We start from the raw sequence: 144,179 nt of genomic DNA on the forward strand, positions 1-144,179 counted from the left end.
TTTTCAAATAAGACGACTTTGTGGGGTTTTTTCCCTCAAAAAACAAACAAACACAAAAACTAGAGTTTCTTTCAAAGATATATTACCCAATCTAGCTATGTACACGTACCACCCAGTATCAACTTGTATACTTGTTTCTGTGGTTCTGTGGGGTTTGCCCTGTTACTCTGTAATACTGTGTTTTCTAGTTAAAGTCCTTCCTCAGCCTCAGGCCCTCTTCCCTGCCTTTTCTGAGAGGGAGGGCCCCCCAGCCCCTAGGAGATCTACCTTGCCAACCACCCTCTTCAGGGTTCAGAGGCTGTGCTTTCTTTTTTAAAAACAGCCTCTCCCACACAGACCCCGTGACTTCAGAGGTGGGAAATCACCCACGCATGGGCAGACTCTCTGAGTCCAGCCTTGCACAGCTGCACAATGTAGTGGGAAGGGCACCGGCCTGGACGCCAGGTGATCCAGCTTCTAATTCCAGCCCCAGAGGGGACCTCCGGTGTCTGGGGAGGTGTCCCCGAGTGAAACACATGGGTCAGGTTCTCGCTGTCCCTATTCCTCAGATGACAACGCTAACACATGGAGATGGGAAAAGTATAACGATGGATTCCTCTGAGGCTGTCAGAGGAGAACAGAGTGGATATTGAGGATAATTCATTGATTTCTTTTGGCGAAGAAAATTGTACGTGGTGAATAAAAGTCCACCTACTCGTGTACAGATTCACACTAAGGCAGTCTAGGGAAGAGAACTAGCAGCTTGGTACGAATGAGATTTTTCTTTCCATAAAACCAAATAGTGGAAATTTCAGGCATTTCTCAGAAATGCTAGTAATTAGATTTCTTGAGAGTCATTTTCAAAGCGGTTATATCTCTTAGGCCTGGGATTAGTGGGTAATTTCTATTTCCTCTTTTATCTTTTTATGTGTTCTCTGAATCTTTTACTAATATGTATTAATTCTGTAATCAGAATAGGTATTTTTTTTAAAAAAGAAAAAGAAGTAAATGGCTTAACTGTGCTAATGGACGAAAAGAAGAGGGAAGAACCTTAAAAACTAATAATGATGAAACTGACATTTACTGTCATTTATTATCTACTGGGTAGTAACTGGCTCATTTACTTCCTCTCAACTCTGAAGAAGCTATTATTATCCCCATTTTACATACAAGAAAAACAAAGCAGAGGGGGTCAAATAACTCTTCTAAAGTCACAGAGCTGGTAAATGCAGTCACTGGGACTCACTTCACCTAGATGGTCCAACATCAGGGCCTCTTGCCATTTTATCACCCTGCTGTACTGCCTCCTAAATATTCTAAAATAAACTTTAAATAATAAATACATAAATAAATAAATTTTGCTGTGGATAACCAGTTCTGTGCTAGGGTTAGTTGTACAGACAAGCACTGGTCTATGCAGTGTTCAACTAAACAGGGAGGCTGTTACACTGAGGGGGTCCTAATGCCTTAGAGGCGTAAACGGACCCAAACCCGAGCCTATAAATACCTCACGGTGAAGAAAGCCGAAACTCAGGACTGCCAATCACAAACAGCCAAGCAGGTTTTCCCATATAAGGCAAGCACTTAAGCTATAGCCAATCAAATAATTTCCTTGCTTTGCATCCACCTTCTCTCGTAAGTCTTTCCCCTAGCTCCTATTGGTGGAGCGCTCCTAACGACTTCCAGTTTGGCATTGCCTGATTCCAACTGATTTCTGCTCAAATAAACTCTTAAAATGTTTTATATGCCTCCGTTTGTCTTTTAACAGCTGACATCCGGGTCATTTTGTGTAGGCACCTCAAAGAGAGTTGAAAGAAGGTGATTCAAATGGCTTGGGAATGTTTGGGAACACAGGAGCTGCCTCTCAGCTTTTTAAAATACTTTTTTTCTTTTCTTTTTCTTTTCTTTTTTTGGCTGTGCCAGACGGAGTTCCCCAACCATGGATTGCACCCAGGCCTCAGCTGTGAAAGCCCGGAATCCTAACCACTAGGCCACTAGGGAACTCCCAAAAACTAAATTTTAAAAAAGGCACAATCTATCCATGGGACAAGATTCCATCAGCACAGCAGACAGTCAAGGAGAAACAGTCAGCAAAGCTGTCAAGGAGAAACCACACAGCAGAGGGAGGCCTCATCACCACAATCTCATTTCCTGTAAACAACGCGGTCCCTGTGTCCTGCTCACAGCCAGGAATGGCAGCTCCTTTAGGGCTGGCGAATGTTGGTCTTCTTTCTCCTCTCATCCTCCACCTCCTGACGTTTCAGCCTGCTGTCCTCCTGTGGCTGGATCCATTCCACTGCATATCACCTTTCAGGGAACTGGATCACAGAAGCGGTTTCAGGCCTCAGAACTGAGGAAAGGCCTCAAGTTCAATAAACATTAGCTGGATGAATAAATAATGCCTATAGGTGTGGTCCTTCTGAATCAGTAATTTCACCTAATATCCCAGGGTGGGGAAGGACACAGGACAGCAAGATACAAGAAAGACTACCTACACTAACCAATCATGTTCTGATTGTGGTGGGGTGGGGTGGAGCTTAGGGGGGCAGCAGCATGGATCACTGGCAACTGCAAATAGGCAAACCTGGATTCAAACCCTGACTTTGCTCCTTGCTTAGCGTAGGACTTCAATTTCTTTTCTTGAGTCTCATTCGATAAGCCTATTTAAAATGCCTGACTTTCAGGGATGCTACAGTTTGGGCATGAGAAGGGAGTCTACTCAGGCTCTTTCTTGGTCCTTGCTTTCATTCCCCCTCCAAAGAGGAGACCGCAATCTGATGGGTTAGGGATTGCGCCACAGGAGAGAGGGGCTCTCTCCCTTTCTTCTTTATCTTGTCTGAAGGTCAGCATGGAAGGAGACCCACCACCCCACCCCTGACACACACACACACACACACACACACACACACACACACACACTGTTTTTCTCTTAGCCCTCTCTTCTCTTCCTTTTTTTAAAAAAATTTTGTAAAAAATATTTATTTATTTGGCTGTGTTATGTCTTAGTTGAGGCACACAGGATCTTCCGTTGTGGCGTGCTGGCTTCTCTCTAGTTGTGGCATGTGTGGGCTCAGTAGTTGCAGCACGTGAGCTTAGTTGCTTGACCAGGGAGCAAACCCATGTCCCTTGCATTGGAAGGTGGATTCTTAACCACTGGACCACCAGGGAAGTCTCCTCTCTTCTCTTTCTTGTGTGCATGCTGTAAGTGGTAAGTGGTCAGATCTCTCTCTGCTTCTTCCTTCCAGGTGGCCTAAGTGGGAGAAAATGGTTCCCATTTCCTTCTGGAGAAAAGACCTGTCCAACCTGTTCTCTTTTCCTTCTGGCATCTCTTCGCTTCAACTTCCTGTCTCCCATGTAACGACCAACTGGTCGTTACATCTGGGTTAAGGCTTAAGGAGAAGGCAGGGTCTAATGGGGTCACTATTGCCAGAGTTCCCTGCCCCAGGATTTCACTTATGAGCCCAGCAACAATAAAAGGTTAACACAGCCAGATCGAAATTTGATCACACATATCTCAGACGTGCAAAGAAAATGTTGGAGATGGAGCTTAAAATCACCAATGAAAGTGTCTCACTCTTCTAATGAAAGATAGTATTATCCCAGGTAACAACTCTCTATCAGAGCTGTTTCTCTCCCTTTTTTCCGTTCCTCCTGGAGACGGTGTCTAGAGGGAAGATGTTACAAAGTTCAGGCACCCCATGATGGCTCTTCCCCTCTGGATTGTCACCAACCTGTGTTGCAAGGATGCTAGTCTGGTCTTGCCCTCGAGCTGCCAATCCTAAGGTCTGCTCTCCTGGCTCTGCTCCTTCCCCCACTCCCCTGGCTGGCAGGAACTTTTCTTGCATCATATCTGCCTCCCCACCAAGAAGAAATCTATAAACACCTACTTCCCAGAACTGTACTAGCAGAATGGCTCCTGGGGAAACATAATTTATGGGATAGAAGAAAACACATACATACACCCCACATACGTAATCTTTGTCACATTGCTTTCCTTTATCATTGTCTGTTGTCTGAATATGACCTTTGGGAATGTTGTAGGGAAAGAAACCTGGAATTTGGGATTATTCCCCAAACTTCATGAAATCAAGCTCTTACAAATAATTTCTAGTATTATTTCTACATATGGCTCGATTTCCCATTATACTCTTTTTTATGTTCTCCCTATATACCCCCAGTAGAACATTCAGGGATTTTCTGTTTTGCTTGCTACTGTAACTGCAGCATCTAAAATAGCACATGGGGCTTCCCTGGTGTCGCAGTGGTTGAGAGTCCACCTGCCGATGCAGGGGACACGGGTTCGTGCCCCGGTCCGGGAACATCCCACATGCCGCGGAGCGGCTGGGCCCGTGAGCCATGGCCGCTGAGCCTGCGCATCCGGAACCTGTGCTCCGCAATGGGAGAGGCCACAGCAGTGAGAAGCCCGCATACCGCAAACATTTTTTAAATTAAAAAAATAATAATAATAAAATAAAATAAAATAGCACATGGCACAGGATAGGTGCTCAATAAATATTTGCTGAATGACTGAATGGTCCATCACATCTTCTGTGTGTGGATTTATTCAGTCCAACTCTCAGGGCAATCTTACTTCCCTTCTCTCCGGGTCTTTGCAGAGTGGCACCCAGGAGCTTGCGTGCTGCCCAGGGCAATCACCAGCTTGGAGGTGGTAGTTGAAGCAGTGGGTCTTGGTGAGGTTCCTCAGGAAGAGCAAAAAAGAACGCACATGGGGGCCGAGATTGGCCCTAGAGCAGCAGTTCTCAAACTTTTAAATCTCAGAACCCCTCTACACTTTTAAAAATTGTTGAGGACTCCACGCAGCTCTCCTTACATGGGTTATGTCAATATTACTTGTATTAAAATTAACACAAAAAATTTGAAATATTTATTAATTTATTTAAAATGAAAATACTCCATGTTAGCATAAATAATATTTTCATTTAAAACAGCTATTTTTTCTTTTTTTCCTTTTTTTGTTGAAGTATAGTTGATTTACAATATTGTGTTACTTTCAGGTGTACAGCACAGTGATTCATATATATATATACACACATAGCATAGTTCCCTGTGTTATACGGTAGGTCCTTGTTGATTATTTTATATACAGTAGTATGTATAAAGCACAGCTATATTTCCAAAAGAAAAGTTACCGAGAAGAGTGGCATTTACTTTTTTTGCAAGTCTCTTGTGTCTGGCTTAATAGAAGGCAGCTGGATTCTCAAATCTGCTCCTCTGTTCAATCTGTTGCGATATGTTTTGGTTGAAATCTGGCCTCACACTGACATGTAGCTAGGAAAGGGAAGATCTTGGGGACTTCAGGGGTTTCTGACCTCATTCTGAAAACTGCTGTCCTAAAGGGACAGTTGCTGCAGCCATAATGACCGTCTCTGTCACAGAGCCCTAGCCCTCCAGAAACTCTAGATCCTGCTGTAAAAACAGAATCCCCCTTTCTCACCTTCCCTGCCTCCCGTTTCTTGACTTAGGATTGCACAATTCTTCAGTCATGTGTAAGACAGCTGGCAGCCTGGAGCAGGAAAGTTAGCTAAGATGTAAGTTCCTGAGGGAGGGTTCTGGTCTTGGAAGAAGGGCGTGGACTAGACATTCTAGAAAGGGGGTGAGGGAAAGAAAACATATCATCCTTCTTCAGCGAGAAAGGAAGTTCGGGCACATTTATGAACAAAGATGACTCAGTGCCTGGCCTGAAAGAAGGAAACAAAATGAAGCCCAACCTGCTGGGCATATGTGGAAGGAGCCGGTTCTCAGAAGGGAAGGAACTGGTGTTATAACATAATTGTCTTTCTACCTCTGTAGTATCCTCCTGGGCCTGGCTGGCAGGCTGGCTCTCAACCACTGCGCCACCAGGGAAGCCCCTGACTTTTAACTTTTGATCACTTAAAAATCATTAACTCACACAAATCAGGTCATTGTCCTGCTATCATTATTTCATTTTTAAATTTACTTTTATTTTATTTACTAGATTGTATTTAGCTCCACTTCTCACTGTGGACAGTTCCCTGAAAACACAAAAATATCAAAGATCCTGGTTTTCTTGATTGCTGGTGTCATTTTTTGACTTACCTATTTATAGTGTAATAATTTTGAAAAACTAAATTTTCTAAACCAAACATGGATAGGTGGTTAAAAACAGAAAGTTTGAAGTATAATCTCAAAACAGGTAAAAGAAGAAAAGGCAAAAAAGAAAAGGGGGGAGCAGGGGGAATCAGAATAACCTAAAATCACAAAAGGTTGAAATAGACATGTCATTTCTTGTCCCTGGGGCACCCCGAGATGAATTTGATAGGAAAGTAGATGACAAACAGCACTTGTACAGCTATAACTACTGAATCATTAGGAAGGAACATAGGCTATTCTTAGATGCTCATTAAAATATGGGTTTAACCTGCAGTGAGTGTGCACAAACAAGGACCTTGATCTTTTTCTGTTTGAGAATACCCTGACCAAAAAATGGCAAGAGATTTTGCTTCTGCAGTCATATTTAAAAACCAATAATGGGGCTTCCCTGGTGGTGCAGTGGTTGAGAGTCCGCCTGCCGATGCAGGGGACACAGATTCGTGCCCCGGTCCGGGAAGATCCCACATGCCGCGGAGCGGCTGGGCCCGTGAGCCATGGCTGCTGAGCCTGCACAGTCCGGAGCCTGTGCTCCGCAGCGGGAGAGGCCGCAACAGTGAGAGGCCTGCATACCGCCAAAAAAAAACAACAACAATAATGTATATCTGATAAGGGCCTAGTATCTGAGTATATAAAGAATACTTACAACTCAACAACAAAAAGTCTTATTTAAAAATGGGCAAAGGACTTAAATAGACATCCAAAGAAGACATGTAAATGACTAATAAGCACATGAAAAGATGCTCAACATCATCAGTCCTTCGGAAATGCAAATCAAAACCACACCCACTAGGATGGATATAATCACAAAAACAAACAAATAAACAAACAAAAACCCAGAAAACAAGTGCTGGTGAAAACGGAAATTGGGAAATGGAAAACAGAAATTGGAAGACTCTTTCATCGCTAGTGGGAATGTAAAATGGTTCATCCCCTGTGGCAAACAGTTTGGTGGTTCTCCAATAAACGTATGATTACCATGTAACTCAGCAAACCCACTCCTGGGTATATACCCCAAAGAACTGAAAACAGGTGCTCAAACAAAAACTTGTACACAAATGTTCATAGCAGAACTATTCACAATAGCCAAAAGATGGAAACAACCCAGATGTCCATCAACTGATGGCTCGATGAACAAGATGTGGTATATCCATACAATGGAATAGTATTTGGCTTTAAAAGGGGATAAAATACTTATAGATGCTATAACATGGATAAACCTTGAAAATACTATGTTCAGTGAAAAAAAAGGCAGAAACAAAAGGCCACATTTATATGAAACGTTCAGAAAAAGCAAGTCCATAGAAGCAGAAAGCAGATCGGTGATTACCAGAGGTGACGGGAGGGGAAATGAAGAGTGGCTGCTTAATGGGTGAGGAGTTTTCTTCCAAGGTGATAAAAATGTTCTGGACCTAGACAATGGTGATGGTTGCACAACACTGTGACTGTACTTAATGTCACTGAATTGTATACTTTAAAATGGTTAAAGTGGTAAATGTTATGTTATGTATATTTTACCACAATTTAAAAAATAATGCAAACTTTCAAGGAAAAACATAAATTTTTTTTTTTTTTTTTTGCGGTACGCGGGCCTCTCACTGTTGTGGCCTCTCCCGTTGCGGAGCATAGGCTCCAGACGCGCAGGCTCAGTGGCCATGGCTCACGGGCCCAGCCGCTCCGCGGCATGTGGGATCTTCCCGGACCGGGGCACGAACCTGTGTCCCCTGCGTCGGCAGGCGGACTCTCAACCACTGCGCCACCAGGGAAGCCCCATATTAATTTTTTTGAGACTTAAAAGCCACAGCAGAAATCTATTTAGTAGAAAGGACAAACAAATTACAAATTGCTTGAAGACCCCCAGAAAATTGATTGGGCCAAGAGTGAATAGCAAGTACAGCAGGCTGGGTCACTCCAAGCCCTTTCTTGGGAATTTGGAAGAGGAATTCCCATGGCTGACTTGGCCACTGGACAGGAAAGCAGTACTCTGTGAGTTACTAGGTTGTGTTGATGCTTGGTTAGTTTTCCATAGATTCCTTGAGCTTGGCATTCTTAGAGTAATCCTGTTTTGCTTGAGTTAGCTTGTATGGTTTCTTTTCCTTGAAACCAAACATCTGGGACTTCCCTGGCTGCGCAGTGCTGGGAATCCCCCTGGCTGCGCAGTGCTGGGAATCCCCCTGCCAATGCAGGGGACACGTGTTCAATCCCTCGTCCAGGAAGATCCCACATGCCGCGGAGCAACTAAGCCCGTGTGCTACAACTACGGAGCCTGCGCTCTAGAGCCCGAGAGCCACAACTACTGAGCCCGTGTGCCACAACTACTGAAGCCTGCTCACCTAGAGCCTGTGCTCTGCCACGAGAAGCCACCGCAATGAGAAGCCCAAGAACCACAAAGAAGAATAGCCCCCGCTCACCACAACTAGAGAAAGCCCACGCAGCAACGAAGACCCAACGCAGCCAAAAATAAATAAATTAATTAATTTAGTTATTTATTTTAAAAAAAAAGAAAGAAAGAAACCAAACATCTAATCCTATATATAAGACATTTAGTAATTAGCTATTTTAGGACATTTAGGTTATGTAATACTACCAATTATACTAGGTTCCTATTTCTGCCCTAATAAATTATCACAAATTTAGTGACTTAAATCAACAGAAATTTATTCTCTCAGAGTTCTGGAGGCCAGAAGTCCAAAAGACAGGGTCAGGCTCCCTTTGGACATTTGTCATTGCATTTAGGACCCACCTAGATAATCCAGGATGATGTCTGCATCTCTAGATCTGTAACAATAACATCTGTAAAGACCCTTATTCCATATAAGGTAAGATTTACAGGTTCTAGGGAATAGGATATGGACATATCTTTGGAGGGCATCATCCAACCCACTACACCCGTATATAATGTAATATATAATAAAATAACGTCACAGTGAAAGATATGCCCATTTTGAAGCCTGCTGATACATGTTGGCAATATGTATCAGTGTTTAATATTCCTGACATTGCTCAAAATGTTTTTTGGAACTTTTCATTTGACATTGCCCTTAGAAATTGAGTCAGATTCTTTAGAAAATAATAATGGCTATGATAGAATCACCAATATTTGTACAGTGTAACAAGCACTTTCACATCCTTGGGACCTCATAATGACCCTGTAATAATGTAGGTAGATCCAACCAGTGGAAGCATTTTGTTTGCTTCTGGCCAAACTCAGTGCCTTATTTTCTTAAAGATCAAACTTTGAAGCAAACGCAGGAATGAGAATGACAATTGACATTGGACAAACTAAATTTTGGAAAAACCCAAGTCCTTCTAAACTTTCTTTTCTCCTTGCTCCACATCATATCAGTAACACAAATCCTGTCAGCTCCACCTGGAGTATTTCTCATATATCCAATCCCTTCTACTCCCACCCAAGGTGCCTTAGTTCCCTCAGACTAAAGGAAATACTTTAACTGATATTTTAATAGCCAGATGAGATGCTGCCGACTCATGGGTCATTTAATAAAGCCAATTAGACCTTCAAATTTATTCAGTTGATTTTTGGTTTTTAAAACACCAAATAGCAGGAGATTGGGCTTGACATATATACACTAATATGTATAAAATGGGTAACTAATAAGAACCTGCTGTATAAAAAAGTAAATAAAATTTTAAAATTTAAAAAGAAAACACCAAATAGCAATAGAATACAATTAAAATACTTATCAATTAAAATATTTTCTAAGTAGTCTTCTTGCCTTTCAGTTTTGGGTGTCTTGGCTCTCTCTTTTTTTTTTTTCGGCCCTCTCAAACCCCTCCAAAATATACTCTCCCACATGTGGCATCTCTACTCCCCCACCTTCTAGGGGTACCCACAGCACAGACAATGAATTCAAAATTCTTCAGCAGAGCCCTGAGTGCCCCTTTCAGTTGACCTCCATCTAAATTTCCAATTTCTCTGGATTATTTTGTTTCCTACCCATGCTTGCCCTGCATACTCATGCCTCTGTGCCTTTGCTTTAATATCGAAATCCTGTAGGTTTACTTTAAAAACAAAATGCTATTTCTTTAAAATAAGTATAAGGCCTGAAATGAAATCAGCCTTACTCTACCCACCCTTTGCTTCCTGTCCACGCTTCCTCCGGGCACCTCCCCCCAACCTTCTAACACTCTTATCCGTTCTTTTAGTATTAACCTTCATATTTTAAAATAAAATGCCAATAATGATATATTTGTTTTTTTGGTTGAATATAAACTGATGACTTTCTACTACAAAGAAGAGGTTTTTGCTCTGTTATCACCCAGATCCCAACTATACTTACACATATACATATATACATATACTCTCCTTCCCCATCCTCCCAATATAGCTATAAGTATGGATTCTGTTGCTATTTGGTGTGTTAAAAAACAAAAGTCAACTGAATAAGTCTGAAGGTCTAATTGGCTTTATTAAATGACTCATGAGCCGGGCAGCGTCTCTTCTGGCAAGCAGAGAGGAGTTGTGCAAAATGGAAGGTTTCTATAGCAGAAAGAGGGTTGGACAAGGAAATTACAAGAGCAGATTATTTCAGGGAAGGTCACCTTCCCTAAGGGGAAGGCAGGGGGTTTTAGGCAGATTACCTCACTAGTGCCAACCAGGAAATTTCAGACTTAGTGGTTTTGAAACCTTCCAGGAGAGGCTAAAACAGCAATTATCGAATAGGTTAGGTATTAAGTCTTGGTGTGACTTAGCACAGTGACTGCTGTTTGGGGCCTGTTGTTTCTTTTTAACAGGCGTTGACATGTAACCAGTTTTACTATAAATATATTCTCTTTCTTGGGCTTTTTCCTCTTCTTTGGAATCAATAATTGCCTTGCTCTTTCCTAGACTTTATTTTCCTTGCTTCATTTTCCATTTACCCAGCATTCATTGGCCCCCAAGCTCTCTGCCAAAGGTGTACATCTCTTCTCAGTTCCTTCAGACATATTGAGGATTCTATCAATTTCATCTTTTTCTTGGAACTCCTCCCCTCCCCCCAGAGTCATCCAGCTTCCTGCTGCAGGCTGAGCTGGTTGCCTTCTAGGCCACAGTACAGCTATTGTCCTGAGCTCACATTTCACCCATATCCTGAAAATTCCTTCTACTCCTCTCCTGTGGGCTCTCATGTTTCCTAGTTCCCATGTCTTCCTCTTTCTTGGTTTACTCTCTTTAATGAAGTGCCTCTTCTAGTAGCTTCCTGAGGGGAAAAAAATGCATGGGAGAAATTTCATGAGTTGTTTTGTATTTGAAAGATTTTTATTGTGATCTTAGGTTTGATTGATAGTTTGAGAGGTATCTTAGTTCAGGTTGCTATAACCAAGTACCATAGACCGGGTGGCTTATAAATAAATAACAGAAGTTTATTTCTAACAGTTCTGGAGGCTGGAAGTCCAATCAATATCAGGGTGCCAGCCTGGCTGGGTTCTAGGGAAAGCCCTCTTCTGAGTTACAGACTGCAGACTTTTCATTGTATCCTCACCTGGTAGAGAGCAAAGAGAAGGAAGCAAGCTCTCTCAGAACAGTTACAAGGGCACTAATCCCATTCATGAGAGCTCCACGCTCATGACCGAATCACCCCCCAAAGGCCCCAATTCTTAATATCATCAGGGAAGTAGGGTGTTAACATATGAATTTTGGAGGGACACAAACAGAAGGAAACAGACTTCTGAGTTGTAATTCATTTACCCTTGGAATTGAAGTCATTGTTCCATTGTCTTCTAGCTTCAAGCTGATATTTCAGATACTATTCTAATCTTGTTGCTTTGTATGTGACCTGTTTTTCCCTTAGAATTTAGTAATCATGCCTTTTTTTTTCTTCATGTAGGCCTATTTTCATCCATTATACTGAACACTCAGTGGGCCATTTCAACCTGCACACTCATGTTCTCTAGTTCTCAGAAATTTGTGTGGTTTATTTGTTAATTTCCTTCTCTCCATTTGCCTTGTTTTATCTTTCTGGAATTCTTATTTGGAATACTGGGCCTCCTGGAATACTGGCCTCTAACTCTCTTTTATTTTCTGTTTTTCAGACTCTTCAAATTTAGATTTTACTTTCTGGGAGATTGCCTTAAATTTACCTTTTATTTTTTTCAACTGGAATTTTTATTTTTGCCATGGTATTTTACACTTTCAATAGCTCTTTTAAAATTCTGTTTCCTTGGGACTTCCCTGGTGGTGTGGTGCAGTGGTTAAGAATCTGCCTGCCAATGCAGAGGACACGGGTTCGAGCCCTCGTCTGGGAAGATCCCACATGCAGTGGAGCAGCTAAGCTCGTGCACCACAACTACTGAACCTGCACTCTAGAGCCTGTGCGCCGTAACTACTGAGGCCACGTGCCACAACTACTGAAGCCCGTGTGCCTAGAGCCCGTGCTCCACAACATAGAGAAGCAACAGCAATGAGAAGCACGTGCACCGCAACAAAGAGTAGCCCCTGCTCGACGCAAATGGAGAAAGCCCACTCGGAGCAACAAAGACCCAACGCAGCCAAAAATAAATAAATTTATTTTTTAAAAATTCTATTTCCTTTTTATAGCATCTTGTTTTTGTTTCATGGGTGTACTATACTCTTAACACTCTGAGGCTATTAATTAGAGGGGCTTTCTCCTACTCTCTCTGTGTCCTGCAAGTTCCTTTTATTCCTGTTTGTTTGTCTGGTGATCCTTGCCTGATGGCTTACACTTTAGGGTACAGAAATAAGAAGCGGATGGTAAACTCTGTGTGCATGGCATGTATTATTGGCTACTGGGCATCACTATGGGATGATCTGGCTGGCCTATATCTTAAAGAATCCCTGATGTCAATATTTAAGCTAATCATATGATATGCACTTGTGGTACAGGTAGAATGACTGTAACATGCTAACTTACAAATTAGGCCAAAATATCACTCGCACCTCTCCTGCAACTCAAAAAGCTAATGACATCATGTTAGATTATAGCAATGAGTCATATCTGACTGCGAGTCATAATCAATATCTCAGAGAAAACCTGGCAAAATATCAACATCACAGCTTCATTCTGAGCTTCTTTGTGCTCATCTTGGGCTCTGCAATCCAAACATTGTTTTGGTCTTTCTCTGTGTGTTCAGGAATGTTAAAAAAAATGATATAACTCAGGGAATGTCAATTTCATCTTCTTATACTAATCTTAAATTTCCAAGGATAAAATAGGACACAGTAAAGATAACTCAGGCAATGTTGATTTGGTTGTTTTGGACAAATCCTAAATCTTTATGGATATTATAAGGACATGGAAAATCTTTTTTCTTAAGAATTAATAGAAAAATAATTGGCCAAACCTCATTTTTCTTTTTGTGTTCTGGGGTTACAAACTACACAAAAAAACTCTATATAGTTCCACTTAGACTTGAAAATCATAAGCATTTCTCTAAAACAAAAAGATTCATTTTGGAACCTTTTACCATCACATAGTTGAAAGAGCCCTAGAGTCTGAAATTCTACTTTATCATATCACCCTAAATTCAAATACCATAAAAATTAGGGCATTGCACTATTTTGTAGAAATGAGATATGCTATTTTCTTTGTGCTTATAAAGTAGAAGTATATCAATAAGTCAATAAAAATGTGCCAATATTCTAGAATGCATTCTGTCACACACACACAAATGGCATGAAATTTTTGATGACTTGATCTGGAGTAGTTGCAAGTAGGGCTGGGCCTGGATGTCCCAAGTTTTACAAGTAGCTTAAATCATGACACAGCAATAACTCTCCAGAGTTACAAAACATTGTAGGGCTTCCCTGGTGGTGCAGTGGTTGAGAGTCCGCCTGCCGATGCAGGGGACACGGGTTTGTGCCACGGTCTGGGAAGATCCCACATGCTGCGGAGCGGCTGGGCCCGTGAGCCATGGCCGCTGAGCCTGCGCATCCGGAGCCTGTGCTCTGCAATGGGAGAGGCCACAGGAGTGAGAGGCCCGAGTAGCAAAAAAAAAAAGAAAAAAAATTGTAGAGCAGGAATTATGCTTTATTTCCATGCTTTGAGTATTTAAGGGAAAGGAGATGAAATAAGGATGATGATGAGAACAGTAGAAAAAACCAGAAAGATTAAAAGGGGAGTAAGTCATGAGACAAAGCAGACAGACTAAGACATCAAAGTTAATGAGGTGTTTACAGAAATGATGACTGATGAGACACCTAAGGATTACACATGAGGGCACAACTGCAGTTTGGGTGAGGGATTAAAAATTTAAGATTATGTTGGGTAGAAAACTAAATTTTTTTACAATGGAATAAACGTGTTAAATGATTCTGTAGTGTTTGAATTAAATTAGAATTAAAAAAAAAAAAACAGACTCGTGACTTTAATTTTTTTTTTGGCTGAGTCACATGGCTTGCAGGATCTTTGTTCCCTGACCAGGATTGAACCCAGGCCACGGCAGAGAAAAACGCACAGTCCTAACCACTGGGCAGCCAGGGAATTCCCAACTTGTGACTTTGAAAAGAAATGTTTTCCAAAGTTGTCAAAAAAAAAAAAAAAAGGTCTAACAGTGATACTATCATAATCCCAATCTGTACTCATGCAGAACAATCTGATATCCATTCCTGATGCCCAGATTTTGCCTCTAATATTTTTCTTCATTTAAAGGAACTAAGATTCCTTATAAAATAGCTCATTCCACGCTTTGGGTCAGAGAAAGATGAGGATAATCTGGAACATCTTGTGTATACAAAGCAAGAATGTTTTCAAAAATGTTTGGGAGAAGTGCTGAAGAGACAATAGAACCATCCTAAAAGGCGTTTTACTGGCCAAGCTCTAAAGATTTGAGCAAAAAAGGGAAAATAATTATCGATCATCAAAACTATGTTAATGTATGAAAGTTCATAATGATTCTCCAAAGGAAAAAGTTTGCAATTTAGTAATAGGTAGTTTGGCCATAAAAGATAGTGAATGTGATAATATAGATATGTTAATTTTTTTAAAGTACAGAGAATTGTATGCATGGGGTTTTATAAAAATCGAAACCATATATTAGCTTATAAAGTACAAACACGCCTTTTCTCTAATTGTGAAAGTAGAGAGGGATGAATGGAGGAATTGGGAATCCGCCAAGCAGCCCTGGAGAAAATTATTAACTATACCAACAACAGAAAGAACTGCTTCACATTATTTGCCACACAAAACAACCAGGTAGAAAGGAGATCCAACATTTTGGTTGCAAAATGACCAAATGGAGAATTCAGTGGTGTGTTTCACAGCAGTGAAAACGTGGAGTCCTAACCACTGGACCACCAGGGAATTCCTGACTTGTGACTTTAAAAAGAAATGTCGTCCAAAGTTTTCAAAAAAAAAGATGATTTGCCAAATGTCCTGAGGAAAACAGAAGACAGTTAATAATGTAGATTCCATCCCTGTCTCATGAAAGATGAAACCTTTTAATGGTCATATTTATCATAATTAATGAATGAGACAAAATCAGTTTCCAAAAATGAACAGTCTAGATCAATCAATATATAATGTTAAGAAACTGGGTTCTGTAAGGTGGCCAAGTGAAACAAAAAACATTTCAGGAGAGGCAATAGGTTGCATTCTATGAGTGGTAAGGATTTTTAAAGTTCTATCAGTGTATAAAAGGAGAGCCAGGCAGAAGGCACAACCAGGCCTGTGACCTCCAACTAAGATTCAATTGGTTGAAACCTCAGCTGGTCTAAATAACATGCTTTTTCCTTTGGTTTCATATCTAGGATGAAATAGTATCAAGTATCCATAATATTATTGTACCCCAGGGCTGCCACTAGTTCTTCTGAAACCTTTGTAGCAATAAGAAAAAGAGATCCCTTCCTCCAGGTGGCCCCAGCCCCTGGGACAACAGCTTTCAAGAGCAGACTTAGAGTTGTATTTCAGCACCCCCTCATCCCTTCAGCCAGGCACCCTTGTGCAAAGCACAGCCTGCAAAGGCTTGCTGTCCTTCTTAGGAAGGTTTAAGAAATAAACACGTGGTAAAATTACTGCAACCCCAGAAAGGTATAATGAAGGAGGATAGGGATAATGAGGACAACAATTTCGACCTACAGTAATAATACTTCACAAGCAATTTAAGTGTCAGTATAAATTTTGTGAAAATTTGTGCATATTTTGTTTGCTATTAAATATAAACCTTGGGACTTCCCTGGTGGTCCAGTGGTTAAGACTCCTTGCTCCCAATGCAGGGGGCCCAGGTTCTAGTTCCTGGTCAGGGAACTAGATCCCACATGCCGCAACTAAGAGGCTGCATGCAGCAACGAAGACCTGGCGCTGCCAAATAAATAAATATTTTAAAAAGTAAACCTTAAATTTCAAACAAACTTTTCAGGGTATGTTGATAAAATAAGGTTTGTGATCAAGGCTTAAATGTCAGGGAAATTTTTATTCATTAAGTGTAAACATTGTGATTTCATGGTTATGTTCAATGTTTAGAGGAATATTATTTCATAGATTTGAAAGAGTAATAATTTGAGAATTAAGCAAAGTATAAATTGGAGTAAGTGTTCCTCTTTTCATACACGTGCCCTTCAGAGCTTAGATGTTCAAGATCTAAGCAACAATAGGCAGAGGAAATGGAAACAAAGTAACGGTGAAGGGGGAAGAAGGACATTCAGAGCAGGAGAGAAAGATGATATTCAAGGTAGAGAGAGGGAGAGGATGAGGGCAGAAGTGAAATGTGAGAGAGACAAAGGTAGACAGAAGAGAGGGCAGAGGAATTCAGAGGGCTCTGGAATGTCAATGCAGGTAAACTGCTTATTTCACAAATGGGGGGACTTCCCTGGCGGCCCAGTGGTTCAGACTCTGCACTTCCACTGCAGGTGGGACAGGTTCCATCCCCGGTCAGGGAACTAAGATCCTGCATGCCTCTGGAGCAGCCAAAAATAAAAGAAAAAGAAACACAGGTGGGCTTTAATACCTGACTACTTTTCAATTGTTTATTTAAACAAACAAACAAACAAAACACCTCCTGTAAATAAACTGTTGACTTAACAAAAATAAAACCAAGACATGCAATGGAACAAAAACCTTCAAGAACCCTAAAGTCCTCTCAAGATTAACTTTACCCTTGGAATGTCTTGCTACCTCCATATTGGCCCAGACAAGCGTATCTGATCTTTTCCTTTATATCGTATAGCACAGATGAAACCAGGTTTGAATATTAAAACCAGACTTTACTAAAGACTAGCAGTCTATGGGAACTCTACACAAAGGGTAAAAATGAAATCCAATAATATGGTTTATAAATCCCAAATTACTCTCTTCCAGTGGTCCATTCCAGCTCCCAGTCCCTTGGTGGTGGGCACCATCTTAGCACCTACCACCCAGGTGGCCACAGCCGCAAGGCTACCTTTCTTAAAGTACAGAATCCAGGGTTTTATGCAAGGCCTACACTTCAGGTCTCAAAAGGATAAACTACATACCACATAATAATCCCAACACCCACCCAAGACACATACATAGACAACAACAGGTGTTCTTGATCAAGGGCCCCATTGAACTGACTACAAATTAGCAGCCCCCTGAAAGGTAAATTATTCTTCAGGACAGTTTGATAGTACACCCTAGTAAAGTCAAATCTTAGGCCTTGGGATCTGGTGAAAAGAGCACTGCATTAGGAGTTCAAGTGATTTAGTCCCTAACTCGGACCTAAGGGACTGTGACCCTTAGGCAAGTCACTTTACCTTTAGAGGCTTTATTTATATTATTTACATGTTGCTATTTACTTTAAAGGATTAGAGTAAGAATAAAATGAGATAACAGATGAAAAAGTCCTTTGAAAAAGCAGAAACTCTTACAAAAAGAACAAATTACCTCATTCCAGAGGTTCCATAATCTTCGCCTGCTCTTCTCCACCAACTTTTTTTTTTTTTTGGCTGCATTGGGTCTTCGTTGCTGCGCACAGGCTTTTCTCTAGTTGTGGAGAGCGGGCTTCTCACTGCAGTGGCTTCGCTTACTGTGGAGCACGGGCTCTAGGCATGTAGGCTTCAGTTGTGGCACGCAGGCTCAGTAGTTGTGGCTCTCAGGCTCTAGAGCTCAGGCTCAGTAGTTGTAGCGCACGGGCTTAGTTGCTCCAAGGCATGTGGGATCTTCCCAGACCAGGGCTTGAACTTGTGTCCCCTGCATTGGCAGGCGGATTCTTAACTACTGCACCACCAGGGAAGTCCATCCACCAACTCTTGCCAGGCTATTCTCTTCAGATGGATCTTAAACCCAACTAACAGACCTGATAATTTCAATTACAGCCTGAGGAGCTTTTACAGGGTTGGAAGTATATGATTCCCATTCATCCAATGATCATGAGCACTTACTATGTATTAAGTGTTGGAAACACAAAAATGAGTAAAATCCAGCAAAAATGATAAAGTCCAGCAATCAATAATGACGGAAGGTAGTATTAACAGTTTATATAAAGTTATTGGGAAGCATTATTCTGGATATTGCCTCTGTCCAACTCTGTTATCACAAAACACTTATCAAGCACCACAAAGCTGAAGAATATTGGTTAAAGGCTGGTAGGATACAAAGAAGTTTATTGTGGTGTTCTAAAAACCTATAATCTAGTGTGGCAGGTAGTACGGATGGTGTTAAAATTTCAGTCTTACCAGACCTGGAGTTCAAATTCTGCTACTAGCTTACTGTATGACATTTGACAAGTACTTTTTGCCTAAGCCTGTTTTCTCTCCTGTAAACTGGGGATAAAATATAGTACCGATTCCTTAGAGTTGTTCCGAGGTTCAAATGAGATAATTCATGTAAAGAACAGTTCGTGGCACATATGTGCTTGAAAAATAGCCACAATTCTTTCTGTGTGTGAGCGCAGTGCGGGGAGATGAGGAATTTCTATCAACACAGACCTAGCAAAATACACTGTATGTTGCAGAGCTGTTTCAGTTTCTCCCTTTGAGACGCAAGCCTCCTTTGCTTTCTTCTCGGTATCAGGCACTGTTTCGTGATCCCAAAGTCCCACAGTATGAAATCAGTAACATTTCCAATGTGCAATTACGGATTTATGGACAACTTTTTATACGTTAAGAGGCCAATTTCAGTAAGTCACTCCCTTAATTTTTACTCCGATTATCATGGCTAATGACCAGCGTTTCTCACCCGAGTTAATGAAAAAAAACGTAAGCAACACTTCATCAAATGTAATTTAAATGTGGACTGGTTTTCTTTCCGACTGCGACGAATGTAACCCCTACCGCGCACTCTGAAATCTTAAAATTAAAAAAAAACAATAATAATGCTATTATGTTGGGCTTGAAATAAGTACTTCCCCAAGGTCAGTGGCCGAGGGAGTAGGTGTCAGTGGCCTTGATGCTTCCCGATTCTTTCTCCCTGGTTCCCGCCCCCATCCCCATCCCCAAGATTCAGCCTAGATCTAGCCATCAGACCACCGCCTTCAGGATGAGGTGCGGGGGTGAGGAAGAAGAGTGGGTAGGGGGTGGGGCAGGTGGAACTGAAACTGAACTTCATTGTTCGCGGGACTGACTCTTCCCGAAATAGCCCGATAACAGCGCCTGCGCAGTGCGCGCTCTTTGTGCCGGGCTGCAGCAAGCGGGTTGTTTGTGTGTGCCTCTTCAAGGCGGTGGAGGCGGAGCAGGAGAGGCGTGGCCTCCCTGTCGCATTCTGATTGGGCTTTCTCAGAGAGGTGGGCGGGGTAGGGCGGAGCTTCCGATAACAACACTCGGAGCGGAGGCTCAGGCTATTTGTTGCTGCGCCGCCACCGCCCGACCCATGGTATGTTCTTTTCTCGGGCTCTGTTAGCAGCAGCCGCCGCCGCCGCCGCCCTGTGATTTCTGGCCTTATCTCCTCCTTCTACTCTTGCTGAGCCACTTTTCCTCGTAGTGCTATGACCGTCGTTTCTGTCCCACAGCGGGAGCCGCTTGTTCTGGGCGGCCGCCTTGCGCCCATGGGTTTTTCCGCCCGCGGTTACTTCGGGGCCCTCCCGATGGTTACCACTGCTCCGCCGCCTTTGCCCCGGATCCCGGACCCACGGGGGTTGCCCCCCACTCTCTTCCTTCCTCACTTCTTAGGGGAAGATGGTCCCTGTCTGACCCCTCATCCTCGCGCCCCGGCACCTCTGCCCAACTGCAGCCTCGCCACGGCGGGGGGCACCCCTCGGGCAGCACCAAAGAAGCGGCGAAAGAAGAAGGTGCGGGCCAGCCCGTCGGGGCAGCTTCCCAGCCGCTTCCACCAGTACCAGCAGCACCGGCCGAGCCTGGAGGGCGGGCGGAGCCCCGCGACGGGCCACGGCGGAGCGCAGCAAGTCCCGGACCAGGCCCAGGCCGCCGCCTGGGCCCCGGCTCCTGCGACCGCAGCTCGAACTGAGGAAACGAGCCCTTTCCCTGGCTCGCTGCCGCCCGCGGCGCCCGGCCAACCCTCGTTCAATAGAGAGGTAAGGGCCGCGAGTGGGACGGGGGTACCACTGGCGTACCGGCCCCTAGTCGGCCACAGCCCGGACGCGAGGTTTGGGGTCCTGCGCTCTGGGGTCGGGAAGGGAGGGGCCGGGTTGAGGGTTGAGGGACGGTTGTTTACTCGGGAGGGAAGTTTCCGTGACGCCCGCTCTGTTCTTGCTGGTGGCGGGGGGAGGGGAGGCCAGCGCTGGCGCTGCTGATTGGCTCCGGGGAGCCGGCCAATGAGAGGAGCGGCTGCGCCCCAGCAACAGTCCGGATTTAGAAGGCTGGCGACGTTCCAGGGGGTTTCGGCGTTCTGGGCGCGGGGTGGGGGGGGCGGGAGAAGGAAGAGACCCGCGGGAGGCTGACGTCAGCGCGCGCTACGTGCGGAGCGCTTCGGCGCCCATGAAGGAGGCGAGCCGGGCGGGGGTTGGGAGCGCGAGGGCGCGGGCCCGCTGGCGGCTTTCCGACCGTTGGCAGCGCCAAGACTCGTCGGGACGCGCGTACGGTCTCTCGGTACCCGGTGTGGGGTTTGTCACGGGGCGGCAGCCGCCCGCTTCCGGTTGGCTTTTTGCTGAGTTGTGAGGTGCGCGGTGTGGGGCGCCGGGCCACCTGGGGCGCTGCTCCTCGCGGGGCCGACCTACTTAGCTGTGCTTTTCAACTTCGAAAGTCGGTAGGAGCGACGGCAGAGCTGTTGCCTCTTTGAAGCGATAAGTTCTCTGGGCTAGTCTATCAGATGAACGGAATTTACTACGCATCCCCACGGTGTACTGTGCCAGGCTTTCTTAGCGGAAGGTAGTTTTATTGCTTGTGTCCAGAATGATGAAGTTTCCGAAAGAAGAGTCCCAATTGAATTGACGATATGCTGCCCAGTTGCTATTGGACTAGGATAAAATTGATTAAAACTTAAACGGTATTAAGTGGCTATATTACTTAAAGTAACCTTTGTATCAAAATAAAAACATTTTGACTTGAATTTCAAAAACCTTCATGATAATAATGAAAATAAGTTACTGACATTTGTTGAAAGAATATTGGTTTGAGAGATTTGCAGCTCATCTAGCTGTGCCCTTGCAAAAACTTAAATTTGTCCACCGTGATTACTTAAATTTTGTATACGTTCTTTTCAGTTCCACGGCTCTTCTGTAATATTAATTACTGTAAAAGCGAGTTTTTGTACTTGTTTCCTAGTAAGATTCCTTTATTTTCTAGAACGGTATTGAAACCGGGAGCTCTGTTGTCAGTTACCCTTTTTGACATGGATTATGTTACCTTGTGCTCCGGCTTTCTATTTGTGTCCTGGCTTACCTACCGTATTACAAGTGTTGAAAGGGCAGTGATCGAATAGATTACTCTGTCTTTCCATTATCATGGCTTCCTGTAAGGATCACTCGAGTTAGGAAAGTGACTGGAATTTAGGCAGTAAAGTTCTTGAAGTAGTTTTTACAACAGAAAGTAGGGGGCAGGCAGAAAGCATTTTCTTCTATGTATTATATGTGTAACTGGACGAGATGATAGAAAGTGGTAAGTATTTTAGTATTTAAATTTCTGAAATTTTGTTTTCACAAGCTGGGGGGATAATTTTTAATGTGTGTACTTAGTAACCATTATCAAAACACTTTCTCACTTAAAATCAATCTCCTAATCAAATTTCTATTCTGACATAATTTTTAAAGAACCTGTCTTAAAAGGTAAATAGTGTATCTATTAACATAGTTTTTCTTTCTAATCAACCAAAGCATTTGAAAATTTCTCTTGGAAATACCCTGCTGTAAAAACGCTGACCTTTGTTAGTTAGGAAGAGGTTGTCATACATGTTTGGAATATAGCTCATTACTCTTTATGGAAAGGTGGACTTGGTTACCTTGGGTTCTTTGACATTTTAGAATCAGCATTGGTAACAGTGATTACTAACTATTTTTAGTGATAAAATTAGATGTGTGCATATTTGGACTTCCAGGGATAAGTGCAGCAAGCATTTAATCAAGACAGTGAACTAAAGTCCACGGGAACTTTTTAAAAGAAAATATGTTAGATATATGGTGAGGTTCATGACTGATTTTTATCATGAGACTGTATTCACTTTTATGTTCCTTGTCTTTGTAGGTTTTAAAATCAAAGATGGGAAAATCGGAGAAAATTGCCATTCCCCACGGCCAGCTTGTTCATGGTATACACTTGTGTGAACAACCAAAGATAAACAGACAGAAAAGCAAATATAACTTACCACTAACCAAGATCACCTCTGCAAAAAGAAATGAAAATAACTTTTGGCAGAATTCTGTTTCATCTGATATAATTCAGAAGCAGGAAAAAAAGCCTTTTAAAAATACTGAGAATATTAAAAATAAGCATTTGAAGAAATCATCATTTCTAACTGAAGTGAGCCAAAAGGAGAATTATGCTGGGGCAAAGTTTAGTGACCCACCTTCTCCTAGTGTTCTTCCAAAGCCTCCTAGTCACTGGATGGGAAGCACCATTGAAAATTCCAACCAAAATAGGGAGTTGATGGCAGTACACTTAAAAACTCTCCTAAAAGTTCAAACTTAGATCTCAGATTTCAGTATGTATGTAAAACATAGCTTTTCCAAAATCCCTGGACTCTTGAAAAGCAGTGGTACAGAAATGGAAGATTACCTTGTTGCAATTTACAAGGGCAAAAGATGAGTTTAAAAAATTACAAACAGCTTGTATTATATTTTATATTTTGTAAATACTGTATACCATGTATTATGTGTATATTGTTCATACTTGAGAGGTACATTATAGTTTTGTTATGAAAGTATGTATTTTGCCCTGCCCAAATGGTAGGTGTTTTGTATATATACAATGGAGAAATTTTAAGTGTGCTAAGGCACCTGAAAGACCGATTTATTTGCACAAGGTACTGAGATTTTTTTCAAGAAACAGCTGTCGAATCTCAAGGTGAAGATCTCAATGTGAACAGTTTACTAATGCACTACTGAAGTTTAAATCTGTGGCACAATCATTGTAAACATGGGGTTTGTCTATGTTTCTCTAAATTGATTTCTGCCTTCTAATCTGTAATTACCGGAAAACTCCTATTCCCATTTTTACCAAACTTAATTTCTGGGTTTTGGTTTATATCCATTCAAATTTAAAATTTTAATGCCAACAAAATCGGTTGTAATCAAATTTTAAAATAATAATAATTTGGCCCCCCCCTTTTCAACTAGTCTTGACTCTTTGTGTGTGATTGTTTTTTCATGTTTGAATGTGTAACTAGGAGATGGATTTTAACTTTCCATTTTACTGGCTAAATGTCTATACTAATTGTACATCCTCCCTCTGAAAGCTGGAGAGTCCAATAATTTAACACTACTACCTCTAAGGGGAGGAATTCCCCATCTCATGAATGGAAATGGTTGTGGGCAAAAGTAAAGCTGATTAGCTTATAGCTTAGAATATGCGTTTATTTTTTGAGCTGTTTCATAAAACACCATTTGACTTACCACATATTTACAATGAAAGAAAACGGCACTTGTTTGATTTGCAAAATTTATACTGATACTGAATGGGATACTTGAATCAAAGCAAATATAATTGATGTTAAAATATTAGGTGGAGACTTTGGAATCTCAGGCTTGCTTTAAGTTATGGCAGCATATGTATTTTTACTTTAAAATTCAAACTTCTACTCAGTAGTGTATCTATAAAGTCTATTCCAGTAAGAAATTCTAGAACACAATTTTCCGCATATAGTTTTTCATTATGTTATACAAGGCCAAAGTTTATGCCAAATGATACAAAGGAAAAAGTAATTGGTAATGAGTAATTGGTCAGTATTTAGACATGTGAAAAAGTAAAGGTGTTCAGAGGCTATATGTGATCCTATAAGGTAGTATAGATGAGAAAGGTGCCACCATCCTGAGGAAGAAATAAATGAACCTTAAGTCTCAACTTCTTGTATCATTTTGGTTCACACAAGAAGGGAGGACACTTACCTAACCTTAACTTAGAATCACTATTGACTTAATAAGCAATGCCAGGATGGCATGATGACTTGTTATAGCCACCTCAAAATCAGAGAATTTCTAATAGATGTGGTCACTATACAGCTTGTCAACACCCCAACCAACCATTTTTCTTGGCATTGACTGTAACATGCTTTGTTCTTAAATGAATTTAGAGAAAGTTAACTTCATTTACATATAGGTATATGTAGATGGATTTTAAAAAAGCACTTAGAGAAACTTAAGATACAAGTGCACTTTCGACCTTATAGAAGATAAGACTTTTTTTTAGCTAAGAGAAGTGTTAACACATTGGTAAAGAGGATGGTTAAATTTTTTAAAGGATGATGTAAGGAAATAGGTTGTATTATAAAGTAACAGATTTTATAGTTTGAAGAGTGGGTGAAATAGACTACAGATATATTTAGTGAGAAGGTGTTAAATTTAAAAGTTGAATAGTTTTGGTGTTAAAGTAAAACATTTAGCAGCATGTCTTAGTCCCTCTGGGCTGCTATAACAAAATACTAGACACTAAGTAGCTTATAAACAAATTTCTTTCTCAGTTCTGTAGGCTGGGAAGTCCAAGATCAAGGCATCAGTGGATTTGGTGTCTAGTGAGATCCCAGTTTTAAACGTTCATAGATGGTGTCCTTTTGCTGTGTATGCACTTGGCAGAAGGGGTGAGGGAGCTTTCTGGGGCTCCTTTTATAAGGGCACAAATCCCATTCATGAGGGTTCCTGCTCTCATGTCCTAATCACTTCCCCAAGTCTCTACGTCCTGTATGTTACCTCGGGGGTTGGGTTTCAACATAGGAATTCAGATCATACTGCAGCCCAATTATTCAGCCATTATTCTCCTATTGGAGTGTCTTGAAACATCTCCTACAATGCTCCTGTAATTTGTGTTTTGTGGGTGTATAGAGCACACTTGGTGTTTGCAGTTACCAGCTCCAGGCCTAAACTTTAACTAATGGTCTGATTAAAAAATTACCATTGCAAAGGGGTAAAAGGTTTGTAACTGTAGTATGTGAGCAGAAAAAATTGTTCCATGCAGTGGCACTTCCCTATAAAACAGATACCAGCATGTGGTTTAGTATTTTGTACTGAAGTTGCTTTTAGGTGAATTTGTACAATTTGATACTGAGTTTATTCAGCTCATACCACTGACGTAGTGAGACTATAGAAAGCTGCTTTTATTTGCATTAATCTTGGTGCTAAGTAATTAGTGTCCTTGTTAGGAAGATAAAGGGAAAAGAAGGCAATAAAAGACCAAATTACAATATTAACAGATTGACAGGAGCCATTCTTTTCAAACTTAAAGGTGGTTTGTAAGTTAAAATACAAATTTTAGGGTGGTTTATAAATTTAAAGACTAGAATGTGTTAGGCAAGTAATCTACATTTTATCAGGACAAGCATTTAGGTTTTTAGGCAGTACTATGTAATTACCCCTTTCCTTCACAGATTTTAATACAAAGCTAGTATGAATGTGGGACTTGAATGGGATCCAGTCATGCTACACTTGGGGAAAACCATTTGCATTTCTTTTGCGTAGTACATGATTTTAAACTAGCTCAAAACTCCCACAGTATTTGCTTTTGTCTTTATCTGTCTTCTTTAAAAGCCCTGACTCAACTTTCGGTGTTGCGAAGGAACAAAACCCAGGCCCCAGGCCCCAGGCGCATGCTTCTGCCCCTCAGCACTAGGGCCCAGGATGGACCTGGGAAGGAGGGCATGGTGGGCACCCGCCCAAGCCAAAGAAGTTAGGATTATGAGGAGCTGTGGGGGTGGTGGATAAGCTAGACTCCTCCAAGGCCTTGTCCCTCACCTCCCAGCATGTCCTCAAGTAAAAGCATTTCGATGTCTGGGGAAGGTTAGGGCTGTCTTAGCTCAAAGCCACCGACCTCTGCCCTATTCCTGGTTTCTTCCAGAAACGGTGCTTGGGGAGAGAACCATAATTATTAAATGGTTTGAGATTACCAAAAAACGCAGGGCATGTGTTTGTGTGTGGGAGACTGGTTTTGTGATTAAGGACTTCAAGAGGTAGTATAAAGAAAGGCAGCTAAATTTTGAGTGGGGATATTAAGCAATCAGTTATAGAAAAGAAGGGAAAGGGTTTGAGGATGCAAAGGAACTTTTATTTGATACTGGCATTTTGTATGAGTCTTCATTCCGGCTCACGTAAATGCAAGTATCTTCCTTACAAATAGATGGGAAATCTCATTTTAGGAGTTAAGGCCATAGTTCAAAATTCCCCAGTTGGTAGTCACCAATTTTACCTTTTTTTAAAAAAATAAATTTATTTTTATTTTTTTGCTGTGTTGGGTCTTCGTTGCTGCACGCGGGCTTTCTCTAGTTGTGAGTGGAGGCTACTCTTCGTTGCGGTGCACGGGCTTCTCATTGCAGTGGCTTCTCTTGTTGCGGAGCACGAGCTCTAGGCACGTGGGCTTCAGTAGTTGTGGCATGCGGGCTCAGTAGTTGTGACTCACAGGCTTTAGAGCGCAGGCTCCATAGTTGTGGGGCACGGGCTTAGTTGCTCCGTGGCATGTGGGATCTTCCCGGACCAGGGCTCAAACCCGTGTCCCCTGCATTGGCAGGCGGATTCTTAATCACTGCGCCACCAGGGAAGCCCAATTTTAGCTTTTTTAAATAACGTGTTGTAAACATTACTAATGGGTTGGCCTAGGTGAGTTCTGACATCTCCCAAATCAGTCTTATGACTCCAGCAAACGGCTCATTTATGCACATGTTTGATAACACATTTCTGCATATTATAAAAATCCTAACAATGAAACTAATATAGAGTCCCTGTCTTGGATAAAACTGCCTCAACCACCCCTCCCCTCCTTGTTTGAAATATGTTCTTTCGTGTCATTTTTGAGTAGCATGTCTACAATTTAGTGTGGCGGGGGATTAAGTGTGAAGTATGTTCAGGAGATGGTTGACCCTTGAACAACACAGGTTCAAACTGAGCAGGTCCGCTTACACACAGATTTTTTAAAAATAGTAAATACTACACTACTACATGATCCACAGTTGGTTGAATCCGAGGATGTGGAACCTTGGATATGGAGGAATCAGGGACATAGAGGTCAGACTATAATTTATATGCATATTTTCAACCGCAAGGGGTTGGTGCACACCCAACCCCTGAGTTGTTCAGGGGTCAGCTGTACAAGGATAATTGGCAGAGCTAAAAGCAGCGTAGGTGGGTGAGGAAGAAATGATGGCCATAACTGAAATACAAGCTTACCCTACAAGAAACGTTTTTAGAGGAGGTAAAAACAAAAGTCAAGTCATTGTCTCTTGCAGCAGGTGGTGACTAATGCTGGTGAGTAGGGATTGTCTAGTTGGGAATCGGGACATCTATTAGAAGTAGCATTGAGTGGGGCCTTAAAATATTCAGTTGTATCTGCCATGCAAAGAAGAGTTGAATATATTGTCAGAGATAAAAGTTTTAGCAGTGTTATGAAAAGATGTGGAATACCCAGTAGCTTAAGAGAAGTGCAGGGAAGGAAGATTCACTGTCTTGAATGGTGTATTGGGGTAGTAACATGAAGGGCTTTGAATGTCATGCTGAAGAGTTTCAACTTTATTCTATAAGCATGGCAGAGTCACCAAAGGCTTATGAGCAAGGTAATGAGATTTCTGCTTCAAAAAGAAAACTGGTGAAAATACAGAGAACAGTTTGGAAAGGGAAAGCTTGAGACATGAAAGCCACTTGATATTTCAGTGGTTTAAAAAAGAGCCTTAAAGGATATTATCAGAGGGTATACAGGGGCATGGCCTTACTTGGGAGATACTTTGGAGGTAGAATTCAGAATTCAGCAACTGAATGAAGGGTAAGAAAAGAATTTTTAAATTGAGCAATCAGGAATTTAAAACCAGCAATTAGGGAACTCTGGAGGGGGTTGAAATTATAGAGGAAGGTAATTTTGATTTGCATGTTGAACTTCGAGATGCATGTAGGATATCCACGTGGAAACACACAGCAAGTAGAAGATAGGTCAGGCTGAGAGGTACAGCTTTGGTAATAGTGCACAGAAGCACTAATTACAACATGAATATGGAACTGAAATATTTTGTCTTCCTATATTCTTTTTTCCCTCACTGGGTTTAACACCTTTACCAGTACTCTTGACCTCATCTTTTCTGCCTCCTGTGGACTCTCAACTTCATCTATGATAGTAAATTAGTTGCTGAACTGAAAGTATTTCCTCTGAAAGTGTTAAGTGGTGGTTAGTTATTACTGACCTGTAAAAGTCTATGTTAGTGGACGGTTCTAATGTTAAGTTCTGGATTCAGACAGCAGGGGCCCAGCTGCTGAAGAGGAACAAAGTTTCCTTCCCTTAGTCCAAGTTTTGATGCTGGGTGAAACTGATCTTTTAACATTCTATATCTTTTTGTAAATCTCCCCCCTTCTAATGACCATCCCATCATACTGCTGAATAATTATCCTTTATTTAGAGAATGGAAGGCCCCCAAATCCCATGCACTCTATGCAGTTGATACCTGCTTCACGTTGAGGGAATCAAACATATGTACTTATACTTGGGTATGAAAGGCTGAGTCTCATTATCTTCCTCTATATACTTAAAACTTTGAAGGACATTGCAGAATGAAAACACTTAAAAATCACAAGCCTGCTCTTTCAGCCCTGAGCTATCCATAAATCTTTCAAAGACTGCCAAATACAAGTCTCCAAATGGGAAAGAGTGTGTCTGTGCTGAGATGAGATGGTGTAGGAAGCAGGATTGTTGTAGGCACAAATCGTGTAGTTCAGGAGCTACTTGTTTTTGTATCTGAAAGGAAATTTGAGAGTACATTTTATACAGTGCTATTTATAAAAGCTCATAAAAATTAACCTTTGAAAGAAACTTTCTTGAAAATTTTAGATAGGATTCTCTGAAGCTGTGGGGTGGATAAAGTTCTAAGAATAGGGATGATCTATTTTATGGTTGAACTAAACCCTTTTTCTTTATATCTCTTGGATTAGATTGTCTTGAATTAATCTGACAGTTTTCGGATTAAGTTACTTTTCATATCCTTTGCAATTCTCTTGGAGTTCTAAGTTAAATATGCTAAAATGTATGAGTAATATTCCTAACACCCAGGAATTGTATTTGCCAAACTTAAACTTGTGAATTACAATTTAAGACTTATAGAAGGTGTTACATTTACTGTGGGTTCACTGTCAAGATCTCAGAATTCATTTTCTAAAGCAGAGTTTAGAGTAATGTTTCCTTAGTGTAGAACTGGTGACACAAATTTAAAGTTCCCTCTGTTAGAGGAATAGTTTATCATAGATGATGTGGCATTAATTACGGTCTCTGAATTAAGTAATGGTAGGAAGGGGAAAAACGGGAGAATTGGCAGAAAGCAGCCTACATGGATAATCATGGAAAATCAGATGCACATTTGTCAAAGGAGGCTACAGGTTCTATTCAAGCTCTATTTAATTAGGAGAGATCATATATCTTGAATGTATAATAGCTTAAAAGACAAAATGACATTCTTAAGCAATAACGTTGAAAACTTCATTTCTCTAGTCATTCATACGATAACTTTTATGCATGTGTAAGAAAGGATCCAGGAAAGTTAAGTAATTTTTCCCAGTCTACTACATAAAGTGGCAGGAAAATGTGGTATTTTATATATGATTGTAAAGATAATAGATACTAATCAGACTCCTCCAAAACTGGTCATATATATATAGCTACTCCTAAATTATTACAGATAGTTCCATTGTTCTAAGATTAGAGATTAACCTGATTAGTTGTCAAAACAGAATTACAAATGTGTTCTTAAGAGTCTAGAATCTTGAAGAGGGGATGGCAAGTAGAAGACATTTTGATGACTTTTATTTCCAACATGGAAATGTTTGATTTAACTGAACTCAAAACTGCCTTCTAACAGTTAAGATCTTTAAAAAGGAAGATCTTTATTATTTCACTCTATTTGGCAACATGGAATCAGAGGGCTTTGGTTCTTCCTACCAAACCCTTAGAGAGATCTACAGTTTGGGGGATCTTCTTGCTATAATAAGGGCTCTCAACCGTCCCTTCCAACGTTGAAATTGCCCTTACTCTTTTCAACTGATCAGACACTAAGGGCTCTCAAATTTTAAAACAAAAGGATTAACATCAAAGATTGGATTACCCTTTTCCATCAGCCTTCCAAGGGTCCTAGTCACTGTGCATTCAGTCCAGTCTCCTTAACCATTTGTGTTTCTTAGGTTACTGTAAATCATCTGATGTTTGAAGCCAGACCCTGAATTTCAAAACTAAGAAAATAGAATTATGTTTACAAAAGATATTCAACCAAGATTTTTGATCACTCTTTAATTGGAATAGCCCACTTATGAATATTCCAATTTTCAAAAATTTACTATATGTTAAATTCAAAATAATTGAGGAGAAGATTGATGGAAATATATGTGATAAAACAAGCATAACTTTTAACTGTAGAATCTACGTAGTGGGTATATGGGTGTTCATTTTAAGATTACTTTCTTATTAAAGAATTTTACAACAAAATGTTAACAGAATTCGGGAAAGTTAACGCTGCTTTACTAGTTCACTCCAACATTACACAGAAGTTGAGTATTTGCCAATAATTCCAAAAGCTCACTTACATGTAACATTAAGCACAAATAAGTCAATCTTTTGATGTAAACTTTGAATATCCTAAATGTTTTTTCTTTGCTCTTTCAACTAGGCTGGTTAGTTGGTTATAACACTTCTAAAATAATGGAACAATTCTAGTCAATGACTGAAATACCAAAGCCATTGTAAACAAGAACTGAAAGATTAGAGAAAGGATACTGTATTTAAGCATTGTCTTATTTGGGAAATGTGACAGTTGACATTTAATGTTAATGTTGAAATAAATGTTAAAGCTTGAAGAAACTTTAATTAGGAGAGGATAAAGAGGTAGGTGGAGACTATAAAGATTCTGAAGGGCATTTATAATAACTGCCCATCGTTTGAGGGGAAAGTTGAAGAATTATCTAACATGGAATAACTTGAACTTCAAGTAGCGTAAGGAAGTGTGTCTGTCTGAGATTCCCAAAGAAGAAAGGGGATGGCCGAAGGGCTGGTGAGCACTGAGTGACCAGGAGGTAGAAGGGCAAAGCAGGGTGCAACTCTTAACACTTGGTTGGCGCCTACTCTTTAAAGCCTTTAATGTTGAATTAATATCAGTGGAGTTAATGGAAAGTTAAAAGCATTTAAAATTATTCCTTAAGTGTAGTTCCACTTTCCATGATAGATATTCATGTAAAAACACCACCTTCTAGTCAAGGTAGATAAAAGGTGGACAAAAGTGCAGTCACCAAAACCTCTTACAGTATCAGTTATATTTGACTACGGACAGGCAGCTAAGAGCACCTCATACAAGTGCTTTTCATGTATATTTTATTTTTATTTTTTAATAGATCTTTGACTATAATTGCTTCACAGTACTGTTAGTTTCTGTTGTACACCGAAGTGAATCAGCCATATGCATACATATGTCCCCATATGCCCTCCCTCTTGCGTCTCCCTCCCACCCTCCCTATCCCACCCCTCTAGGGCATCGCAAAGCACCGAGATGATGTCCCTGTGCTGTGCGGCTGCTTCCCACTAGCTATCTATTTTACACTTGGTAGTGTATACATGTCAATGCTACTCTCACTTCGCCCCAGCTTCCCACTCCCACCCCGTGTCCTCAAGTCCATTCTCCATGTCTACATCTTTATTCCTGCCCTGCAACTAGGTTCATCAGTACCATTTTTTTTTGATTCCATATATATGCGTTAGAATACAGTATTTTTCTTTCTGATATACTTCACTCTGTATGACAGACTCTATGACACCTCACTACAAATAAATTTTAGAAAATTTTTTATCCATGTTTTTAAGTGGTATTTTTAAAAAAATCCCACATAGATTATATGGCAAGAGTAGGGAATTATAAAGTATAAAATAACACCAAAAATGGTTAGACTTTGTATACACATTAAAAATTATAATGAATATTCTAACAAAACTAGAGCATTAGTTTTGCTAATTCAGTTACATTTAACATTTTAAGGCCCAAATCTTAAGGTTTACCGACAATGTGAATGTTAATGCTTTTCCTTAAGGTTCTTATGAAATTATATAAATATTTTACGTGTTAAAATAAATTTAAGTAACATTCCATCTCATTTTTAAAATATAAGAATGCCCTGAAGAGTCAGACCAGTTATACAGCTTATGTCGATTTTGAAAAAAGGTCTTCAACAGAGTACTTTTTCTCAAGGTGTAAAGTAGTATTCCCACGAAGCAGACACCACCTCACAAATGTCATAGGAATGGCTCTTAACTTCCCCCACAAAGAAATCCACTGAATTTTTCTTAGTATTGAAAAAAAAAAAAAAAAAAGGCTATCACTTGAGCCTGGAAGACTATTTTATATTGAGATTTTTGTTGAAATTAGTCAATTTAACAGCATTTTAAGTCTATACTATAAGGAGTAAGCCAAGAAAACTAGAATGTGGTTTTCCTCAATTTCTATGGACACATTTCTAAAAAGCATATAGTTCTTAGGCATTTAGTTCACAGAATTATACTCCTAAATTAGAAAAGTGGTAATTTTGCTTCTTGTTTCAATTACACTTTTTCTGAGAAACTGCTCATCCTACACAAGCTGCAATACATAAGATCAAACAGTAATAAACATGCAATCAATCCATTTCTAGCACAAAGCACTGATTACTGGCTAGATAGTCTCATCTGGAGAGACTGACCCTTTAAATTTTCTGTCTGCATTCTGAAAGAACCTGAAACCTGACATACCCTAAGATATTCCTGATTTTAATTTGTAACGTTACTAGTTCATAAACTTACAGGTAGGTTGAATATGGTGTTCTGAAACATGTGAACCAAACATATGCTTTAAATCACATAATACATTTAAAAAACAGTAACCATTAACCCACTGAGCATCCATCTATCTCCACAAGTTGATACTATTTCTTTTCATAAATTCAAAATTGTGGTACATTCCTAGAACATAAGATTCAAGAAAGACTAATCATATAACCCTTTCCCCAAAATAAAATAAAAACATTATACCTTTTTTTTTGGAAAATATTACTGATGTGGTATAGTATGCTATGTATATTTTTAAATTCAGTCTTTCCTCACATGATTCCTTTAAATAAAAAATGGTATTTGTCATTATTGTGAAGTACTGTTTTAACTTGAATGAAGTTCAATCAACCTGGCATATCTAACACTTCTATAAGGGAATATTATATTTCTAAATAGGTTTTTGACTATAGTATCTCTACACTTAATTTGCTTCTTTTCAAAAGATGTACCCAATTTAATTCTATAATCACAGTCAATCGATCAATTACAGTCCATTCACCTTCTCTGTGGGCTGTCCCAGCTCTATTGTGTTCCTGGGATGGGATCAGTGCATTAGGGGCATTCTCTAAGCAGTGGGGGCCAGGCCCTAGCCCAGTCAGGAATGAAGTGCTTACTCCCCCAAGGCTGTCTGTGTGAGGCAATGGGGCCTTGTCTGGGATGCACAAAGCTGTGGTTAATTTGCTTAATTTTAAGAGCATCTTTTTAAAGGTACATGATATAAAATTTCCAGAGGGCCTAAACTGACATGGTTCGATCAATGCCAGAGCTAATGTTATGATCCTAAATACCCTAGTTTCATCAAGGGAGTAATTTAGATGCTAAGTTCATAATCTTCATTTAATACTTAAATTTTTCTAATCAAATATATGAGTTTTGAGAGTAATATCCGTATGTCTCACTGAACCACTGGTCCTTAAAATACCAAGAGTCACGGACTTGTTTGAATATCTAGAGGACCTAGATCTGAAGCTTCGGTTTCATGATACCAGATTAAGATCTCCTGTGTAAGTAGCATGTATTTATTTATACAGATACCCCAAATATTCTACCATCCTGTCTGGAAAACAAATTTAATTTTTAACTCTAAATAAGAAATTACAATTTTAATGTAGTATAGAAGAATTATAAAAGTATTTCTAAACGCTTCTTCCTTTAAACTTCGACTAATTTTGCTTCATGCAATGGAATTGGAATAAAAGCAGAAATTCTTATTTATTTGTAATACAACATCATGTCTTAGAATAGTCGTTATCTCAGATAACATATAAAGTCCTGAAATTAGTTAATATTTTACATTTAAAAATAAACAGCCCAGAGGCACAAGATTAAACCGCAGACTACAGATAAAAAATTTGGCATATTCCCCCATTACGTTTGCAGCTACAAAATACCAGCTGCTACACAGAAATGTGAATTATTCATGGGGAGAAAGAAACCAAGCAGTCATGGTAGCCACCTTTATCTTCTTTGACATTAACTTATCCTCTATGAATCTTGAACAAATGGAGGTAGGCACTGCCCCTACACCAAACATAGGAAGTACCTGAGTAAATATATTATCTTTACAGGAAATGATCACAGATGTGTGATACATTTGCTTTATTTAACAATCTTACTCTAAGTATCCTCTCTTAAAAGGTCCAAGAAACAATTCTACAGCAGAAGTGAACCCTAGAATAGATGTACCCAGAGGACAATTTTCCAGGGTATCAGCACAACTGCCAATCAATTTCCACTCAGTCACAGAACCCATTTTCACTGAACCCTATAATCATTTCCTTTCCAAATTCTATTCTCTCCTTTTCCTCTCAATATTATCTTAGGTTAGCATATATCTGCCAAACACTTTTTTCTTCCAAAAAGACAAGCATGGTGATCAGGGAGGGCTGTATGGAGCCCAGCCACCACCCAGCTCCAAAGTGTAATGGTTGTGTGACCTTGTGCATGTCATTTAACCTCTCTGCGTCTCACTTACCTTATCTGCAGTGGTACTGACCTCATAAAGCTGTTGTGATGAGCGAGTAATGTAAAACTTACAGAGCAGTGCCAAGCACATAGTAAATGATCAGAAAGTTTAAACTATTATCATTCCAGTTTTTCCATCAAACCAAACAGTACCCTCCCTAAGCAGCCCAGGGATTACAGTGGAAAACCAAATCAGAGATAAATCGAAGGATTAAGCATGTTCAGAAACACTGCCTTATTAACTTTTTACTAAGATATAATGATTAAATGTAAAGACACTATAATCAACTCCTAATTAGTATTTGGAATAACTACATATATGTGTATGTAAACCCAAACATTTACTTAGAAGATACAAAAAAATCAGTATTTGTCTTGCTCTTTCTTCAGACTGTTCTCTCAATTTTCAATACTGCCACATAATTTTATAACTAAAGTTTTATTACATTTGAACACTTCAAAGAGCTATAATTTTGAAATAAATTTTGCTATGATTAGAGAAAATCTACTCAGAAAGTACAATATACATGAATTTACGGTACCTGTCCAAATATTACCAGCATATAAATTATTTTGTAAAGTTATTTCTTACACACAGGATGTAAAATGCAAAAAAAAGATGGAATTTGTATTCAGAACAAATGGAAGCAATATTGGCTCCTATATGCTAAAAATATAAGACATATTTTTTTTCTAAAGCACTCTAGATACAAATATTAACTGTATGGGCTGAGAACTTTTAATTTCAATGTAATTCAACAAGGTACACAAGTAGAGCTCTATAAATATATCCCCTATAATAACCATATGCAAAACCATTTTATCACAAATACTACCAAAACCCTCTGAAAAACATAATCTACAAACACATTTTTAAAGAAATTCTTAGTTTTAACAACTACAAAAGCAATGAATATCAATAAAGCTATTTGGCTTAAAAAAATGAAGGGCAGTGTAATGTAAATCCCAATATTGCAAAGTTGTTTTTTGAGGAGGCAGTCTTGAGTTTCTTAATACAAGGTACTAAACATTTCCAAAAATAAATAAGAGTTATTCTATACAGTTTAAAGTCATCAGCTAGAGCTCTAAAAAGAAAAATTAAGCAGTAGATGAAAAGTAGGTATGCAGAATTAACAGTATAAAGTATGATTTTTATACAAAATGTACCACTCTTCAAATGTGTAAGGCTTGATATGAATTTTTGGACTATGAGTGTTGCACATCATTTTTCGTCTCAAACCATTCAAAATTCAGAATTTTTATAACGTTTTGATATTTCTGAAGTGAATAAATGTGGTATAGAATGCAATTTAATGTCAACTTATCTATACTGTTCCACCCAGTAAAAATAAAACCTTTTTTGAGCTCAGGAAAGAATGTATCTTTTGAACACTTGATCTCTCTATAAACTCTACTTTTAGAAATGTCAGAATTTTGTAATATGAACTAATATCCATCAGGAATTGGCCCAAGTTTAAAGAGAAAACAAAAAGGAGACGTAAGATGTCAAATAGTCTTAAGTTTGCCCTATGCGATTATACAGTCATAATTACTTTTTACATGAAAGAAAAGTGCTTTAAAGTAAAAAATACTTTCGTAAAAGTTATTAGCATTATTCTTAACATCCAAGTCTAATTTTCCAAATTAGTTCCATTTCCTTTGAAAAGTACCCTTCTGCCACAATGTAAACAAAAAATGGTCCATAAAATGGGACATTACTCACATCATAATTTGTGGTATGGGCCCTTAAATCGAGACCAAATCTTAACCCAAGATAGAGAGATTTTATCTCTTGCACATGCCCAAATAACTAATATCAACTCACTTTTTCTGTAAGCCTTGAAGAATTTTTATTTAACATAACGAGAGGTTTAATAACATATTAAATACTACGTAGCACTCTTCTGTCGCTGTTCACCAACTGTTTTTATGACGGTAACTCCGAGATCTGGAATGAGATCGAAAATGAGAGTGTTTTGCTGTTTGTGCTTTAGTTTCAGAATTGGTATACCCTTTGGGAGATTTACATGGGGATCTTGCTATGGAGTCAGAATGTCTTCCATGTGATCTTGATTTTGTTCCTGAGCTAGTCTGCTTTTGAGGTGAGCTTGATTGTGATTTTCCTATCGACTTGGACCTTTTTTGCAAGGACTTGGACCGTGACCGTCCTCTAGAACCAGAATTCCTTCTTGGGGTTCTTGACTGCCTTGCTGAGGTAGATCGCCTTGGTAGTGATTTGGAGCGAGATTTAGACTGGCTGTAAGAAAATCGCCTGTGTCGGGACCTGCAAACATCCATAATATCAGAGTATATATTTCACACAAAAATACATAATAGGTTAGGAAACAACACTTTCAGGAACTTATATACTTTATATAACATTAGTTATGTTTTTATTGGATAAGCTAAAAGAAACTCTAATTTTATCATGCATGCTTCTGGTTCAAACATAAGTACAAGTTTGTAATATCTGACCAAAAGATTTTGACTTTGCTAGATATCAATGTATCTTATGAAAAATATATTTATTTTGCATATTTAGTCTGGGTTACATAATCCTAAGAGGTTAGAAAATCTGAAGGGAAAAAAAGAAAGAAAATATTTAAATCTTATCAAATGTTTATAAAGACATAAACCTAGATGGAGGACTTCTGAATCTTGCCATGACAGAGCAGCTTGTTCTAGACTAATCTTCCCATAGAAAAGAGCTATATAAAAAAGATAGACAACATTTATAAAACAACTGTTAAAAGGCACTGGAGAATTACCAACACAAGCAGAACTCGAGGGGTTATAAGCCATGGCTCTTTTCCTAAGACCATTTTCCAAATGCCAGCATGGCAGACTTGAGCCCAACTAGAAAACAGCTATTGGACTAAGCTGCAGAGACAGAAGTTAGAATTCAGGGCCACGAAAATGGCTAGGACTGGAGACACGAAAATCCCAGAGGTGAGGACACTGCAGGCAACCCCCATCCCCTAAGATCTGCCTACAAGTTCTCCTCAGGTCGCTGGCCATCTTCCAAGTTGCACATGCACAGGATGAGACTCTAAGAGGTCAGCAGAAAACAGCAGCTGGAAGATTTAAGAACTTAGCTGAACAAGAGGGAGGGGATATGGGGATATATGTATAGCTGATTCACTTTGTTATAAAGCAGAAACACACCACTGTAAAGCAATTATACTCCAATAAAGATGTTAAAAAAAAAAAAAGAACTTAGCTGAAATTTTCTCAGATACAGAGTTGCTGTTGAGAGGGCTGGAATTCAAGCCCCCCAAAAGGTCAAGGAGCCTTGAGTGACAACGCAGGCTTTCAATTAAGAAGTCAGAAGGGCCTCATCCTCCAGGTTAAGGGTCATGCCCTAGGAGTAAGTGTAAAGCTGAAATGGATCAGCCTTAACAGTGCCTCAAACCAAGCCTTGACAGGATCAAGGTGATCTGCCAATGCTCTGCCTGCTAGAAGAAAACAGCTTTCTTTGGAGAATCATACCATCCAAAACCTCTATAATCTTTCAACAGTAATGTCCAACATCCAATAAAAAATTATGAGGTAGGGCTTCCCTGGTGGCGCAGTGGTTGAGAGTCTGCCTGCCGATGCAGGGGACACTGGTTCGTGCCCCGGTCTGGGAGGATCCCACATGCCGCGGAGCGGCTGGGCCCGTGAGCCATGGCCGCTGAGCCTGCACGAACGGAGCGTGTACAACGGGAGAGGCCACAACAGTGAAAGGGGCCCGCGTACCACAAAAAAAATAAATAAATAAATTATGAGGTATGTGAAAAACAGAAAAAAATGACTAAAAGCTAAGGAAAATAAAACGAAAGAGACCCAAAATAATTTGGATATTGGCATTATTCAGAAAATAATTTTTTAAATTACTATGATTAATATGTTCAAGAAAATAAGGGAATTCCCTGGCATTCCAGTGGTTAGTACCCTGAGCTTCCACTTCAGGGGGCCCAGGTTTGATCCCTGGTCAAGGAACTAAGATCCCACAAGCCACGTGGCACAGCCCAAAAAATATAAAAAAAAAAGAAAAGAAGAGGAAAAGACAAAGAAATAAAAAAGATGGGGAATTTAAACAATACTGGAATCTATAAAAAGAATCAAATGGACATTTTAGAACCAACAACATGATATTCGAACTTAAAAAAGTCATTAGATGGATTTAATAGCAGTCTAGATGCAGCAGAAGTAAGAAATAGCAAACTGGTTATTAGAAAAATATTATAGTGAAACACAATGAGAAAAGAAGTTTTAAGAAATCCAGAACAGAGCATAAGAGTTATTTGGTACATACTCATGTGGCCTAAGGGAAAAACTGAATAAGGTACAAGCAATGTTTGAAGAGATGATGGCCTAGAATTTTCCAAAACTAATGAAAGGCATAATAACTCACAATTTCAAGGAACTCAGTAAACCTCAGGTAGAATAAATACAAAGAAACCTATGCTGGGCATGTCACAGTGAAATTGCTGAAAACCAAAGTCAGAGAAAAATCTGAAAATCTGCTAGAGAACAGTAGACACATTACCTTCAAAGGAGCAACATTAAGACTGACTGTGGATATCAGAACAATGGAATGACATTATTAAAGAAAGAAAAAAACTTCCCGCCAACTTATAACACTATCTTCAGCAAAAATATCTTTCAAAAATGAATATAAAGATGTTTTCAGACAAACTGAGTGAATTCACTGCCATTAGACTTGTACTCTAAGAAACGGTAAAAATGCTTCAAGATGAAGGAAAATAATCCCAGGTAGAAGCATGGAACTACAGGAAGGAACAAAGAACACTGGAAAGTATAAACATATTGATGTAGAATATATTTTAGAATAAAAGCACAGTCTTTTATTTTATTTTAATTTTTTTAAAAGCACAGTTTTTTAGAAATTGTTTCATTCCTATTGTAGATAGTTGCAGAAAACAAAATGGGAAAATTGTCCTTGGGGAAAAAAAATTCTAACGTAAGAAAGAAAAAGGATGCATATAAACACTACTACATATAAAATAGATAACCAACAAGGACCTACTGTATAGCACAGGGAACTACACTCAATATTTTGTAATAACCTGTAAGGGAAAATAATCTGAAAAAGAATATATATATATATAAATGAATCACCGTGCTGTACATCTGAAACTAACAGAACACTGTAAATCAACTACACTTCAATAAAACTTAAAAAAAAAAGGATGCTATATTTGGACTAGGGGCCATTTTAACATTCTTCAGGAATATTTAGGAGTATATACACATTCACTGACACAAATTTAACAAAGATTTATGGAATATCTGAGTAAGGGACTACTGATAAATGCTAGGGATATTAAGCATTAAGACAAAAGTCCTTGCTCCACAAAGAGTTCACAGTCTAATGATAGCAGCAAACTAGTTTTTTCCCACATCCACTAAAGGCAAAAGCAGTGACCTCTTTTTATCTAAGGTAATACAACACATACATTGAATATATTTATAGTACATGTTAGACTTATCTATATGCTGACCCATACACATACACACACATACAATCTGATCCTTATGAAACTTAAAAGCTGGGTAAGATTTGCATTCTCTATAATACAACTTTACAAATAAAAAACACTGAGGTCAGAGAGGTTAAGCAACGGTCTTATAACTAGAACAGAGCAGAACAGCATTGTCTTACAAGAAAATGTGGTTTTTTCTTTTTTTTTTTTGGACGCTCTGCATGCAGGATCTTAGTTCCCCGACCAAGGATCAAACCCAAGGCCCCCTGCAGGGGAAGTAAGGAGTCTTAACCACTGTACCACCAGGGAGTCCCCGTTCTTTCTATTCCTGATACGCCATTGATGACTGGGATAACTGACAGACTTCTTTTTGTTTTTTCTCCAGCCAAGTAGTATACTGCCACTAGAAGGCAGAAAATGCTGTGAATGTTCTGGTTAATCAAGGCTCTAACACATTTGGAAACTGCTTATATTCTTAATGAATCAGATGGGCAATTTTTTCCTTTTCTTTTAAAACTAAGTCTTTTTCACCAAGGCCAGTAGATATTATTCAATAAATTAGGGCAGTGCTGCTTTAGATACAATATTACATCTACTTTGATTTTTGGTTTATTAACCATTCATTAATTTATAGTAATGTGAACTGTTGAACATCACTTTCTTACTATTCATGTCCTTCATGAAGCCAGAGGCAGTACCATTGGTACTGGTGTGACTTTCCTATACACATGGCATGTAAAATTTCTTAATTTGTTCCCACATTTTACGTTCTATAAATGTAACTTGTATTTGAGTGTATCAGTGTCAAAATCTCAAATCATCAGTAGGAAAATGGCTATCCCTTAGCCATGGAACAAAATGGATTATTCTCCACAGACACAAGGGAGGTTTATATTCTTATACTATCAAAGTATGATAAAAAGAATCAAATTCCAGAACACAGTATGACTGTTCCTAAATATTTCTTTACCAATCTTGGTGATGGCTCAATCCTGACCTGGGTTCTTCTGGCTTATAAAAGGAGCTTGGGCTTCCCTGGTGGTGCAGTGGTTGGGAGTCCGCCTGCCGATGCAGGGGACGCAGGTTCATGCCCCGGTCCAGGGGGATCCTACGTGCCGCGGAGTGGCTGTGCCCGTGGGCTGTGGCCACTGGGCCTGCGCATCCGGAGCCTGTTGCTCCGCGGCGGGAGAGGCCGCAGCGGTGAGAGGCCCGCGTACCACAAAAAAAAAAAAAAGGAGCTTAAGGCTTCCTTCTACTTGCATGCCTCCCTCAGAATGAGCCAAAATCAAAGCATTTGATTCATACCCAAGGAGAGGGACCGAGCTGACATGTAAGTTTCTAGGGCTCTGAAGAGGCCACATCTTCTAGTAATCAAGATTCTTGGATATTTCTGTTCCTATCTTTTCTTTCCACTTGGCTGGAGGGACTGGAGCCAGGCCACTTCACAGTCTTGTTTTTAGAACTAGGGACTTGGGGCAAGGACTCTCTGTCTAGCTCTGGTACATATATCCTATGTTGGGCTTTTCCTTGTCTAGGCTCTTGGAGTTGAGGAATGGAAGGACTGGAGTGAAAGTGAGCAGTTCTGCAGATCATTTTTGATTTGAGGCTATGTCGTCAGGGGACAGCATAGGGGTACAACATATGGCCCAGGAAAGCCAACTCTTTTTCTTTCTTTCTTTTTTTTTGGCTGCACAGCTCAGCATGTGGGATCTTAGTTCCCCAACCAGGGATCAAATCCTCGCCCCCTGCAGTGGAAGCACAGAGTCTTAACCACTGGACCACCAGGGAAGTCCCCAGGAGAGCCAACTCTTATTACTCATAGAAAGAGGATACTAGTGTAAACGCTGATCATTCTTCAAGGACAGAATTCACCTTAAAATTCTACATGCCTATGAAAAAAATCACAGCATTAAAACTCAAGATAAATAGTGCCTAAGTGTTTAGGAATTCAGGCATGCTAGTACAATTTCAGTTATTACTTAAATAGCTTCACCAAGTAATTAATTTCCATTGTGATTTACTATTATTCTAACAGAAACAAACTCCTAGCAGGCAAAATAGATAACTTGCAAATATCTTTTTCTGAAAAATCTACCACTTTTATGTCTTCTTCCTACAATACTACCATACTTGGAATATATTCTTGAAAATAATTTGCCTTTTATAAATATATTGATTTACATTAACTTTAGTCAACTTCCTTTCACAGTGATTACACTGTATTTCTTATGAGTTTTTAATCATAAGACTTCAAGATTCTTAATCTGGGGGTTCATTTAGGAAAATTTTATTTTTTTTAAATCCTCATTTTATTTGTCAAGTATACTTTTTTTTTTTTGCGGTACGCGGGCCTTTCACTGTTGTGGCCTCTCCCGCCGCGGAGCACAGGCTCCGGACGCGCAGGCCCAGCGGCCATGGCTCACGGGCCCAGCCGCTCCGCGGCATGTGGGATCTTCTCGGACCAGGGCACGAACCCGTGTCCGCTGCATGGGCAGGCGGACTCCCAACCACTGTGCCACCAGGGAAGCCCAAGTATACACTGTTTAATTTTTCGTTTTTTCCTCAGTATATATTATCTTTCTACTAAAAAGGTTAAAGTTAAGTCTGTCATGAAATGAAAACACTGGAAAGTATCTAATAAACCCAAGTTAAAATAACAATACATGACAAACAGAGAAGAGCATATCCTTCTACAAAAGTTGTTTCTTTTATGTATATTAAATAAAATGATTCTGGTGGCCTGTTTTTGAAAACTGTTTAATTTTGTACTCACTCTTTAAGGCTATCAGACCGCCGCCTATTTCTTCCCCATGAAGAACTCCTACTTCGAGTTCTCCTTTGGCTGGGGCTTCTTGATCTCCTGTGATCACTTGGAGAACAAGGGTGACGTTCTTTTGATTTCATTTGGCCTGGTGCTAGAATATGAAGTTCAAGATTTATAATTCATTACCTGAAAACCTCAATAAATAACCACTCAATAAATAAACTACTCGAATAGTATTTTCGGAAAGAATTTTAAATTAAAAAAATCAGTCATTGCTGAAATTCATTCTGCTAAATAAACAAGATCCACTATTTAGTCACACTTACTTTTGCGATCACCTTGTGCAAACTGTATTTCAATCTGACGGCCACATACCCACTTTCTATTGAGGTTATAAAGAGCATCTTCAGCATCACGAACATCTTCAAATATGACTAGCTGTTAAGGACACTTTGAACATCAGATATCAAATAAAAATATTATTTTTAAAGAATTATTTACATGTGACATGAAATTATTAGGAAAACAAGCTCAAGTTATTAAGCTCACATCTCTAATATAATATGAATAATCAGAAAAAAAGTCACTTATTATCAAAACAAATGCCCCATTATGATTCAGAAGAGTGAATCTAAAAATGAAAACAGAAACAAATCTCTATATTTTTAATGTATACATCAGTGTAGCTGTAGTATGCATGTATAATTAGAAACATGTTATGAGAAAAAGATAAGTCCAACATTGGCTAGTATTATCAAATAAACTGTTTAGGACTCACTCCCTTCTGTTACGTAAAAGATTTATCAGGTTTTTCACTGAAAAAAAATCAGCATGCAGAAATCTTTATTCTGAAATTAAAATTACTCTTTCATTAAAAGGCTTTTTAAATTAATTTAGGAGAAATTACTTATAAACAAAAGTGCACACATGTAAGTGAGCTAAAACATATATTCAAAACTGATTTGGTTCTTTAAAAATGATATTTAACTTTGAACCTACTGCTTTAAAATACCTTTATGTTTTTATTATTTGGGATATGATTATAAAAGATATAAACAATCTGCAAATATCTGGAATTACATATATTGATTCCTAATACCCCACTAAACTCCCTTATATATATAAATTATATATTAAACCTAAATAAATGGAAACAAATTATATAAAACGACTAAATAGTTGTATTTCAGGAGGTTGTTGCTGGATTAACTTTTTTAAAAATAGAAAACAGAAAAAGCTCAAGTAATGCAATACAAAATGAGACTTTGGCAATTACCTCAATGTCACTTGATCTTGAACCTTGACCTTTATTCTTTAGGGCTTGCAAGATGGACTTTATAAGAGACGCAGAACCAACAACATCAGACTTGGCTTTGATTCTGGAACTCTGAGTAAATGTAGGAAAGCCGAAGTCTCAACCTGGTGTTGGCTTTGTCTTTTGCTTGATAAAGACTTCCCCTCTTCCAGGTCTTTATATCTGTGTCCACCCTCCCTCTTTACTCCTTGATGCTTGAACTTTAGGTGCCTTTTGTCTCGCCTGCTCGGTTTATGCTTGGATTCTAGCTAACAGGTTGGTTGAAACTGAGGGGCGCTTGCCAGCTACTGTGGACTGCTTTAGATTTTCTGAGATAAAGAAATAAACACATTTAATTAGGCAGTATTAATCTCATAAAATATACTCCTGAGTACATATATGTATATGCAAATGTATGTAGTCTATTCACATGCACACAGTAAAATAAAGGATATTGAACATAAGCAAATCCTCTCGGGCGGCGAGTGTAGAAGTCAAGTGGAATGTAAACGTCTACTATAGGGCCATATCGACCAAACTCACGGCGCAAGTCCTCAGGCCTGAAGTGTTTTAGAAATAAGGTAAAGAAATATGAATAGCTGGATTAAAATATTTTGCCTACAGAAATCCAGTTGAAACCTTCAAAAGAAAGTATATTATATGGACTAGCATTATCTAAAATTGTCTCTCACAGGAATCACCCAGGATTTAGCAAAGAAGGAAAAAATAAAGAAAATAACGAATTCTCAGGTCTCATTTCTGGAGATTCTGATTCATGACATCTGGAAATCTGTACTTTTACAAGCAGTGTGCTTTTATGCTTAGTCAGGTTGAGGAAACACTAACCGAGGACATCCACTTTTTTTTTGCTTTTTTTAATTGAAGTATAGTTGATTTACAATACTGTGTTAGTTTCAGGTGTATAGCACAGTGATTCAGAGTGTGTATATATGTATGTGTGTGTGTATATATATACATTCCTTTTCAGATTCTTTTCCCTTATAGGTTATTACAAAATATTGGGTACAGTTCCCTGTACTATACAATATAGGTCCTTGTTGGTTACCTATTTTATATATAGCATATCCACTTCTGAAAGTTACTCCTATTACAAGACTTTTCAATTGTCAATATACAGAGAGTTCTATTAACTCATTAAGAACACATTCATCTCACTATAATTTCACATTTTATGTTCATTGTTTTCAGATAGCAAGAATTAGATTCTAAAGAAGTCCTAAAATTATTTCTCAGGCTTTAAAGAAAAATGGTTGCTTTACTAGTAAACATAAAGCAAAAATAACTACCATAATCTCAAATTTGACAAGAATTTTTGAGTCACTTATATGCTTTCTACTGTGATAGGTACTAAAGAGGGGACACCAAAGAAATACATGGCATAATATTTGTCTTCATGGAGCTACAATTTAACTGAAGAGATAAAATACTTAGCATTAATAGTTGACAGTTGTAATGCATTTATAAATTCCCATAACAACAGATGTTTACAGATGAGGGCACAGACAAGTGAACTCACCTAAGGTCAGGAAGCCAGCCAGCAACAGAGCTGGAAGCAAACTCCCACAGTCTGACACTAATCTGGGTTTGTAACCACTCTACCCTGCTGCCTCGTGGAGATCTTAGAGATTCAAAATCAAGCTATGAGCACAAAACACGGCTCAGAAGATATAAGAGTATTTCAAAACATATTGTGTAGAAAAAAGACCCTAAGATGACTGCAAAGCTTCTACCTTGGGTAAATGAAAGAAAGATGGTGTCCATGATAAAAATTAGATAGCTGGAAAAGACAGTTCAATATAAGAGGGAGGAGAGGCAAAAGAAGAAACTTTCAGGGTTAGAAATGCCAAATCTGAGGTGATGGTGGAATATCTGTAAGAATTCTGTAAGCAACTGAAAACGGTGACTATACGAATTATATTAGTTATTATATTAGTTATATTAGTTATTTTCTTTTCAAGACTAGAAGTCAGTGATTAATGCTAGAGATTGGATTTAGGAGTTATTACATAAAGATTCAACTAACACTGACTAAGTAGCCACTACATACCAGGCAGTGCCGGCAATATTATGACAAACTTTATTATATTTTTACTATTTATTATATTTATTTCATTTAATACTCAATATAACATGTTTAATTGTCTGCCTTCTCTGAGAGACTATTAACTTTAGATTTAGAGGACAGTGATAATGTCTTTTTTCTTCTGTTTATTCATTCAACAAATACTTATTGAATATGTACTATGGGCCAGGCTCTAGGAATATGATAGAGAACAAGAAAAACACAATTCCTGCTCCCATAAAACATACACTACAGGGTAAAGATTCTCAACCATTCCTGAATATTGCAATCATCTGTGAAGGAGATATTATAGAAACAGGCATTCCAGCCTGATGCATTAATCTTTGACCTAATTCGTGCTTCCCATGGTGAGCCCCAGTTATGTTTAAAGTTTTTAAAGGTTTCATAGGCAATTCTGAGGCTCAGGATTGAGAATCGCTTCTAAAGCAGGTGTCTTCACTAGTGTATCTCAGTACCTAGCATAGTTGCTTGGCACACAGTAGGCGCTCAGTATGCATCTGCTGTATTAATGAGCAAAGAACACATTGTTATCATTTAATAGTCAAGGAGACAGAGTGAGAGCAGTCACCTTGCCCAGAGGTACACACAGCCAGTAGCAAAGCTAGTATTCAAATAAATGTCTTAGGAGGCAACCAATTCCATTAACCAAATATGAGTGGCTGACAGAAGAGGATCCTAGATAATATAAAAGAGGCTGGAGCAGTGTGTGTGTCACAGAGGCTTAGAATCCCAGAAGTCTGAAGGAACAAATCTCAAAAGAGCTGGTTCTCTTTCATTGTCTCCACTCCCTCACCTGTGAGCTGTTGTTTTGTTTTCATTTATTTTTGCATTTTTGGTGTGATCTATTTTGACATTCAGAAATGTATAGAGATAATAAACACCCATGTATCTACCAACAAGATTTATTATATCTCAACACTTGCCCTATTTGCTGTAATTTTTAGTATTTTTTAAGAAATATTACATCCTCCTACCTTAGAAACAACCGTTGGTGTTCCTCATTCCTCTGCATAACTTTGTATTTCTACTGCAAATGCACATAAATGGTATCAAACTATCTGTAAAATTCTCTACCTTTCCTTCTCTTCCCTTGAGATTTCTCCATGTAGCTCTAGTTCACTCATTTTAACTCTGTATTGGTATGGTTATGAATAAACCACAATTTATTCATACATCTTTCTGTGGATGAACATTTTAAAATGCTTCTTTTTTAAACTGCAAACTGTGCTAGAGCGCACATTATGATGCGTGTGCTTCCTAGAGCTCTTCAGAGTTCTCTGGGATGTACCACTAGCTATGCAACTGATGGGTTGGAGAGTACAAATATCTTCAGCTTCATTACATGCTCTCCCCAAAGTAGCCAAATCCACTTAAACTCCTCAAGACATGCATCAGAATTTCTAAGGATCCAACTCCTCACTAACATCTTTTACTCCTTGCCATTCTGAAGGATATAAGGTGAATGTGTATCTCATTATTTGAATTTTAATTTACCTAAACACCAGTGAGGTGCAACATCTTTACATGCTTATGGGTCATTTATTCCAGGGGCAGAATTTCTGGGTTTTTAGAGAGGATGTATATATTTAATTTCTATGAAAGAGCCAAACAGTTCTGCAAAGTGGTTGCACCATTTTATACTGCCACCACCAACATGTAAGTTTCAGTTGTGCCAATCTTTGTCAACACTTGGTATTGTCAGTCTTTTTAATTTTAGCCATTCAAGTGGGTGTTAAGTGGAATCTCACTGTGGTTTTAATTTGCATTTCTGCAACAACAAATGATGCTGAGCACTTTTTCATGTGCTAAATGGACATTCGGATATTTTTCTCTTGAAAGTGTGAGTTTTTTGCCCATTTTTAATAATAACATCTGTCTTTTTATTATTGAGTTGTAAAAGTGCATTATTATTCTGAGAAAAAGTCCTTTGTGAGATACATGTTTTGTGAATATTTTCTCCCAGTCTTTGGCTTGCCTATTTACTTTCTTAATGCTATTTTTTAATGAACAGAAATTTTCATTTTGGAGAAATCTATCAATATTCCTTTTTCTTTTATGGTAATTACTGTCTTTGTTCTATAAGAAATCTCTGCCTATCCCCAAGTCATGAAGATATTCTCCCATGCTTTCTTCTACAAGCTTTACAGTTTCATCTTTTACATTTCAATTGATGATCCAGTTCAAATTACGTGAAGTAGAGGCTGCAGCACATTTTTTTCATAAAATTAGTACATACATCCAGTTGTTACAACACCATTTGTTGAAAAGACTTTCCTTTCTCTAATGGCTTTAGTGCCTTTGTCAAAGATCAAATGACTCTATATGTATGGATTATTTATGGACCCTCTATTCTGTTCTACTGATATATTTGTCTATCCTTAGGCCAATATCAAACTGTTTTGAGTACTGTAACTTTTTAGTAAATCTTTAAGTCAGGTAGTATAAATCTTCCAGCTTCAATGACCTTTTTCAAAATTATTTTGGCTATTCTAGATCCTTTGTATATTAATATATTTTAGAATTAACTTGTTAGTCTCTATTTTTTAAAAAGCATTTGAGCAGGAGTGCCTTGAATCTATAATCAATTGGGACTGAATTGATAATAAAATTTCATCTTTCAATCTAAGAACAAAGTATATCTATCAATTTATGTTGGTCTTTGATCTCTCTTGGCAACGTGTTATAGTCTCCTTCAATGCAAAGGTTTTTACGTGTTTTTTTTGTGAAACTTATTCCTATGTTTTTATGTTTGCTTTTTTTAAATAAATTTATTTATTTATAGCTGCGCTGGGTCTTCATCATTGGGTCTTCGTTGCTGCGTGCAGGCCCTCTAGTTGTGGCAAGTGGGGGCCACTCCTCGCTGTGGTGCGCGGGCCTCTCATCGCAGTGGCTTGTCATTGCTCTAGGCGCACGGGCTTCAGTAGTTCTGGCACGTGGGCTCAGCAACCATAGCTCGTGGGCTCTAGAGTGCAGGCTCAGCAGTTGTGGTGCAGGGGCCCAGTTGCTCCGCGGCATGTGGGATCCCCCCAGACGTGGGATCAAACCCGTGTCCCCTGCACTGGCAGGCAGACTCCCAACCACTGCGCCACCAGGGAAGTCCCACCTAAGTATGTTTTTAATACTAAGATAAATGGAATTAAATTTTTTTTCATTATTTGTTTGCTGTTAGTATACAGAAATAGAATTTTCACTAAGTTTACCTCATATCCTAATAACTCACTGAAACTCATTACTAGTTACTATAGCTTTATGTAAACAAACATGTCACCTAAGAATAGGGACAGGTTTTACTTTTACCTTTATAATTTTTATGTCTTTTTTTTCTTGCCTTGTTGCATTGGTTAGGACTTGCAATAAAATGCTAAATAGAGGTTGTGAGAGTGGACATCCTTGTCTTATAAGAGGAAAGCATTCAGTTTCATCATTAAGTATGTTATTGGCTATAGGTTTTTCACAGATGTCCTTTATTAAGCTGAGGAAGTTCCCTTCTCTTCCTAGTTTGCTGAGACTTCTTATCATGAATCTCGCTGGATTTTGTTTAATGCTTTTTCTACATGACCACTGATATCAATATTAATGTAGCCTCATACACACTGTAACCAAAGAATGCTATTAAGTATATCCAAGAGAAGTACTTAATGGGTACTCCCCAACCTAACATAATGGTAAAAGCATCAAAGTGAGAATGTTTTGAGATTTCGACATTACTTTGTTCCAACAGAAAACTATATCTGACATTAAAAAGATTACTGTACACAAAATGCCAAGATTTAAAATTAATATTCTTCCTGGTCCACATCTTACTTCACCAGTGAAGAGAAACATAACACAAATTATAAAATTTTAAAATCTTTCTTTAGTTCTTGTGCTCAATTTCATTCCTAACAAATTTAATGCTAACCTATAATGTGTTTTAATGTCTTGTGCTTTATCATATGTATTAAAATGGCCACTTCAAAGAAACATTTAAAATAAAATTTGGCTTTGTTATAAAACTAACATTAAATAAAATATGAAAACAAGATAAAGAAAACCACTCAGGCTTCCCTGGTGGCGCAGTGGTTGGGAGTCCGCCTGCCGATGCAGGGGACGCGGGTTTGTGCCCCGGTCCAGGAAGATCCCACATGCCGCAGAGCGACTGGGCCCGTGAGCCATGGCCACTGAGCCTGCGCGTCCGGAGCCTGTGCTCCGCAACAGGAGAGGCCACAGCAGTGAGAGGCCCGCGTACCGCAAAAAAAACAAAACAAAAAAAAGATAAAGAAAACCACTCAAAGGGATTTCTTTCCAGGATCATTTTCTATAAGATATATATAGATTTTCCCTTCATTTTTTTATGTAATTGAATTCAAACTGTATTTATAATTTTATACCCTGTTTGTTTTAACATATATCCCAATGATTTTCTTTATAAGCATACCAAATGTTAAAGCTAATTTAAAACGTGTCTAGGGGGCTTCCCTGGTGGCACAGTGGTTAAGAATCCGCCTGCCAATACAGGGGACACGGGTTCGAACCCTGGTCTGAGAAGATCCCACATGCCATGGAGCAACTAAGCCCGTGCACCACAACTACTGATCCTGCGCTCTAGAGCCTGTGAGCACGTGCCACAACTACTGAAGCCCATGTGCCTAGAGCCTGTGCTCTGCAACAAGAGAAGCCACTGCAATGAGTGAGGCCCACGCACCGCAACAAAGAGTAGCTCCTGTTCGCCTCAACTAGAGAAAGCCCACGCGCAGCAACAAAGACCCAACACAGCCAAAAATAAAATTAATTAATTATAAATAAATAAATAAAATGTGTCTAGGTGTCATATTGCTAGTTAACTTAGACTATATGCCACCTTGTACAAAAAAAACTATTAATTAAGGTTACATGTGATGATTCTACTTTCATAACATTACTCAACAGCTGTGCAGTTTTAGGAAAGATACTTAATGTCTCTAAATCTCAGATTCTTATCTGTTATATAAGGTTACTGAAAATTTAATAAGATAACATAGTACAGTTTTTAGTACAGTGCCTGGTATACAGTGAGTACTCAACAAATGTTAGCGATTATTATAATTTCATTAATACAAACCTCCTAGATTTTGACTGTCCCCCAGTGGCAGTGATAGAAAGTCGTGAAAAAAATGGAAAAGGAAATCAATAAATCTCAATTATCAGTCTTGATTATCTAGATCAGAGGTCATGTGTCACATGTGTATATGTTTTGTTTGGCCTACACAATGTTTAAACATTTAAAACAAGTCCAAATGTCTATACAGCAGTTATCAGCTGAAGCTTGGTAGCAGTCACTGTCCCGCTGAGATGGCACATGTTCTTTTTCATTTGCCAGGGTCCATACCATCCTACTGTCCCTTAACGTGACATCTTCACTCATTCATATTACCCTGGCTGGCCCCTGTGGCCATTAGAATTGGAAACCTTTCATTTTTTTGTAGGCACACTGGAGAGGCTTGATCTTATTCAGTATTCAAGTGGTCTGTTTAACTGTAGGAATTGTTTTAATCTTACCCAAGTTATAAATTTTGCTTGTTTTCTATGTAATATATTGATTAAACAGGTTGAGAGAAGAAATGTAAACACAGGCATCTTTAGGATGTTAAAGTATATTAACTCACAGTTTACAGTTGTGACACATATATATAATAGCAGGGATCAAATTTTTTAAAAAGACCTAACATTTACTTCTCAAAGGTAAATTATGATGATTACTCCTGATGGCTCTGGAGTCAAGCGCTCCAATATGTTTCCAGCTGTGAAGCCCCAGGTAAGTCATTAACACGCTGACTTGCAGCTTTCCCTTATGTACAATAAGATAATCCTGCATACCTATAAAGTTTGGGATGGTGCTGGAGAGTAAATTAAGCAAGCCCAGTGATACGAAAATGTCTATTATTTTAGACATTTATCAAAATGTCCACCCGCCCCGGCATTCCTCTGGCCCCTATTAAGAGAGAAAGACACTGTTATAAGAAGTCATTCCTTAACATCTATGTTCAGGTACTATGTAGACAGAATTCTCCAAAGAGGGGCGGGTGGTTTGAGTGCATCAGAACCGACCAGGGAAGTCTATCCAAACCGTTATGATGGGTGTTTATATTGCACTCAGAACTTTAAAGAAAAACACAGAAATCTCATCCACTGAAGTTATCCTTTGTATATAGTATAAAACTGCAACGAATAAAATTTAACCAGCACCACCTGTAAGTAGACCAGACTACCGACTACAGGCAAAGGGAATCGTAAGGCCCAAGGTACGCATTATTCCGTAACGCGTTCTCACCATCCCCAATTCCTTCCCATTTAGAAGGCAAGATGCGCGGCTTTATCCCGGTACAGCGACAAAGGGGCGAGACCCAGGCACCCACCCGAGGAACACTGAGGGCCAGAGGCGGGGAGGGACCGGCTCCCGGGCAAGAGTCAGCCGGCGCTCCGCCGGTTCTCGCGGTGGGGATGGGTACCGGCCCGCCGCCCAGGTGCCGGGGGCGGTCAAGCGCTACGGGGCCCGGAAGCGGGGCCGCAGCGGGGCGGAACGCCGGCCGGGAGGGCGGAGGCGCGAGTCCCGCCCAGGCCCCGAGTAGCCCGAGGGCTCCCGCCGGTCCCGGGAAGGGCTCCTCCGCGGAGCGCCCCGGCCCAGCCGGCGGGGAGGTGCTAGGCAGACCCGCGGGCCGCCGCCGGGCTCCGCCCCGCGGCCGTTACCCGCCCCTCCCCCGCGCCCCAACCTGAGGCGGCACCGCCGCTCACCTGGTGGCGTCCGCGACGTTCCTGACGAACAGGGAGGTGTTGGGGGGCCTCGTGTAGCGAGACATGACCGCTTCCTCCGTTCCCTCCGGGTCTGCCCGTGGCCGCCGGGCTCGCTCCGTCTCCTGCTGCCGCCGCAGCCAAAGCAGCTCCGCCGGCCCCCGGCGCGACCCCCTCCCCTCCGCCTCGGCCCCGCCAGCGCGCAGCCGCAGAGGCGGGCGCGGGGGAAGCGCTGTGCGGCGCGAGTCAGTCTGTGCGGACCTCGCGGGGGCGGGGGCGGGGGCGGGGGCGGCGCCGACGCCCAGCGGGGTGCGGGGAGGGGGCGACGCGGCGTGCCAGGATTCCAGGGCGTCTGAAACGGGGGCGGTGCAGGAGGCCAGGGATTGAGGGGATCAGGAGAGGGGGTCGCGCGGGGGTCCCGGAGTCAAATGGGATTCGGGGAGGAGACGACTGGGGTCAGAGTGTAACAGGAGGGCAGGAACCAGAGCGGTTGTAGGGGCTGAAGCGGATGAGCCGGGGGCTAGGGAGCTTCCGGAGAGAGGGTGTCACGAGGGGGGAGTGGGCGGGGTGAAGGCTGAGTTCAACCGCGCAACGGCCGCTTGGACGCTGGGGCCTTCATTCTTGCATCCTCAGCCCAAGGCGGGGGCAATTGTTCCGCCTCCTGTCCCCTTTAGTGTTGAGTCTCTTTAGGCTTTCAAACTGGGAGGATTTTTTTCTATCTGTTTTGATTCTTCATCCATTATTCATTGAGGGTACGCCGTTCAGCTCTGAGTACGTTCATTCAAGTGTTTATTGAGCACCTGCTATGCACCAGGAACTATTTTAGGTGCGTTTTAGAGCAACGAACAAAAGAGGCCAAGTCCCAGTCCTCAGAGAGCTTACATCACATCGATGAGTGAAGACCAGACAATAAAAGAATGAACAAATGCATACATGGTGTAGAGGGAATCAATGAAAATGCAGAGGCAATTAAGCAAATTTAAATTATCCTCTTCACGTCTCTCCAAACATATCCATCCTCTTCTGGTTATCCTCCTGCCTTCACATTTGCTCCTGTGGTCAGTACAGCCTGTTACCAGGACTGTAGCCAGGTGACTTGTAATTGTTAGTAGCACCCCTTTTCAGAAGTGGTCGCTTTTGGAGGGTAAATAATATGGTCACCCTACCTAGCCCACAGCGGTCTCAAAGGCTGTGAGAGTTTACCAAAGTCGGCAAATGCTTCTGGAATAGTGGCCATTCATTCAAAAAGTGATTGCTATGGCAAAGCAAGCTCAGGCCTGGCCTGGGAATATAAGGGGTGGGTGAGGGCCCCCCATTCTCAGGAAGCTTACAGTTTGGCAGAGGAGGCAGACTCGAATTATGGCACTAATAAACACACAAACTAGGCTAAAGGCTATGAAAAGAGCTACATGCTGCTAGAAGGGTACCTTATGGGGCTTGGTGAGCAGGCCTAGAGGGTCACTGAACTTTTCCCTGAGGAGTATTGGAGAAATATTTGAAGAATGAAGAGGAGCAATCCATGCACTGGAACAGCATGTGCAAAGGCTTTGAGGCAATACAGGAAATGAAAGGAGGCAAACAGGAGCGTCAGGCTGGAGAAGAACAGGAAAATGAGGCTGGGGAGCAGGCTGAGTGTATGATAGGGAAGTTTGGAATGCTGACCATATGGGTTTGCTAGGGCTCTTGGAACAAATTACCACAAACTCAGTAGTTTAAGCTGATAGGAACGTATTCTCTCACAGTTCAGGGGGCCAGAAGTCTGAAGTCCAGGTGTTGGCAGGGTCACACTCTCTCCAAAGGCACTCGGGGGGATCCTTCCTTGCTTCTTCTGGTCCCTGGTGCCTCCGATCTCTGCTTCCGTCTTCATGCGGCTTTCTCCTCTTTGTCTTGCGAGGACACTTGTAATTTTTTTGGTTTTTTTGGGCTGTGCCACGTGGCATGCGGGATCTTAGTTCCCCCACCACGGCTCAAACCCGAGCCCCCTGAAGTGGTAGTGTGGAGTCTTAACCACTGGACTGCCAGGGAAGTCCCAGGACACTTATCATTGGATTTAGGGCCCACCCAGGTAATCCAAGATGATCTCATCTCAAGATCCTTAATTGTACCTGAAAAGACCCTTTTTCTAAATAAGATCAGGACTTGGTTATGTCTTTTCTGGGGCCACCATTCAACCCACTACACTGACCTTGCAGAGAAAAGAGACTTGGGAGGAGGTGAGAGTTATTAATAAACCTCCCCCCTGACATATTAAGTGGAGTATAAGTTCAGTAGACTCTGTGTAAACCATGAACCTATTTAGTTAAAAATATGTGTATTGGTATGTTCATTTATAAATAGAATTGTTTCTAGGTGGAGGCATTACACTCTGATTTTCACTTCTTACCTTTGGTACTGTCAGATTAATTTATTTTAATTATTTATTTTTGGCTGCATTGGGTTTTCATTGCTGCATTCGGGCTTTCTCTAGTTGCGGTGAGCAGGGTTTACTCTTCGTTGTGGTGCGCGGGCTTCTCATTGCAGTGGTTTCTCTTGTTGTGGAGCACGGGCTCTAGGCGCGAGGGCTCAGTAGCTGTGGCTCACAGGCTCTAGAGAGCAGGTTCAGTAGTTGTGGCGTGTGGGCTTAGTTGCTCCATGGCATGTGGGATCTTCCCTGACCAGGGATCGAACCCCTGCATTGGCAGGCGGATTCTTAACCACTGTGCCACCAGGGAAGCCCCTGTCATATTATTTTTAAATACTTTTTATAATTGGAAAAACCCTACAAAGCTCTTTACAGTTTGAAAAAAGCTTTTATTGGGATATCTGAAAAGACTTAGTGACTAGGTAGGAGGTTTTTTTCCTGTTCCTATTGATAGAAGTATTTGAGGAAAGGAACAAACTGTGGAAGGAGGTTCAATTAGAAACTTGAACTTTAAAGGTAGCTGGAATTGATTTAAAATAAGTTATGGAGCGCACAGCTGTGGAGCGCTGAGCCACGCGTCATGCCCTGCGCTGCCCAGACTAGCGAACAATACAGTCAAGATGGCTAAAGGTGACCCAAGAAACCAAAGGGCAAGATGTCTGCTTATGCCTTCTTTGTGCAGATGTGCAGAGAGGAACATAAGAAGAAAAACCCCGAGGTCCCTGACAATTTTGCAGAATTTTCCAAGAAGTGCTCTGAGTGGTAGAAGACAATGTCCTGGAAAGAGAAGTCTAAATTTAATGAAATGGCAAAGGCAGATAAAGTGCTCTATGATCGGGAAATGAAGGATTACGGACTAGCTAAGGGAGGCAAGAAGAAGAAGGACTCGAATGCCCCCAAGAGGCCACCGTCTGGATTTTTCCTGTTCTGTTCCGAATTCCGCCCCAAGGTCAAATCTACAAACCTTGGCATCTCTATTGGAGATGTGGCAAAGAAGCTGGGCGAGATATGGAATAACTTAAGTGACAGCGAGAAGCAGCCATATATCAAAAAGGCAGCGAAGCTGAAGGAGAAATACGAGAAGGATGTCTCAGACTATAAGTCTAAAGGGAAGTTTGATGGCGCCAAGGGTCCTGCTAAAGTTGCCCGGAAAAAGGTGGAAGACGAGGACGAAGAGGAGGAGGAGGAAGATGAATAAAAAAAGGGGCTTCCCTGGTGGCGCAGTGGTTGAGAGTCCGCCTGCCGATGCAGGGGACATGGGTTCGTGCCCCGGTCCGGGAAGATCCCACATGCCGCGGAGCGGCTGGGCCCGTGAGCCATGGCCGCTGAGCCTGCGCGTCCGGAGCCTGTGCTCCGCAACGGGAGAGGCCACAACAGTGAGAGGCCCGCGTACCGCAAAAAATAAAAAAATTAAAATAGAGGCACATACGAATTTATTTCTAATGTTTGAAACTTTACTCCTAAGCCCTGTCTCTGGGGAAACTGCTGGTAACACACTTGTTGTCATTTAGAATCCAAGCGCTTATGATTTCCCCCTCATTTTCCACCTACCTTCACACACTCAGCTGGCTATCTCTTCCCTTTTTGTCACTCTGGAGCATCTATTCCAAATGGTAAACAAGAGAAACACTACCCTCTCAATTTCACCTATAGATTTTTTGGGAAGGAGTATGAAAGGAGAAAATGACTGTCTCTAGCTTATTTGTAAAGTTTAAAATTTAAGGCTACCTCTATTTCTAATAACCACAGATAATCAAGGCTGGTTTATAAGAACAAACAATGTACTTTTGTTTTTTGCTTTATATTTATTTAAAGTTTTGTCGATGTACAACATTATGTTAGTTTCAGGTGTACTACATAGTGATTTCACATTTACATACATTATGAAATGATCACCACAGTAAGTCTAATAATCATCTGTCCCCACACAAAGTTATTACAGTATTATTGACCATATCCTTATGCTGTATATTACATCCCCGTTGTTTATTTATTTTATAACTGGAGGTCTGTACCTCTTAACCTCCTTCACCTATTTTGCCCACCCCTCTACCACCCTATGGCAGCCACCCACTTGTTCTCTGTATCTATGAGTTTGTTTTTGTTTTGTGCAACACATATTTGTTATTCTACAGCAAACCTATAATCCATGTGGCTGTATAATGTTACTAACCTTTTTTCCATTTCTTAAATGGGTCAAAGTAGTCTAATTATCAGGTCTGTAATTAAAGAGTCAAATCATGAAAAACTAGTACACTATAATCAGATTAATTAAAGAGTTTTGTTTTTGACTGTCATAGTAGACCTGACTGAAAATTAAATTGTACTTGGGTATGCATGAGTGTCTTGAAATTTGTATGATGGAAAGAAAGTACTTTGGAGAAATAAATTCCGGAGTAACGAAGTCAGCTGATATCATCTTATGCTGTGAACTCACTCCCCAACAGATGGTGCTAGCTCACCTCTAGTGAGAGCTCTTCTGGTCTACCCTCCCTTAAAATGTACCGTGACCTTGATGGTGAAAACTGATGGGATGATTGTAATAGAATGTATTGTTAACCTTCTTCTATTGCCCCTGAACTTTGGCTTTTAAGACCTCATTCCACACAACCCAGTTGGAGAATCTATGGTCGTATCCTCTTGTGAATTTGATTTCTTCCATGGTAGCTATAGGAAATCATTTTAAAGGTCATTTATATGATAACAATGGATATTATTTAACTTTTTCAGAAAAGTCAGTTACAGAAGGCCTTTCACTTTAGGTATATATCCCCCAAAATGACATTGAATCTTGAAAATGTTGGAGGTGAGTGTTTCTTCCTAACTTAATTTGACAAATATTTAGTGACGATCTACTGTATGTTAAACATAGTACTAGGAACTGGGGATAAAAATAGAAGTTATGCCTCCTGCTTCTGAAGGACCTAGCCCAATGTTTCCCAGAGTTAAGTCATTTTCACATATCCTACGAGAATTTTGCCATAATGATGCACTTTGTTACCATTATATGCTTACTATTTTTCTTTATCTCACTTTTATTTTAAAAGAAAAATCTATCATCAATATTAATTTTTCCTAGAAATACAATTGATTTTATGTGTTGACCATGTTATCTTTTTAAAAATATTTTATTTATTTATTTATTTTGGCTGCGCCAGGTCTTCGTTGTGGCACGCGGGATCTTTTAGTTGCGGCATGCAGGCTTCTTAGTTGTGGCATGTGGACTTCTTAGTTGCAGCATGCATGTGGGATCTAGTTCCCCAACCAGGGAATGAACCCAGGCCCCCTGCATTGGGAGCACAGAGTCTTACCCACTGGACCACCAGGGAAGTCACTCATCAATATTCATTTTTAAAGTTTCATAGACAGAAAATAATCATCAGAAAATATCATGAAGAAATATATAAATTCTAGCCAATTATTGTTATCTACAAAGTTTTAAGCCTGAGGCCTGCTCTCTCTTAAAAAAGGGAAATTAATCACACAATAATAGAGAGATGTTAAAGCCATAAGCACAAAACTAAAACTTTCTCCCTAAAGTATTAAAAAGGGGATAACTCTCACACTATGCAATTCAATATTTAACGTCATATCAGTGTAACACGTAAAACCATCTACAGTACCACTAATGGTAAGTGTCCAACATTTTGGGGGACACTCTAGCTAGAGAGAGATGCATGTAAACAAATCATTATTATATAGTTTCATTAGTGCTATGTAAAGACATTTGGAATACTGTGTAGGATATGATGGAAACAGATTAGTCCTCTGTAGGGAAAGGAGACTGCAATTTATTTTAGAGAAAATTGATGTTTGAGATATTTATTGAAGGATGAATACAAATTTACCAAGAAATAGAAAAATCAGGGCGTTTCAGAGAAAGTGAACCAGATGAGAAAAGGCACAGTGTGGCGGGAGCAGTATGGTGTGCTGAACTATGGGAGAGGGAAGAATGAATGTTAAAGAGGTTGGAATGGAAACCAGGAGACAAATTTTTAGAGGATCTGTATGTATACCATGCCAAGGAGCTTTGGCTTAATCCTTTTGGCAATGGGACTCCATCACAAGTTTTTAAGCAGGGGATTATGAAGATCAGATCTGTGTTTCATAAGGATGATTCTGACAGAAATGCAGAGCATGAGTTGGAAGGAGTAGTGAAGTAGAAACTGGTATAAGCAGATCAGTTAAAAGGTTCTTGCATGTGATAAGTTTTCTCTCTCTCTTTTCTTTTTTTCATACGTCTGGGAGTACATTCTTTTATTTATTTATTTATTTATTTGTGTTGGGTCTTTGTTGCTGCACACAGCCTTTCTCTAGTTGCATCGAGAGGGGGCTACTCTTTGTTGCGGTGCGTGGGCTTCTCATTGCAGTGGTTTCTCTTGTTGAGGAGCTTGGGCTTTAAGCACGTGGTCTTCAGTAGTTGTGGCACATGGGCTCAGTAGTTGTGGCTCATGGGCTCTAGAGCGCAGGCTCAGTAGTTGTGGCGCATGGGCTTAGTTGCTCCGTGGCATGTGGGATCTTCCTGGACCAGGGATCAAACCCATGTCCTCTGCATTGGCAGGCGGATTCTTAACCACTGCACCACCAGGGAAGTCCCTGATATGTTTTCTCTTTAAAAAAATATATATTTCTTAAGTCAGATAGAGAAAGACAAATAGTATATGATCTCACTTACATATGGGTTCTTAAAAAATGGAGCTCACAGATTCGGAGAACAGATTGGTGGTTACCATTTTCACTCAACAAAATGAGTGAAGGTGATCAAAAGGTACAAATCTCCGGTTATAAGAAAATAAATCCTGGGGATGTAATGTGCAGCATGGTGACTATAGTTCACGATACTGTATTATATATTTGAAAGTTGCTAGAAGAGTAGATCTTAAAAGTTCTCATTATAAGAAAACAAAAATTTGTATCTATGTGTGGTAATGCATGTTAACTATATTTTTAGTGGTAATCATTTCACAATATATACATATATCAAATCATTGTGTTATATGCCTAAAACTAATAGTGTTATATATCAAATATATCTCAACTTAAATAATATTTCTTAGCTTTGTTCACTGAAAAGGCTTAGAAACAATGACCAGTCAGTAGCACTCAGCACCCTGAGCACAGACTATGGTCTCTAAATATCATTTTCTCCTCAAAGGAGCCATGACTTTGAATGAGTGGCTAATGTCAGGTCTGGGGCAGGAAATGTACAAGATAAACCCGGAATAACTTGTCACATCAGAAGGAAAGAAGCCATCAAAGGCTTCTGGGGTCCTGTCAAAAGGATTCAAAAGACAATACTAGCTAAAGAAGGGATAATTTGAGTATTGATAATAATAGTAACTGCAACGAATTAAAACATATCAAATATCTGTAAGAGTGCAGGGTCATATGTACACTAAAAAGCAAGTCTAATTGATCACCTTTTAAGCCTAACTTTTCTGTACAAATTTATACCTCAGGGAAACCCAAATGGTTGATGAGGGAAGTTTTCTTTCCCAAAGTATTTCAGTCAGTAAAATAAAGGAGGGGGCTGGGAGGAGGTGGAGTGAATGGGGAGCAAGAGGGGTGGGCTGATGTCCAATCATGTGTGCCTGTACAATGGCATTCGACTCAGAACGAAAGAAGGGGTGACCACCATGGGTGAACCCCAAACACATGATGTTAAGCAAAAGAATCCAGATACAAAAGAATACATTCTGCATGATGCCATTTGTATGAAGTTCAGAAAGAGTCCAAATTAATATATGTCGATAAAAATCAAAGAGATGATTGCCTTTAGGGAGTAGGGTCTCCTGGAAGGGGGAATGAGGGAACTTTCTGAAGGTGATGAAAGTGTTCTATATCTACATTGGCATATTGGTTATACAGGTGTATATAGTTGTCAAAAGTCATCAAAGCGTATACATTTACGATATGAATACATCACAGAGTGTGTGTGTGTATATATATATATATATATACATTTTTTTTTTTAATTTTAATTTATTTTTTGGCTGCATTGGGTCTTCACTGCTGCGCGCAGGCTTTCTCTAGTTGCGGCGAGCGGGAGCTACTCTTCATTGCGGTGCGCAGGCTTCTCATTGCGGTGGCTTCTCTTGTTGCGGAGCACAGGCTCTAGGCACGTGGGCTTCAGTAGTTGTGGCTCGCGGGCTCTAGAGCACAGGCTCAGTAGTTGTGGCGCTCGGACTTAGCCACTCTGCGGCATGTGGAATCCTCCCGGACCAGGGATCCAACCCATGTCCCCTGGCTTGGCAGGCAGATTCTCAACCACTGTGCCACCAGGGAAGTCCCCTCTATTTTACCTTAATAAAAATGTTTCAGGACTTCCCTGGTGGTCCAGTGGTTAAGACTCTGAGCTTCCACTGCAGGGGGCATGGGTTCCATCCCTCGTCAGGGAATTAAGATCTCGCATGCTGTGCAATGCAGCTGAGAAATAAAAAGTTTCATAATTTTTTCTTAATTAAGAAGAGAAGAGGGGTAGTGGGCAGTAATTTTGAGAAACTTTTTAAAGTTGATCTCTCCATTCTCTGGGCCAGCTCCACTGGTGGCCTGCTTAGGCTGCCAGTGTGGGATGTTGCGGGGGTTAAGTAGAGGGATCTCAGAAGTTTTCGTGAGCTGGGAGAGGTGTGGTTACTCCATAGAGCTCTGTGGTGGGCTTCAGTGCCACGGAAGGGCTTCAAGCCACCACAGAGCTTGGCTTCAGGCATCCTTGGAAAGCCACAAGCAGTGGTGGTGGAGCCATGGCTGGATGATGGGAATCCGGGCCCTGCCCTCTGCAGCCTCCAGCCAAGTCCATGGTGTGTGCGCCCGTCATCGGCTTTTTAGTGGGTCTCATATTTGTTTAGACTTGTCTAGTTGTCTGGAAGCTGGCGTCGTGTGAAATGGGAAATGCTGCTTTCACAATGCTGGCTGAAATTTCACAAACATTGGCATAACAAATTCAAGAGAAGTGTCAACTCCTTGGCAAGGATGGCACTGTTCAAAGGGGGACTGTAGCAACTGAGTCATCTTTGGAGGATATTAGCCTAGAGAAAGAGTCAACAAAAATTCAGAGCCTGGCGGACACCTATGGAATGCTGACGAGTACCAACTCTATCCTGAAGGAGGAAATAATAAAATAATACTTCCCTAATAAAAGAAATAGATGAAAGATCCAGACACTCAAGAAAAAAGGAGCTGATGGCTGAAGTTGCAAGAATGATCTGGTCACTGAACTAGGAGTCACCACATCACAATAAATTTTCCAAACAATAACTCCCTGTTGTCCCTCCAGATGGTGGCCTTGGTCTGAAAGCAGAGGCCTCCTGTGCTGCCAGGCCACATTCACCCACCTCCCTCTCATATGTTATCGTCACTCCAGATGCAAGCAGTTCCTGTAGAGACCTCCTTTTCCTTCTCATCCTCCTCTGGGAAGAGCTTATAGAGCCCCCTTCTTGGGCTGGAGTTTCTCCTCTACCCTCAAATCCTAAAAACAAAAGTGAGTTCCTTTGAAGTTAGTCCAAACTTCAAATGAACCATTGGAACCAACATCAAGAAACTAGAGATTTAAAATCGGGCCTCTTCAAAATGAATTTTAATCTCATTTGTTAGCATTTAAAAAACTTAAAGGGGGAGGCTTCCCTGGTGGCTCAGTGGTTGAGAGTCCACCTGCTGATGCAGGGGACACGGGTTCGTGCTCCGGTCCGGGAAGATCCCACATGCCGCGGAGCAGCTGGGCCCGTAAGCCATGGCCGCTGAGCCTGTGCTCCACAAGGGAGGGGCCACAACAGTGAGAGGCCCCCGTACCGCAAAAATAAAAAACAAAAACAAAAACTTAAAGGGCCATACTTGTGCTCATAATAACAATCAATAGAACTTTAGTTCTCAGAATAGGGTTTGTAAAATTATTTTTATATAAATGTTATAATTAAATTATTTTTACTTAATTTTTCTCTATACATAATATAAATATGATGTTTTCTTTAATTATACGTGCAGTTTATCAATAGCATACAATTCCAAGAAGATTCTATAGTTCTTTAGAGGGTCCCAAGCAGGATTGAGCCTGAGCTGTACAGGGTGATAACCATTCAATGACACACATTTTATTGGCTTTCTCTCCTTGCCTGTATCACTCTCCATTTTCTGGGATTACCTTCCAAATAAGTTACATGCACCTGAGAGTATGTCTCCGGCTCTGCTTTCAGGGGAAACTAAGCTAAGACAGACATTGGAATGTACAGCCAGCCACACAATATATAACTAGGCCCTTCGGGCTGACTTTCCCTTGCCTTCTACTACGAGGGGTGTGGACACTGTCATCAATAAATGAAGCTTGGTCACATCTTTCTGAACTGCAGTCCCCGTTGTTAGAAAGACAGCATGTAATGGGGACAGTGTCATCTCCAGGCAGTGGATGCCTCCGGTCCATGAATTCTCTAGACCCCTCCCATCCTGCCCCCTTCCACACATTCCTGAATGTATCGGTCACATTAAATCAATGAGACTAACTGAGCTGCTCCTTCCTTATTCCACTGTTTCTCTGACATCACCCAGGAAATTACTGGAACCTTTGGTCTTAGCTGTCCCTCAACTGTGGTGCCGTCTCAACCAGTGTCTGCCAGGCTAGTAATTCGTTTTCAGTAGAGAAGTAGCAAGCAGCTACATTGGGTAATTTTAGGGGCCAAGAGCCTCAATCCTTAAGCCAATCCTGATATACGTCAGAGACCATCTCATTAGAGCATTTATTGCACCCCATCAATCTTGTGGTGCGATAAACAAGACCGAGCAGAGTACAGCATAGAATACCAAGCATGAACACTGTCTTTTCTTTTTCTTTTTAATCACCTGTAGCCTTTCAGGCCAACATATGCTTCTCTGAACTGAGAGCTTCGGAAGTAGCATAAATGTTAGTTGCAAGCATCTCTGGGACTTATGCTCACAGGCCTTTAGATTGCCAATAAAGGCGATCTTGTAGAGACATTCTTAAAAGTCTAGTGATTTTTGGCTCTCTGTTCTTATTTAAGAGAGAAACACCAAAAATGGCTTGGAAACTTGGCCAGGATGTTAACTAGTGGCTTCACTGTACAGTTTACTGTAGATCTGTACTCAGGCCTTACTTTGTAGATGCCCAAATGTTAGCGTCTGTAGGGTTTTTTTCTCTTGGGCTAGTCTTCTGTTTGTTTGTACTGTTGTTATTGTTCTGTATTTCAGGAGAGGGTGTAAGCCTGGCTGCTATTATTCTAGGAGTTGAGTAAGGGCAGGGGACTAAAGTTCTCACAACTCAGTATGTAAAATTTAACTTTACCTCCCTATTTTACCTTTTGTCTTACTTCCCTGAAATATTCCTGAGGCTAGAGCTCTGTTTCGATTTTTCCAGTGAGAATACCTGGAATGTCTTCCTCTGTTGGGGTGGGAAAGGTTTAGGTGCCTGGCTATGCAATGTTAGGGCTGGCATCTAGAGAGCTAGCTGCTTTTTATTAGACTTTCAACTAATCTTGTTTTTAATCCACACCCCATTCAAAGTGACAGGTGCCTCCAATTCTGCAGCCATTCTTGTCTTGCTTTATGGCTTTTCCGAGTGCAGATGCTTAAATTTCAGCTTTCTCTGCTTTTTTAAGTTTCCACTTGTCCACCTGCTTGCCATTTTCCAAGTTGTATTCTAGCAGCAAATCACCTATCTGAAAAGACTACCTATCTCAGCCTCCTTTGCATATAGTTCTGGCCAAAGGGGAAATGCTACGAGAAACATCAGGAATGGCCCCTTAACGGGATTTGATTCGGCTGTGGAGCACATCCTTTTATCCTTCTCTTCTCCCTTCTTCCTACTGCCTGGAATGTGGACATGATAGCTAGAACGCCAGCAATTATCCTGAACTCATGAGGGAAGCTTGAGGAAGGAAGCCACATACTGAGGATGACAGAGCAGAAATATAGGAGCCTTGGTCCCTGGTGGCTGTGGAGTTATCCCAGACTAACGGCGGACTTCTTTTATACTAACAGTAATTCTGATAAATTCTATCATGTACAATTTCCTTCAAAAGAGGGGGAAAGACTATGATACATTGATAATTGTGTACATTGCATTACTGAGTACGTTGCCGACAGGACAGAACTTCCTTTCTGACCAGGAGGATAAAAATAGACTTCTCTCTCCCTAACAATTTTACATATCTAGTGATTGGAAGAATTTCCAATAGACTGACTCATACCTCCTTTCCTTTTAGTCTTTGTATATATGGTGCCATCCACTGCAGGATGAAGTCACATTGCAGTGTAACCTCTGGCCCTGCACCTTTACATGACAGGATCCCAGGTGAGTTGGCACAGAGGGCAGTAGGAATATTCCTGGGAGCCATTTCTATTCCTGGATGGCTAGCAATACTTACCTCTACACAGAAATACTGCACCACACATAATCCCATTCCACAAAACCCAAACCAATGTATGCTCAGTTCAACTTCCCATTAACTGGATCCCATTAACTGGCCACACTGTGGCCATTCCAATGTGACATGACTAAGGGAAGTCTATCAGAAGGAACATCAGAATGGAAGGAAATAGAGATCTTAACTGATCGTGATGGAAATACCTTCGGCGAATTTTACTCAAACATATGACCACATGAGATCATTTCTAGGCCCTTAATGGGCTTGGAAGGAGTCTGTGTAAGTGAGGGACCCTGAAGCTTAAGCTCCATTAGCTTCACAGTATATCTGCCTTGGGTAGGACAGGTGGAATAACATTTAACAAACAGGAACACTTAGTTTATTTATGCTGTGGCAACCACAGTACCAGGAGAAACAACAGTCACTATGCCCAAAATTTCTTGTGTTGAATGGGACTTGGGGACATTCTTTTACTCACAAACCCCACACTTCTCTGTGGTCTTAATCACTGGCTTCTGCATAAATTCCTCCCAAATTTCACTTCTGTTTCTCCTTCTTTTTTTTGTGTGGTTGCAGGAACTTCAAACTGTGAGGTTTCATCCTCTTTGTTGGACCTATTTCCAAGTATCTTGCTGACCAAGACACATTCTTAGCAAATGAGTCATGTTTACCTGCTAATTCAGTACAATTTATTTCTAACATTCTTAGCAAATGAGTCATGTTTACCTGCTAATTCAGTACAATTTATTTCTAACTTATTAATACACAAAGTAGTTTTCAAACACATATATCCACATGATGCTTTAATCCTTTATATAACTTCTATCCAGATATATCATGCAAAATTTTATACTCAGAAAAGTTCCATGTTTTATATACTTATTAATTTTATAAATTTCCTCAGAATATATTCTTCTTTTGATCAATTCTACACTTCATTATAAGTTAAAGAAAATGGCAGTGTAGCAATGGGACGGTGGATAATTTCTCTGGTATGAGTAGCAGAGGCTAAAAGTAGAACCATTACTATAGTACTTTCACCTTACAGAGCAGTCGATATTTTTCACAAGATTTTTCCTCCGGAGTGTTCTGCCAGCTTTTTAGGTTTTTCAACCTCCACAGGCTTGCTGTACTATCAGGATCGTGGGTTGGTTTAGCTGATTCTCTGTAGAGAATAACTGCTAATAATTGCTGTTTCAGAAAACAAGTCAACCAAAGTTAACTAACAAATACTTGCTGAGATTCTATATTGATTTAAAAATATACAATAAAGCTAACGGAAATATTAGTACTGTCCAAAAGGGACATAAGAAGCACTTTATAGAGAGAATTTAGGAATTTGAAACTAGATTCTAGGCTAAGGTTTGAGGAGTTTGTTTATTTCCCAGTGCTTGGCTTAGCAGCTACGATGCATCATCCTATTGTGCAATGTAGACACTCAGGTTTAATATGATCTCACGTAAAACTCATTTAGCCATTAATTGAAAATAGACAGATAGGCTGGTCACGGATTGGCAATTTTGGCCTTTTTACTTATTTAATTTAGCCTAGTTTGTTTTCTTCAACTTCACCTTCATTGTGCATTCCTGGGTTAAAAAAATGCATATTTGTTTGTGTGTTTAATTGTATTTATTGCATTTAATTTTAAATGCAATACATTTTAATTTAAAAAATAAAGCTATTTAAATAAGACTACAGCAGTAGTAACATTTCACAGCTGCAAAATGTCTCCTTATTCCCCCTCTTTTTCTCTGTCTCCCCTTCATATACATTGCATTGTTTCTCTTAATAGTTTCTCTAGTATTCTAAAATTATGTGGTATAAGGTCTATCTCTTTTAATGATGAATATAAACCTTGGACATTTCAGTGTAGAAACTTTGACTTCAGGCCTTTTATTCCCACTTCAAATATAATTTTGGTTCACTTCCATACAGTGGTATACACTGTTCCACAATTAACTTTGTTCTGTGCTAAACTCTGGTACTAAATGTTATGTTCAAATCTGGGCTTCAAAGCTTTCAAAGCAACATGATAGATCCATATTACATGTCCTCATGATTGCAGATCTCGGCATGGTCAAGTGTTCCTGGAGAAAGAAACTGACCTCTTGGCAACAACAACTCTTGGGTGAAATTATAAACTAATTTTGGACAAGAAAAAAAACAAGAGCATCAATTGCTGCCATTTGGTATGAATTAGACAATGATAAAATACTTCTTTTTGTGAAATGATAATAGAAGTGACAGTCTAGATTTTTAAAAATTGGCCAGCTATCATATTTGCCTGAAAAAATTAAAATATTGAATGAAATATCTCTTTTCTCATAATTCAGCTTGACTAAATTTTTCTCCTAAGCCATATTAATTTATAACAAATGAAGCTAGTTTTAGTGAAGCTGAGTAGCTTATAATAATAACAATAATTAAATTTTGTTAGTTGACATAAAATGTATTAGAGCAAATAGGACTGTGAAATGCAGCTTTTGAGGAACACTTTAACCTGATTCATATTTATCACTATGAAAAAACATGAAATTTCAAGGAATGATCTCTTGAAAGGAAATGAACATTTTCAATTCTAATGTTATCATAAATGTATATTAAGAATTTTTAATTTCTCAAGAAAAATACTCGGGAAGCCCTTATGAAAAATTTATCTAATTCTGTTAGGTGTTTATCATACGTGTCTCTTTTTAGAAATACTTATTATTATAGCCTATAATGAAATATCAGAATAAATCATCTGCTTTACTGATATGTAGTTAGCTTGGACTGCTGGTGTTTGGTATGTGTTATGGACTGAACTGTGTTCCCCCAAATTCATAGGTTTAAGCCCTGACCCCCAGTGTGATTGTCTTTGGAGATAGGACCTTTAGGGAAGTAATAAAGGTTAAATGAGGTCATAAGGATGGACTCCTTATCTAATAGGATTGGTGTCCTTATAAGTAGAGGAAAAGACACCAGATACATCTCTTTTTCTCTTTCTCCCCCCTACTCCCTCTCTTCCTCCCCAGCAGAGATGGAAGGTCATTTGAGGACAAAGTGAGAAAATGGCTGTCTGCAAGCCAGGAAGAGAGGCCTCACCAAATACCAATCCTGACAGCAACTTGATCTTGGATTTCTAGCCTCCAGAGCGGTGAGTAAATAAATTTCTGTTGTTCAAGCTACCTAGGCTCTGGTATTTTGTTATGGCAGCCTGGGCAGACTAATATAGTAGATAAAGGCACAGTACAGACATAAAAGGGCTGTACATTTTATAAAATTCTGAATCTGCAGATTGGCAAAGTCTGATGTGATGCACAGTGTGGAGATGGCAGCACCAGATTCACCCTGGAAAGCATCAAAATACCACTTTTGAACAGAGGCGATATTTCCAGTAAAAACATTACAACATAAGTAATTTGATGGTGGTGATGCATCGACTTCATTCAGCTGGCCACTAAATTACAGATGCTAACAGTATTTCAAGCACTGCAGAAGAGACTGGGGACTTGCAATTTCTATTATTGTTGATATTTCGATTACTGTAGAAATTCTATTATTTTCTTTCAAAGCACTATGGATGCCTGGACTTTTGCAAATGGAGAGATGCAAGGCAAGGGCTTGATACTCTTATAATTAACATTTTTGAGTGCTTACATGATTATACATGGCAGGCCCTGTTCCAAGTGTTTACATAAACTGACTTTGTTTAATTCAGATAACAACCTACCCGTGAGATTGCTATATAGGGACCATTACTTCCATTTTACAGATGAGGAAATGTTTACGATGTATTACATTTAAAGATCAGAGGGACTTCCCTAGTGGTGCAGTGGTAAAGAAGCCGCCTGCCAATGCAGCGGACATGGGTTCGATCCCTGGTCCAGGAAGATCCCACATGCCACGGAGCAACTGTGTGCCTGTGTGCCACAACTACTGAAGCCCACATAATCTAGGGCCTGCGTACCACAACTACTGAGCCCACATGCTGCAACTACTGAACCCCGCATGCCTAGAGCCCGTGCTCTGCAACAAGAGAAGCCACCACAATGAGAAGCCCACGCACTACAATGAAGAATAGCCCCTGCTGGCCACAACTAGGGAGAAAGCCTGCTCGCAGCAACGAAGACCCAACACAGCCAAAAATTTTTAAAAATAATAATAAATAAAAATCAGAAATAAGGAAAATGATATTTAAAAAGAAATTAAGAGAGCAAAAGGGAGAGTGGGGATGGGAGGAAACAATCAGAATCTAGGTTGTGCTAGGTCCTTTTTTCTCCCCACCCATGATCAACTAAATCACAGTGAAAAGCATGTCTTACTAGTCAATTGTGCTTTAAAAAAGAAAATATTTTATTGAAGCAGATAAGCAGCATGATTAAAGAATGGGATCCTAGGGGAGTATCTTTACCCTAGAATGGGTCTTACCCATAACTGAGTCTAATCTCCTCATTTTACAGGTGAGAACCTGAAGGACACAAGGAGACACGGGTAAAGTGTCAAGGACCTGGATGAGATCCATCTCTTGTTGCTACATAAACAGAGGCTACACAATTCACAGGCATGTTTTAAAAATGCGAACTCGGGCTTCCCTAGTGGCGCAGTGGTTAAGAATCTGCCTGCCAATGCAGGGGACACGGGTTCGAGCCCTGGTCTGGGAAGATCCCACATGCCACGGAGCAACTAAGCCCGTGAGCCACAACTACTAAGCCTGCGCATCTGGAGCCTGTGCTCCGCAACAGGGGAGGCCGCGACAGTGAGAGGCCTGCGCACCGCGATGAAGAGTGGGCCCCTCTCGCCGCAACTGGAGAAAGTCCTCGCACAGAAACGAAGACCCAACACAGCCAAGAAATAAATAAATTTAAAAATGCGAACTCAACTATAATGTTACCACAACCACTAATATTCAAATGTTCTCAGCTACTTCTTAAGCTAAGCTAGGAACTATCCCTAGAGTTGAGCAGAGTCCCCTGAAACCATTTAACTTGGAAATCACCATGCTATGGGAGAAATACCTACAGCACTTGGAAAGGCTTTGAGGTTCTCGCAGGCACTTCTTTTTCAATAAGCCACTTTACTGAGGTATGAATGACATACAAAGAGCTATACATATTTCACGTATATGACTTGATGATTTTGGATATAAGTATATACCAGTGAAACCATCACCACAATGTATGCCATAAACATAGCCGTCACCTTCAAAAGTTTCCTCCTGCCTTCTTTATTATTATTAATTTTTGTGATAATGACACTTAACATAAGATCTACTCTCTTAGCCAATTCTTAATATTGTCAACACAGGCACTACGCTGTCCAATAGAAAAGGACTTTTTCATCTTGCATAACTGAAACTTTGTACCCTTTGACCACTTCTCTCCAGCCACTGAACCCTCTAGCTTTGCTCCCGTTTCAATTTAACCAAGTGCCAGAAGCTTATTTTGTGTCATATTAACAAACAGTAAATATTTTAAATGTTATCTAGTAAAAAGACTTAACTTGGCTTTTGTATCTTTTCTGGTCTGCTACAAGTTTCCACCAGTGTCTCCTCTTTTCTTATTTTGGTCTCACACTTTGTAGCAAAACAGAAGAGGAAGCACTTTATGTAGAAGACCTTTGGGAACACTGTAATTGCATTTTTCCTAATCAGTTTTATTGGATATTTCCAGTTTGCTTCCTATTTCATGTTCCATCATACCTCTAATTGTTAGATGTTTCCTAATTTTTAGACCACACATTTTAAACTTTACTTATGGCTCTTCATTACCACATCTTTTATAAAACATCTTGAGTATTTTAAGCACCCTGTGACCATCCACGTAATCCATTCCTGCTAGCAATGTAAAATAAGTAACACCAAAATAACTGAGAAGTTTGAGAGATGAATCCTTAGTAGATACGCACATGGTGAAAGTGTACACGTTGCTTAAGAGAGGAATCTCTTGAAGGACCCTCAAGCACTGCATTGGGTCCAAGTTCTAAATGTTGTATCAAGAAGGGCAGGGGAGCCAAAAAAGTTCTCTCCATTTTCCCAAACCATAACCTTAGGAGAGAAATGTTCTCATCCAGCAAGCCGGGCTGTGTCTTCACAGTGTTGTAGTCTACCAGCCTCAGGGAATCAGGCAGAGGAGAAGCCTTTCCTCTAAGAGAACCTCACTGTCCTCATTTCAGTAACAGTTATGTTCAGCAGAGCAGCTAATCTCATTGCCAAGAGGGAGGGAAGTCAAAGAGAGCCTCAAGTAACTTAGTACCAGGACATTCCAGGCTTTAAAATAGCTGCCTTTACCTCATGGGCCATTTGAAGAAATCTATACAGAATTTGAAAACAAGCTGTAATAGAACCTTACCCAACAGAAGCAAGGTCTCGCCAGACATTTTTGTTCATTTCCTTTGCTTTTATTTTCCAGAGTTTCTTCCTCACCTTAAGTTATTTCCTGCCTACTCACTCACTCCCCGGATGGTTTAATTCTCTTCTGGGTATAACCATTATGCATAGTAGATACATGGACATGCACTGTTCCTTAGCTCCTCCACTTTCCTTAGCGCCACTGCTAGTCTTTTGGATGGTGGCATCCACCTCCTCTAACACACATCCATCCACTGGCCCCTTACACTCCCATTGCCCCTATGTGGTTGAATGATTTTACCATCCACCCAGCCGTTCACACTAGAAAACTCAGTCATCCTGCCTCCTTTTCTCCATCATGTCCCCTTCCTCCAAACACATTCCATCAGACATCAGGTTTGGCCACTTCTGTCTGTGGAATGTTTCTGGATTCCAGGGACTTTGCAGGAAGCTTTTAGCTTGTCTCAGCTCAAAGTCTCTCTGTTTCCATTTATCTTCCACATTGTCATCAATTACTCTTCTGGAACAAAAATCTGGTTTTACTTTTCTCCTGCTTAATAACATTCGATAGTTATCCACTGTCTGGATAGAGTTTTATCTCTTTAACAATGTATACAGAATTCCTCTATGTCCCTTCCCCACCCCATCAAAATTCACCTTTCTCCCTACCTGTTCTCTTGGTTCACTGCTTTCTGCCAAATGACAGCCAGCTTTCCCAACACCTTAGCCCAGAAGTGGTTTCTTTTTTTTTCTTTTTTAAATATTTATTTATTTGGCTGCATCGGATCTCAGTTGCAACACGTGGGATCTTCCTTGCAGCATGTGGGATCCTTTAGTTGCGGCATGCGGGATCTAGTTCCCTGACCAGGGATTGAACCTGGGTACCCTGCATTGGGAACGTGGAGTCTTAACCACTGGACCACCAGGGAAGTCCCCAGAAGTGGTTTCTTTTTTTTCTTTTTTTAAATAAATTTTATTTATTTATTTATTTATTTATGGCTGCATTGGGTCTTCATTGCTGTGCGTGGGCTTTCTCTAGTTGCGGCGAGCAGGGGCTACTCTTCGTTGTGGTGCGAGGGCTTCTCATTGCGGTGGCTTCTCCTGTTGTAGAACACGGGCTCTAGGCATGTGGGCTTCAGTAGTTGTGGCTCGCGGACTCTACAGAATAGGCTCTGTAGTTGTGGCGCACGGGCTTCGCTGCTCCGCAGCATGTGGGATCTTCCTGGACCAGGGCCCGAACCTGTGTCCCCTGCACTGGCAGGCAGATTCTTAGCACTGCGCCACCAAGGAAGTCCCAGAAGTGGTTTCTTAATGTGCTATCTAGTTTTTCATTCCATTTCTTTTTCTGGGTTCTCAACATATTTTTGTCTTCTCATTTAGGTCATGCTTTGCAAGACTATGTTGAGGATTTTATTTTATTCTAATTAAAATAATATCAACCATATCCAAGTCTGTTGTCTTGCCAAAAAGCGTTCTGAATCTGAAGTCCAGAATAATATCCAGTCTAGTCTTGTGCAATTTGGCTAGTATTTCAGCCATGGACAACGTTGCTTTCCCAAGGTAAAGGAAATAATTGATCTACTATCCCCACCAAAGCACTCATTTGTCATGAATTTGCTGTCCTTAAAGTTATGGAGTTGGGTGTCATGGCGGCTGGTTTTCTGAGCAGTGAGAGAAGAGGTATCTTTCTACTTTAAAAACCAGTTCTTTGATGAGAACTCTTTCTACCCACCTTCCCTCCAAAGCAAAGGTCAAAATTAACACCTTAATACTGAACTCTGGGTATTGTATTATTTTTTTCAGATATAGCATCTACTAAAGGAAGAGAAGTATTCTCCATTTTTTTAATGTTTCTGGTAAAAAGAATTACAGGCTCCTTAGTAGCAGCACATAGAGGTAGACAGTTGTATGAACATTATGGATACAAATGAAAGTGATAGTAAGAATTACTGAGTTGATCAGATTCAAGGCCATATGTCCTACTCTATCAACTTCCAGAAGCCATTCTTCCTGCCTCTCAACTCCCAGAGGTAAAGGACTGAGAAGTCTGGGGAGAAGCATCACACTGATACACACAGTATCTGCAGGCAGTTGGCATAGTTGAGTGGTTAACTGCTACCATTACTCAATTAGCTTATTAGATTCAAAAATAATCAATCAACAAACATTTATTGACGAGGAAGGGCTGTATCACCACCGCACCATGTTAGGTGTTGGGGAATACAGTGAGAAAGCAACGGAGTTTAAAGACTGGAGGGGAAGATACATATTGAACAAATTATCACAATTTATTAAATAAATTAATTTAAGGATACAATAAGTAAGAAATATAGGCTGCCAACAATGGAAAACCAACACATACATGCATGCATGTGCATACACACAGAACAGAGCTTGAAATGAATCTATCTTTTCTCTACCTCAAGTGACAGCTTTATTAATTCATAACACGTAATATAAACAGCAGCTTCTATATAGAATTTATATGTACCCCTTTTCTGTTGTTTATAGCTGCCTGATAAGAGCAAGCAAACACGGGTACTACTGATGGCAACAGGCAGGGTTGCTGCAGTAAACTTATTCAAACTGAGTGATATTTATGGGTTCTCATGCAAATAGACAAGCTGTAGATGCATTTAAGAATTTGGATGTCTACTTACATAAACAATAGAGCACGGTGGCTGAAAGTAGCCCACTGGAGCCAGACTGGCCTCTGTTCCATACTGGATCCACTACTTAATAGCTGTGTAATCTCAGACAGTGCCTCTGTAAAGTGAAGATAAATAATCACATTAACAACCTCATTGGTTATTATGAGAATTAAATGAGTTAATGCTCGTAAAGCACTTAGCACATGTTAAGCTCCTGCCACAGAGTAAGTGCTCTACAAATGTCACCTACTGTATTTGCTCAAACAAGGCCATTGTTTAGCCAACTATCTGAACACAATAATACTGAATCTCATAGTCGCAGGGGGGATTTTTGCGGAAGTGTATCTCAGTAAGGTTTATTAAGCATAGACAAGGGGGTCAGGAATTTAATACCACATTTGTTGTCTTTAGAGCTGCGTTTCAGTTAGGGTGTTGCCTGAGAATGACAGTATTTTCTGATTTAGAATGTGACATTTACTCTGATATTGTTAATATGTGTAGTAGTTAAAAATAGTAGTAGATAGTGTTCATGTATGTTAGCTTCCTTTAGACTTATTTTGAAAAAATACATTTGTCTTATTATATGAATATATTGTGTCCCATTTAACCAAATTGTAACAAATGAAGGAAAGAGGTGATAGAGTATGAAATGTTGATGGAAGCTTTTACTATGTGGAACACCTTAGAATATAAATCTCTACAGTGCTATTAATAGTTATGTCATCAACAACATTTTTTCAGACTTTGTGCTTCACTCTGGAGAAAAGAGTACGGCATCTTGAATTTCTTCACTGGGTAATTTAAAACCGAGTTATAATGTGGACACCAACTGCACACATGTTACTTGAGTTCAGCATCAAAGTTGTAAACGAAAATAGTAAATATGCTCTCTCTCAAAGCTGTTACTATTTAACAAAACATATTCAAATCAACAAAATAGTATGAATATATATGACCATAAATGTTTTTATTAACTGTTTTGGGCTTTTTAAAAAACCTCATTTTAAATACTTAATTCTAATTCTACTCTACTCAAGTAGACTATAATAGCGAATACATATCTAGTGCTTACTATTTACATTCCAGCTGCTGTTCGAGTTACTAGTAAGTTCTGATTCTAATAAGAAAGCCATATACAGCAGTTTCAGCTTTTACGTAACACAGTAACCTCAGGGAGAAGAAAGTGAGGGCGTTCCGAAAACTTAACTACGTAGTCTATAGACCAGTGTTCTTTGTAAAACATTTATATCGACACCCAGTTTTAGGAACTAAAACCCTTGTATAAATTTGTATTACTATTCTAAAAAAAAAAAAATTGTATTACTATTCTAGAAAGGAGAGTGCCGTTTTTCAGGGGACTGTATTCCACTTGGTCTGTCTCTGAGGCCTATTAACCAATAAAACCGTTCTATTCTGCTGCTCTGGGACATAAGCAACAACGAAAAGGAGTAATGACCTTAGACCATAAATAAGTTGTCAGGACAGCCAAGGGGACGAAGGAGAGACGATTAGCGCCAAGACTCGGATTCCTCCCAGCGACCGGCGGCAGAAGGGGCGGAGCACGTTTCCGGCGAGGCGCTGGAGGCGGGGCGCGGGGGCTCGGGGGGTGGGTCTCCCGGGAGCTGCGGAGACAACCTGCGCAGGGAACGCCGGGCATGTGCGCAGACTCAGTCGGCCGCCGGGAGGGAGCGACCTAGCGGGCGGTCGGGAAGAGCGCTGACCGGTCACCGGCTGTGAGCACGATGAGACCCGGAGAGGAGAGGCCGGTGGAGGGGGGCGCCTGCGCCGCCGTCTTCGAGGTGGAGCTGCTGAAGCTGCGCGCGGCGGAGTGCATCGACGAGGCGGCCGAGCGCCTGGGGGCCCTGAGCCGCGCGATCTGGAGCGAGCCCGAGCTGGCCTACGAGGAGCACCATGCCCACGACGTGCTGACGCGCTTCTTCCAGAGCGAGCGCCCGGCCGCGTCGTGGGTGGTGCAGCCGCACTACCAGCTGGTCACGGCCTTCCGTGCCGAGTGGGGGCCGCCGCGGGGCTGGGCGGCGCCGAGCCCGCTGCACCTGGGCTTCCTCTGCGAGTACGACGCGCTGCCAGGCATCGGGCACGCCTGCGGCCACAACCTGATCGCCGAGGTCGGGGCGGCGGCCGCGCTGGGCGTCAAGGGGGCCCTGGAGAGCCTCCCTGGGCCGCCTCTGCCAGTGAAGGTGAGGTGGGGCGCGGGCTTGGGATTCCCATCGCCAGCCCAGGCCGGGACCGACCCGAGAAGGGCGGGAGCCGGCGCTTCCCGTGCGCCTCCGTCCCTTCCCACCCCGGGGCAAGTGTAGGGGACAGCACTCGACGTCCTGGCTTTTTCTAGTAGGCAGAACCCCTGGATCAAAGTCAGTAGTGCATGAGTTGCCGACCTAGCGACATTTTGCAGATTTTTGCTTTTTCTCTCCTGCGTAGTTGTAAACAATTGAGTGAACTCTCTCCCTTAGGAAAGGACTTAGAACCAAGCCTGGTTTTCGTGATGGCTTGTTTTTGGTAACGGGCAATCGCAATTTGCTGACAAGGTTGTGCAATCTCTGGGAGGTAGTTATAGGGATACCTGTAGACCCTCTTCGTTAGCCTCCAAAAAATCTTTTGTTTGTGGCAGTCCTAGGAGCTGTTGTGATTAGAATCATTGGAATTTGGATAGGAAATGTTCAGTCGTTAGAACTGCAAAACCTCTAGAAGTATACAAAAATGGGAAGAGAGTGAACATTAACTACATGATCCTTAAGTCTTAAAAGTTTATTTCGCGATTTTAAGATATAGCTCGATCCTTTAAACGGGGAAGTGTTTACGTTAGCCACAGGGCAAGTTTAACCTTGTGTTACTCTGTTTTTCCAGGTGGTATATTCTTTCTGTGGGCTAAGATTGAATCACCACTGCTCAGGTTAAGGGGAAGACTAATGTTATATTTTAATATTCTTTAGCCCATTTTTTCCAGTGTCAGTAACCTTTCTCTTTTATCCTTACAGTTCCATCTTTTGTGGCTTTTTCTCTTTAGCTGCCTTCTCTTTTCTGCCTCTGGGCCTTGTTTTTCATCTGGCTAGGTTTTTGTTTTGTTTGGGGGAGGAGATGTCCTTTGCCATTGCATGAAGCACTGGAGAGATTTAGCTTTAACCAGGTTTATGAAAGGTTCAGAGAAGTCAACAAGATTTAACCTGAAAAGTCATCAGATTTCATGAGTCAAGGGTTAAGAGTAAAAAGCAGTTTAAGAGTTTGGGTGCTTTATAACTTCTGACTAAAGCAAGACTTTGGGAAATACACACACTTCTGATTTTGAATGGTAATACTCAGTTTTAGTAAGGTTATCTGTCTTATCTGAAAATGGAATTTATGTTGATTCTCTTTGCAAGCCAAGAACTTTTCCAACTTGTTTCATTGTGTTCTTATACGTGACCTTGAAAGTATATTAGTTGTTTATAATTTTTCTTTGCTTTTAAAAATTGTTTGAAGAAGTTAAGTTTAAATATCAAAGTAAAATGTTTATTCTGTAAAGTTCTCTTTTGTTTAATTAGGTGTTTGGTGACCAATAAATCTGCCTGGTTGAGCTGGTGGAATCGAATTAGTAAGTTTGTGTAATAGTTGGCCGTTTCTAACCGTGGTATTAAGATTTATTCAATGCTTTTCATAAAGGATGAATGCGTTAAGACCTTCTAAAGAGGTAGTTTGGTAAGGAAACAGAGTTCGGGCCTGAAGGTCAGGGTATCTAATCCCAGCTCTGCTTTAAGCCTTGCTCTGTGATCTGGGGCAAGACATTTCACTCCATGCCTCAAAACCACCCTTCCTAAAATGATGATACAGATCGCTCACCTACCTCACAGGGTTGTTGTGAGGATAACTAATAAGTAACTAGAAAGTTCCTTACCAGTAAAAGGCTTATGAATAATTATATACACATATACTAAAAGACAGTCAAAAATAAGCTTTAAGAAGTAAGTCCTAAATAATTTTGAGGAACTTAGTATATACTACTTATCTCTTTTCATCTTTGACATTAGTTCTATAAAGTTGTGTTATAAGATTGGGAAAAGTTTCCTACAGAGGCTTTAGTACATACTTTGAGCCAAATTGGTATAATAATGTCAATTGCAAGTTGTGGTGAATTTAGCATGGTAGACTTATGCCCACTGCCTTATTTGAGTCAGAGAACAAAACCTCTCTTCATAGTTTGATTTAGATTGTGAATACATATGCAAGGGAACCTGACTGATATTGCCTGCTAGGATTTTTTGTTGCTCTGACACAGGTATTTCTTTCTAGGTAATTGTTCTGGGAACCCCTGCAGAAGAAGATGGTGGTGGCAAAATTGATTTAATCGAAGCAGGGGCTTTTAAAAATCTTGATGTTGTTTTTATGGCCCATCCATCTCAAGAGAATGCTGCTTATCTACCTGATGTGGCTGAACATGAGTGAGTAATCAAGTTGAAATAAACTTCGTAGTGGAAAACAGGCTATTAGAATACTTTAGTGACTTAACTGGAGGCTAAAACTCGGTACTTCTGCATTTAAAAAGTAAATTGAAAAAAAACAGTAAATTGAAAAAAAACAGTAAATTGAAAGATAATGATGTGATATTTGATTTCCATTGAACGACATTTGGTAGGCCCCTTCTAATTGAGATTTAATATGGTGTTCATAATTGAACTGTTAAAATACTGCCTAAAAAGCGTAAGAATAGCAAACAATATGTTGACATGTATGTTCTATTTTGAATTGAGAGGAATCTGGTTTCTGGACAATGTCTGTCCTTTGATATGGAGTTGCATTTGCAGCTGAATAGATCTGCAAGAGACAGCTTTGTTAGTCTTGGGAAGAAAACACACTTCTTTAGTTTACTTATTTTGAGCTCTTTGCAAAAAGGATAAATTATGTTCCTGACGAAAAAATACAGAAACAAATTGGAATTTGCCAATATATCCTTTTCTGATTCGTCTGGTGCTGAAACTTTTTTTTTCTTTTTTATCTTTCTCTATGTTGAAAAGCTCACTTTTTTTGGTACCTAGGAGCATGCATCATTTAAGTGGTTTAAATTTTTTACATCAGAAATTTCAACCATCATATTTAATGGTCCAGTTAGGGGTCTGGTCCCAAGGAGCCATGGCTCAGCTGCTTGAGGAAAACCCCATGTTCTCCTCTACAGTAGCCTGGGAGTAATCGCAGAACCACCCCAGCAGTGCTTCTAGATTGTGTGTTCAGTTATCCTGCATTTCTCTGCATGCCTTGTTTTCAGAGGGTGACTATTTTAACTGTTCTGGTATTTTTGGTCTTATCACCAGGAATTGGTATTGTGACAGTAGGAAGAATCTTTCAACTTCCGTTTCAGGGATGCTGTACAGTAGTACACCTCTGGAAAACCTTAGAGGTTAGAAACCTCTGCCAATGCCTCTGGCTAGAAGGGACCAGTGGCTGCAGGCAGGCTTCCCAGTCCATTAGCCTTCTAGGATTTAGGTTTAGGTAGGCTTCTTGGCCTTGATTCTGAAGTCAGTCCATTGGGCCTCAGGCCTTTTCTTAATATCTGGCTTCTTAGATTTTTCATTTGCCAACTTTTAAGATGGAAAAGAGAGCAAGAACAAAAATTTAATTTAAAAAATTACTAATCTATTCATGCTAAAAATCTGTAACAATAAATAAGATAAAGCACTATGTCCCTATTAATCACCTTTTTTCACATCCAGTCCCTTTTCTAGAGATATATATTCTCCCAGGACTTTGGGGGTATATTTGTAGACATAAAATAGGTACATGTATAAATTAAATCTTAAAGGAGGATTTTCCCCCCTCTGAAATAGTCTGCTAAATATATTGTTGATCTGGCTCTTGCTTTTTAAAATTAAACAATGTGTCTTGAATATCATTCCATATCAGTTTTTTTTAAATGTTCTTTTTTTAAAAAATAAATTTATTTATTTATTTATTTTTGGCTGTGTTGGGTCTTCGTTTCTGTGCGAGGGCTTTCTCTAGTTGCAGCGAGTGGGGGCCCCTCTTCATCGCAGGCCTCTCACTATCGCGGCCTCTCTTGTTGTGGAGCACAGGGTCCAGATGCGCAGGCTCCGCAGTTGTGGCTCACGGGCCCAGTTGCTCCGCGGCATGTGGGATCTTCCCAGACCAGGGCTCGAACCTGTGTCCCCTGCATTGGCAGCCTGATTCTCAACCACTGCACCACCAGGGAAGCCCTTAAATGTGCTTTTTAAGCCTAAAATACTAATGCTGATATAAAACAGGCATTAACATTTGTTTTCCTGTAGTTTATTGTGCTTTAATTGTACATAGATTTGAACCCTAGAAGAAATGGTGCTAGAGCCATTTTCATAAAGGACATCTTTTTCCATTTTATAATATTTATCACCAGTTTTGTTAAAATTCCAGTTTCTGAGTGATGGTGATAGATATAGATTGAGGAAATAACAAGTATCTTAAAATTTAAAATATATATTTGGATTTTGTTTTTTAAATAGAATGTTTGGAATCAGTAAAGAAATGCCATGAGCCTCCTGAAGCTAGCTCATTAAAAAAAAAAAAAGTCTAGAGTGACTTTTTTTTTTTTTTTTTTTTTTTTGCGGTACTTGGGCCTCTCACTGTTGTGGCCTCTCCCGTTGCAGAGCACAGGCTCCAGACGCGCAGGCTCAGCGGCCATGGCTCACGGGCCTAGCCGCTCCACGGCAGGTGGGATCTTCCCGGACCGGGGCACGAACCTGTGTCCCCCTGCATCGGCAGGCGGACTCTCAACCACTGCGCCACCAGGGAAGCCCTAGAGTGACTTTTTAATAATTTAAATGTGGGTACTATTAATCAGGCTTAAAAAGTGTTATCCAAACAAGTCACCATTATTAATTTTTTTTCTTTTGGAGTTATCAGACAAGGCCATGAGTCATGTGTTCAAAGAGTTAAAAAAACAAATGGAGGCAAGTCATCTTTATAAATAACTATTTAATATACAATCCTTTCTCTAAACCTTATTGTTTTTTATTGTATCTGAGTAGACTGGTATGAGAACTATTGGGAAGTGGAAAAACAATTTATAAAATTTTAAGGGGGATGTCCCTGGTGGCGCAGTGGTTAAGAATCCTCCTGCCAGTGCAGGGGACATGGGTTCGAGCCCTGGTCTGGGAAGATCCCACATGCCACGGAGCAACTAAGCCTGTGTGCCACAACTACTGAGCCTGCACTCTAGAGCCCATGAGCCACAACTACTGAACCTGAGTGCCACAACTACTGAAGCCCGCACGCCTAGAGCCCATGCTCCGCAATAAGAGAAACCACCACAATGAGAAGCCCGCGCACCGCAACAAAGAGTAGCGCCCACTCACCGCAACTAGAGAAGCACACGTGCAGCAACGAAGACCCAACCCAGACAGAAATATAATTAATTAATTAATTTTTAAAAAACTTTTAAGGTATTAGTGATACAGGTATTCTGGAACATTAATAAAATATTGGTCAGGAACAACTGACTTAACGCTAGAATATTTTATAATACTGTGAATATAATCTGATTTTTAGAGGTTGTCTTAACCCATTTCAAATGTCACCTTCTTTCCGTCTTTCCTTGACCTTTCCCCACCTTTAAGACAGAAAGAATTATTTGAGTTTTTGTAGACCTTTGATATAGAGCTATCACAGTACAGTGTAGAAGGAGACAGGAGCCATCTCTTTTGTAATTCCAGCACTTAATACAGTATTGCATTGTTCGTTTAAATTGAATTGTGTACAGATTTAATTTGTACAGGAGCTCGATTGAGCAAAGTTCTTTTTCTCTGTTTTTTTGGAATGCCTTCTTTGTGTTAGTCACTGTATTACATAATAATAAACTAAAACTAAGGTATGTAAATTGCTATATTATTGCTACAAATTAATTCAGCAGTGTGAATTAATTTTGAATAATAGTTGGGTAGTTCTAATTACTTGGATTTTCTTACTTTGGTGATATTGAAAAAAGTAATTCCGAATGATGTTTTATTTCCTAGTGTGACTGTGAAGTACTATGGAAAAGCATCTCATGCTGCTGCTTATCCCTGGGAAGGACTAAATGCATTAGATGCTGCTGTCCTTGCCTACAGCAATCTGTCTGTGTTAAGACAACAAATGAAACCTACCTGGAGAGTTCATGGTACGAGTGTCAAATACTTTGGGTAATAGATGGTGCTTAATATATTTCAGTGCAATATTATTCCTTAATATTTGATTAAAAAAACATTTGGGAACATTTTATGTACTTTATGAATATTCCAAAAATTTTTAACATTTTCAGAAATTCCTGGGACAGGATACTAGATGTTCATTTATGTGTGGGTAAGAAGATAGTTAAGATTATTTGTACATAAATAGAATGGTCATTTTGAATATTAGAAATAATGTTTTTATGTAAGGATCTATGTTCTTTCTGTGGATATTTGAAAGTTAGAACTTGATTTTTCAGTTATCCTCACTGTCTCTTAATATTCTGTGGGTATTTGAAAGTTAGAACTTGATTTTTTCAGTTATCTTCACTGTCTCTTAATAACAAAATTTCATCATTTTCTCATTTAAAAAAAAGTGGTGGTTACTGGTTTTATGTACCCAAGTGCTATTAATCCTAAGTAACATCTTTTTAAATTATGTGTATCACCTTAATATATATACAGTAATAAAGTATTGTCTTGAAGGTACAGATTTATTTTTTAGTTTATTTCCTTATGATTTAAGAAATTATTATACTTTAAGGTCTGTTCTTTGCCTGATTTTGCTATAGTCTGAAATTAGTTTGTAACTGCACTTTTACCAATTTTCTACGTTAGTTTCTTTAAAAAGAATAAACAGGAATATGTAAAAAATATATTTTTTAAAACAGGTCATATAAAATAGGTTTTGCATACTTATTTTCATTATTATTTTGAATGGATACATCTTCCTTCTCAGTCTAGTTCCAAATAAATGCACTTGTTTTGACAGTGGTAGTATATTTTGTCATCTTTGACTTGCATTGGTTTCTTGTTGGCATGAAAATTATTCTCCCAGAGCCAAATGCTATTTAAAATGGGATTCCTGAGGTATGAGGGTAATTACAGAGGCTCATACCATTGGTTTTTTTCCTTATGTCAAAAGTTTATCAAAATGTACAACTGTAACAAAACACACTGAAATAAAAGTCTCTCCCAGAAGGCTTAAGATAGTTGTAAAAATTTGTAGCAGTTTCTTTATAGTCAGGAATCATAATTTCTTAACATCGTATAAATTCCTCAGACTAAAGTACATATAGACAGTTATTTTTTTTCCTATTAGCAAGAAAGTGTCACACTGTGCATAGAAACTTGTTGTATAACATCAAAATCTTTGGTTGGCATATATGTGACGCTAATAAGTTTAAATTATTTTTCTTTATGTATATATTGGCTGAAAAACTTTATGGGTGTATTTAAGCTTAAAGAAATGATCTCCAAGCTCCAAGCTCAATTCCAGTAATTTGGTTCTTTTTATAGGTATAATAAAAAATGGTGGTGTAAAACCCAATATCATTCCCTCTTATTCTGAACTAATCTATTACTTCCGTGCACCCTCAATGAAAGAACTTCCAGTTTTGACCAAAAAGGCAGAAGATTGCTTCAGAGCTGCAGCTTTGGCTACTGGGTGCACAGTAAGAACTTTTAAGAGTTAATCTAAGTTATAATCAGAAGTATATATGTGGGCCGGGGTTGTTTATATTAAGTTACATTTAGAACCTAATTTGTCTCCCTTTTATTTGGCAATCAGTGCCTTGAATATGCAAAACCAGTTGACTGAATAGTTGATGTGAAAATCTTTCATTCTTATTTATTTTACTCAGTGTCTGCATAGGGAAGACTGCAGTCGTCTTATTACACAGGATTTAGAATAACTGATATTGCTGAGCTAGACTCCCTGCCTTTTTGCAAGTTATATTTTTCCTTACTGGCAGTTATGCTTTTGGAAATGCTGTATATAGTTCCTGTAAAGGGAACTTTATGGCAAAATCAGCCAAACCTATTTTTGGTGAAGTCACAGGTGTGTGTAATAGTGATATAAATACTTATGGCTTGCTGGAATGAAAGTTAAAATAGACACAGTAGTCAAGAGGTTTTGTTTATTTGACTCATAAAGTCGGCAACCTTTATGTACTAATCATATAGGGCCTACAGTGGGATGAGAAGCTCCAGCACTGCATAAATCTTGCCCTGGGGCAAGCCTGTAGTCTGGTTGGAGAGAGATAAGATCTGGATTTGTGCCTCTCAGCCTCACTGATTCTGTAACTTTTGGAAATGTTATTTAATATCTCTGGGCCTCCATTTTTTCTTGAAAAATGGAGATAATGATATAATCTATCTTAGGGTTCTTATGAGAATTAAATGGCATAATGTTTGTGAAGAGTTAGGGCCAACACCTCATACCTTATTTTTTTCTGCCCTCAGTAGACTGGAGATATATGATTTATTCAGATAGTAAGAGTGATTCTAAGACAGTATATGTTAAGTGTCCAAAGAGTAAAAATTTAAGCATTCATCCCTTATTCATTTATAATTATAGATATTTAAAATATTTATAACATAAAACATGAACTATTATCACTAGCTAATACCCCAAGGTATAATATTGCCTTATAATAATGTTCATTGTTATTAGATTTGAGTCTATATAGAACTGAGATAAAATTGACATACAGCACTGTATAGGTTTAAGGTATACAACATAATGCTCTGACTTACATACATCATGAAATAGATTATCACAATAAGTTTAGTGAACATCCATCATGTCACATAGGTACAACATTAAAGAAATGGAAAAGAAATTTTTTTCCTTTATGATGAGAACTCTTAGAACTTACCCTAACTTTCATGGATAATGTACAGCAGTGTTAATTATCTTTATCATGTTGTACTTACATCCCTAGTACTTACTTACCTTATAACTGGCAGCTTGTATCTTTTGCCTAATTCCCCCTCCCGCCAGCACCTGACTCTGGAAGCCGTAAATCTGATCTATTTTTCTGTGAGTTTGCTTGTTTTTGAAGTATAATTAACCTACAACACTATGTTAGCTCCTGGTATACAACATAATGATTTCATAGTTCTATTCATTTCAAAATGACCCATGATAAGTCTAGTTGTCATCTGTCACCATACAAAGATATTACAGAATTATTGACTGTATTCTCCACACTGTACATTTCATACCTGTGACTCATTTATTTTGTACTGAATGTTTGTAATCTCCCTCACCTACTACTCTTTTTTCCCAAACCCCCTTCCCTCTGGCAACAACCTGTTTGTTCTCCTTATGACCCTGTTTCTGTTTAGTTATAGTTGTCCATTTGTTTTGTTTTTTAGATTCCACATGTAAGTGAAATCATACAGTATTTGTCTTTCTTTGTCTGACTTATTTCACTTAACATAATACCCTGTAGGTCCATCCATGTTGTTGCAAATGGCAATGTTTCATTCTTTTTATACAGCTGATTAATATTCCATTGTATATATGTATACCTTTAGCTGTTGTTTTTACGTTCCATCTGTTGATGGACACGTAGACTGCTTCCATATCTTGGCTATTGTAGATAACGCTGTAGTGAACATAGGGGTGCATATATCTTTTCGAATTAGCGTTTTTATTTTCTTCACACACCCAGAAGTGGAATAGCTAGAGAGTATGGTAGTTCTATTTTTAATTTTTTGAGGAATCTCCATAGTGTTTTCCATAGTGGTTGTACCAATGTAGATTCCCACCAGTAGTGCACAAGGGTTCCCTTCTCTCCACATCCTCACCAACACATATTTGTTGTCTTTTTTGATAATAGCCATTCTGACAGATGTGAGGTGCTATTTCATTGTGGTTTTGACTTGCATTTCCCTAATGATTAGTGATGTCGAGCATCTTTTCATGTGCCTGTTCCTGTCTGTATGTCTTCTGTAGAAAAATGTCTATTCAGGTTCTCTGCCCATTTTTTAATGAAGCTGTTTGGTTTTCTGCTATTGAGTTGTATGAGTTCTTTGTATAGATTGGATATTAACCCCTTGTTGGATCTATTGTTTGCAAACATCTTCTCCCGTTCAGTTGTGGCCTTCTTATTTTATTGATGGTAACCTTCACTGTTCAAAAGCCTTTTAGTTTGATGTAGTCCCATTCATTTATTTTTACTTTTTTTTCCCTTGCCTGAAGAGACATATTCAAAAAAAAAATTGCTAAGTCTGATGTCAAAGAGCGAACTGCCTATGTTTTCTTCTAGGAGTTTTATGGTTTTGGGTCTTACATTTAAATCTTTAATCCATTTTGAGTTTATTTTTGTATATGGTGTGAGAAAGTAGTCCAGTTTAACTCTTTTGCATGTGGCTGTTCAGTTTTCCAAACGCCACTTATGGAAAGACTGTCTTTTCTTCATTGTATATTCTTGCTTCCTTTTTTGTAGATTAATTGAGCAGAGGTGCATGGGTTTATTTCTGGGCTGTCTGTTCTGTTCCATTGCTCTATGTATCTGTTTTTGTGCCAGTACCATACTGTTTTGATTACCATAGCTTTGTAGTATAGTTTGAAATCAGGGAGCATGATACCTCCTTTTGTTTTTCTTTCTTAAGATTGTTTTGGCTATTCAGGGTCTTTTGTGTTTCTTTACAAGTTTTAGAATTATTTGTTCTAGTTCTGTGAAAAATGCCGTTGGTATTTTTATAGGGATTGCAGTGAATCTGTAGATTTCCTTGGGTAGTATGGTCATTTTAACAATATTAATTCTTCCAAACCTTGAACATGGTATATCTTTTCATCCGTTTGTCTCATCTTCATTTGGTTTCATCAGTGTCTTATAGTTTTCCAAGTACAGGTCTTTTACTTCATTAGTTAGATTTATTCCTAGGTATCTTATTCTTTTTGATGAGATCATGAATGGGATTGTTTTCTTAATTTCTCTTTCTGATAGTTTATTGCTAGTGTATAGAAATGCAACAGATTTCTCTATATTAATTTTGTATCCTGCAACTTTACGATATTCGCTGATGAGTTCTAGTAGTTTTTTGGTGGTATCTTTAGGGTTTTCTATGTATAGCATCATGTCATCTGCAAACAGTTGACAGTTTTACTTCTTCCTTTCCAATTTGGATGCCTTTTATTTCTATTTTTTATCTGATTGCTGTGGCTAGGACTTGCAATACTAAGTTGAATAGAAGTGGGCAGAGTGGGCATCCCTGTCTTGTTCCTGATCTTAGAGGAAATGCTTTCAGCTTTTTACTGTTGATTAAGATGTTGGCTGTGGGCTTGTCGTATATGACTTTTTTTTAATTATTAATTTTTATTGGAGTATAGTTGCTTTACAATGTTATGTTAGTTTCTGCTGTACAGCAAAGTGAATCAGTTATACGTATACATATATCACCTCTTTTTTAGAGTTCCTTCCCATTTAGGTCACGACAGAGCATTGAGTAGAGTTCCTTGTGCTATACAGTAGGTTCTCATTAGTTACCTATTTTATATATAGTAGTGTATGTAAGTCAATCCCAATCTCCCAGTTCATCCCACCCCCCACTTCCCCCCTTGGTATCCATACGTTTGTTCTCTACTTGTGTGTCTCTATTTCTGCTTGGCAAATAAGTTCATCTGTATCATTTTTCTAGATTCCACATATAAACAATATTACACGATATTTGTTTTTCTCTTTCTGACTTACTTCACTCTGTATGACAGTCTCTAGGTCCATCTATGTCTCTGCAAATGGCACAATTTCATTTCTTTTTATGGCTGAGTAATATTCCATTTTATATATGTGCCACATCTTCTTTATCCGTTCCTCTGTTGATGGACATTTAGGTGGCTTTCACATCCTGGCTGCTGTAAATTGTGCTTCAGTGAACATTGGGGTGCAGGTGTATTTTTGAGTTACAGTTTTCTCTAGGTATATGCCCAGGAGTGGGGTTACTGGGTCATATGGTAGTTCTGTTTTTAGCATTTTGAGGGACCTCCATACTGTTCTCCACAGTGGCTGTACCAGTTTACATTCCCACCAACAGTGTAGGAGGGTTCCCTTCTCTCCACACTCTCTCCAGCATTTATTGTTTGTAGATATTTTGATGATGGCCATTCTGACTGGTGTGAGGTGATACCTCATTGTAGTTTTGATATGCATTTCTCTAATAATTAGTGATGTTGAGCATGTTTTCATATATTTGTTGGCCATCTATATGTCTTCTTTGGAGAAATGTCTATTTAGGTCTTCCACCCATGTTTTGATTTTTTTTTTTGATATTGAGCTGCATGAACTGTTTGTACATTTTGGAGATTAATCTCTTGTCGGTTGTTTCATTTGCAAATATTTTCTCCCAGTCTGAGTGTTGTCTTTTCGTTTTGTTTATGGTTTCCTTTGCTTTGCAAAAGCTTTTAAGTTTAATTAGGTCCCATTTGTTTATTTTTGGTTTTATTTTCGTTACTGTAGGAGTTAGGTCAAAAAAGACTTTGCTGCAATTTATGTCAAAGAGTGTTCTGCCTATGTTTTCCTCTAAGAGTGTCTGGCCTTACATTTAGGTCTTTAATCCATTTTGAGTTTGTTTATTCTTTTATGTGTAGCTGTTCAGTTTCCCAGCACCATTTATTGAAAGACTGTCTTTTCTCCATTGTATATTTTTGCTTCCTCTCTCATAGATTAGGTGACCATAATTAGGTGTGTGGGTTTATCTCTGGGCTCTCTATCCTGTTCATTGATCTATATTTCTGTTTGACTTTTGTTATTGAGGTACGTTCCCTCTACACCTCCTTTGTGGAGAGGTTTTTGTTTGTTTGTTTTAATTTATTTATTTATTTTATTTTTGGCTGTGTTGATTCTTCATTACTGCGTGCAGGCTTTCTCCAGTTGCGGTGAGCGGGAGCCACTCTTTGCCATGGTGTGTGGGCTTCTCATTGCAGTGGCTTCTGTCATTGCGGAGCACGGGCTCTAGGCACGCGGGCTCAGTATTTGTGGCACATGGGCTCAGTAGTTGTGGCTCGCAGGCTCTAGAGCACAGGCTCAGTAGTTGTGGTGCACGGGCTTAGTTGCTCCGTGGCAGGTGGGATCTTCCTGGACCAGGGCTTGAACCCATGTCCCTTGCATTGGCAGGTGGATTCCTAACCACTGCACCACCAGGAAAGTCCCTGAGAGTTTTTATCATAAAGGGATGTTGAATTTTGTCAGAAGCTTTTTCTGCATCTACTGAAATGATCATATGATTTTTATTCTTCAATTTATTAATGTGGTGTATCACATTGATTAATTTGTGGATATTGAACCATTCTTGTTGCATCCCTGGGATAAATTGCACTTGATTGTAGTATATAATCCTTTTAATGTACTGTTGAATTCAGTTTGCTGATATTTTGCTGAGGATTTTTGCATCTATGTTATCAGTGATACTGTCCCATAATTTCATTTTTTGTGACATCTTTGTCTTGTTTTGGTGTCAAAGCGATACTGGCTTTATAGAATGAGTTTGGAAGTGTTCCTTCCCTGCAACTTTTTGGAATAGTTTGAGGATAGGTATTGACTCTTTTCTAAATTGTTTGGTAGAATTCACTTGTGAAGTCACATGATCCTGGACTTCTGTTTATTAGAAGTTCTTTTCATTAGTGATTCATTTCATGAATTTCATTACTGGTAATTGGACTGTTCGTATTTTCTGTTTCTTCCTGTTTCAGTCTTGGGAGATGGTACATTTCTAGGAATCTGATTATTTCTTCTAGGTTGTCCACTTTACTGGCATATAATTGTTCATAGTAATCTCTTGGGATCCTTTTGTTTTTCTGTGGTGTCATTTGTAACTTTTCCTTTTTCATTTCTGATTTTAGTGATTTGGGCCCTCTCTTTTTTCCTTGATGAGTCTGGCTAAAGATTTGTCAATTTTATTTATCTTTTCAAAGAACCAGCTCTTAGTTTCTATATTTTCTGTTGTTTTTTACGCTCTATTTCGTTTATTTCTTCTCTGATCTTTATGATTTCTTTCCTTCTACTAACTTCAGGTTTTGTTTGTTCTTTTCTAGTTCCTTTAGGTGTAAGGTTAGATTGTTTATTTGAGATTTTTCTTGTTTCCTGAGCTAAGCTTGTATTGCTATAAACTTCTCTCTCCGAACAGATTTTGCTGCATCTCATGGATTTTGCATTGTTGTGTTTACATTTTCATTTGTCTCCAGGTATTTTTATTTCCTCTTTGACTTATTTAGTGACCCATTGGTTGTTTAGGAGCATTGTTTAGCTTCCACACATTTGTGATTTTTGCAGTTTTTTTCTTGTAGTTGATTTCTAGTCTCATATGTGTGGTCAGAAAAGATGCTTCATATGATTTCAGTCTTCTTAAATTTACTGAGACTTGTTATGTGGTCTAGCATGTTACCTGTCCTGGAGAATGTTGTATGTATCCTTGAAAAGAATGTGTATTCTGCTGCTTTTGGATGGAATGTTCTATATATATCTGTTAAGTCCATCTGGCCTTAATGTGTCATCTAAGGCTACTGTTTCCTTATTGGTTTTCTGTTTGGATGATCTATTCCTTGATGTAAGTAGGGTGTTAGTGTGTTACAGTCAGTTTCTCCCTATATGTTAGCTAATATTTGCTTTATGTATTTTGGTGTTCCACATGTTGGGTGCATGTATATTTATAAATATTATATCTTCTTGTTGAATTGACCTCTTGATCATTGTGTAATGTCCTTCTTTGTCTCTTGTTACAGTCTTGTTTTAAAGTCTGTTTAGTCTGAGTATTGCTCAGTATTGCTATCCTGTATTGCCAGTATTGCTATCCTGGCTTTCTTTTCATTTCCATTTGCATGGAAATGCCTTTTTCCATCCCTTCACTTTCAGTCTGTCTGTGTCTTTAGATCTGAAATGAGTCTCTTGTAGGCAGCATATATATGGGTCTTGTTTTTGTATCCATTCAACCACTCTGTGTCCTTTTTTTTTTTTTTCCAGCCACGCCATGTGGCTTGCAGGATCTTAGTTCCCTGACCAGGGATTGACCCTGGGTCCCAGCAGTGAAAGCAATGAGTCCTAACCACTGGACCACCAGGGAATTCCCCATATTTGGATTCTTCTCTCTTTTTTTGTATATGTATCTATTATAGACTTTTGGTTTGTGGTTTCCATGAGGTTTATAAATAGCAATCTATATACATTTGTGGTTATTTTAAGTTACTGATCTCTTAAGTTTGAATGCATTTTAACAACCCTGTGTTTTTATTCCTTCACCTCACCTTTACTGTTTTTGATATCATATTTTACACACCCTTTTCTTCTGTGTATCCCTAAACTCCTTATTATAGTATTATCAGCTATAGATGCTGATATAGATGCTGTGTGGCGGATATAGATGCTGTGTGGCGAGAAGTCCTTTTAACGTTTCTCGTAAAACTGATTTTGTGATGCTGAACTCTTAACTTTTGCTTGTCTGTAAAACTTTTGATCTCTCCTTCAAATGAATGAAAGTGTTGTCAGGTAGAGTATTCTTGGTTGTAGGTTTTTCCCTTCCATCACTTTAAGGATTGATATATTGTGCTATTCCCTTCTGGCCTGCAGAGCTTCTGCTGAAAAGTCAGCTGATAACCTTATGGGAACTCCTTTGTACGGAACTTGTTGCTTTCTTCTTTCTGCTTTTTATATTCTCTCTTCATCTTTTAAATTTTTTTAAAATTTATTTATTTTATTTATTTATTTTTGGCTGTGTTGGGTCTTCGTTGCTGTGCACGGGCTTTCTCTAGTTGTAGCGAGTGGGGGCTACTCTTCATTGAGGTGTGCAGGCTTCTCATTGCGGTGGCTTCTCTTGTTGCGGAGCACTGGCTCTAGGCATGTGGTCTTCAGTAGTTGTGGTGCAAAGGCTCAGTAGTTGTGGCTTGCAGGCTCTAGAGCGCAGGCTCAGTAGTTGTGGCGCACGGGCTTAGTTGCTCTGCGGCATGTGGGATCTTCCCAGACCAGGGTTCGAACCCATGTCCTCTGCCTTGGCAGGTGGATTCTTAACCACTGCCACCAGGGAAGCCCCTCTCTGTTTATCTTTAATTTTTGCCGTTTAAGGACAGCATGATCCTCTTTGGGTTGATCCTATTTGGGATTCTCTGTGTTTCCTGGACTAGATGTCTGTTTCCTTTCCCAGGTTAGGGAAGTTTTCAGTTATTATGTCTTCAAATATGTTCTCTGCTCCTTTTTCTCTCTCTTCTCCTTCTGGGACCCTGATAATATGAATGTTAGTACTCTTGATGTTGTCCCAGAGGACTCTTAAACTGTCTTCATTTTTAAAAATTGATTTTTCTTTTTTCTCTTCAGCTTGAGTGATTTTCACTACTCTGTCTTCCAGTTTGCTGGTCCATTCGTCTATATCGTCTAATCTACTATTGATTCCTTCTAGTGTATTTCATATTTCAGTTATTGTATTCTTTAGCTCTGATTCTTTTTTTTTTTTTTTTCTGATTCTTTTTTATGTTTTCTACCTCTTTGTTAAAAACTTCTGACTCCTCACTCTGTTCATCCATTCTTCTGAGTTTTTTGAGCATCTTTATGATTGTTACTTTAAACATCTTATCAGATCGATTGCTTATCTCCTCTTCTCCTATATTTTAAATAGTCTTTTAATAATTTTTTATGTTTTGGCTGACTTGTAGTATCTATTTAGGTTGTCATTGTTTCTAACTTAGATGTTGCTAAAAGTAGAATATTATCTCTGCCATTTTATAATTGGTTTCTGCTAATGCTATTGGGATTATCTTTAGTTTGTGGGAGTATTGCCCATTTTTGATTTAGTCAAATCTAAATCTGTAAATCCTCTTTAACTGGGCACATATAAACTGCTTCTGTATTTTCATGCACCGAAATTAATAAATGAGGACCATAGTCAACCCTTCTGCATTGTGAATCTTCTGTCTTGCTCAGGATATGTTATACCTTTCAGACCTGGCAGTGGTGTCAGTGTCAGTTTGTATATTGAAAATTGGTAAATCTTGATTTCTTTCTTTTAGAGGCTATAGCCTATGGCAGTATTTCTTAAGTATGTGATTTTGGGACCACATGCATCAAAATTACTTGGGGGTGCTGGCTAAAATGGAGACTCCTGGCCTCTCCCACACCCTGTTTAGGGACTGAAGTTGATACTCACTGACTAGGTGACCTCATGTGCTTTGGTGCATATATAATGTAAAGGAGAGAGGGTCCTAGGAACTCCCATTATAGAAAAGCATACTTTTTTAAGGTAAAAGATTTGAGTTTATATCCTGAAGGGGAGGTGCCTCCTCTTAAACCTCTTTCTGTTAGAGAACTATTGCTGGTTTGAAAATTAGATAGTGAATTTGAGTTTCTTAATTCAAAATTTGTTTTATAATTTTTTTATTAGGTAGAAATTGAAGGTGGAGCACATGATTATTACAATGTTCTTCCCAATAAGAGCCTGTGGAAAGCTTATATTGAAAATGGAAAAAAGCTGGGAATAGACTTCATTTCAGAAGATGCAATGTTGAATGGCCCTTCAGGTGATTAAGTTCTTTCAAACATATCATATGCTATTTGAGGAAGGGAAGTACCACCCATGGTTAAATGGTTTTGTTTAACAGCTTTCGAGGTTGGGGGAGGTATTGCTCCTGATTTTTAATGAGTTTTTTCACAAACTTAATGGGTAGGGGAAAGACACTAATGCACCCCTCAGTGAATGTAGAATGTCAAGTGAACAGATTTGTTTTTAGAAATAGCCAACATACTCTTTACTTTATATTCTAAATATTTCTAGTGTTTAAATTTGCTTAGTTCTAATTTTTAAGTAAGCTACTTAAAGGGGAAATAGAATTTTAATTCATCTCCAGTCATCAGTACACAGGTTACTAAGGACTTAGTTATATGGGGGCATTTTCAGTTTCTGAGGAGTAACAAACAGTTATTAGAATTTAAATAATCATAAGCATATCAGGTTATTTTAGGTTTTTTTCCTTTTAAGAGCATTATTACGTTTGCATGTTAGAAAAGCCTCTCTTAAAATATAATAATAAATGTTGATGAAATAGACTCAGAGGGGCTTGGAGATAAAAACAGGGTGTTGATGTCATTCAGTGAGATAAAGAGTTCAAGAGAAAGAGCAGGCTGGAGTATGGTGGGTTGGTATTAATTATTAGTTTGTTAAATTTGAGGTGTTCACAGGACTTCTAAGGAAAGCCGTCCAGTAGCCTGTTCCAAAAGTTGTTTGGGTGGAGACCTGAGGGGTTGTCAATACACGAGAGGTGATTGAAAACATAGGTTTCAATGTGGATGAGGTTGCCCAAGTACACAGGAGGAGGAGTAGCCCAGAGATGAAACCCTAGGGATCACCAGTACTCAGGTGACAGGTGAAGGAAAGTGACTAGAGAGGGAGACAGAGGAAGCCAGACAGTCAGGAGAGTGGAGTCATGGAAACCAAAAGAGTAGAGAGTTTCTAGAAAGGAAGGAGCAGTAAATCATGTCAGGTGCTATAGAGATTAAGATAAGTGTGCTTTAGCGTCCATTGGACTAGCAATTAGAAATTCATGGTTTGTCTTACCTTTCCAAGGATCTACTGATTTTGGAAATGTTACTTTTGTGGTTCCTGGGATTCATCCATATTTTTACATTGGCTCTAATGCCTTGAATCATACAGAACAATATACTGAAGCTGCAGGTAAGTGTTATTACAAGTGAATGTTTTGGCATATACTCTTTTCGTAGTAGTAGTTGCCTCTCTAACTGTTTAGGTTAGCCTGTTATTACTTCTTTACCTAACAACACCTCAGGAAATACTATATTGTGGTGGGCAGTTGGAGAGGCAATTTAGATATTGAAAGCTAACCAGAAAACTAATAAAGTAATTGTAATACGTATGAGGTTATCTTTATTCATTTTATCTACCTTTTAGGATCACAAGAAGCTCAGTTCTACACTTTGAGAACGGCCAAAGCTCTGGCAATGACTGCATTGGATGTTATTTTTAAACCAGAGCTGCTAGAAAGAATCAGAGAGGATTTTAAATTGAAACTTCAAGAAGAAGAGTTTTTAAATACAGTAGAATAAAAGGAAGATTTAGGAGCCACTCACGGATCATGAAGAAGTTATGATTTTCCTCTTTAATCTTTTTTAATGAGGGAGGAGGGCATGGCTTGTTTTTCAGTCTTAAGGGAGTCATATTCCCCTTACCTGAAAAGTGAGGACACGATGTGGAGAAAACACATTACCTCATATCTAGAGTGAAAATTTCACAAATCTGTATATGATGGAATTGTGACATTTCAGGGCTGGTATGTAATGGCATTTCATAAAGAACCTGGATGACACATGGTTTATCAGTGATAACATTTTATCAATCCATATGTTGTGTGAGTGTATTTTGAAAGATCCAAGAGATTTCAAGCCTTATATCCAGAATTGCCACATGAAAGATTTTTTTTGATATAGGGTGGTAACATTGTTCTATAAAGTTGCTTTAAAATTCAAGTTCTAAATTTAGGGAAGGTTCATTTGGAATATCTGACTATATCTGTTTTGGTTTAGAGAATTTCTTCATTGACAATAAAAGTATGCTTTTTATCAGAAATGCTGTGGGGAAACAACTAGAAACTCAGGTACAAAGAATAAGCTTTTGTTTTACCAGTTGAAGGAAAATGAAAATGTTCTTTTTTATATATACTTTACTCTGAGAGGTGGCATTAAAGTGCTATTCCTCATTCCATATTTCAGTAATAGAAAAAATGGTAAATGGATAGGATTAGACTCTTCCTGTAAGGTGTTTGCTTGGTAGCCCCATGTGTTCCAGAGGAATTTAATTAGAGGAGTGATGTCTGCTTATCTTGAATGTTAATGCCATATAACTGATCCCCTCCACCTAGCAGGCCTATTCAGGTTTCTTCTCAGAAGCTAGCCTGTCCAGCTTGAGTAAACTCAGCAGTTTATTAAATTTAGGGGACAGAATTCTAAGCCTCCTTAAGCCCCATGCTAGTTCAATATAAACTAAAAAGTATTGTAAGTTTTTCCTGATGTGACTTTCTTGAACACGATAAGAGAATGTGAAACAAGTATCCGGTAAAACGAATATTTTACGCTGTGAATATAGTAAAGGTCCAGTAGACTTTATTTTAAAGGGAGTCCTCAAGTTTGAGTGTAAGCATTCCAGAAATGGAAGGGGAAGGAGGGAAAAGTGAGCATTTGGCCTCTGCTGTAAGCAAGTCACTTGGGTGCTCTGTGCCTTCAGCTCCTCATTTGGAAAGTTAGATTAGATCCCTCATCCTTACAGTCCTTTAAACCTCTAATTCCTATTCTACCTGAAATTATTTAAAGTTGAAACAAGGAGAAGGGAATTTGGGTGGAGAGTTAGTAGTTGAGAATTGCTTTTCTTCTGTATCAGAGGTCTGCAGACTGCGGCCTGATTTGGCAAGCAACCTGATTCTGTATGGCTAGCATGCTGGAAATGGCCTGTACATTTTTAAAGGGTTGTAGAAAAAAATAAAGCGTCAGAGACCAGATCGTGTGACCTGCGAAACCTAAAATATTTACAATCTGGCCCTTTGTAAGATAAAGTTTGCCAGCCCATCCTATGTAACAGTAAAATAAAAACTGTTTCTCTTTGACTACATCTTATAATCAGATCTCCTAGAAGAAAACTTGAAGCCTCTGAATTGAAAACATTAAGAAAGGGATTTAGACAGCAGTGCTGTGTTGACCATTATAATGCATCAGTGGTTTCTCCTCATTGAGGGTTCTGGCTCTTTCGAAGTTCGCTTTTTTTTAGCATTTACTTTGTTCTGGGATACAGGTACCCTGCTGCCTTAAGGCTGTCCTCTATGCAAGCTGCTCTTCTAACCCTTCACATCAGCTTTTAGAACATGATCCTCCATGACACTCTGATTATTTATAACCTCAAACAGGCATGGTTGGTATGTATTTTACAAACAGAAGAGGGATCAACAACGGCTTCACGCTGAGAATAGGATATGTCCAAGACCTCTGGTTTATAAAAACAGAATTAGTTTCCTAATTATCAATTTAATACATTTCTCAACTACAAGCTTCAAATTCCTTATATAAATCCTGCACTCTAAGGAATGTGGTTTTATTTTCTAAAGCCTCCCTAAAATTCTAGAACAGTGATTGTTAACTGGTGTCCTGACACACTGATATTCTCCTGTCTCTTGTGAACTGTCACAAGTTTCTTGTTACTCATACAAAGTATTTGTGATGAATTTACTTTTTAAAAACGAATTAGAGAAAATGTCAGGTTAGCATTTTGTTGTTGCCGATTCACTTGTGTTCTGATAAGCATCCTGCATGAGAGGGCAAGGTGTCGAGTTGCTGCTGATGTGCAGGGGAGAGGTACAGTCTGTACCAGTGCTATCTGCCACAGCCCAGTCAGAGGAGGTAATGTTGACAATACTGCTAAGATTTCTGTCCCTTCGGAGTTTCTGTAAGATTTTTTTTTTCCTTTCAACATTTAAAAAACTTGGTCAAAATATGGGATTACCCATTGAAATATGTCCTGGATTTATCATGTCAGAAAAGAGGTTGAAATGCTCCAGAGTCTATCTAGAAGTATATATTTTTTTCCCCAGATCTCACCTTGACATTTTACATTATTTTACTTTAAGTTATTTAATATAATTCAGACTTTTTAAATCCCTTTTTATATATCAGTGAAATAACTGAGCCATATTACACTGAAAAGTGTAAATAAATAACATAAATAAATGCTGAGTCAAAAAATCTGTCCAGAGGAACAATTGTAGCTAATCTTCACTCTGCCATTTGAATTTGGGAGACTACTTCATTTGTAATGGTAGTTTTTCCTTTTGGAACTAAGTTCTTTCTTTATCCTCATACTTCAATGGCATGTTTGGAATGTGCTAAATTTTCATAAACATTAATACTTAGCTTAAATTATCATTATTGATTTGTCCTCATACTTTGGATTAAGTCTCCAAAGATTTTGGAAGATAAATGGGGAAGCACTCGATTACAGGAGAACAGTGTCACTTCTAGATAAAAAGGGTTATATATAGCTCTTTGACACATGAATAGGACTTTTTCAAAATTTTGTGTCTTGATTTTGAGGAAGGGGGCAACTAAGTTTTTCGCCCAGAATTAATTTGAAGGATGACCCTTTACTGTCACTTGGATTCGGTGATTGTGTGTTATTCCTCCACTAGATTGTATGTTCTTTGAAGCCATTGTCTTCTCAATATGCTTAATTTCCTTCAAGTACACTAAAACCTGACTCATCTGGAAAAAAACAGGCCAAGCTGAGTTCATGTAAAGTTTAAAATAATATAATTTTTTAAATATGGAATTAGTTTCTGACCTCAACTAGAGATATAGGTGGACCTGCTTGAGGTATCTTTGTTTTTATGGAAAATGCTTTTATTACATGCCTTTTTTTTTTTTTTTTTTTTTTTTTAACTTTCACTGTTCACAGGCCGAACGAAAGGCCTTTTCCTCAAATAGCAACTTTTGGCTATCTTTGTTAAATTAATAGACTTTAAAGGTATAATTCAAATTAATGGTTTAAATTTAATTACAGATTGAAAATGTTTTCTCTTTTGTGACTTAATTTTAAAAGCAGGCCTGACTTAATATGGGACCTGTATAAAACAATTATACTGAACAATTATATTAGACTGAGTATAGCTAATATTTAGCTTGCCTCTTAAAATTATCAGACTGCTATTCAGTTTTAAAAACTACCCATAGTTTATGAACTACTCAGGAAAATTTTCCCTTTTAATTGCTTCTTCGTGTAGTACTCATAAGGGCTGGGGCATTTAGGATAAACTAGAACATTTTCATGTGTTTTATGAATACTTGTATAAACTGAAAGTGTTTTGATTTCCCACAATCCTCCAAAGGACTGTTTATTTGTTGATGAGTTGTGTTGATATTTTTGCTGTTACAATTTCAGCAATGGAGTTCAGTGAACGTTTGTCGAGGAGAGCCTACTTCTAAGCACTGGGGGGAAGACAAAGAGTAAGATATGGTCCATGCCCCAAAAAAACTTGTGGTTGGTGGTAAGTTCTCATAAGATTTGCTTCATCTGAGCACACTGGGATTGAGGGAACATCTGAAGGCTGCTGTCTTGGAAATTTTTGAGGAAGTGTTTCTAAAACACTTAAAAATACCTGAGTCATGTCAGTCTGTTTGAATAAAAGAAATCGATATGAAAAGTCTTTTCTTAAAAAATGATTGTCTTATTTTATAGTATATTCTTTTTAAAAAAACATTTCCGATAGCTGTGTTTTATACATTTCTTTTTATCTGAAGCATCTCTAGTCTTTTGGAAAATGTCCTACATAGTGCTAGCCTTCAAACTATCAAAGTAAATTTTCATTGTAAAATAAATTAATTGTCTTTGTGCCAGCTAGCAACTCTTTATAAGTCTGTAAGGTATGAAAAATTACATCTTTATTTTTTTTACATACTTCAAGCATTTTACAAACCAATTAAATAGTTGAGGATAGTGCATTTTGACATGTATAAAATAATTTTTTCAAGTAAGCAATCAGTCTCTACTACCATCAGATCATAGTCATTTTTAAAATATTTTAATACATACATATTAAAGTATGTATGAAAAAATCTAAAATGTTAATAAATATGTTTATCAAATAGCAATGGTCTTGGGGTTTTTTTCAACATAATTAAGGAGTTTTAAAAATATATGAAGATAAAGCACAGTTACCCAAATACAATGTGATATATTATATTCTCTTATGCATCAGTATTACAGATGTTGATTTGCTTTTAAACTTTAAATGTCGTATTATTTATATGAGAATTTTAAAAGAACAATTAAGTTCTTTTGTGTAAAAATAAATGTTTTACTAGTCTCGGATGCTGAAAAATGCCAATGCAAGTTTTACATGGTAAGAGGTAGGTACATAATTACAGTATTGAATTTTCTTTAAAAATTATTTTTCAACTTCAATACAAAGTAATTTCATGTAATAACTCAAATGCAGTAGAGCAGGTTTTTAGATTCTTAACAATGGCTAAAGAATAAGTGCCTCACGTAAGAAAAATTACAGGTGTCTGTGTTTTTTGGTTGAAACTTGCTTTCAAAATAGAGTTCAAGTCTGTTCTTTTTTTCCAGTGATTAAAATATAAGATTAGCTTTGGTTGGTTTAGTGGATAAAAGCGTCCAATCACCTTAAAATATAAACCTCAGAAATACAAAAGAATATCAGGTCAAGGTCTTAAATAGACAAGAATCTCATTTAGGTCAAAGACTAAGTAGACATTGCCCCACTGGGTAAACAATAAATTGCATTTGAGAGAGTTTGAACTTTTATCTATTTGTTGTGTCACTAATGCCTGACCATATTTTGTTTGGCTCAAGACAATGGAAAGCAGTTCAAAAACTTCATGTTTTCCCACTTGAGCTTAATTTATTCAAAGAATACCAAACCTTCTAGGTCCAAGCATTGTTGCTGCCTGTAAATGATACGGATTCAGGATTCACAACCACTTCATGCCTTGTCATCTGATCTGAGTCATTCCCTGTAGGAGGATCATGTGTTGTGTATGAGGACCTTAAAGAGTTTGATGTGAACCTAAGTACCCCTTGATCGTGAGTAAAGAGTTCAAGTTTGCTTATAGCTTGATAGAGGGGTAGGATGCCACCTTTGAAGAAGTAGACTTAGATGCAGTTGAAGCCTAAAGTTTTAAACTATTGTCCAAGCCCCATTAATCGCTGAAAGTGGTAATGGGTACTAAGTTATCGTTCAGTCTAATGTTTCTTTAGAGATGGAGCGGTTACCCATAGCAACTGTTTGGTATACCTCCCATTGTCTTTATTTTTATTTTTTTAATAAATTTATTTATTTATTTTGGCTGCGTTGGGTCTTTGTTGCTGCGCATAGGCTTTCTCTGGTTGTGGCGAGTGGGGGCTACTCTTCGTTGTGGTGCACCGGCTTCTCGTTGCGGTGGCTTCTCTTGTTGTGGAGCATGGGCTCTAGGCGCACGGGCTTCAGTAGTTGCAGCATGTGGGCTCAGTAGTTGGGGCTCACGGGCTCTAGAGTGCAGGCTCAGTAGTTGTGGCACACGGGCTTAGTTGCTCCACGGCATGTGGGATCCTCCCGGACCGGGGCTTGAACCTGTGTACCCTGTGTTGGCAGGCGGATTCTTAACCACTGCGCCACCAGGGAAGTCCTCCCATTGTCTTTAGAAAGCTTTTAGCTTCTGCCCATTTATCCCAAGTCACAAAACCCACTTAGGTGGGTTGTGTGTTTCTTAAGAGAAGCTTCCTTGTAAAACAATATGTATATAAGAAGAGTTTGTGATAGAAAATCCCAGCCAGAAAGAGATTGCAACCATGGTTATTTTGGATTTTTATCTCTCCAATAGATAAAGTAGGTGTCTCCAATCAGATTTTAGCCCGTGTTCTCCAGCTTCTGATGTTGCTATTACCCCACCCACTCTCTGCCACTTTTTAAGTTCTGGCCTAAATATTTATTCCGTTGATCCAAGGTTGGACAAAAGTGAATTTAGAAAATCAAGGGGAAGAAGCTACAAAGGCTTAGAAATTAACGCACAAAGCACAAATTTCTTATTCTAAGATGATAACAGATAATTTGACTAATAAAACTTGTTTTCTGTCCTCACTCCAATATGTCATAACCACATTTATTACCTATTAATATATGGCCTGATCTATCCATTCCCACTGCCAAAGAAATATATTTTCTGCATATTCAGAAGCATGTTCTTCATGTTGAACCAGTTGTTGATGTTTTGGTTATTTGGAGGGTTTGTTTATTTGTTTTTAACAGTGTGAAGGATCCTTATTCTGGCCTCATTTGCAGACAGCCATCATTGAGCTCAGGGTAGTTTGAGTAGAAAAAAATCTAATTCCAGCTCTGGTTACTAATTCCTTTCACATCTCCTGAAGGGCCAGCTCACCCTCTTTCAGCTCTCTAGAAGGCAAACTGTACAAACTGAAATGGAATTCTGATAAGGGTGGAAAGACTCTTGAATTAGCTCTCCTGGAAATTTAGAGTTGAAGTGCGGCCATTTAGATGATGATGAGCCCTGGAATTTTAAGGTCAACAAATCTGGAGCCTGAATGTCATGTGTGGGCAGAGGACATTCTTCATAGTAAATAAAGCAATCAACCAGAAAAATGTAAAGGTAACTGCCGAGAAAGAGAAGCTGTCTGAAATCTTTGCAGTTCTCATCAGGCACAGCTCTGCCTCTCTCTATTTACTTCATGTCTGTGCAATTCCTGTGTTCTTCTTCTTAAGCTAGTTTGAGTGGGTTACTATTCCACAGAATCAGATACCACTAAGGTATAGTGTAATACCTTTTGTGATTTTTAAAGTCTTAAAAAGCTAAGGACCTGAAACTATAATACACACAGTTTGTTCAACGTAACAGAGTATTGGTCTCTAATCAGCATCCATTCTATACATTCGTTGTTAATATGAGGAAGTAGTCTAGAGTGTGACAAGAATATATGCTTAAGAATATCCATCACAGTATTTTTTATCCCGTGTTAAAGAAAAGATTGCCTTGTACATCCATAGTATGGGGTGATTTTATTGGCTGCAAAATACAGGGAGTTTTTAGTAGGAAAAATGGTCATACTATGTCATGGAAAAGAACCTATATCAATTTGTATCTAAAATATGATGGCAACTATATAAAACTATATAGAAAAAAAGATGAGAAGTAATACTTGCCCATGGCTGATAGGATTATGAATGGGTTTTTTCCTGCTTTTTATAACTTGAACTTTACAAATTACCCCTGCTCCACCAAAATAAAGGTGGAAAAGAAAGGAAATACACCTCCCAAATCTGTACTTAAATTTCTGGTAACTCAGATTCATACTCCCTTAGAATTAAAAAAAATTTTTAACTCAATTGAGCTTTGTGGTAGAGGAATATTTTTAAAATATTCCTGGAAAAACATTTCTTCCTATTTTGTAGAGGCATTTGTGTTTCTTTAATGTGGGTTTGGTGCTTGAGGGCTGTAGACTTTAGGAGGGTTCTTTACCAACCTGAATGAGATCAACAAAGCAGCTACAGCTCGGAACACAGTGCTTATCACATACAGTAAGCCCGCAATATTGAGTTGATTAATGTATAAATGCAGCTCTCATATCACTTTTTGTGAATGATACTCAAAGGCATATGGTTAGGCGAACGCTAGTTCAGTGCTTTGCTCACTTGAATGCACATAAGACTCACCTAGGGAACTTGTTAAAATAAAAGTTCTAACTGGGTGTGGGGTGGAGCTTGAGATTCTGCTTTCCTAACGTGTTCCTAGGTAACGCCAGCACTGTTCTGGGAATTGCATTTGTCCCAGTTAAAAAGAGGTGCAGTGATTACCCCAAAATGGAACTCCAACTTGAGGAATTCCATGGTAATTAAATCTTATTATGGAACAGTATTACAAAATGGGAAAATAGTTGTAATACTGTAGCTTAAATCCTTGGATTTTAGCTCCCAGATATATTGGAGTACAGTCATGCCGTATTTCATAACTAAATACCATTGTGCAAAGATTGTTAACTATTTGTAACGGCAAAGCCAGTAACTATGTTAACTAAGTTCATATTAAGTTGTAGTCATGGTATATTTGGGAAAAGCCAGAACATTAAAATTGATTTTTAAATAAGGATAGTTATATTCAGATGCACAACATGAGAAAACGGTGCCAATTTGGGGTGAAGACTGAGAAATTTTCAGATTATCATTTTCAGATAATTTTTTAAGTTATCATTTTTTCATACTTGAACTATTTTTCTGGGTGTATCATTAAGTTGGGCAATACTAAAGTTGGTTGCTTTCCAATAGCTCTAAGAGAAAGAAACCTACTGGAAAATTACAAGTGGAATCCTGTTAAAACATGCCTGAGTGAGATTTAAAACTTGGCCTTTGCTCAAAGGAAATCTTGCTGTAGTGGCCAGGAAATTTTCCTAAAGCAACTTCCGTGACTCTTTATTTAATCCTTATCAAACAATTACGTTGACCTCTGCAAAAATTTCTTTTTCCTTGGAATCCATCATTTTTAGGGACAACGTTCTGGAATTACATTTATCTAGGTTCTACATTGCAACAACAACAAAAAATTCACATTTTATTTGTTGCCAACACCAGTTTTCTTGCTCCAATGGCTTTTCCCCAGCCACCGGGGAATCACAATGTTTATAAATTGGAGAATCAAAATTCAGATAAGTAAGGAGGGTTCAGTCTACAAAATGCCAAAGCTACTGTTCAATTGATCAGACTAGTCAAACTGTCAGACATTGTATAGACCCAAAAGGCATTGAATTTTATCTCACAGTCACTAGGGTTGTGTTTAACCCTCACTTGGAGACTTCCCTGGTGGCGCAGTGGTTAAGAATCCGCCTGCCAATGCAGGGGACACGGGTTCAAGCCCTGGTCCGGGAAGATCCCACATGCCGTGGAGCAACTAAGCCCATGCACCACAACTACTGAGCCTGCACTCTAGAGCCTGTGTGCTGCAACTACTGAGCCCATGCATCGCAACTACTGAAACCCACGCACCCTGGGGCCTGCATGCTGCAACTACTGAGCCCACTTGCTGCAGCTGCTGAAGCCTGTGCTCTGCCACAAGAGAAGCCACCATAATGAGAAGCCCACGCACCGCAATGAAGAGTTAGCCCCTGCTCACCGCAACTAGAGAAAGCCCTCGTGCAGCAGCAAAGACCCAATGCAACCAAAAATAAATGAGTAAGTAAATAAATTTATTTTTTTAAAAAAGAGCTACTTGAAACCCACTAAACTCACCAATAGGTAAATTGTTTTTGAAATAAACAGTTTATAAAATACTCTGATGTCAAGAAAAATCAAAGATGTCTCCTTCCACACAAAGGAACTAATACTAAAAAATGATTGAAAGAAAATAGATTAAAATTAAATTCAGAATATGAAATTGAAAAGTTAAAGCGTCCCATTATTTTGAGAATTGTGATAATACTGAACCTAACTAAATGGTGTTATTCTAACGTTACTGTTGTGCTCACTGGATAATGTGCTTCCTTATTACTGCAGATATGGGAATTTCCCATACACAGAAACTCAGTTGTAACAGTTGTTCTTAATAACATCAAAATGAAATTGTTCTTTCTCCACATACTTTATTGTGATCGTTGTGACTCACATCCACACACGGTTTTGAGCACCATGGTCAAACCCACAAGTCCGTGTTCCTAAAGGGTGGAATGCAGGCTCAGACCTGGGATTGTGAGGAATTCTCCACTGGATTGGAAATATAAAATAATTAAACAAACTGGTCCTTCACCACAGATGGTTTGAGAAGCACTGGTCTTGAACATTGCGTGCTACACAGTAGGTGCTCAGAAGTACTTGCTGAATGAAGGAATAGATAAAAAGGTGCCACTGGTAAAAAAAATTTCCTCATACTAATGTTTTGTTGTTGTTGTTTTAAAAAGGGCTTCAAATGCTTGGCTTTTTATTTATTTATTTATTTATTTATTTATTTATTTATTTATTTATTTATTTATTTTTGGCTGTGTTGGGTCTTCGTTTCCGTGCAAGGGCTTTCTCTAGTTGTGGCGAGCGGGGGCCACTCTTCATCGCGGTGTGAGGGCCTCTCACTATCGCAGCCTCTCTTGTTGCAGAGCACAGGCTCCAGACACGCAGGCTCAGTAGTTGTGGCTCACGGGCCTAGTTGCTCCGCGGCATGTGGGATCCTCCCAGACCAGGGCTCGAACCCGTGTCCCCTGCATTAGCAGGCAGATTCTCAACCACTGCACCACCAGGGAAGCCCCCTCATACTAATGTTTATGTATTGTGTGTGACAGTTTGTTTACTTGTTCAGTATTCATCCATTATCTGTAATAAGGTGAATGAGAACTGAGTTAGGAGTCTTCTACCTGTTAGCCATGTTATCAATACATGCCAGTCAGTCTTTCTCTGCCTTTAAAATTTCCTCATTCAGCTTCAAATGAAACAGCGAATGTGAAAGTACTTTTTCCTTTTTTATAAAACTGGGTTTTACAAATGTGAGGTTTCATTGTTATTAACAAACCTTTTTTTTTTCTTTAAGTATAAGTTTCAGGTGTACAGCATTATACTTCAACATCAGTATACACTGTAAAGTGATCACTGCCACAAGTCTAGTTACCACCCATCACCGTATGGTTGAGCCCCTTCACCCATTTCTCCCACCCTCCCAACCCCTTCTCCTCTGGTAACCACTAATCTGATCTCTGTATCTATCAGTTTGGTTCTGTTTTATTTTGCTTGTTCATTTTTTTGTGTGTTTTTGTCTTGTCTTGTTTTTAGATTCCACATATATGTGAGATCATATGGTATTTGTCTTTCCCTGTCTGACTTATTTTGCTTAGCATAATTCCCTCTAGGCCCACCCATGTTGTTGCAAATGGCAAGACTTTGTTATTTTTTATGGCTGAGTAGTATTCCATTGTGTAATACATATACCACATCTTTATCCATTCATCTGTCAATGGACACTTAGGTTGTTTCCATTTTTTTATTCTCTCTAAAACCTAGCATCACTACACTTCTCTATGAAATATGAATTATGAAAAAACTAAAGAATATTGGTTAGGAACATAAAACTCAGGAAGAGAATGTTGCCGTGAAATAAAAGCTGGTCTGACTAGCCCCAGTGCTCTCTTGGCTAACACTCTGCACATCTTTGTGATGTCCACATTGTATCACAACAATAATAAGAATCCCTCAGACTCCTGGAGTGCCTTTTGAACTATCCAACAGAGAATAAATTATTTTTGATATAGTTTTAGTCAAGTGTACTTTACAGTATTTTAACTCTTTAAAAATTAATTATTCAATATGGCCATATGGTACCTGCATATTAACCAGACAATATTATTAACCAAATCTTCCTATTCTCCAGTCATGCCAGCAAAAGTTGATTAAGTACTATAGATGCCCACATATAAGGTGAGGTTTTCTCCAAAATTATCAGAAAAGAGAGTTGCTTTGTATTTGGGTCTTTACAAAGTCAAATTACAGAGTTCTCTCTCAGTTACATAGCTTTGAGAGCAAAGTACTGTCTTGGGAAAACATTACCATGGAAATCACCTCAGTCGATGCTACTTTTAAATGCTTGTAGAGGTCACCTGAGAGAATTGCTAGAAAAGATAGCAAAGAAACAACATGAATTTAATAACTTATTCTTCATAATCACTAGTATAGATATCAATGTAAACAAGCCTTTTAAAGATAAGTTTAAAAAACAATACTGTATATGATTATGTTGCAAAGATCAAGTATAAATACCTATAAGATGCACTGGATATCACTATTATGCAGCTGAATAATTCCCATGGGCATCTGTTATGGGCTGAATTGTGTCCTCCCCAAATTCGTATGTTGAAGCCCTCACCCCACAGTGCAACTTATTAAAAGATAGGGCCTTTAAAGAGGTAATTTAGGTTAAATGAGATCTTAAGGGCTGGGCTCTAATCCAGCATGACTACTGTCCCTAAAAGAAAAGGAAGCGACACCAGGGATGCATGTATTCAGAGAAAAAAGCCATGTGAAGACACAGCAAGAAGGCGGCCGTCTGCCAGCCAAGGTAAGAGGCCTCAGGAGAAACCAAACCTGCTGACACCTTGATCTCGGACTTCCAGCCTCCAGAACTGAAAGAAAATAAATTTCTGTTGTTTAAGCTGCCCAGTCAACGGTACTTTGCTCTGGCGGCCTGAGCAGACTAATACAGCATCCTATATGTTGATTCAAATGGTGGAGTTTCCCAAATGGGGTAGATGGAAGTTCAGATTATGTGCCCCAGAAACCTGCCAGATGGTTTAAAGTGGCCTTGCTCATGAGGACAAAGCAAGTGGCAAAGATGTTTATGAAGTTTGATTGAAATTGTTTCATAAAATAAGCATGAAAAAGGTAATGTTCTAAAAATATTTTTTAATACTAAAAGTTGACGTTCAACTATTTCATCTATATTCCTTTACGTTTTTCTACTAGAGTTTGCTGAAAAATCTTTTTTTTTTTTTGATGAGCTTTTATTGGAAGAAATGGGAGATTGCCTTGTAATTAGGCTTTCTGCAAATTTGGGTCTTTTTAAAGACTAAAGTATAGCCCTCATTAAGAAATAATATGATATTATTTAGTATAGGGATCAAATTAACTTTGGAATAAAAATGGCATTACTGTGTACAGAATTTAGTTGAGTTTCAAACAAATGCTGTTGGGATAAGTTTGGTAGGGGTTGATCCTGTAGATATATGGTATGAATAGCTATTTGTTTTTTAAATAATAGAACACTCTCCTTTATCCCATGCTCTTACATCAGTGGCCATTGTTTTCTGGTTCACAGAAAATGCTGGTATTCACTGAGTATAAATGGAGATGACCAGTGATGTGCTCCTGTTTCTTTTTTCAAAATTCAGAAACCGTGTATTTCTCATCCTAAAGAGTTACAGGTAGTCCCAAATTATGCATTTCCTTGAAAAGTTTATGCAGAAAAAAAATCAGTCTATTCCCAAGTTCCTCAGTGAAGATATCACATTACTGACTTCACTTTGAACTTGGACATGCTCCAAGGTGGAGATCCATGAAGCAGCAACTATTAAACAGGGAACACTTACACACACGTTTTCTAGGCTAGTTACCTCTATGACAAAACGGACAAAATGCATGCATATACCCTCTTCTTCAAAGTTTCCCTACCAGGGAAATTTCCTACCCAAATCAGAAGCCATTGCACCCAGTCAAAAGAGCTTTTCTGGTGAAGAGGTAAAACCTCAGGAACCACAAGAGGTAAATAAAAGGAGGAATATTATTATTGCCTTGTATTGAAATCAACATGAGGAGATGCATATAAAATAGGTAAGAGGCTATAAACTGAAGTATGAATTTTGATCGAAGTGGGGTTTAGGTGCATGTATGTTCTATGTAAATGAACTTTAGGTGCTTCCCAGTTCCACCTGGTCCAGAGAATAGAATGACACTCACGTAAGGGACATGGTTCGTATGAATAAGCATTTAGGGTCTAAAAGAGGTTGAACCACAGTGTGCCCACCTCACTGGCAGCGTGCTTTTCTAGGGGATCTCGGTAACAACTATCATCAGTTGCTATGGGTGTTTATACCTGCAGCACTGAGTATAATGCTGTGTACACAATAGGTGGTCAGTAAGTGCAAATTAAACCAGTAAGTGTCTTGTCAGTAGTTTTGGAAAGATGGAGAAGGGTGGGTGCTGTGAACTTTCTTTTCATCCTAACTTTAAGTTATTTTTCATCATTCAGGTATTTCTGTAGTACAGATAGAAGAATGTGAAATTTATAGAATTACAGGCATTTATGAGAAAATCGACCAGTATATTAAATTGAATAAGATGTATGCAGCTGGAAAAATGATTCTGGAGTATTTATCAATGGCATGAGTGTCAATCTTCATGCCCACGTAGCTGCTCCTCTGGCTTTTCCTCTGTGGGGAGCTCCTGTCCGAGGCCAGCGTCAGCTGCACCATCATCCTGTCTGGCTTGTCTCCGTTCTCGGGCGTGTAGTTGCCCAGGTCATTCACCTCCCCATCACTGTAGCTGCCGTCCAGCAGGACCGCGTGTGGCTGAGGCAACCCGCAGGTGCAGGGAAGCTGCGGACACAGCAAACGCACGTTGGGATGTGAGCTCAGCATCCTCTCTCAGAAGCCCTTCCAAAGAAGCTGCCTAGTGGAGAGCATTGCCTTTTTCTAGTTTTTATTATGGGGTTGGGGGAATAACGGTGGTGGCACAGTAAACATTCTAAAACAGCAGGTAACCCGTCAACTGTTAGGAAACATCACGTCATATCAGAGACGCACAAGAAGGTTCATGATCAGATAATCGGCATGTTCTCCATGAGATCATAAACTGATATGAGCCCTGATAAAAATGTTTACAATTATTGCATATGTGTGTGTGTGTGTGTGTGTGTGTGTGTGTGAGAGAGAGAGTGAGAGAGAGAGAGAGCGCGGCGGGGTTGGGGGGGGAGGGATGGGGGGGGAATTTGAAAGGTGTGGCATTGTGGGGATAGTTCCTCCTATGTAGCTAGAGTTTTCTGGAGGAGATAACCATTGAATTGCAGACAGGAGGATGAAAGGGAAACCAGGTAGGAGGGAAGATGATCTGGGAAGTGATGGGAGATGTATGAGGTCACATGTGGAGGAAAATTTCCTAGAATGGAGGATATGTTTCCCTGGAAGCTTTTATATATATATAAATATGTATAATATATATTATATGTGTATATATATAAATATATATGTATATATATTTATATATTAATGTTTATTGAAGCATTTATTATAGTGGCAAAAAATGGAAACAATATACTGCCCATTAATAGGGGAATAAATCATGTTACATCCAAGGCACTTATTATTATACCACTATTAAAAAGAATGTCTTGGAAAAAGAAATTCCTGGAAGCTTCTTTTATGATACCTCTATGTTCATAAATCATTTGTTCCACTGTGTTGAACTGCCATTTATTTCTATCACTAAACTACCAACACCACCAAGATTAAAGGGACCACGTCTTAGTTAACTTGGCTTACCAGCTCCTGGTATATGGTAGGTGCCAAATAAATATTTGAATGAATGAAAGAAGTAGCCCAGAGTAAATTTCACACCGTTTTTGTTTGCTCTTCACACCAACCCATGAAGTAGGTGGAGGAGGGGGTGTCATTGTCCCATTTTACAGAGGAGGTTGGACCTGGCCAGGGTCCAGAGCTAGTCCAGGCGCCCATTCCAGGGCAGACACTCCAGCTCATGGTAAAGTCACCTTCTCCTGCGGCTTCCGCTCTTTCCTCTCCTGCACGGTGGTCAGGTAGTTGACGGCCGCGTACTCCAGCACCGAGAGGAACACGAACACGAAGCTGACCCAGAGGTAGATGTCCACGGCCTTGATGTAGGACACGCGGGGCATGGAGGCGTTCACACCCGTGATGATGGTGGACATGGTCAGCACCGTGGTGATCCCTGCAGACACAGTGAGAAAGAAGCATGGGTTTGTCTTTCACCAAACCCACTGGATGGCTTCGTGCCTCTGTTCTTTCTCCCAGCTGCTCCTCTAGCCTAGAATGTCTCCATCCCTGCCCCCTCTGTCTAGCAAACACCTGCTCACCTTTCCAGTTTTAGCTTTTATGAAGCTTCTCCTGTTTCTCCATCCCCCGTGCTCACCCTCTCCCAGCTGTGTCCCTGCATCTTCATCACAGCCTTTGCATCACTCTGTTCTTCGGCAGAGAGCCCCTGACAGGTTGGCAGGGTCTTCCCATTCAATTGCTCAAAATAAAGATTGCCGGGGACTTCCCTGGTGGCCTAACGGTAAGGATTCTGGGCTATCACTGCCCTGACCCGGATTCAATCCCTGGTCGGGGAACTGAGATCCCGCAAGTCGCGGGGCATGGCCAAAAAATAAATAAATAAAATATAAATAAATGAATAAAAAAACAAAGATTGCATATATGAGCAGGTATGTATATTTCTTGTAACTCCTTCTCCAAAAAAGGGAAAAAAGGTACACAAGTTTTATTTTAATCTTTGTGCCCTTGTTGCTGGTGTAGCAGTCCTGGGCCTATATTACCAGCTGTCAGGGCACTTCTGGCAGAGCCCCATCCCACTATGCTGCACCTGGCTGCGCATTCTGCCATGTTGACTTGAGGACTCAGTCAGTTTTACCAAGAATGATGTTAACCTCATTTATGGGAAACAGATTTTTTAAACTAGAATGTTTATTTATTGAGCACAGTAACTGTTCAAGCTACAGAACAACCGTTAAAGGCCAGGGCATCTGTCAGTGGAAATTTCCCCAAGATTTCAAATTAAGCTCAGAACATTTGCTTGGCAAACACCAAATCACAGCGGATTGGGGTCATCTTAAGGGCCAGCGCCAATCCTATTCCACTAAAACCTGGTGGGTCATCTCTCCCTTGAAGCTCCTGGACGTATTAGCAATGGTGCCGTGTGCGGAGTGGGTGCGATATTTAAAGCGGGGAAGAGAGTTGATAGCAAATAGCTGTTGATGGAAGGCTTGTAGAGTAGGGATTCTCAGACTTGAGTATGTATAGGAATTACGGGGGCGGGGTAGGGGGGGTGGTCAGTAAAACAATGATAATAATAGCTAGTTCGTGAGCTTTTTTTATGCGAATTAAGTGGGATAATGTATGTAAAACAGCCCAATACTTCACAATTAGTATTAGCTGTTACTATGTTACCTTATGGATTGAAAGCAGTGACAGACACCAATGATAAGGTGTTTTTATCTTTGTGAACTAAGGCAAAAGATCACAAAGACTTGATCAACAGATCAATGAGTAAGAAGAGGAAACCAGTCAGACAGGAAAAGGTAATAGATGCGCAAGAAAGTGGAAAAATAACAATAAAAAAAGAAATTTGGACAAGCAATTTAAAAAAGCGAGACTTCCTAAAATCTGGTTAGTTTTCTGACTTTAACTTGAAGAATGTGGGACTTCCCTGGTGGCGCAGTGGTTAAGAAACTGCCTGCCAATGCAGGGGACATGGGTTCGAGCCCTGGTCCGGGAAGATCCCACATGTCGCGGAGCAACTAGGCCCGTGCGCCACAACTACTGAGCCTGCGCTCTGGAGCCTGCGAGCCACAACTACTGAGCCCACGCGCCTAGAGCCCAAGCTCCACAACAAGAGAAGCCACCGCGATGGGAAGCCCGCGCACCACAACGAAGAGTAGCCTCCACTCGCCGCAACTAGAGAAAGCCGTGCGCAGCAGTGAAGACTCAATGCAGCCAAAAGAAAATAAATAAATTTTTAAAAACGGAGAGATAAACTGAACAATAATTTGCTTACAATAAAGTGCATAAATCCTAAATATTGAGCTCAATGAATTTATATATTTCTATAACTACCATACAAATCAAAATATAAAACATTTACAGAAAAAAAAATTACTGGGGGAGCTTGTTCCAAATGCAAATTCCTGGTCCTCTCTCAGAGCTTCTGATCCTGTACATGTAGATGGGACCCCGGATTCTTCATTTTAAACAATTTCCCCCAAAGACTGTCACAAAGATCCCTTGGGCCACCTTTGGAGAAACCCCATTACAGAATGTGACTTTCTTAGGCAGGTGGGCAGAGAAAGCACCACAGACCAGGACCACCCACCCCAGAACTCAGCTCTAACAAGATTAAAGATGAGTTGTTTACATGGGAACCTATGGGGACCTAGAAACAGCTTTGCTGCACAGATTTTTTTTTCTTTTTTTCTTTTTTGGCCTCTATGCTTTTGGGATCTTAGTGCCCAGACCAGGGATGGAAGCCGGGCCCTCAGCCATGAAAGCACAGAGTCCTAGCCATTGGACCACCAGGGAATTCCTGCTACATAGATTCTTAATAGTGGCATTTTACCTGTGAATGAATAACAAAGTTTTTCCAAGTTATAATACCAACAGGGGTTCAGGGCCAATTTGGAAAGAATGGTTTTATCTGGAAGGAATTACTTGTATTTTCAGATATCTGGAATGTGCACTTGAGAGGTTTCTTACCTAAAGGGACTCTGGCGGGCACAGCTCTGCGGTCGATCCAGAAGGACACCCAGGACAGCATGACCATTAGGGTGGCGGGAAAGTAGGTTTGCAGCAAGAAGAAGAAGATGTGGCGACGCAACGTGAAGTTAATGTAGAGACGGTTGTACCAGCCTGGGGGACACAGGAAGAAAAGAGAACACACAGCAGAGCCACTCAGCTCCTTCATAGGACAAACTTTATTCAGAGAATCATAAATGCCTTAGATGCTTCCCTGGAAACTTACCCTACCTTTATAAAGGGGAAGTGAGAAAAAACATGGAACAGAGTGATTATACGATAACTCATACCGCATGGGTGAGTCCATCTCAAGGAATTTTGGCCCTCGTTCTGTACGTAAAGGGAACCAGGCCATTGAAGACTCTTGTTACTCAAACTACAGCACAGGGCCCAGCAGTACCGCCATCACTTGGTTGCTTGTTGGAACTGCAGACTCTCGGGCCCCGCCCCAGATCCTACTGACTCAGAACCTCCTTTTAACACTCCTCTCCACATGATTCCTGTACACGTTAAAGCTTGAGATGTATGGATTTAACAACGCCCGTTGGATTTCTTACGGGGGAAAATATGTTTGAAGTTAAAATACCAAGCTAACTACAACAATGCATTTAGGCTATGCTTTAGCTCCACCCTGTTGTTCTTTACAAGGAAAACGTACAGGGAGGAGTTGAAAGGAACAGGAGAATGGTGGAAGGAGAGGAAAAGGCAGGATAAATTTGACATGATGAGGGCTGAAAATAAAATGGGGACTTGGCAACATTAACTAGAAAACTTCGCATCCAGGACAATTTTAGTGCAACGGTTATAATTATAACAGCTCCAAAAAGTGACTGTGGAGGTGCTTCCGGACTGCCTGTGTCCTTCTCAAATTCGTGTGTTGAAACCTAATCCTCTATGTGATGGTATTTGGAGGTGGGGCCTTTGGGAGGTGATTACATCATGAACGGGATTGCTGCCCTTATAACGTGTGTCTCGGAGAGCTCCGTCGCCTCTTCCCCCATGTGAGGACACAGTGAGTCTCTGAACTAGGGAGCGGGCTCTCATAGACACTGAATCTGCCAGGACCTTGATTTTGGACTTCCTAGCCTCCAGAACTGTGCGAAATAAATTTCTGTTGTTTGGAAGATACCCAGTCTATGGTACTTTGTTATAGCAGCCTGAAATGGACTCACGCAAGGAGGAAGGTCAAAATGCTAAGAGTCAAAGGAATGGGGGATCCCCCAAAGGACCAAGACTGGTGGGTGATGTATGCAAAAGCTAAGAGACGCGGGATCGCCACGTGTTGGAAGGGAGCAGTGCCCTCTGTTACAGATCAGAGAGACTCAAACGGTGGTACTTCTCTGGGTAGTCAACCATGCGATGTTTTAGCAACAGAAACTGCATAAAGATTAGAGCAAAATCAGCCTGAAAGGTAATTGGTCAAGAAAGAGGCAAGGGTTGGAGAGAGTGAAGCTCAGCTGTAACCTCAGCGGCCAAGAGGAATACCACACCGCCTGCCCTCAGGCAACGTCGGGCGGTGGGGGGTGGGGTGGGGGGGAGGGTTGGCAAGCTTGCCCAGGCCCTTGGTTCAGAAAGCAACAACATTGCCCACAGAGAATGACCAATGACGAGTAGTTCCTGCACCGTGGCTCACCAAGAGGGTCGTGCAAGCCGTATGGTAGGAGGGGATTGGTTAAGAGAGAAGCACTCAAAGGGGCTGAAGCCAAGAGAACGTGAACGGAAAACAATAAACCTGAAATTGGACTACTACTTGCCCATAGGAGAGGGCGCTCTGGGAGTTATATCAGGGTGAGATTCCTGCTGCTAAACTGGCGATGCTGTCGTCTCAAACAGACCTCCCCATGGGGTTTATGTTGGAGCCCTTACCAGCATTTTCTAGGTTATCACTTCTGATGCTTTGGAAGTATCAAAAAATCACCCCCACCCAATGCTCACCACCCTCTAGACCTGATCTAGAAGTCCAGATCCTTGGTTTCAAATCCAAGTGGCACAGGCTCTGCTCACTTGACCACAAATTCACAGGCTTTCTGAGATGGAGGATGCCCCGCCCCTCTCTTAGCCCCGCCCTCTCTTAGCCCCGCCCCCACCTGTGCTGCTGTAGAAGGCCAGTTTGGTGGTGGTGTGGAACTCCTGGATGAGGAACTGGGAGAGTGAGATCCGCTCATCTGTCTTTAAAGAGTCATTGCCTTTCTTCCAGTATAGCATGAGGTCGTCTTCCGTGTAGGCATCTGGAAAGACAGAGACAGCGTCAGACGCCAGGAAAGACGACGAGCCTGTGAGGCTCTGTGGGGATTGGGATAAGATGGTCTGAATAAACAAACCGCAGTCTAAATGAAGCAAAAGTAAATCCAAAAAGGCAAATCTAATTCTCCTCGGCCTTCCAAAAGTCATCAGGGCAAAGCCCTCAGGCCTAAATGATCATCATCGCTGCAAAAGCGCTCACCCCTCAATTCAGCCTCAAACCAGATGAAATTGCTATACTTGTAGACCGGAAACTACAATTTGCTCTTTTAAAAAATTTGTTTGCAGGTTAAATAGCGGCAACATTTCATATGGTTCAGCTTTCTAAACCATGGGTGATTTACACCTTTCTTCTTTCAAAGGGTGACGATGCATTATTGATGGCAAATACCTTTGTTCCTTTGTTGTTCTTTTCTTGTTTTTAGCGGCATGTGGGATCTTCCCGGACTGGGGCACGAACCCGCGTCCCCTGCATCGGCAGGCGGACTCTCAGCCACTGCGCCACCAGGGAAGCCCGGCAAATACCTTTAAACACTCTCTCAGGTAATAAGGGCTGCATTCCAGCAAGAAAGGACCCATAAAGAGATGCAGCAGAACAAGTTCCTTCTCTGCAGGCTTCCGGTTGCTCCGGCCCGGGGTAGAATCAGAGCGATTCCCCTGAGCATTGCTTCCCCTCTGGCGCTACGCTTCCCCACCCTGCCCACCTGGCTGAGCACACCACCTACCCCAGCCAAGCAGACCTACCTGCTGTGGGGGCAGAACTGGGATAAAACCCTCAGGGGTTGCCGGTCCAGTCTGCTCATGTGTAAACAGTTCTCTCTGGGGCTCCCTGAGGCTCTATTTTATTCCTCTTTTATTCTGCCTCTAACCCTTGACCTGTGTGATGGCTGCTTTCACGTGTCCCCTTGGCCAGGCTATAGTAAGAACCCAGTGATTCAATCCGACACTAATCCAGGTGCTGCTGGGAAGATGCTTTGTAGTTGTGACATCCACAACCAGTTCATGTGAAGTAAAGGCGATGACCCAGATTAATCTGGGTGGGCCTGATCCAATCAGTTGAAAAGCCTTAAGAGCGGACCTGAGGTTTCCCAGAGGAAGAAGACATTCCACCTGTGGGCAGCAGGGTGGGCTCCTGCCCGAGAGTCCCCAGCCTGCCCTTCCCCATGGCCCGCCTTGCAGGTGATCGCCGAGCCCTACGCTCCGGTCCCCTGCACTAACTCTCTCCCTGTGTATCTCCTATGGTTCTGCTTCTCTGGTGGAACCCTGACAGATGCTGCCGCCTGGGTATTGTGGGGAAAGCAAGGTTCTGGAGCCAACGATTAGTCCTTCACTGTGTTACGCCCCTCCTCTGTGTAATGGAGATCACAGGGAGCTTGGGAGGATTAAAGGACAGAGCAGGTGGAAAGCCGTGGTGCAGGAAGCAGTCACCCCCTTGGTCCTGGGGTTTATTCCCCCTGGTCCCATACTAAGCGTCCTGCAGAGCTGTCCACGCGGCCCCTGCTACGTGGGGGTCCACGTCCCTGCGCTCCTTGGCCCTGGTTGACTGGAGCCAGGGGACCCCTGCTGCACCACCACCGCCCGGGGAGGCTTACCAAGGTGCCCTGGGCCAACATGACTCCTTACGGGACTTTGACACAGGCTGAGACGTGGCAGTGGGTGTGTGTTGGTTCGGGAGAAGTATAGGAATGGGAGTCATGGGAGGGTCCAGACTGTGCCCATAAGAGGAAACGTTTTGGCAGAGATTGGGGCATGGGGGCAGGTTCGCAGAGAGCTAGAGATGCCAGCGGCTAGTCCTGGATGCTGCCGCAGCCTTGCTCTTCCTGGGGCTGGTGTTTAACTTTCCAGGGCGCGTGTGTGTGTGTGTGTGTGTGTGTGCGTGCGTGCGTGCGTGCGTGCGTGTGTGTGTGTGTGTGTACCAAAGTTCAAAGCCATTGCCATGGGCATTAAAAGGGTCAGTTATGGGAATAGAAGGTTTGAGTCCCAAATTTGTTTCCGATTTTCAAACTTACCCCAGACTTCGCTTCTATCTAAAAAGTCATTTTAAAAGCATAGGCACGATTAGGAACACGTCCTGCTCCTGTTGAGGGTCAGAGGTGTTTAGAGTAACTTCAGATGTGTGTGTGGATATCCGGGCACAAGTCTACTCACAGCTCTCAATTTCGAGCGAGCACGTTTGTGTGTCCAGGGGAAACCGGCTGAAGTCCATGTTGCACATGGCGGTCACTGTAACCCTAGAAACAAAAAGACAAAATCCAAGTGTGCAGAGGCTGCAAAGTACAAGTGCAAAATGATAAAACAAGCAGAAAGCCCTCTGCTTCCTCCCAATACAACTGCCTCCTTCTTGTAATTCATAAGCAGTGTGCCAGGATTTAGAGAACCAAGCATCTTATGTGTGATACCCACATTGGAGTACTCTTGGGTGTTTATGTTTAACCCCAGGGTCAGTGTGGGGAAAACAATGATTGCACTAAACTCCTATCACATGCAAGCATTGTAGTAAAGCAATGGTCTCATTCGATAAAACAATGTGAAATCACAACTCATCTGATATGGTTCCTTAAACCATAGGAGCATTTATTGCTCTCCTGTTTCAGATCATTCAAATTCTTCTTTTACTGATTTTATTGATATTCAATATTTGTGTCCAGTGTCTTAGAGATAATATTCATGAAGTACTTATGCCAGTTGCCAAATCGGCACTTTTTTTTTTACAATGTTGATATTTCTATATTGATAATAACGTCTACTAGTGGACGCAGGTGTTTTTAATGGGTAATTCCATGGAGATCACAGTAATGGAAAAACACTGGAAGATCTTACGGTATCAACATGCAAGCACTTGTTGGCATCTAACGGTTTTGCTTCAGAGTTTACACAGGAAAGTAAGATTCTGCATCAGAGAAGAAGCAAATACAGATTGTCAGTCATGGAAGAAAGACCTCCCGCCCAGTGTGGAATCCCATGGCGGGTTACAATTAACAGTCATTGGCTAGTGAACATACTATTTTTCCTTCAACCACAGAAAATTGGTTATGTATAAGTTGTAAAAATTATCTGGATAATTCACGGCCAAAAAGAAAAAAATTCACTTGTAAATGGAAATTTCAAGGAAAAGAGCTTTCTTGAAGAAATTAATTATCCATATATTCACCTTATTTTCCTCGTTCCATTTGAGTGTTGGAATGGTCATGTTCTGGGAGGGTTTCTGTATTGTTAACAGCTGGGTCATCTCATCTCCCCTAGAAATACTGACATACAGGATGTTTTTGGGGGGTTGTCAGGCTGGCCCCTGACTTGGACACTTAGTGAGTAGCCAGCCTCCCATTTCTCCGGGCACATCACCAGATAACCACACCTGATAGCATCACCAGCAAGAAAGAAACTAGGAACTAAGCTTGGAGACACTTGTGGCACACTTTGGGGACATGAAATGTCAAATGCAGGCAGTTTTTGCTGTGAACAAAAGGATTAAATAGCTCTACTCTCTGTATCAGTAGGTACAGGAACAGATGTTTTTAGAACCACAGACATCATCAGACTGGTTCTTGGCACCCTGACTTGATGCTTTTCCACTTGTAGCCCACACACTGAACAAGCACAGTGTGTGGTGTGATCTCACCCGTGTTTATTATTATGCTTCCCACAAGTCCCTTTAAACTGTTCCAGTGGGAGGATCATCCCCTGTCTTGGATGAAAACTTGCCAGGTCCTGGGATTTTCCTGCTTACTCTCATGTGACAGGCAGTCAAAACCCTCAGAAGTAACAAAACACATTTCGCTTCCGAAATTAAAAGAATTTTGGTCCGAGATATTAATCAACACTTCAAATTTCATTCACATTGAGACTTCTTCTCCCCGTCCCCAGCTAAGGCAGAGCTGACATTTGACTGGTCAGTGTCTGCCCATCTCTGGTCGCCTCCTACCTACGTGGGCGGAAGTGAGGGCGGTGGGGGGGGCAGGACAGTTCTCTGGTGAGGGTGGCTTCAAGCTCTCTGGGCCTGCTATGCAGTTGAAGCGGAGACTTTCTTTCCTGTGTCCTTCATTCCCACCACTGGACACCAGCATCCTTCAGCCGCATCTCCCATGCCAGCTCTTGGCTCACCCACTGTCCATCCCACACACACTGAACTACTCCCAACAACCCTGGTAATGCAGACCGAGCCCACCTGGCTCTGCCCCTAGGTGGTTAGGTAGCTCTTCTCTCGCCCACTAACTGCAGTGTCCCCCAACTGTAGGCACACATGCTCCAAGCTCTCCAAGTGGTCCCCGTGGTCCCACTGCAGGCCCGCTCATGCAGTGCCCCCAGCTCTCCCCCAAAACATCTCTTCCTCCCACAATCACTGACTCTCATATCTTGAAGCTGACTGGGAATTCAAGAGCCATGGGATTGGTTTTTCAAGCTACCTAGTGTTTTGGTCTAGTCCTCTGAATCCCTGGTGTTATTCGATCGGGTTATTTTGTTGGTGGTTGTTGAGCTGAAGATGTCTTGGCAGCTGCCTCAGATGTGAGGACTCCTGGGAGAATCAACCCAACATGGCTTGGGGAAGGGGTTGCACACCCTTGAGCCACCTGGGTACTCCTGTGAGAGGAGGTATTTCAGGCCCTGCAGAGGAATACCGCATGACCCTGCTCTCAGTCTGGTATCTAACTGCTTAGATTCCAAGCCAGCATGAGGAATGAAGGCTTATTATAAATATTCCTTTGGGAGATGGGGGCGGAAAGTCAGCTTCGACACTGCCATCTCTGACTCTAAAGATACACTGCATCCACGCAGACGCCCCCTACGTAGGCACTGGTGTGCGGATTCAGCTTTACCGAAACCAAGTCTGTAAAACTGAAATGTACCATCAGCACAGCACAGAAGGAGTCAATCTCAGGCAGCAGCTGAGTCGCTTCTCTGTGAAGGCCTGAGCTCATCTCCACACGCCCTCCCAGGGGGAGGCGAGCACCACAAGTTTCTAAATTGGGCGTACAGGGAAAGCCCCACTGCATGCCTGTGCTTAAGGAAAGCTTCCCCACGTCAGTGCTTGATGAGCAATTAAACATTTCTAAAGCTACTGCACAGCACAGGGAATAGAGCCCATATTTTCTAATAACTGTAAATGGAGTATAGACTATAAAAATATTGAACCACTATGTTGTACACCTGAAACTAATGTAATATTGTAAATCAGCTATACTTTAATAAATAAATAAATAAATGAAAGAAAGAAACATTTCTAAGGTATCTAAGCTTGTGAGAAGATCTTATTCTTTATGTTTTCAAAGTGATGCTCAAAATAGCATTTAAAATCATCAAGCGGCCCAGGGTCCCCATAGTTTCTCAAGGAGAACACCAGGGAGAAGGGACAAAAAACAAGCCTGAGCTGGCCAGGCGAGGTAAACAATTTTTTTTCTAAACCAAAATTTCAAATCGGAAATTGGGAATCGGAGGAGTTGAAGGAGGCAGGTCTTTGAGAAGAATACGTTAGCTACTTCTCTGACCCCTACTAGAGAAATAAAACTTTCATTAAACGTTTGAAATTGAACTTGAATAGGGCATAAATCATAAGCACCAGCCTGAGAAATTTCCCCAAGTGTATTTGCAAGACGAAATAATTCTTTAAAATGTTTACTCTGGGGCTTCCCTGGTGGCACAGTGGTTAAGAATCCGCCTGCCAATGCAGGGGACACGGGTTCGCGCCCTGGTCCAGGAAGATCCCACATGCTGCGGAGCAACTAAGCCCATGCGCCACGATTACTGAGCCTGCGTGCTACAACTACTGAGCCCAATGAAGAGTAGCCCCCCTTCGCCACAGCTAGAGAGCCCACGTGCAGCAACGAAGACCCAACGCAGCCAAAGGTAGATAAATAAATAAATAAATAAATGTTTACTCGTGTGTAGAGTTAGGTTTTCTTGATGTTGAAAAGTCGGCAGCTCCTGGAAAGTTAGAAGCTAAGCTGTTCAAAGCCAAAAAGCAGAATTCCCTGGCGGTCCATGGTTAGGACTCCGCTTCGACTGCAGGATGGCACCAGGACTCCGCTTCGACTGCAGGATGGCACCAGTTCCATCCCTGCTGGGGAACTAAAATCCCACAAGCCACGTGGCGTGGCCAGAAAAAAAGGTAAAAGCAAAACTGCTGTGGTGGGACCAGTGATGTTCTTGGTTGACAAAAGTTTTCCCTTCCTCCCAGCTTCGGGAGTAAGAGGACTCCGAGGGAAAGAGGGAGGCCAGAAAGGGCTCACCTGAGGCTGTAGAGCACTTTGCCGTCGGGCTGGACCCGCAGCATCACGTTGTCCGTGGTGGTGTCGTGGATGAAGGAGCGCTTGGAGTGCACGAAAAACATGTCGGGGACCCAGATCTTCTTCACCAGCCGGCCGTCAAACGTCATGCTGAGGTTTTTGGTGCTCGGGAAGGACAGCCTCTCGTCCTTCCAGTAGTGCCGCAGGTAGAGGGTCATCGTGAAGTCCTGGGGGGCGAGGGCAGAGAGGGAGACCCCACCCACTGAACACCTGGGTGATGGCAGGACCCTCTGTACCCCAGGCTGGGGAGGAAACTGAGCCCGGGAAGGCCTTGCTTCTAGTCCCTGGGGTTTGCTGCCGCAGGAGGCTCTCGAACCCTGCTTGGGGCAGGGGGACTCAGCAAGAGGCTCTACAGAGCGGGGACCTGAGCCCCACTCCATCCTCTGACACTTGCCTCCGCTGGGCAAAGGCTGCTACCGCCGGCAATGAGACCCACAGCCTGAGGGCTCCCAGCCCACGCACAGGGCCAGCCCCAAATGCCAGACAGTTCAAGCCTCTGGAAGCAGCCCTCAGCCAGGGAGTGGAGCTGGGGGAAGGGTTGGGAGATGGATAAGTAACCCAGCTCCCGGCCCCTCAGCTGCGACAACGCTGAGGTGAGTTCTTTGCTCACTCGGAGTACCCCCAAGGGACCGAGTCTCACGTAGATCTGGTTGGATGGCATGGCCCTTTCTGCTTCCTTCCCTTCCCCTGTCCCCAGCCTCTTGTGTTTCCCGGGATCGCCTGCAATAAACTGCTTGTGCTGGAATGCTTGTCTCAGGTCTGCTTCTTGGGGAACCGAAACTAAGATAAGGCCCTACAAAGTCCTGTAAGTCAAGGAGCTGTGGAATGTTCTATCTTTTATCTAAGCCCACTAAAAAGGAAAAACAAAGCAAACTTTTCCTTTGTCTGCATTTTCACAGCCAGACACAGAATCCACAGCAGTAGCATATATCTGGATCCTTGGACCCTGCTGTTTGTGTTGGAGAGCCTTTGCCCGGAGAACAATCCCAGTGGCAAGACCCTGGACACTGGGGCAGGGAAGATCATGTTTGTCATCTGGCTCTGTTTCATACCAATTGTGTAGCTTTGAGCAAGTGTCTCAACCTCCCTGAACTGTAAAACGAGTGTGGGAATTCCCACCACCTGGGGAGTTATGAGCCTGGTGAATTCTGGTGTGTGGAGCTCCTGGCCCGGCATAGGCCCTGTGGGAATCTCCCTGTCTGCAGCTCTGGTTAGAGAAGCACTTACCATGTCGACCTCTGAGATGCTGTCCAAGCTCTCCACCTGCACATCCACGCCAACAGGAATGGCCGGGCCTGGGGACAGGGCACAGCAAGAGCATTTATTCTTTTCACTTGAACTCTGACTGTGAATGAGACAGGCGTAAGGAGCATTTCCCCTGGAACCTCCGTGTCTTGTCAGATTTGAAGGTTTGGTGTCCCACATGCCAGGATAACCAGAGATAAAAGGGTGGAGTCATGGGCTGGCTCCCTAGAATATTCCAACTAAGGTGAAAAGAAATGTTTTTGGTCTGAATCATCCAGGTGATTCTGAAACAATTAGATTAATATAAAGCATCTGTCTTTTGTTACACATGCTCATCTAAGGGGACAATGAAGACCTAAATCAAAGTCAGGTCCCATCTAAGGAGTTACTCCTCGGCATGAGGTCACACATTTTATATTTTTATATTTACCTCCTGGTTTTGTACCCTCTTTCATCTTGGAAGCCAATGTCTCTGGCCATAAGAAAGGCATTGCTTGGTAAATCAGTGCCCAAAGTCATATTCAAAACATTAGCCAAGCCCACAGATCTGCTTCTTTGCTACATGATGGAGTAGCTTCCATGGGGGATGTGATACACTGGGATGGATATGAAAACATTAGATTTGGGGGAGGGTGTTTATAGGCCATAAACACAATATTCATAAAGAGAAAGAAAGTATTATAAGGAAAGTAAACTGTTGCCTCTTTTCCTCCCTGCTTTCAGGCGTGTAGGGCAGGCATGGAACACACTTAGATCATCACAGAGTAAAAAGGTGGGTTTGGATCCAACAGCAGCTGATTATGGACTGGACAGAAACTCCCTTCCAGAACCTGTTTATTCTTTAGGCAAAGGTGACTGGAAGAAATAAAAGGCATGAGAATGATTTCTGAAATAAATATTTTTTTTTCCAGGGAAAAAACCCATAACGATGAAAACCCTATTTGACACTAAGAAAGCTGAAACCTGGCAGCTGCAGGCTAAGCTTCAGAGGGCTTTGGCATCCCTCAGCACTAAATCATTATTTTCTCTAACTACTTTCATTTAATTAAACCCAGCAGACCACACTCTGCCCTTGGATGTGGACCCAGAGTTCTGTCTGCCAGCTCCCAGACGAGAACAAATTTAGTCCAAGATCGTGCTTTCCGAGCATTTTCGGGAGGCAGCTTTGGGATGCAGCTGCCCTGTCTTCCCATTGCCGTCCTCACAGCCAGCTGCTGGGCTCCCCGATGCTGAGCCATCCCTGTCAGCAGTGGCCCGAGCACAGCTCGGCTGGGCTGGCCTGGCCACCAACCAGCAGCCGCCTCCCAAGAATGCGTTCAGCAGAGCCCAGGGCAGGCCGGCCAGGGGAGGTGCTCAGATGATGCTGGGGGCTCAGGGGCCTTGTTCACCAAGCACAACCAAGGCAGACTTGAATGCAGGGAGCGACGTTGAGCGGACCCTTGGCTTGACTTCTGCCCACAGACAGAGAGAAGGACCTGTAGAAAGAAGACAAGCCCCCACAGTGCGTGTTTCATACCTCCAAAGCCAGGCCTCATGCTGAAATCGTGGTCATCTATCCTCAGGAGCTGTTCTGACTTTGTCAGTGGCGATTTGGTAATATCAGGGCTGCGTTTAAGAACTGGGCTGCAGAGGGGGAGAAAACAGGTTGATCACATAACCTAATTAAGCCAGATAAAACCCATTTGCATTCAGACTTGATCTTGACAAGTTTGATGGGATGTGTTATTTCTTCTTTAAAGCTGATGGAAATCCTCTCTTCCTCCAGCTTTCTGGATAAATGAACTGACCCAGAAGGTCCAAGACAGGGGTTTAGGAGTGTGAATGAGGGACTTTAAAAATACCAACATCCAGGCCCCATCTTAGAGGTGCTGATTTGTGTGGTCTGGGAATAGGGCCTGGACATTGGTGTTTTTAAAAGCTTCCCAGATGATTTTAATGTGTAACCAAGGCTGAGAACTGCTGGTCCTGGGCTTACTAATAAGTCTAACTCACCCAAAGTTCCTCGGCCATTTTGGGCAGGTTGGAGCTAGAGGAGAGAGGCGGCGGGTGTGGGCTGAGCCCAGCTCCCTTGGCCTCTGCTGGCCCATCCTGTGGAGGGAGCATGGACTTGCCCTTGGGTCAAATGCCAATCATCCTGGCTCCCTGGGAGGCAGTTTCTTGTGCTTCTGCTTCTGAATAGCATCTAGGGCCATTTTAATTTATTTTCACTTTTTCTAAATAGGCATTATATTTGCAGGGTTTGACAATTTTTTAAAACAGAAATACAGTGAAAAGTTGGCCTCTTACCTGTGCCTCCACCCATCCCATTCCCCCATCCTCTGGTACCTCTCTTATTGGTTTCTGGTCTATCTGTCCAGAGTATCTTGTAGGTACAAGTAAATACAAATATATATTCTTAGATCTCCTACTTTTTTCCAGTTTCACTGAAATATAATTAACACATAACATTGTCTTAGTTTTAGGTGTACAACATGATGATTTGATACGTGCATACTTTGCGGTAAAATTATCACTGCAATAAATCTAGTTAACATCATCACCTTACATAGTCACAGATTTGTTTTTTCCTTGTGATGAGAAACTTTGAGCTACTCTCTTAGCAGCTTTCAAATATACAATACAGTGTTGCTGACTATGTCACCATGCTGTGCATTACCTCCTCAGGACTTATTTATCTTATAACTGGAAGCTCGTACCTTTTGATCCCCTTCACCCATTTCACCCACACCCTATCCCCACCTGTGGCAACCACCTGTCTGTTCTCTTGTGTCTACAAGTTCGTTTTTTCAGATCCCACATAGAAGTGAGATCACACAGTATTTGTCATCCACGTTGTCACAAAGGGTCTCCTATTTTTATACACAAAGTTTACATATTATATAAACTCTTATACTTTTTCTTTCTTTCTTTATATATGACTTGGATTTTTTTCCCATAGCAAAATGTCCTAAGCCTCATATTCTGTTTCGCACTGCACAGTGTTCCATTGCACGGATGCACCGTCGCTCACACACTCAGTCCTCTATTGGTGGACATGTGAGTTGCTGCCAGTCTTTTGCTGTTTCAATCAGTGCACGGCCTTCATTTACCCATCATCACCAACTCTAAAACCCACAGAAACAATGAACTGCTCTCCTAGTTCCTCCTGGTTCCAACACCAGTGTGTGTGCTCTCCCGGGTAACACACACACACACTTCTTCCTTTCAATGCACATTTCCCACACTTTGGCCTGCATCAGCATCTCCTAGAGGGCTGGTTCAAACCTAGGTTCCTGAACCTCTCTTTGCCCCATAGCTTCTGATTTAGTAGGTCTGTGCTGAGGTCTAAGAATCTGCATCTCTAATGAGTTCCCAGTTGCTGCTTCTACCGGTGGTCAGCAGACAGTACTTTGAGAGCCACGGCCCTGATGCCTTCATCCTCAACACACAGTTTCCTTCCTTATAACTGGCTCCGTCCACCTTTAAAGTCCTTTGCTATCTGCTTTCCTGATGAAATTCCTTATCCTTTGGGGTGGGGGGGATATATGTCTGGGAGACAGAAAAACAGAGCTCTGCCCTCCACTGACCTGCCTACTCTGTGCCTCTGGGCATCTTATTTCCCTGAGACTCGGTTTTCTCGCCTGATTAAAGGTGAAGCTCTGTGACCTGACCAGGGGTGTGAGGGGCCAATGAGATCGTGCGTGTGCTTTTCAAACTCTAAGGTGGAAACGCAAATGGGAGGAGCCATTGTCGTTTCTGAGCCAATAAGGAAGATTCCTCCTAAAGGAAGGAAATCATTGTGCTGGCAGCAAAGGCAGCGGCCCAGGGGAAGAACTGGGACTAGTGAATCAGGCAGAGCTACACTGCTGGTGGATGGAATGGAGGAAGCTGGGGTCCCCATGGCCGCCCACCTCCTCTCTCTCTCCCACTGGAGCCGGGAGCCACCTCCCTTCTCCTCCTTTCCAGCTCCCCCTTACTCTTGTCCCACCCTCTGCTTCCCGCCCCTTGGCCAGGGGTTGGGGTGCTGCTGAAATCACTGCAACCGAGGTGTGGGGAAGAGACCCCCTTAGGATGGTGTGTGGGTACCTCTGGCCAGTGAGGGCATCTTTGTGTGCTCCTGGTCTCTGTCTTTGAGGCTTACCATGAAAATTAAAAATAAAAGTGTTCTAGAGAGTCTAGGTACTCAAATCAACAAAGCATCCCTCACCCTCCAGATTTGCTTCAAATCTAACCAGAATAAAATGTGAAAGAAAAAAAAAAAAACAACTATGAAGCTGCAATGCATTAATTTAGCTTTTTTTTTTTTTTTTTGGTGGTACGCAGGCCTCTCACTGTTGTGGCCTCTCCCGTTACGGAGCACAGGCTCCGGACGCGCAGGCTCAGCGGCCATGGCTCACGGGCCTAGCCGCTCCACGGCATGTGGGATCCTCCCGGACCGGGGCACAAACCCGTGTCCCCTGCATCGGCAGGCGGACTCTCAACCACTGTGCCACCAGGGAAGCCCTAATTTAGCTTTTTGATGAGCATTTTCGCAGGACCCACAGGAAGAGGAATTGGAGGATTAATTACTCAGTAGGCCTGATTTGAAAAAGTCTAACCTAAACTATCTCCCCCACTGAAATTGATGGCATTCTTAACCTGGATCTACCATGAAGCTGTCAGTACGGAGAGGAACACATTGCCAGGTGGACTGTATCACTTGGGCGTCCTTGCCCCCGGGCTTAGGGATTCGGCCAAATGGGCACTGGCAGGAGATGAAACACAGAGTGTTTATTCCTCCTCTCTCTGCTTTGATGCCAGGGACTAGCAATGTCTGTGTTGCTCTGTGATTACAGGTAATCACAGTATCGTCGATAAGCTCCAATAACACAATTTACCCTTCAGGCCTGTGGGTCATCATGGCTTCCTTCTGTTCCTAGTGCTTGGGGGGCAGCCACCTGCCTGGGTGCTTCCCTGAACCCTCTGCACAGCTCTGCGAGCAGTCCCTTTGTTCAATGATTGCTTAAGCCCTTTTGAGTGCGGCGCTGTTTTCGGTCAGGACCAGACTGATGCCCAGGGACACGTCAGGGCTGATGCATAGGGATTATGTCATCCGCGGCAAAGCGGAGCAGGGACAGGTGTGCGGGGGCAGGTCCCAGGGGGTGGGAAGGGCTAAGATTACAGGGAGGGCGGCCTGTTGGGCAACGGGCAGGTGGTCAGGAGGGGCAGGATGAGATCACAGGCCACCAAGGGCAGAGTCCTCTTCATCGTCAGCACTTTGCACAGTGCTGGGCCCCTGTGGACTCCCAGCACATGTTCGTGAATGAAGGAAGGGATCAGCGCCTTGGACAGGCACCAGGAAAGAGAGCCAGGAGGGACCAAAAGAGAGGGCAGGAATGAAAATCAGGTTTGGCCCTGGTCTTACTGTGGCTTTGGGCCCGGCTGAAACAGAACTGGGCACTGACTAAAGGGAGGTTTGTCAAATTCTGAGATGTCACTGCCTTTGCCGTCATGAAGCTTAGATTCTAGCTTAGAAAAAACTGATAAATAAGATACTTAAAGTCTTTTTTTTTTGGCCTCACCACACGGCTTGCAGGATCTTAGTTCCCGGACCAGGGATTGAACCCTGGGCCACAGCAGTGAAAGTCCCAAGTCCTAACCACTTGACCTCCAGGGAACTCCCTTAAAGTCTTTTTTTTTATTGTTGTTGTATATAATATTGTTATTGTTTTATTGTATATTTTAAAATAACTTTTTTTCTGTTTACATGCCCATGTTAAAACTTTTTGAAAAATAGATTTAAACATAAAGGAGAGGCTGAAAACCACTAAGAAATAACCTGTGCCATCCTGAGTATATCCTTACACTCCTGAGAGAGAAATACTGTAACTTGCTTTTAACACAAGTTATAATATATCTCCAAATATTGCTTTTAACTCAAGTTACAATACATCTTCAAATATTTTTCCCGTCATCAGCATCTTTTTACCAGCCGAGGTATGATTATTAACCTTGAAATGAAGTGTGACACACATCAGATAATAGGAATAACTAACACTGCCTGAGCGCTCTGCCAGTTATCACGCTACCTATATTACATGTATTAACTTGGGTTAGTGTTCAGAACAACCCTGTGAGGTATGCTTTGCCACTGTCCCCATTTTATACACGAGGAAACTAAGACACAGAGGGTTTGAATAACTTGTAAAAGTGAAGGAGCCAGGAGGCAAATCCAGAGGCTCTGGTTCCAAGGGTGAGAGGCTAGGTTGGCCACAGTGTCTCGATGGAAGACCTGGCTCCCATTGCCTGGAATGTGGGTTACATGCAGAACATCCAACCTTACCTTTCCCCTCACAGAGAAGCCAGCATGGACCTTGCAGAAAACTGGTGGCCACTCACTGATGAAACGAGTGCATTTATTGAATGAGTCCCTGGAAAGTTATGAAGAAGGAATTGACATGTCCCAAGTTATGATGATACAGGATGACATTTGAGACAGCTTTTTAGAATGAACAGCGGGTGTACATTTTTTGAACATCTATTGATATGTTTTTTCTATCCTCTTGGAGAAAAGGAAAAGTTCTGACCTATGGTTCTTCTTCTTGATGTTTCCTTGCTGTGCTGTCCTCATCAGTTTGTAAGTGGATGATGTTTTCTCAGAACATCTCCCAGAGGTTAGATAAAACAGGGATGGGGGAGTGTGAGAAACAAGGGATCTGCCGGAAGTCTCATTCAGCCAATAGCAGAGCACTTGATAAGTTATACTTCACTTTGCTGATTATTTCACCTCTGAAGGTAGAGAACTTAATTTTGACAAGAAAGCAAGAGCTAGCTAATGAACCATATGACCCAGCAATTCCACCCCTGGGCATATATCCAAAAAAACAAAAAACATTAATTCAAAAAGATACATGCACCCCATTGTTCATAGCAGCATTATTTACAGTTGCCAAGATACGGAAGCAACCTAAGTGTCTATCAACAGATGAATGGATAAAGAAGATGTGGTCTATATATACAACAGAATATTACTCAGCCATAAAGAAAGAATGAAATAAGGCCATTTGCAGTGACATGGATGGACTTGGAGGGCATTATACTTAGTAAAATAAGTCAGACAGAGAAAGAAAAATACTGTATACCACTTATATGTGGAATCTAAAAAATAAAACAAACTACTAAATATAACAAAAAAGAAACAGACTCACAGATATAGAGAACAAACTAGTGGTTACCAGAGGGGAGAGGGAAGGGAGGAGGGGAAAGATAGGGGTAGGGGATTAAGATGTACAAACTACTACGTATAAAATAAATAAGCTACAAGGATATATTGTATAACACAGGGACTATAGCCAATATTTTATAGTAACTATAAATTGGGTATAACCTTTAAAAATTGTGAACCACTATACTGTACACTTGTAACTTATGTAATATTGTACCTCAACTACACTTCAATTTTTTTAAAAATCCAAACAAAAAAAAAAGAAGAAAGAAAGAACCTGCTCATGAAATGTTCTTGCTTTCTTGGCATATGAATAGCCAAGGAGAGAAACCCTGAATGTGGGTCCAAATCACCTGGATGTCATCCTCCTTCACACCCCCATCCAGGGCCATGGAGAGCAGTGGGGCATGTGCAGCCCTAGCTGCACTGCTTGGAGGTGTATCTGTTCATAGGGCTGCCCTCCCGGCTCGGCCAGCCTCGCCCACCCCAGGCGCTCAGCCAGTCCTGGATGAGCTTCCCCCTCATGGCCTCTCTCCATATCCTGGCCTCTCCTTTCCCACCCCCTCTGCCCATCATCTCTCCCATGGGAGGGAGAAGACTTCCTCGCCTCTGGTCTCACCCTACTCTAATCCACCATCACACCAACAGCATGGTATGGGAATCACAATCATGCCACTTCCCCTCTTAAAACCCTTCACCCTCAAAGTGAAATCTATACAACTTAGGCATACAAGGCCTATAATAAGCCTCCTGCCCACCTCCCCAGCCGCAGCTCCCTCTCTGCCCCCCTCTTCTTGCAGCTGCCAGTTATACCCCCCATGCCCCATGCCTTTGCTCCTGCTGTCCCATCTATCTGGAAGGTCCTTTCCACTAGTCTTCGTACACTTTCTTACCCAGACGATGCCTTGCACACCCAGATCAATATCACCTCCTCCGGGAAGAATTCCTGGGCTTCCCTCCTTCCCTCTGAAGTCAATACCTTCATCAGAATGTGCTCCATCCTGCACAGCGGGGGCTTTCTGATCAGCCCACCACTTCCCTGTGCACTCTATGTCGGAGGGACTCTATCTCATACATCTCTGTGGCCCCAGCTCCTAATGGTTTGCAGAGCTCAGACTTTACTAAGATATATACAAAATATGGAAGGAGAAACACAAACCCACAGGTGCATTCCAAAGAGATGAATGGGTCCATAAGCAATATGGCATGAAGACCAAGGTGTAAATGAGGCAAGGCTCAAAAAAGGTGCTAAAGACAAGCAGAATTCTTTAAAGTTGGATTCTGAACCAGGACAGTCAGTAGAAGGAAGTACTGCTTGGAAAAGATGGAGCAATGTGAACAATTACAATAAGACAGTAATTCTGCTAACAGAATCCAATTTTACTTTGCTACTCTCCATCAAAGAGAATGGTCTTCAAATTGGGAAGGGAAGAGTGAAAAGAATTAGCGGCTGACCAGCGTGGTGAAAATGATAACCTGAGATAATCTCACTTAGTGTTTCTCAGCCTTGATCACACATTGGGTTCACTTGAGAGACTTAAAAACTCCCAGGCCACACCGCAGACCAAGGGTGGGACCCAGCGATCAACAGCTTGCAGACCTCCTCAGCCAACATAGAGAACAACTGCTCTAGCTTTTTAAACGGAACTCAAGCCTACAGACCCAGATGAATTACAGCTCAAGAAACTTAAGGATCCTGCAGCAGAGAAAACCTGGAAACTAGGAGAGAAGCCAGAAAACTGGAGACGGAAAGCCGCTTTCTTGAGATTCACAAAGAAGAAAAAAAGAGTATCGCGGCAACTGCTGAGGTTAAGTTCCAGGTTGATTCCTGGCCATGTTCTAGAACTTTGATTACACAGACGACTTAGGAACGTTATTGGGTCCCATCATGTCAATAGCATATGAGTTCAGTGTGAGTTCAGACAGGGCAAGACACCCTGAAGTGGTCTCCTTCCCCTGGGCAGGACCCCCATGTTGGCAAATCAGGGAGTATCACTGGGTGATGTGTGGAGTATAACTGTCCTCAAAGCAAAGGCACCTCTACGGGGCTCCTGGTGGATGAGGGTCTACACTGGCCTTTCTGACCTGTGTCCGCCATAGGACTGCATAAATGAGGCCCAGCATCTTTATGGGTTTTCAAGCTTTACCGTCAAAGTTCTTTGACATGCATTGGTCCACACGATCCTTACAGTAACCCTGAGGTGACAGACATAATTGACTCCGCTCTATGGAAGGGGCAGACTTGAAGATATTCAGCAACTTGTCCAAAGTCACGGTGTGAGAACGTGGCAGTGGCAGGTCCCAAAGCCAGGCACTCTTTCGGTTTGAGCCTGACTTGGTCCCTCTAGCTTGGGAGCTTTGGTGACGGATTCTTGGGGTTGCCCGTAACTGTTCGTGCCCAAGCCAAGACTTCGAAGGAAATCCTCACGGACACACATCCAGGGCTCCATCTTACCTTATGGGAACAAAATTCGGGGCTGTGATGGTAAGCAGGGTTAGGGGTTAGGGAATGGGCCGCTGGGGGGGTTGTTTTATATCGGTGGCCAGGGAACACATCCCTGAGAGGGTGACAACCTAGCAGAGGCCTGAGGGAGGTGAGAGAACGACCTGCCGATTCTGGAAAAGAGTGGTCCAGGCAGAGGCACAGCAGGGACAAAGGCCATGAGATGGGACTTGCTCGGTGTGGCCAAGCTGGTTGGGCAGCAGAAGGGAGAGGAGACCCGTGCCAGACCAGCTGCGCTCCCTCTGCCACTGAGCTAGGGTTGAACATGGGCTAGTGTCTTGGTTTTCCACCCAAGTGACGCTGCTGTGACGTTTGCACACCCTGCTCTTCTGCACAGGTCTTTGAGGCAGTGACCTATCGTGGCACGGAGGGCACTGGGCAGTTAGGGGGCTGGCACACTGCCGGGAGCCCCGGCTTTTCTGACTGATGAGGGAACACGGCACGTTCCTCCTCTCTCCAAGTCTGTTTCCTCTGCCATGAAATAAGGGATTGGGCCACAGGGCAGCTTTGAGACCTTTCAAGTCTGTTCCAGAAGCATCATCCCTCAGACGTACTTTACAGCTCTAGTCCTGTTGGCAGATGGTGATGTGGAAAGGGTCAGTCCACTGTCAGGGCCCCACAAAGACGGTTTTGTGTTCCCCTGGACCCGCCAGCATGGGGTGTGTGTGCGTGCATTTAATTTGTATTTATTGTATTTATTTATGTTATCATAATGTTATTTACATTGCACTTCTTGAATTGCTATAGAGGCTGTGCATTCGTCCACATCATGAGTCAGTATTGTGTATTTTCCCTCAAGTATAAATAGTTTATTTCCTTTGATTCCTCACTAAGTGGATTTTGGGGTAACCAACAATCTCTTTGTCAAACCACTGCCTCTAAGAAGGTGTGATAGGTAATTTTCGGTGTCAACTTGGTTAGGCTATGGTACCAGTTTTTAGTTAAATGCCAGCCTAGATGTTGCTGTGAAGCTATTCTTAAGATGTAGCTGTGAAGCTATTCTTAAGATGTAATTAACATTTAAATCAGTAGCCTTTAAATAAAGCAGACTACCCTTCGTAATGTGGGTAGGTCTCACCTAATCAACTCAGTCTTTTCTCCTAAGGTCCTCTGAGGAAGAGGGAATTCTCCCTGCAGACTACCTTAATTTTTTTTTTTTTTTTTTTTTTTGCGGTACACGGGCCTCTCACTGCTGTGGCCTCTCCCGTTGCGGAGCACAGGCTCCGGACGCGCAGGCTCAGCGGCCATGGCTCACAGGCCCAGCCGCTCCGCGGCATGTGGGATTTTCCCGGACCAGGGCACGAACCCATGTCCCCTGCAGTGGCAGGCGGACTCTCAACCACTGCGCCACCAGGGAAGCCCAGACTACCTTCAGATTAGAGCTGTAACATCAATTCCCTCTGGAATTTCCAGCCTGCCTGCCCCATAAATTTCAGACTTGGTGGCCCACACAATCATGTGAACCAATTCTTTAAATAAATCCTCCTCCCCCTATCTCTCCATACACACACCACACACACACACACACACACACACACACATATTACACTATATATATGTTACACAATACACATATGTGTGGGTAAGATAGAGAGAGAGAGAGAGAGAGAAATAGGTATTATATATATCCTATTGGTTCTACTTCTCTGGAGAACCCTGACTAATCCAGAGTGTGAATACTCCTTGACACCTGAAGTCTGCATACCTGTGGCAGACCTGAGTCACCTGGACCCAGAAGGCTGTGTCTGGTGTGGGTGGGACCAGCCCAGCTTGGATGTGGCTTCTGTGTTATCTTGGGTTCCTCTGATCAAGCCTTCTTCTCGCCACCATGACAGACCCAGGTTCCCACCAAGCTGATGGGTCCTCAACTCGCAGACCTGGCCTGCTGTGGCCCTCCCAGGGAGACAAGAGGGCACAGTAGGAGCATGTTTGTCCACCTGCTTTTCAGGTAAAATCTCGACCTAGATCATCCCTTTTTCCTTGTTCGTATGTCTGAACATAAATTCTCTATGCCTTCCCATTCGAAGACACTGCATTACTTTTTTTTTTTTTTTTTTTAGTTTAAAGCTCTGAATTTTCCCCACCTATTCTCTTTATCAGAATTCTCAGGTTGTATTTTTCCCATACGTTATAGAACATTCTACTTTCTAACTTGTAGATCAATATCTGTCCCTAATACCAACACCACCTGCTTTATGAGCAACCTTTGTTTAGTGATCATATCCTATTCACAATGTACCTATATGGCTTTGAACATTTTAGACTTGCAATAAATGTCTTATGAGTGGAATTCCCATCACTAATTAAATACACCAGCTGTTAAACAAAACAAAACAAAGCGTATGTACATCAAGGAGCCTGTGATGCGTTTGGGAATGAGAAGTTGCTGGGTGACTTCTCAGCCTAGTGACCTCCCGCCCTCTCACCCAAGGAATGGGGAGGAGACCAGGCCTAGAACAGGGGGTCACAGATCCCAATGTCACAGAAATCACAAGTTACAATCACTTGTTGGAAGTTAGATTTCTTTAACGAGGCTGCTCTTGGTATTGGAAGCGTCACTGATTTGGCACCATTCAGACTTCAGTTTGAATCCTAGGGTGGCCACCAACTAGCTGTTAACCTTGGGTGGGTTTCTTGATCTTTCTGTTTCCCAGTTTCCCATAAAATGGGGGAATAATACTAACCTTAGGGGGTCACTGTAAGAATTAAACAAGAAAATGTTAGCTAGAACCACGGGAAATGGCTGATATTCCACTGTTTTTGAAGTATCAAAACATTCTCATATGGTTCAACCTGACTTTCACATCCATGAATAGAACTTCCTGTTCTCATTTTATGGTGGTCATAGTAGGGCACAGGAAGTAGAGAAACAGGGGACGCGGAAGTCTGAGGGTACGCGGGGTGGCATGAGTTCCATACCTTTCTGGGCCTTTCTCTCCTCATCTTTAAAAGGAGGGGCTTTCTAAAGTCTTTGATATTCTGACATTCTGTAAAAATTATTGGATTAAGGTCTGTCACCCCCACTAAACTGTCAGCACGACACGGGAAGGAGTGAGGTCCACGTTCCTCTCCGTTGCCTCCAGTGCCTGGGGCAGTGTGGTCAACACATATTTGTTGAATGAATGAATGACTGAAGGAATGAGTGAGTGAAGTACAGGAATAGCAAGGGTTAGGAGTCACTCATTTATTCATGCCCAACATTTCTTGAGCATCTACTATCTACCAGATATTGTACTTGAACCTGGGGAGACAAGAATAAATGTGCTGGTTGAGCCCTTGTTCTGAACTGAATTGTGCCCCTCCCCAATTCATATAGTCCCCTAACTCTTTGTGTGACTGTATTTGGAGATAGGGCCTTTAGGGAGGTACTTAAGGTTAAATGAGATCATGAGGGTGGGCCCCAGACCCAGTAGGACTGGTGTCCTCATAAGGAGAGGAAAAGACACCTGGATCCTCCCCCACTACCCCACTCCGCATTGACGAGCACAAAGGAAAGGCCATGTGAGAAGGTGGCATCTACAAGGCAGGAAGAGAATCCCTACCAGAAATCGAATTTGCCAGCACCTTGGTCATGGCCTTCTAGCCTCCAGGACTATGAGAAAATGAATGTCTGTTGTTTAAGCCACCCAGGCTGTGGTGTTTTGTTATGGCTACCTGAGCAGACAGTCCGCAAGGGGCTCACAGTCTAGAAGCTGAGACAGATGAAGAAAAGTGGTAATGCTGAATGATTAGTCCTCTGAGATAGGACCGATCAGGGGCCGTGGAATTTCGGAAGAAAGTTACCTGAGACTTGAGAGGCAGGGGTAGGGGAGGGCCAAGGAAGGCTCCTCAGAGAAGGTGACATCTGTGCTAAGTATTAGAGGAGGAAAAGACTTGAGCCAGAGGAAGTGGGAAGAGACGGGTGTCATAAGCATGGGAGCAGCCCAGCAGAGGCGCAGGAAGCCATCAGTATGAGGGGCAGCTCATACCAGATGAGAGAGAAGCACCAGGTGGAGACTCAAAGTTCCAGCAAACTCTCTGGAGAATGAAGGGATGAGATGCAGAGAGAACACTAGTAACTTAAGAGGAAATCACATTCCACGGTGTTTAGGGCAATCAGAGAGATGCCGTCCATAAGCCAGAGGCTTGCGCTTTCTCAGGACAGGATGTGACAGCAGTGCCTCGTGCGTGATCACTGCCTCCCTCCCGGCCTCTGCCCTTCATCACCTGCACCCGCTCGTCTCCCCTTGCCTGGAAGCTCTTGCCTGTCTCTCCCTCTCGTCTTCTCTAGTCTCAGTCTCCCAGTTCACAGCCAGGTTTCTTGTTAAGAGTGAACCACATTCACTCCGTTTTCTCTTCTTAACACACCACCACCCGTCTCTTCTTGCTGAGGTTGTTAATGGCTCTTCATACCGTATCTCTTGGCCCGCTCACATCTTGGCCCTCTGCCTAACTGATTTTTACTCTGGTGGTATCTGACCCTGTTGATCGCTCCCTCCTTCTGGAAACCCTTGACACAGCACTGGAACACTTCTCTGGTCTGTAAGCCTCTTGCAGGCAGAGACTGTATCTGATTCAGTCATTGGCGAGGCACCCGTTGCCCAGGGCAGTGCCTGCCCCGTAACAAGCAACTGATAACTGTCCCAAAGGTGCTCCCTTTGCCTCTTGATACCTCTCGATTCCAGCGCTGCATCTACTTCTCTGGTCCCTCGTTTTCAGCTTCCTTCACCGAGTCCTCTTCCTCCAACCTCTCCTTAAATGTTGTCTGTCCCCAAGGCTCTGTCCTTTGTCCTGCTCTTATTTTACGCTACACACTGTCTTTGGGTCACCTCATCCACCACCACCTAGGAGAACTTTTTTTTTTTTTTTTTTGCGGTACTCAGGCCTCTCACTGTTGGGGCCTCTCCTGTTGCGGAGCACAGGCTCCGGACGCGCAGGCTCAGCGGCCATGGCTCACGGGCCCAGCCGCTCCGCGGCATGTGGGATCCTCCCGGACCGGGGCACGAACCCGTGTCCCCTGCATTGGAAGGCGGACTCTCAACCACTGCGCCACCAGGGAAGCCCTAGGAGGACTCTCTTTACAACTACGTCTCCAGGCCCGAATTCCCTCCCGAGCTGCGGACCTGTAGGCCTTCCTGTCAACTGGACAACCATCTCCTGGTATCTTGCAGGCACATCCAGGTCCACATGCTCATACTAAAATCATCATCTTTTCCCCCAACCGTGCTTCTCTTCCTGCTCTCCCTTCCCTGGTACCACCCTCTACCCAGTTATACCATCCCAATACCTGCTAGACTTTCACCCAGTCTAATTCTGACAATTCTACCTCCTTAAAGCTCTCATCCATCTTCCCCATCCCTGTTCATTTCATCCTACTCATATCCTGGTTCCGGCTCTCACCATCTCTCATCTGGTCTAAAGCAGACACACTGGATGACTTTCTCTGTCCCCCCTGTAGCACTTTCCCATCCTCCTGCCATCCTGCCACCAGTGTCATCTCTCCAAAATGGAAATCAGCTGAAACTATTAGATCCTCTCTACCTTCAGAGTAAATTTGAATTCTTTAGCAAGACAAAGCAATATGATAACGGTACTTTGTTTCTGATGTTATCAGTTTACCCTCCTAGAGCTTGAGCCAGCATTTGTCCAGGGGCCTGTGGTATAGATAGGCTAGATCTTTATTCTTTTTCTTTTTCTGGCCACACAGTGTGGCCTGCAGGATCTTAGGTCCCCAACCAGGGATCAAACCCATGCCCCCCTACATTGGGAGCACAGAGTCTTAACCACTGGACCGCCAGGGAAGTCCCTAGATCTTCATTCTTCCAGGGAGGAGGGAGAGACCATAAGTATTGATTTATTCTAGAAACACTGCCCTGGCATTCTGATCTTTACCGAGAGTCAAGTAAAGCACAAAACGTAAGGAGGCACTCCCTCTCAGGTCGTGCAAGGGCCTCCTTTAAGTTTGCATCGTAGCCACCTTACTTGCCTCACCCCCATTGTGTGCATGAGTTCACCTTGCTTCCTATGTTATTATTATGACCCATGAAACGAAGCCTGGATACAAATTACCAGCAGCTTATGAGTTTAGACTCTGGCTGAAATTAAGTGAGCCTTTAAAGTGAGCCTTTAAAAGTCGAGGCTACATAAAAACAAAAACCTGGCTGGGTTCACCATTCTGGAAAGCAATTCTGCCAGTTATATTGGAGCTTTAAATGTTCTTCTGCCATTTGACCCAGTACACTTCCAGGAGTCTATCCTAATTAAATAATCGTGTATGTAAGCAACTACCCTATGTACAAAGATATCCATACAGAATATTTATAATAACAAAGAGGAAGCAATTAAATGTCCACAAATAGAGGAAGATGCTTAAATGGTGGTAATTATACACTATTATGCATTATAGTGTGGGCATTCAAACGATAATTCTATAGACTTCAAATAAGTAAACAAAATCATTGTATTAAATACAATGAGGTTACAAAATTATATGCATAGAATAATCCCAGGCTAGTAAATACTCAATATATGCTTAGAGAAAAAAAAGACTGGAAGAAAATACACAAAAATGTTAACAAACTTACTTCTAGGTTTGGGGATTATGGGTGATTTCTGTGTGTTGAAAAAATTTTTGTTCCTATGGTTTTTAAAGTAATGGTCATATATGGCTTTCATAATTTAAAAAAAGTGAAAGTTCTTTTAAGTAATTTTTAAAAGAAAATCTATTTCACTCTCTAGACTTCTCTTCCTCAATGGTATTTACTAATAGCTCCCCCTCTAGCTCTGGCTTGGGAGAGAGGCTGAGAAGTTTTTGGCGACAACCCATAGGATTTGTTGCTGTCGCTGTTTTTAATCCTCGAGAGCACATTTGGTTCAGAGCATCTCTGTGGCAGCACCGCTCCACCGTTTGCCCAGCAGCTTCTGACTCTTGACTGTAACAGGACATATGGCTTGTGCACAGCGGTTTCTGTCTGTGTCCCGGGCTCACCATGACCACTGGATATTTCAGCTCCTAGCTTTGTGATGTTGCTAAAACAGCTTGAAACAAGCGCTGTGAGCCAGACCTGGCTGTTCCGGATCCCATGTGTGGAGGGCTCTCTCAAACACAGAGCTGGGCACTGAGGATCAAGACACCCAGCCCAACCACTAGCCCCAAACTCCAGAAAGCTGGACTTCCTTCCATACTAATTGCTTTTTTATGACCTCTATTCATGTTACGTTCAGAGATGAAGAAAGCTGAAGCTCAATTTGGACTCAGGCTGATAAAGAACCAAGAATCAGTGCCCTTCCTGCCTCCATCTCTTCCTCAGTGAAAGAGAGAGAGTTGGATTGGGGGATCTCCAAATGTACTATTTTATTCATGCATATCGGACGAGCAGGTATGCAGGTATTCCATTACCAGCTCTGTCACAGAGCTGCCCAGGTGAGACCAATGCTGAAGGATCGGTCTGGCTCTGTCCAAGCTCCCTCCGCAGGCTGGTATGGCCAGGGTGACGTGTACCGTGCTGGTAACCAGCAGCGGCTGGTCCTCAGGCAGGTCCATCCCTGCCTCCTCCCGATTTACTACTGGCGGGGACAACCTAACGATCCTCCTAGCCACACAGCTTGAAGACAGCTGCTTTCTTTTCTTTTAAAAGATGTTAAAAGGGACTTACACATCTAGCAGAAATAATTAGAACTCACAGAATCATTCTCACTAATTAGAGGTCCCATGGGTTATTTGAGAATTCCCAGATTTGCTCCAACCTAGGATGCACACATCAAATAACTGCCCTTATTTTTTTTTAATGTGCATATATTCTTTTATCCAGTATCTACTTTTACCCAGGACAATTCCTAAGAGATTGAAGAATATGCAATGATAGCACTGTATCAAATCTAGCATCATTTAAAAAGAAAACATAATTCTAACTTCCTAAATGGGGGAGTAGGCAGAAGCAGGAAAACAAAGGGAAAAGGAGTAAAAAGGCAAAAGGCATCCACGGGAAACACCATATATTGTAAACGATTCCACAACAAAACCAGAAGCTTGCTTTACATACCCTCTTCCCCTAAATTCTCGATCAGGGGAAGTCCACTCACCTGCCTTTCTTCGACATCTCCTGTACGTCTCTTTTTCGCCAGTGCACTCTGCTTTCAGTAGCCAAAGCCCATGGCCACCACAAAAGGAAAAGGCCAACTTTCATGTTCTGGACAGCCAGCATGCGTTTCCAAATCCAAACAGTTCTCTCAAGAAACAGCAAAAAAGGAAAAGGATGTTCTTTTTCTCTCTTAACACATTATTGTTCTGTTCATTATTAGAAAGATGTTTACTCATGCAAAAAAAAAAAAAATCAACCCACAGTCTGTAATCTGGAGGGCAGGAGAAAAAGCAATTTCCACTAAACCTATAAATCCTCCTACGTCAGATGTCAGGGATTTTCTGAACTGAGGTTGAAGTCCTGTGTCCCTGTCGGACAATTATTTTGGCTGGTCTAAATGAGTTCATCGTCAGACGTGGTGAATACGTTTGTAAAAGGTCTGTATTTTCTGTTCCAACAGAATAGAAGGAAGTAAAAACAAACCAAAGCAATTTCTGAAACAAGGCATACCTGAGGTGCTGCACTGCTTCTTATGCCCCGAAAATGAGCTCCTCCCTGGATCTATTTAAAGCTTTTCGCCATTATTATTTGCTTTAGCTGAGGGCTGGATTTGGATGGTTCCCCACCCTCACTCCTTCCTGTGGTTGAATCTGTGGAAACTCAGGGCTCTGTACCTGTGCCGTTATCTATCTGGCTGCGGTTGGGAGGGCTAGGGGGAAGGAGGCTTTTTTTTTTGGTCTTTGTTTTTTGCACAGTAAGAGTGAAATTCTCTTATCAGTAGTACTATTCATACTGTGAACCTCATCAGACTTTTCACACTTGGAAAATATCAGTAATAAATTAACAATAGCAATTAAGTCTGAGTTATCTATTGTTAAAAACAAGACAGAGGCCCAAAATGGAGTTGCTTATGCTAAGCTCACATCACCAGAAGGAGACAACTTCATTCGTTTTAGCTCTCCCAGAAATGGAATCTTTTTTTTTTTAACATCTTTATTGGAGTATAATTGCTTTATACTCCAATACTTTATAAAAAGCAAGTATAATTGCTTTTTATGGTGTGTTAGTTTCCGCTTTACAACAAAAGGAATCCGTTATATATATACATATGTTCCCATATCTCTTCCCTCTTGCGTCTCCCTCCCTCCCACCCTCCCTATCCCTCCCCTCCAGGCGGTCACAAAGCACCAAGCTGATCTCCCTGTGCTATGCGGCTGCTTCCCACTAGCTACCTACCTTATGTTTGGTAGTGTATATATGTCCATGCCTCTCTCTCGCTTTGTCACAGCTTACCCTTCCTCCTCCCCGTGTCCTCAAGTCCATTCTCTAGTAGGTCTGTGTCTTTATTCCTGTTTTACCCCTAGGTTCTTCATGACTTTTTTTTTTTTAATTCCATATATATGTGTTAGCATACAGTATTTGTCTCTCTCTTTCTGACTTACTTCACTCTGTATGACAGACTCTAGGTCTATCCACCTCATTACAAATAGCTCAATTTCGTTTCTTTTTATGGCTGAGTAATATTCCATTGTATATATGTGCCACATCTTCTTTATCCATTCATCCGATGATGGACACTTAGGTTGTTTCCATCTCCGGGCTATTGTAAATACAGCTGCAATGAACATTTTGGTACATGACTCTTTTTGAATTATGGTTTTCTCAGGGTATATGCCCAGTAGTGGGATTGCTGGTTCA

General features: G+C 41.0%; 4 protein-coding genes, 1 long non-coding RNA gene and 1 pseudogene across 7 annotated transcripts; 4 read left to right on the forward strand and 2 right to left on the reverse strand.

The window, feature by feature from the left end:
* The first annotated feature begins 19,777 nt into the window (after positions 1-19,777).
* Positions 19,778-23,678, forward strand: PNRC1 (proline rich nuclear receptor coactivator 1). Its single transcript, XM_082668868.1, has 2 exons — positions 19,778-20,487; positions 22,592-23,678. Exons 1-2 carry the CDS (start codon positions 19,942-19,944, stop codon positions 23,033-23,035), a joined length of 990 nt encoding a protein of 329 aa, XP_082524994.1. The 5' UTR covers positions 19,778-19,941; the 3' UTR covers positions 23,036-23,678.
* Positions 23,679-34,209: 10,531 nt separating this feature from the next.
* SRSF12 (serine and arginine rich splicing factor 12) lies at positions 34,210-53,798 on the reverse strand. The gene is made up of 5 exons (XM_082668555.1): positions 53,722-53,798; positions 45,328-45,427; positions 43,900-44,008; positions 43,583-43,724; positions 34,210-37,604 (listed from the first exon to the last, which is right to left on the reverse strand). Exons 1-5 carry the CDS (start codon positions 53,784-53,786, stop codon positions 37,235-37,237), a joined length of 786 nt encoding a protein of 261 aa, XP_082524681.1. The 5' UTR covers positions 53,787-53,798; the 3' UTR covers positions 34,210-37,234.
* Positions 53,799-56,718: 2,920 nt separating this feature from the next.
* Positions 56,719-57,317, forward strand: LOC309831758 (high mobility group protein B3-like; annotated as a pseudogene). The gene has a single exon. The product of its transcript is annotated as a high mobility group protein B3-like (transcript).
* An 11,134-nt stretch (positions 57,318-68,451) lies between these two features.
* On the forward strand, positions 68,452-71,741 carry LOC309831598. 2 transcript variants are annotated; one of them, XR_014297606.1, is made up of 3 exons: positions 68,452-68,675; positions 69,504-69,622; positions 70,929-71,741. It is a non-coding gene; the product is annotated as an uncharacterized lncRNA (long non-coding RNA). The 2 variants fall into 2 exon arrangements; XR_014297607.1 differs by lacking the exon at positions 70,929-71,741 and adding an exon at positions 69,763-69,872.
* Positions 71,742-77,137: 5,396 nt separating this feature from the next.
* Positions 77,138-96,732, forward strand: PM20D2 (peptidase M20 domain containing 2). Its single transcript, XM_082668522.1, has 7 exons — positions 77,138-77,663; positions 79,750-79,898; positions 83,454-83,596; positions 84,945-85,099; positions 94,797-94,932; positions 95,976-96,083; positions 96,318-96,732. Exons 1-7 carry the CDS (start codon positions 77,208-77,210, stop codon positions 96,470-96,472), a joined length of 1,302 nt encoding a protein of 433 aa, XP_082524648.1. The 5' UTR covers positions 77,138-77,207; the 3' UTR covers positions 96,473-96,732.
* A 10,883-nt stretch (positions 96,733-107,615) lies between these two features.
* GABRR1 (gamma-aminobutyric acid type A receptor subunit rho1) lies at positions 107,616-123,881 on the reverse strand. Its single transcript, XM_082668691.1, has 6 exons — positions 123,434-123,881; positions 119,358-119,440; positions 117,056-117,196; positions 114,930-115,082; positions 112,196-112,392; positions 107,616-111,026 (listed from the first exon to the last, which is right to left on the reverse strand). The coding sequence occupies exons 1-6, from the start codon at positions 123,868-123,870 to the stop codon at positions 110,733-110,735; spliced, it is 1,305 nt and encodes a 434-aa protein (XP_082524817.1). The 5' UTR covers positions 123,871-123,881; the 3' UTR covers positions 107,616-110,732.
* Positions 123,882-144,179: the final 20,298 nt, after the last annotated feature.

The sequence above is a fragment of the Grampus griseus genome, assembly GCF_964374135.1.
Source record: "Grampus griseus genome assembly, chromosome: 13".
NCBI classification, from domain to species: Eukaryota; Metazoa; Chordata; class Mammalia; order Artiodactyla; family Delphinidae; genus Grampus; species Grampus griseus.

What these genes read in the sequence shown, in the direction of transcription:
- PNRC1 (XM_082668868.1), top strand. Translation starts at nt 19,942, where the DNA reads ATGACCGTCGTTTCTGTCCCACAGCGGGAGCCGCTTGTTCTGGGCGGC. An exon ending in AACCCTCGTTCAATAGAGAG is followed by an intron (nt 20,488 to 22,591) that starts GTAAGGGCCGCG and finishes TTGTCTTTGTAG; the next exon opens with GTTTTAAAATCAAAGATGGG.
- SRSF12 (XM_082668555.1), bottom strand. Translation starts at nt 53,786, where the DNA reads ATGTCTCGCTACACGAGGCCCCCCAACACCTCCCTGTTCGTCAGGAAC. An exon ending in TGCACAAGGTGATCGCAAAA is followed by an intron (nt 43,725 to 43,899) that starts GTAAGTGTGACT and finishes TTCATATTCTAG; the next exon opens with CACCAGGCCAAATGAAATCA. An exon ending in CGGTCTGATAGCCTTAAAGA is followed by an intron (nt 37,605 to 43,582) that starts GTGAGTACAAAA and finishes GGATGTTTGCAG; the next exon opens with GTCCCGACACAGGCGATTTT.
- PM20D2 (XM_082668522.1), top strand. Translation starts at nt 77,208, where the DNA reads ATGAGACCCGGAGAGGAGAGGCCGGTGGAGGGGGGCGCCTGCGCCGCC. An exon ending in ACCTACCTGGAGAGTTCATG is followed by an intron (nt 83,597 to 84,944) that starts GTACGAGTGTCA and finishes TTCTTTTTATAG; the next exon opens with GTATAATAAAAAATGGTGGT. An exon ending in CTTTGGCTACTGGGTGCACA is followed by an intron (nt 85,100 to 94,796) that starts GTAAGAACTTTT and finishes TTTTTTTATTAG; the next exon opens with GTAGAAATTGAAGGTGGAGC.
- GABRR1 (XM_082668691.1), bottom strand. Translation starts at nt 123,870, where the DNA reads ATGGAGTGGGGCTCAGGTCCCCGCTCTGTAGAGCCTCTTGCTGAGTCC. An exon ending in CTCGCTCGAAATTGAGAGCT is followed by an intron (nt 117,197 to 119,357) that starts GTGAGTAGACTT and finishes CTGTCTTTCCAG; the next exon opens with ATGCCTACACGGAAGACGAC. An exon ending in GGCCTTCTACAGCAGCACAG is followed by an intron (nt 115,083 to 117,055) that starts GTGGGGGCGGGG and finishes TGTGTCCCCCAG; the next exon opens with GCTGGTACAACCGTCTCTAC.